The sequence below is a fragment of the Zosterops lateralis genome (assembly GCF_965231275.1).
Source record: "Zosterops lateralis genome assembly, chromosome: 8".
In the NCBI taxonomy this organism is placed as follows: domain Eukaryota; kingdom Metazoa; phylum Chordata; class Aves; order Passeriformes; family Zosteropidae; genus Zosterops; species Zosterops lateralis.
In genome coordinates, this window is record NC_139768.1 from 24,224,420 (window position 1) to 24,355,464 (window position 131,045).

Here is a 131,045-nt window from a genome sequence, read left to right on the forward strand (position 1 = left end):
AGTTGTGAGAACAAAGGAAAGGATAATGAGGCTGCCTAATGGCAGACATAGAAACATATTCTTGAAAAGAGCCATAATGGGTAAAAGCATTTAGACAAAATGATGTATATAAGGTCAGTATTAACTTTCTGGAGGAGACCTTTGGTGTTTATCAGTTTGTATCAGCTTTAAAGTATCATAAAAGTTGAGCAAGATGTTATAAATGAATTGGTGCTGGGAAGTGATTACTGCGAAATGGCTAAATGACTGATTTCTTTTCTGTTTCTTGCTTTTAAAGGTCTTTCACACCAATGGAAATGCATATTACTTTCCTCTATACTTCCCTTAGGTTCAGATGTACACCATATAGCACCCAGCAGCAGCACACCTGCTCTGATGGATTCTCTCTTTTGAGAACCAGCAGCTTTTCCTGCACTTAGGCATTTTTGCATTAAATGCATTTTTGTATAAAATGAACACTAAAGCTAAAAATACTTTGAAGAACTAAGGGTGATTTGAATAGAGGAGTAGAAAAATGAGCTGGAGGTCAAAAGCCAGATTTGAAGATCAGCTACAAAGCAGTAGGAAAGAATTCCTTTCCAGTGGGAAAGACCCATGCAGGGTCACTTAAGGCAAGAGCAGATATGGCCCAATAAGAAGCATCCACCAAGGTTATTGTCACACTCTCTGCCAGAAACCCTTCAAATACAGGCAGTTCTGACTGTTGGGGACATTCATTCATTATGTGACAAAAATGCACATGTGTCATGTCACAAGGGAAGTGCAGGTCTGTTCATACATGGGGTTTTGAGGACATGAGACCCAGGACACCACCCAAAGTCAGACACAGGCAAGGGTGATGTACAGATTGACTTCACCTGCATATGGCTTTTCATAAGATCTCTGATATTTATTTTTGCCTTTCTTAGACTCAAAACTGAACATTTTTCCTTTTGTGGGGACAAAGCAAAGGAGACTAAAGTCTGGGTGCTGAGTGCTCCCCTGGGAGGATATGGCCCAGCTGCTACAACACAAAATGAATGGGGACAGATATAGGAATTCCTGTGTCCATGGACCTTGCTAGCAGATTTAATTATTGTGGATACATTTAACCACTGTGCATTTACTCCTCCTCTATTCTTGAAATTTCTTGATATCATCCATGAATTTTCCCTTCACAGTGTCTCAAAGCAGCTATGGCTGGATGATCTGGAGATCCTCAAGTCCATCTCCTTGCTCAGAGCAGGGTCAAAGAAAACAACCTGCTCAGGACTGTGTCCAGTTGGTTGTGAATACCTTGAACAATTGAGGAATCTTTAAAACTGCTGGGCAACCTATTCCTCTGCTTGTCCAGTCTCACAGAGAAATTCGCTTTCCTTATATTGAGTTTATTGTACTTCAGTTCATGACCATTACTCCTCAACCTGCCAACAAGCACCACTGAGATGAGTCTGGCTTATTTTTCAAGAATCTTGAACTAGGATTAACCTCATGACCCCCTCCCAATGACAGTGTGTGATCACTCCACTGAGCACATGGTACTGTTTTTGCTCTCAGTCAGGAGCAGTCAGGAGCAGTAGAGCTGTGAATAGCAATGTTCAGACTCCCATTTCTTCATTAACATGTGAGTACAATTGGTTGTATTTACCATTGTCCTCCAGTCTGTTTGCTCTTCTCAGAAATGTCTTTAACAGCTTCTGATTCTGTTTCTGGACTCTGGCCTTTTGTCTTTCTTTCCTCTTTTCAGGCACTGAGAACCTTTGCAGGAAGAGCACGCTTTATTCCCCTTGTTCTAGACCCAAGCTGTGCTTTTCTACAGAAGGAAGGTTGGAACACACCTGCAGGAATATTATGTCCAACTATTGCAGTTTGGTTGTAGCTGGTCTCCTGGCCAAAATGAACAGGGACATACAGCCTGGACAGGGTATCATGAAAAGAATAATTCGACCAATTAGGCTTATTTCTAGCTGACATCTATTTTTGCTCATCAGATGAGCAGAAACAGTAGAAATGCAATATAATGACCCCAGCAGACAGGAGTGTGGGCTGTTGTGCCCCCAGGTCACCTACATCTCCATTAGGACTTCACACAGACCAATCAAGGAAACCAGCTCCACAGGACTTTTGATTTTAATTCATCCTTCTTTTCTTTTTATAAACTGTGTGCTTCAAGGCATTGAAGGGAGTCCTGCTGGCAGATGCATCTGAGGACCAGAGCTGTAGACTGAGGGAAGACACTGGTAAAGCAGAGCAAGCTGAACAGAGGCCCATAGGTGAGGTCTCCACTTAGGGTATGTTACAAAAACACTGGCATGAATTGACTTTTGATTCCTGACTTAATCCCATTTAGGATTTTTTCTTTTGTGTGTGTGTGTGTGTGTGTGTAGAAACAGCACAGAAAAAGCCTATGGTTTCAAATGCAGAACTAAAACATCAACCTTTATGATACATATAGGATTCTCTGCTGAAGAATTTATCAGAAAACCTGCTTTGAATTTGCTGCCTCATCCTGCAATACATTTCAGTCTGCATAATCAAGCAACTACCTATTAGCAATAAATGAATAAAATTAGGATAGTTGAGGCAAAGAAACACGTGTATTCACTGGTGTGGTTCCAAAGGTAACTCTGGGCCTGCATGGGCAGTTAGGGTAATTTAAAATATGGGCATATCATGGTCTTGGCTGGCATAGAGTTACTTTTCTTCCTAGTAACACAAATTATCCAGGAAATGGAAACTTTACCACTCCTATGTAATCCTTCTGTAGTTATCAGATAATCATAAAAAGTATTGCATAATAAATCAGATACAGCATGGGCCAGGCTGACCTTGGGAGCCCCAGGGCTTTACCAGTGCAGAGTATAAATTCTAACGCTCGGTTTTGCTGGGATCTCCTGACAGGATGGGTGCCACCAGGGACTTGCTGTGCTTCTTCCTCTTAACTGCAGCACTCGTGGATGCTGCCTCACCTAACCCACACCAAATAGATTCTTCACAAAAAGGTAGGAATGAGGGTGTCTTACTTTGCTGTGCTGGGTCTATACATGGCACTCACAGGCCAGTTTAATCAACTCTTTGCAAAGATTGGAAGACAGATTGAAATTAGATAACATCAGCTTGTCTTATTAAAAATATGAACCAATCCATATCACAATTAAGTATTATTTTTGTTGCAGTGAATTTAGTGTGATGAAATTCTCACTGTTTTGCACTAGTGTCTTGTAGCTAAGTTTGAACCAAATTTAAAAGGAATTCTGACATTAAAGACTGAGAGACTTTGTTCCTATAAATCTGTGGGTTTCATTATGGAAATAGGAGGGATTATAGTTGCTTTGGCTGTTATATATTTTTGTGTTATAATACTTCAAATTAATGCAAATGCACACGGAACCACCCAACACTTATTGAGCATTATATAATTTACTGGGAACGCAATAGAAAGACACAGTTGCTGTTGTCGGTGTCAGGAAGTCCCAGGTGTGTGCATTTTACTAACTTGGGACCTCCTGGCATGTGGAATAAAACCTTGGAGACTGTAACAGCCTGCAAGGTGCAAGTACAAAACTGTGCTGGGTTTCCTCAGAAACCAATATTTAGTATTGCTAAAGACTTTCTAAACACTATCAGTATGACTCTCATTCCTCTGTCACAGAAGATATCTGAAGTCTTATGCTCCTGCAAGGAATTTCATCTGACTCAGATACCTCCTTGTTCACTGTTTTTTCAGCTATAAATAAGAAAACATTATATGCCATGCTATTATATGCCAGGGTATATTGGTGATAGAATGTGCATTGCTAATTTTGCCCACTGCTTTCAAAAAGATGGTTCAAAATGCTTGAATTATAAGAACAGAAAACAGAGAAACTAAAACTATTTTTTTTGTGACTAATTTAATTTTGTATGAAAACCACAGAGTATAAGCAACCAAAAGTACTGTGATAATTCAAATCAGAAGCATAGATAAAAGGGAGGTCTACAAATATTCTGTGTTAGTCTTGACCAGTCCCCTCTCTGTAAACTTTGAGTATTTCATTTTATTAGGCTAACATTAGGATTTTAGTGCTTGGTTTATTGACACTGCAGGAAATTCTGTCCATTCCTAGCAATTGCACATCAAGAATTGCCCTTAAAAATGCAAATATTAGTAAAAAATCCAAATTTTATTTAATCTAAGCAAACATTAGTCCAAATATGCATGTATGAAAAATAGATTTGCTAATTGGCAGATATGCCGTCAGTTGTGTCTCTTTACATCTTTTTGAAATTGAATTGAAAAGATAATTTTGTGAGGCCACCAAGCCTTTGTGGAATATGGCATTACTAATTATCTCTTATTTCTCTGAGACCAGAACTTTGCCCTGCACACCAGAAGATGCAGCTCCCTAGAAAAAACATACCTCATCTGAATTTCTTGATCACATGTATTGTAAATTCAGCCACTGAATGCAGCCATGTACAACAAGAATCCTAAAGTAATAGACTCATGGAATCACAAAATCATAGACTGACTTGAGTTACAAGGCAACTTTAATAAACTCCTGGCTTAAACCTCCAAAAAGAAGCAGAGACTTCTTAAAGAAATTTAAAACAGAGTTTAAGACAGAAGATGCTCAGAGACACGTATGACCTTGAAAGTTGCCAGTGAATGGAAAATCACATCATCTCGGGGCAACCAAACAATTAGGACTCACTTGATAGAAAAAAACCAAAAAAGGTGCTTTGAAGATGTGTCCAAAAATTATTGGTTTTCTTGCTCCTTCCATGGAAGAACACCCTTGAGCTTGAGACATTGCTCTCCGTCTCCCATGTGACACCAGCATCCCCAGCTGGGAGAAACCTCATCATGCTCCTTTACCCACCAGGGACTCACCTGCTTCTTTCTCTTCCTTCTCTACAGATGCCACCAGCCCTGATACACCCAGGCTAATATCATCTGCTCCTCCAGGTGGGTCTGAATCTGTCCACAACTTCTGGCCAGTGCTTTTGAGGAGCCAATCATTTCTGCAGAGTTTGGGGTTTGGTTTTCTCCATGGGGCAGCAGAGCCCAGGAGAAGTACATCACAATGAAGCCAGGACTGGCAGTCCTGCGAGTCTGAAACTTGTAGAGCGACGCCAAGTCTCCCACCAGGGAAGGTGCCTGCTTGTAGTCCTTGTTGGCTGGAATAGGTGTGTTTTGGGAATGAGTGCAGGGTTAAATGAACCATCCTGCTGAGATCCCCAGGACAGGGTGGCACCAATATGCCCAGTGCTGGGAGAAACCTGGCCATCCCTCTTTGTCCACCAGAGCTCCACTTGCTTCTTTCTCCTCTTCCCCTGCATATGCCACAACAACACCCAGATTAACATTCTCTGCTCCTCCAAGTGAGGCTGAATTTCTCCTGGGTTTTCTTGCTGCTGCTTTTTGCAGAAATCATTAGTGCCTCCCAGTTTGGGGTTTAGTCTTCCACAAGGCAGAGCAGAGCCTGGGAAAAGCACAGCAAGAATGCAGCTGAGCCTGGGAGTTCGGATACCTTGAAATTCATAGAGCATTGCCAAGGCCCTGGCAAGGGAAGGCACAGGCTTGTGGTTTGTGTTGGCTGGAATTTGGTGTGCTTTGGGAATGAGTGTGGGGTTATGTTTTTGGTTGATCCCACAATGAAAGACCACCATGCTGACCCTCCCAAGCTCTCCATCTCCCATGATACTGGGGGGCACCAATATCCCGTGTCTTGGGAGTAATCTTGCCATGCTCCTCCATCCACCAGGAGATCACTTGTTATTTCTTTCTTCCCAACAGGTGAAACAACTAACCATCATCCAGGGTTAAGGTTGTCCATTCCTTCGGGTGAGCCTGAATTTCTCCACAATTTTTTGGCAATTCCTTTTCACAGAATAGTTAGTGAGGCAGAGGTCTGTGTTTAATTTCCTCCCTGAGAAGAGGAAAACTATGGAAAAGCAGTGTCAGACAGGCAAAGCCAGGAGTGGTGGAGGCCTGAGACTTGTAGAGCAATGCCAAGGCCCTGGCAAGAGAAGGTGCCTTTGTGCCACAGGCTCCTGCCAAGTTTTCCTTACCTCCTTCTTTCCCAGATGCCACCATCAGCCTGGTGAACGGCCAGAACCGCTGCGAGGGTCGCGTTGAGATTTCACACTCTGGGGGCCGGGGCACCGTCTGTGACGACGGCTGGGACCTGAATGATGCCCAGGTGGTGTGCAGGCAGCTGGGATGTGGCTCTGCAATTTCTGCAACAACAAATGCCTACTTTGGACAAGGCAGTGGCAACATCTACCTGGATGATGTCAGCTGTACAGGGTCGGAGTCATCCCTCTTCCAGTGCGGCAACAATGGCTGGGGCAGCCACAACTGTGGCCATAGTGAAGATGCTGGTGTTGTGTGCTCAGGTACCACTGATTTGACTGTCTGCCTGCTGGAACAATCTCAGAAAGTGTTCCCTCTTGGCTGGAATTCGGTGTTGTTGGGACATGAGGGCAGGATCATGTTTTTGGTTGGTCCCAGCTTGAGAGCCCATTCTGCCGACAGCCCCAGGCTCTCCCTTGCCCATGTGCCACAATGGCAGCCACATGCCCAGCACTGGCAGAAAGCCAGTCATGGTCCTTCATCCAACACCCCTCACCTGCCTCTTTCCTTTCCTCCCCTACAGCTGCCACAGGCACAGATATGCCCAGCTCCACCATCTATACTACTTTAGGTGAGTCTGAATTTCTCCTGAGTTTTCTGGTAAATACTTTTTCCAGAAACAATTAGTGCCTCGGAGTTTGGGATTTAGTCTTCTCCAAGGCAGAGCAGAGCCTGGAAACAGGACAGCAGAATACAGATGAAACAGACAAACAAGGGACCCTGAAATTCATGGGGCATTGCCAAGGCCCTGACAATGGAAGGGACCTCTCTGTAGTCTTTGTTTGTTTTGGAATTTGGCGTATGTTGGAGATGAGTGTGGGGTTATGTTTCTGGTGGATCCCACAAGGCAATACCACCATGCTGAGACTCTCAGGCTCTCCATATACCATTTTACAGGGAGTAATCTGATCATGCAACTTCATCTACCCAGGCTTCATATGCTTCTGTATCTTTCTCTCCTATAGATGACACAACCCCTGATACACTGCGCTTCATGACCTCTGCTCCTTCAGGTGGGTCTGAATTTCTCCCGGGTTTGCTGGCCACTGCTTATTGCAGAAACAATTAGTGTCTCGGAGTTTGTAGTTCAGGTTTTCTCCCTGGGAGAGAAGAAGGCAGGAAAAGCAGTGTAAGACAGCCAAGGCGGGGAGTGGTGGAGGCCTGAGATTTCTAGACTGATGCCAAGGCCCTGGCAAGAGAAGGTGCCTTTGTGCCACAGGCTCCTGCCAAGTTTTCTGTATCTCCTTCTTTCCCAGATGCCACCATCACCCTGGTGAACGGCCAGAACCGCTGCGAGGGCCGCGTTGAGATTTCACACTCTGGGGGCCGGGGCACCGTCTGTGACGACGGCTGGGACCTGAATGATGCCCAGGTGGTGTGCAGGCAGCTGGGATGTGGCTCTGCAGTTTCTGCAACATCAAATGCCTACTTTGGACAAGGCAGTGGCAACATCTACCTGGATAATGTGAACTGTGGAGGCTGGGAGTCGTCGCTCTTGCAGTGTGGCAACAATGGCTGGGGCAACCACAACTGTGGCCACCATGAGGATGCTGGTGTTGTGTGCTCAGGTACCACTGGTTTGACTGCCTGCCTGCTGGAACAATCTCAGAAAGTATTCCCTCTTGGCTGGAATTTGGTGTTGTTGGGACATGAGGGCAGGATCATGTTTTTGGTTGGTCCCAGCTTGAGAGCCCATTCTGCCGACAGCCCGAGGCTCTCCCTTGCCCATGTGCCACAATGGCAGCCACATGCTCAGCACTGGCAGAAAGCCAGTCATGGTCCTTCATCCAGCACCCCTCACCTGCCTCTTTCCTTTCCTCCCCTACAGCTGCCACAGGCACAGATACACCCAGCTCCACCATCTATACTACTTTAGGTGAGTCTGAATTTCTCCTGGGTTTTCTGGTGAATGCCTATTGCAGAAACAATTAGTGCCTCAGAATTTGGGATTTAGTCTTCTCCAAGGCAGAGCAGAGCCTGGAAACAGGACAGCAGAATGCAGATGAAACAGACAAACAAGGGACCCTGAAATTCATGGGGCATTGCCAAGGCCCTGACAATGGAAGGGACCTGAATATAGGTTTTGTTGTTTTGGAATTTGGTGTGTGTTGGAGATGAGTGTGGGGTTATGTTTCTGGTGGATCCCACAAGGCAATACCACCATGCTGAGACTCTCAGGCTCTCCATATACCATTTTACAGGGAGTAATCTGATCATGCAACTTCATCTACCCAGGCTTCATATGCTTCTATATCTTTCTCTCCTATAGATGACACAACCCCTGATACGCTGCGCTTCATGACCTCTGCTCCTTCAGGTGGGTCTGAATTTCTCCCGGGTTTTCTGGCCACTGCTTATTGCAGAAACAATTAGTGTCTCGGAGTTTGTAGTTCAGGTTTTCTCCCTGGGAGAGAAGAAGGCAGGAAAAGCAGTGTAAGACAGCCAAGGCGGGGAGTGGTGGAGGCCTGAGATTTCTAGACTGATGCCAAGGCCCTGGCAAGAGAAGGTGCCTTTGTGCCACAGGCTCCTGCCAAGTTTTCTGTATCTCCTTCTTTCCCAGATGCCACCATCACCCTGGTGAACGGCCAGAACCGCTGCGAGGGTCGCGTTGAGATTTCACACTCTGGGGGCCGGGGCACCGTCTGTGACGACGGCTGGGACCTGAATGATGCCCAGGTGGTGTGCAGGCAGCTGGGATGTGGCTCTGCAGTTTCTGCAACATCAAATGCCTACTTTGGACAAGGCAGTGGCAACATCTACCTGGATGATGTCAGCTGTGGAGGATGGGAATCGTCGCTCTTGCAGTGTGGCCACAATGGCTGGGGCAACCACAACTGTGGCCACTATGAAGATGCTGGTGTTGTGTGCTCAGGTACCACTGGTTTGACTGCCTGCCTGCTGGAACAATCTCAGAAAGTGTTCCCTCTTGGCTGGAATTCAGTGTTGTTGGGACATGAGGGCAGGATCATGTTTTTGGTTGGTCCCAGCATGAGAGCCCATTCTGCTGACAGCTCCAGGCTCTCCCTTGCCCATGTGCCACAATGGCAGCCACATGCCCAGCACTGGCAGAAAGCCAGTCATGGTCCTTCATCCAGCACCCCTCACCTGCCTCTTTCCTTTCCTCCCCTACAGCTGCCACAGGCACAGATACACCCAGCTCCACCATCTATACTACTTTAGGTGAGTCTGAATTTCTCCTGGGTTTTCTGGTGAATGCCTATTGCAGAAACAATTAGTGCCTCAGAATTTGGGTTTTTTTCTTGTTGAAGGCAGAGCAGAGCCTGTGAATAGTACAGCAGAGTTCAGACGAAACAGACAGATAAGGGACCCTGAAATTCATAGGGCATTGCCAAGGCCCTGGGAAGGTTTTGGTTTCTTCTTGTGGTCTTCATTGACTTGACTTTAGATATAAATTTCCAGTGAGTGCAGGCTTGTGTTTCTGGTTGATCCCACCATGTGTGAGCATTCTGCTTAGTCTCCCAGGGTCTCCACTGGCCAAGTGACAGGATGCCACCAACATCTCCATGGGTTGTAGAAAACCTTGCCATGCTCCCATGTCTTCCAACGCCTCACCAGCTTCCTTTTCTTTGTCAGATACAGACACAAGCACAGCCCCTGTTACAAATCCTCCAGGTATATCTGTTTATATGTTTTTTCCCATTTCTCCAATCCAATACTCTGGTAGTTCAATAATTATTGTTTTGCAAGTGCAATCTGTGTCATTTGCTTCATATAATACATTGGGAAAAATCCTTATTTGTTTTAACTCTTTATATGCTTCATGCTGATCTTTTGTGTTTGTGTGATTCTATTGCTGGGGATGGATTTAAGAGCATGCTGATTACATGGGAAATTTTCTTTAGCTCATTCTCCAATTTTATGGTATTTAGACCAGCACCTTTTAATTTATTTCATACGTAAGTGCCTGAAGCCCACAAAGTTAATAATTGCAAGCACAGGTCATAATTCTCTGAGGAGTCCCTCACTCTTGTAGCTTAACTCAAAGAAGCACAATTACTATGTTTCTTTTGAGATTTAACCTTGTTTTGTCCACTATTTCTGTAAATAGAACATATTTTTATTTGATCAGAAGTAATTCTCAATTAATCACTTCTATCCTTTTTTTTTTTGTTTTTCCCTTTTCTTTTTCAGGTCAAAAAATTATTTGTGGTGATATACTTTTTAAGTCCTCTGGAACTTTTCAGAGTCCTTCTTTGAATTCTCCAGATAAAGCAGATTGTTTGTGGCAAATACATGTAACAAACAATTTCCGCATTTCGCTCACTTTCGATAACATTCAGTAAGTAATTAATTTACTGTAATTTATTAATTTACTTTTATTTTACTGCTAATTTGACAACATTAATTATTGCCTACTTTCTGCTTGGGCAACAAGAAAATTCCAAATCTCAACTGCATCCACAGTTCCTGGGCACATTTCCCATCCTATAAGTGAATGATAAAAATGCACGGGAAACGTGTGAGTGCAGAATCCTATTATATAGCTTGTTCAGCATTTAAACCCCAAAGTTTACCAAATGCATTTTTTAATATATTTTCATTTCTTCCTCAGATTGCAAGGTGGATGCCAGAATGACTATATTGAGATCTATGATGGGCCACCCAAATCTTCTCCTCTGCTTGGAAGAATTTGTTCTGGTTCTCCTCCCACGTACACTTCATCTTCAAACTTCATGTCTGTCAGGTTTTACAGTGATTCCAGATATTCCAGTGGAAGTTTTCGGGCTCAGTATCACTCCTTTTCAGCAGACCAGAACACCAGTAAATTTCCATTCTATTTGTAATTCTGTTCTCTTGGTAATATCTTCTTTGCTCAGAAGCTTTTATACACTGGGTTTTTTACTAAATAAGTATTTGTTAATGTTGTTGAAGTAATCAGTAATAGATGATATTCCTACTTGAATTTTGTGACTGATTAATGACTGGTCACTTTCAGAAAATAACTACTTTTTCTTCTTTAAAAATATTCCATTTATTTGCCTTTGGAACTTTTCTATGTTATTTTCTATACTCGTATTTCTTTGTATCACATCATAATTCACATATATTTTTGTACCTTTCTGGACAAATTTTCACAGAGTCATAGAAATGTTGGTCAGAAGGGACTTTTGGAGGTTTCCTAGGCCAACTATTCAAAGCAGAGCTACTGCCAACACCAGGTCAAGCCCATTAAGAACTGGTCTAGCTGTATGTCTGGAAATATTCAAAGGATGAAATATTTAAAGCTACTACTGTGGGTGACCTGTTCCAGTACTGCCCTATTGCTTAGTCATAGCTAAGTCTCAAGTGTAAAAATAAGTAGTTTGGCTTATGAATTCTCTTCTCTAAATAGGGGTAGTTATTGCATTCGTTGGACTTGCAATATGGAAACATTACCAAGTACCTGAAATCAGTAATAATTAATATTTTCTTCCCCTAGCCCTTCTGTGCTTGTCCACCTACATGCATGCAGTGGTAGACAGGCACTATCTCCAGTCCCAGGGCTATTCAGTGGAGAGCATCAGCCTGGCAGACCCTACATGTAGACCAAAAATTACATCAACTCAAGTTATATTCAACATTTCATACAGCAAGTGTGGTACACACAGACAGGTTGGTGTCAAGACACCTGGGAGAGCTCTGGGCATGGGAATTTAATAGACATTTGGAAAATTGTCATGGATTGCAAAGGGTGTTGTAGGCCACAGACATGCAAAACACAGAAAAGGAGCATGTCTTTTTGGAGTCTGAAGTTGGTGAAATACATTTACTTATCCTTCCCAGGGTACCTATATCCTTCCCTGTACCTATTTCAGAAGGATATTCTAGAGAACAAAAATAGAGGGGAGGTGCTTTGATGCACCCCCACAACCAAGTAAATGTTTCCATATTAGGAAAAGAGTATCACAACCCCAGGACTTTATGGGAGAAGAACCAGAAACTTCTGTGCTTCTCTAGTTGTAATTGGCCCAGTGCCAGCACAAAGGCACCTGTTGGATCTTTGAAATGTACCTCAGAACCTGAAACTGTTTCTATTGGGCAGCTTGCCAAAAAAGCCCTCCTTGATCCTTGTGTACTTAAGAATGACCAAAAAGTCTCTCAGTGTTTTTTCCGAGTGTCTTAGCATGTGCAAGGGGATTCCCTGTACCATGCATGGTTTTTGTTCTTTTGTTTATTATTTTCTCTTTAATTAAAACATTTTTTTCTTTTTCAAAACACCTCTGATCAAGCCATCTTGCTAATTATTATTAAGGCGTTTCTGGGAGGTTGCTAGTTAACCCTCAGAGCTTGATACACCTTTGTGAGGTTCATAACAGGCTGGCCTTATGCAGAATTGTATCAGGGAGAGTTAAGTGAGCAATCTCATCCTGGATACTTGGGATTTTTTCAGTGTGACACATCTTTTCTGAGTGCTAGGACCTGGCACATAGAGGTAATACTCACAATATTTACAGTGAACATGACCACGTGTGGTAATTTAACCCTCATTTAATGTGCCAAACAGGGCGACAATGAAACGATCACCTACACCAATGTGATAAAAGTGCCTGCTCCTGGTATAATCATCAAGAGGAAGAAGGACCTTCACTTGCACATCAGCTGCAAAATGTTGCAGAACACCTGGGCTCAGGTCATGTACATTGCTGATGATGTCACCGATGTCAATGAAACCCAGTATGGCAGATACGACGTGACCCTGATGTTCTACAACTCTTCATCCTTCCAGTGGCCAGTACATGACTTCCCATACTATGTTGACATGGATCAGAGTTTGTTCCTCCAAGCTTCTCTTCACAGCTCTGACCAAAATCTGACTTTGTTTGTGGACACGTGTGTGGCATCGCCTAATTCTAGTGATTTTAGAACAGTGGTCTATGAATTGACCAAACGTGGGTAAGAACTTTGTAAAAAATTACTTTAGAAGTGTTTCTATGTGGAGTTCTAAAAGAGCTTCATTTGTGAAGTGAGGCAATTTAGGACCAGTGTACATTGGTTGTAATTCTCAGGGCAAATGTTCTTCTAAGAACAACTTTTTTGGCAAAGCCTAAATAAAATTTAGAATGGCAACCAAATGTCATTCAGAAGTTGCAGTTGAGTATGAAGATTTCACTCAACAAGGCAGTGAGGAAATTGAGGTCTGACTTCGTTTCTGAAATAGATGTATGAAAGGGAGGGATGTCCACAGCTCTACGTTTCTGTACATTGAGTTTTACAGCATCATAACTGGAATACAAATCTGTCTACTCAAAAAGAAGAGAAATTCCTTAACCTTTTCTTATTATTCTAGAAGCCTAAACTACTTTTCCTAATTTTATACCAAAGAACATTGAAGTGTTAAAGAGAATGTTTATTAAAAAAAGTATAGAAGTGTATTAAAATTAATTTTATGCTTTCAGAGCAGAAAGGGGAATTTCTCTTTCTGCAACAACTTTCAGGGGCCTCTCTTCAAACAGTTAATCCTCTGTAAATGCCTAACAGGCTCTCACCTGAAATGCAGAAACTAGCAGAACCACTAGCCATTTTTCAGCTATTCATGTTTGTACAGAATATGCTAAGCTGTGAAATTTCTGTGCTGTGTACATTCAGTAATTTCTCTTCTTCCTAAAAGCATTTTTTTCTCTTTTTTTAAGCCTTCTGATTTCTCTTTTACTTGCTGCTTTTATATTTAACCATGAAACTTATTGCAAAGAGAGGGTGTAATTAGGTGCTTCTGCTCAGGTGAAGCAGCTGATCTGTTGATTTCGCATCTCTCCAGGTGTGCCAGTGATGATACCTACACCCTTTTCCCCCCTCCAAGCCCCGAGGTTGCTCGGTTTGGGTTTAATGCCTTCTCCTTCGTGGGCCGGTTCCCATCAGTGTTCCTGCGGTGTCAGCTGGCCGTCTGCAGGCTCAACGATTACCCCTCCCGCTGCTACCAGGGCTGCATGAAGAGGTTCAAGAGGAATGCAGACTCTTCCCATAAACAAGTGGATGTTGTTGTTGGACCCGTGCAGCTTCGGGAAGCTCAGGCTGAGAACAGGAACACCAATGAGTTCAAATACTTTCAATAACGTAAGGCTGTGTGTGTTACTGTGTGTTTGCATTTCAGTTCAGACGTGAAATCTAGCTCTGAAATGTGCCTTTGCTGGTTTATTTACAATTCTGCTATAATTCTTATGGGAGGATTATTAATTTTTTTTATGTCTATAAAGTAGTTCTATTAAATTTACAAGCTCTTTCCTTCCTATCGTAGTTTAGATCCATTCTTCACATATCAAAAGTCAATTGATTCAGTTCTATGGGAAGAGGGATGAGATGTAACTAATCTCCCTGCCAGATTGATATTAATTTTCCAAAGCTGTCTGTGCCTGATTTATATGTCTGTTATTTATTCATAGTCAATCTCTAGGTCCTCTTGGAAATGCTGTTTCTCAGTGTCCTGTAGGTGCTGTTTCCACTACCAGAAAGCAACATCTTGAGGTCTTCAAGTGTAATCATTACAGACTCCCAGTTTCTCTTTAATTTCTTGCCACAATCTTTACTTGTTTTGCATGGCCACAGAATCATTTGGGAAATACTGTGCAGTTTTCTGATCAGATCCAGATTAGAGCTTTTAAACTCAAATTCTCTTTGCTGAATTATCTTTGCAATTAACTAGCTCATAGAAAAAAAAGTTTCTCTCTGACATTTTTTTTTTTTGTACAGAGCTGGCCTCTGACATCCAGGCAAGACTCTGAGCCCAGTGCCTGCTGACAGATCCCATGTTCCTCTGGCTGTGACCACCATGGTGCTGGCAAATGCTGCTCTCACAGTGGGAGACTTCTTTGGAAGAAGGAACTTCAGGAGGGCATCCCATACCAGAAACTGTGAGAGGCAGCTCCAGGCATGGAGGTGCAAGGATACTTTCAGCAGCCACCTGCTTAATTGTTTACAATCAATGTGAAGGGCAGCTCTTACTTGACTATTCCACCATCCAGACCGTGTCTGAAGAATGAAGATTATGCCTGAGCTGAATTTATAAAGCAATCTGATTTTAAAATCCAATCCAAATACACCTAAGGTGTAAAGAAGGACTGATTCTTTCATCCCAGCATCCAAATAAGCATCTTCAGTGCTGGATATTTCAAAGCTTTTCTGCTGAACTCCTCATTGAGTGTCTGGATGAGAAGACTAAAATAGGTGACTTGAGAAACAAGAACTGACTCATGTGGCCCTTGCTGATATGCAGATGAATCACCTGTGTAGCACCCTGAGATACACTGGGAAGTAGTACAAGAAAAATGTTTCTTTACAGTAAAATATCTCAATAGTGAGCCATAAGCAAATATGCTCAAGGGCTGCATGTGAGGAATTACTGCTATACAGCATTCCTGACTTTGGGCAGTATGTTTCTTCCCAATTCATATTTCTCTGTGAATGTAGGCCATTTTTAAGATTTTGTATGGAGGATGAATATAATCCCGTTACATAAATGTGTAATTTTAAAAAACAGCAAAGAAAATGAGTTTTTGAGCAATACTTTTTTTTGTGTACTTGCAAACATCCCACTTGTGTGTGTGGACTCATGGTTGACATGCTGTCAAGTTGGAGAACATGGCTTCTAACAAAGTGATTTTGCCAAGCAATGATTCCTGCTCTTGCTCTCACACATTTCTACACCTGGAATGGGTGGGAGGGAGAGAATGTACCTAAGTTCCCATAAGGAAGTGTGACCTGTCTCTTATCCCCATGTGAAAACAAAATTAAAAAAAAAATAAATAAAAAGGAAGAATTTGTTTGTAAGAAGCTACTTAATACAGGTGGAAAGGTCACTGGTATTGATTGAGAAATGCCCTTCTTGAGACGTTCCTGTTTTCCAGCCAGCTGTGAAAGAGGTAGGTTCATTTGGAGCTGAGCAATGTCAGATGTGCAAGGTGAGCCAAGGTGGTGACGTGTGAGGAAGGTTGAGCTGTACTCTTGAGTGGCATCCTGCCCTGACAAGGAGGACAAGGGCAGCTCTGATGGAAACCAGCCCCACAGCCTGCACCATCTGTTCCTTCAAGCTGCCTTCTCCTCATGATTCCAGGCAGGCCTCTCATCACCTCTCCATGATGTGAAAAAGGGATCACACAAGTAGGGACTGGTACTGCACACAGAAAGTGAGAGGTTTTTTCCACACTTGAGGAACAAGGACTTAGGGTCATCCTCCCCCCTCTGCCTGCAGCCACCTTTGGAGGGCAGAGCACCTCAGGAGGTTGACCTGCCTTCATTTGTTCTCTGGGCCAGAGATTGTCCAGGCTCAGAGGAATCCAGCCATCTCCTCAGCACAGCAAGGACTGCCCTGGACCTGGGCTCTCCTAACTCTGTAGAACAGGACCTTCCTCTCTGCTCTTCCCAGACCTGCTGTGTTCTTCCCCTGTTCTTGCTGTGGCCCTGCTGAGGTGGTGTTCCTACCACACCATCTTGCAGGGTACAGCTTGTTGGCACTTTTTTTCCACTTCTCCTACTCTCTCAATATTATTTTCACCAGACAAGCAGAAAGATCCCAGGCCTAGATCCTCAGGGTGTCTCCAATCCTCACTGTCCCTGTGCTGCTCAGAACTGAATTTTCCCATTTTTGTCCCGGAGCTCCCAGATGGAGAAATACCAAGGCTGGATAAAAATGCAAGGTAGAATTTCTAAGGTCACTGGTTTCCATATTAAATATTGCTGCAGAAAGCATTACCAAAGAGTTCAGGTAGTAGATGTCTGACTCCTCGTCATTTCTTGCTACTTCCCTTGATCCACAAGCACTATTGCAATGCAGGATTCAGGAAAAGTGGGTTTGATGATGAGGAAAAGGTCATGTGCCTGATCTCTCTGCCACAAACCTTCCTGCCTGGATTCAGATTATCATTCCTTTGTGGAGAAGTCTGTGGATATCCCTATTCCAATGCAGATACTTTACTATAGTCATGGGTGAAAGCTGATTAATCTTGTTCATCCCTTCAGTGGTTTTTCGTTTTTACCTTTAAAAACCCAGTATGTTTGCAAAATGACCTCACAATTGTCAGCAGAAGAAAAACTGTTTTCAAAGCTCAGTGTAGCTTCATTCAGAGTGATGTGCTGGGAAATACCTTAAGCTGCCAGAAGAAGACCTTGAGAACAAAAATGTGTTACTGCAAGAGATTTACCTAGCCAGTGGGAAGGATAAATACTGTATGGTATTTGCGTTAATTCACTAAGGTTAATAAAAACAAATCATTTATCTAATTCCATCATGCAGAGATTGACTGATAATAAAGATCTCTAGATATATCTAGATTTTTGAAATTAATAATTTATTAACAAAGAAGGTAGTGAAGAACTAATCAATCAATCAATCAATCTTGATCTTTTACCAGGGCAGCTTAAATTTTTTTTTTACACTTGAACCACCTGGGAATCTCTTTTGTGTTCCTCTTCTTCCTCACCCTGTTTCAGTTATTACAAGAGTTTGGAGAAGAACTGTGATCCATCACTCACTCTTGCTTCACTGATTGCAGTGTTTGATTGGCCTCTCAAATAAACTGGATTTTTCATTCTTGTCAAGGTGTCAAAACCAGAATATGAATAGTAAATACCAGGTGTTGTGTACATATCCTCATTCATGTGCAAATGTGGTTGTTTAGATAAAGAAGAAATATATTTACCATTCTGAATGTTCACTTTCAAGGCTTCCAAACTTATCTTTGGCCTCTTTTATTTTTCACTTCCTTCTTCCATTCCAATGATATTGGCCTTTGTGGAAAGATGTTTTAGATCACTCTCTTTTCCCCCTGGGCTTTGGTCTTCCTGCTTGATGGCTGTCCCTGGAGGCAATAAATTAATATATGGCAACAATTTTAACTGGTGATAATTCCATCCAAGACATGAGGGCTGTGGAAATAGGAATGAGATGGAGAACAATATTCTGACACTTCAGTGTTAGGATGATCATCAGATTTTCTTGTTAAATCAGAAACAGAGGGAAGTAACCACTCTGGACAGAGACTGATGAATGAGAATTAAGTATTATTTCATGTTGTGGAAAAACCTTGGATTCATTCTTCAAAGAATGATACAGCTGAAACTGTCACTATGTAAAATTAAAGAAGGAATAGATTAAGAAATTTTCTTAGTCTGAAGAAATCGGAACTTTTTCCCCAGTTTTTTGGTTGAAAGGATCAAACGAAATTTTAGAACAAAATTAGTTTCAGCCTCCGTAATTTCCTTCACTATGCATAAAATCCACTGTTTTTCCCCACAGTGTTTGCACAAAAAGTTATCAGTTGACCCTGATTCTCTGACACTTCCTTGCAATCTGTCTGTCAGTGAATTTTGATTGGAATTTTGGCTTGAACTTAAATGTGCCCCAAATAATAGGTTTATACTGGGGCTGGAGCTGTTGGCTTCAGCTGCAAGGTTCTTCAGAGCCCCACCAGTCGTACTTACACAGAGCCACCAGGTCTGATCTTATCTTATTTAAAGTCTTATTTAAATCTTAGGACATTCATGGCTCCCCAAGGAGACCTGCCACATTAACTGACAAGGGTCTCTTGCTATTTTGCTGGAGGAAACGCATTTAAGTTTAAGTTTCAAGATTCCGCTACCATCCCAATATCTGACTCATGAAAGAAAAATTCTGAGATGCATCAGCCGGAATTGAAAGGTGTCTTTGGACAGGGGCTCTCTTTTTTTTTTTGGTACAATGAGATGATTGTGAAACCTTTGGTAGCATAAATAGTTCCTTCCAGGCAATGGAAAATGTTACTCTTGAGATATTGTCTTTTCGCAAAACCCAGGAAGTTACAAAATATTAAATAACAAATCAAACATATGTTTGTTTCAGATCAGAGGACTATGGTTGTTTTATTGTTCTGCTGTAGAAAAAGAGACCTCTAGAGCCACTCCCCTTCAGAAATAGAGACTATATATTGTGAGGTCTTTTTTACCAACACCACCTGGTGAGATGGGTACCACTATGATTTTGACATGGCTGCTCTTGTTGGGTCCAGCAGTTCTGGAGGCCAAAACAGGTAAAAGACTTGTTCCAGGGCACAATAGAAAATGATAAAGACTGCTTGGAATCCTCTCTGTTGATTCCAAGAGCAGAAATTAGATTCAGGCTGATATTAGTTTGGGCAAAAGAATAAAGGGGATAAAAGAGGAGAGCTTTGTTCTACTAAAATGATGAACTAATCAACAGAATGGGTGATGGGAATAATTTTAACCATTTTGTGGAGTTCATCTTAGTACCTTGTATCATTGCAAGAATTGTGTCTGTGAGTATGTAATGAATGAGGTATTCTTCCAGTTCCAGAAATCTGACCTAAAAATTATGGAAATATTTATTTCTTTGCTTATTTTCAATGTGTATTTTATTCCAGAGTATATGTGTGCACACATATGATATATATTTAATATCACTTGTATTATTTGGTTCTTTTTGGTATTGTGTACAATTTAACAAAATATAACATGAAGTTAAATTTTCACACTCTAGCACTGTGGTTAAATGATGGACATCTAAAAATTATGAGAGATTAAATATTTTTAGTTCAGCTTTTTTTATGGTCATAGAATTTTTCCTTCCATGATTGCTTTCTATCTCCTGAGTGCTTTGGATGACTTTGAGTTAACAGCTCTGTGTATATCTTAGCATGATTGTTGATCACTTTTCTAATGAGCAATTTAAGCTTCATGATGATAATTTATATTGCCACCATTCACCTCATCAATTCATCTGTCTCCTGCTTTTCTGGTGATAAATCATCCCACTCTGGCTGCTCTAGTTCTTCTCTCTGCTCTCTGCCTCTGTGTCCCAGAGCAGAGTATTTGCTGTATTTGTATAATCACAGGCTTTTGTCTTTTTGATACCTTTGAAGTGTGAGGCAGGATTCAACCTATCCAATTTCATCCCCAGCTGATGGTTTTGCTCTCACTGTGATGACAGGCCTTGAATGAAAGCAAATAAAACTGGTTTAGGTTGGCTTTAATTTCCTAATCCTACTCTGACTTTTTGCCAAGTTTGCTGTTTCACCTCTCAAAAACCCTGTGAGTAGGGTTCAAAAATGTGCTTGTTCAAGTAGATATTTGAAGGAACAAGCCAGATATAAGTCAAGGGGCACTTTTATAGCTTTGCCCTTTGAAAGCCATACAAATCAGGACAAATTTAGTTTGGTCACCATCTTGACTGTACTCCTAGCTCAATAGAAAAGAATTAGGTGCAGTGAAGAAATCTTGGAGCTGCTAACTTTTGAGATTTATTTTGCTTTGGATGACTAAGTGTTTAATAACAAGGTAAATATGTACTTGGCATCAAAGTAAAATATAACAAGTGCAGCTGCATGTTTTGATTTCCAGAGTGCAAATACTGCAAATCCAAAGTTACAACATTTATTTGCTTGCTTACACTTGGTAGTAAAGCCTTTAATAAATTTCTTCACCAAAAATGGATCTCTAAAAATCAGGATTTTCATGCTGGTCACACCAGAATGTCTAAACAAGACATATAAAACTGAAAAGCAGATGGTCTTTACCTGAATGAATGCAGTAATCAGCTGTATACATGACAGGTTATTTCTTTATTTTAAAATGTTATAACATTTTACTGGTATATAAGAAATAAAGCCACTGAACTCCTATTGAAATCTTCATAATCCTGTGGAGACCATCACCCATTCTGTAGAACATTTGGTGGAATTCTTCCACTAAAGTTGCTCTTACAAGCTATAGGATTTGGAGATGTGTGGACTCTACGTCCTTAAACTTGTCCCAAAAATTTCTTTTTTTGCTTAAATCATTTGTGCTTAGCCTGTTGCCCAACTTTACTGTAGGGATCTTTCATAAAATATACGTGGCTGATTTTGAGAACTGGAAGAGAGGAATGAAAAAGGCACAAATCACCACTGTCCTCACTGGTTCTTAATACTGGGCTGGGGAATAACTTCTAGGGACAATAGGGGAAGAAAGCAGAATAGATACTCCTTCCAGTCCCTTCCAGCTTATTTCCCTGACTGTTTTGTGCTCCTGCCCTCTCTCCCACAGGTCCCTATATCCAGCTGGTGAATGGAGGGCACCGATGTGAAGGTCGCGTGGAGATCTACTACAGAGGACGGTCGGGGACAGTCTGTGATGACTACTGGGACCTGGCAGACGCCCAGGTTGTGTGCAGGCAGCTGGGATGTGGCAGGGCCATTGCAGCTCTAGGAAGTGCCTACTTTGGGCAAGGCACAGGTGACATCCTGCTGGACAACGTGGGGTGCAGGGGAAACGAGGTGTCCTTGTTGCGCTGCAACCACACGGGGTGGAGGATCCACAACTGCGCCCACTATGAAGATGCTTCTGTTGTCTGCTCAGGTACTCCCACATTTTCCTCCCCCGAGTCCTGTCCTTCCATCCCGCTGACCCTGCAGAACCAGCATGGACTCATGTTTTTCTCACTATGGTCATGTAAAAACTGTGCTTGCTCATCCATGCCAAGCAATTTAACACCCCAAGGATCAGATAAACATTGCAGATATGCAGAACAATTACTCCATCTAATCACCTGGCGGCTGCAATAAAGAAACAATTCAAAATTAGAGGCAAAGCTATGTCTGAAAGGCAAAGTTCATCAGGGAGGAATGGGGTTAGGTGAACTCTTAATGAATTCGTTATGGGCAATAATAATTTCACAATCACAAGTCAGATTGACATAGCTCACAATCCACTTTGGATTGTTTCTATATTTTTCAAGTCTTCCTTTGTTTAGGTCCATTAATGCCTTTTTCCTTTGTAAATATCCATCCATTTTGAGTACTCTTTCACCTCATTGTGTTCATTTTACTTTCTCATTAGTTTTTAGGAGAATGTGGGTTATTTGTATCTTATTTTCTCATGTATTAACAACAGATCGTCATGAACTGAGACATGAGTGATAACAACAGATTGTTCAGGTGTTTTATATCTATATTGCAGTTTTCCACATTACCTTGGAGAATAAGAGCCTGGAGAGCTGAATCCATGCTAGAAGAAGTGCTAACTACCCTAGTGTTTTTCACTTACAAGAAAAGAAGAAAGATTGCTACAATATATCTATTAATCTATGTGTGATGTGTTCAGAGCCTTTTGAAATGCCATTTATTTCTTGCTTGCATTCGTAGCTCCAGTGCCTTCTACAGGCTGGATGTATTCAACAGATGATTCAGCTTGGTCGACTCCTGCTCTTGCACTGAGCACCATCCCAAGACCACTGCCCAGGCCATTCCTGGGGATGTCCTGACCCTCTGCAGAAGGGCATTCACAATGGGGACAGGTCCAAGCCTTGCTGCTGTCAGCAGCCCCACAGCTCCCCTACTCCCTGCCAGGAGCCTGTAGATTCTTGGGGTTTGCCTGGGCTATGGTGTCCTGGGGCTGGGAGTAGATGCCACACCAGTACCTCACCCTGCTTACCATCTGGAAATACCACTTCCAAGAAAAATTTAAGTTGGTTGTTACCCACCTCCATTCTCTCCACTGACCCAGACAAGACGGGCTATGCCATCAGAGTAACTGTTCTCGATTTCTCTTCATCCTGGAGGATCTGGGCTTGTGGATACCACACAGATGTACCCACTGCACAGTGCTCATATGTGGGGTGTTCTTTTTGCAGAAACAGAAGAGTCAGAAGAGTCTGATGCAACACCAACAGAGCCAACACCAGCATATATAACAGCACTGGAGCCGTCCTCTATGGAAGGGACACTCCCAGTGTCCCTAAGTGATACAACAATGTCAACATCAGCAGTCTTCAGAGATGAGATGGCATTCCTGAGGGAGACAGACACAACTGAATTAACAACCAACACAGGGGAAGTGACATTCCCATTGCAGACATCCCCCATGGTGACATCAGCCCCTGGAGCACAAACGTCCTTCCCAGTGGAGATGGCCATCACAGTGCCAATGACAACCCCAGAAGTGGCAACCAGCACATTGCCAACCTCCCCAGGAGAGACGTCCGCTTCACCAGTGACATCCATTGCCCTACCACTGTCGTCCTCACTGGCTGATATGAGCACCACAGTGAGATTGGACAGCACAGCAGAGGAGAGCAAAGCAGGTAACCCTGTCCACTGTCACTCACTGTTCTCTTTAGTGTCCCTGGATTTTCTTCCCAGACCTGATTGCACTGCAGGGAGACCCAAAATGACAGGGCAGAGTTCCATATTCTCTTCCCCTGTTAATTGTCCAGCTCCATTTTTCATGTCCATTCCTGCATCCATTGCCATTACACTAATGACCTCCTTAACAGGAACATCCAGCCCACCACATCTGACCAGCATGACCAGCACTGGGCTACCCACTAGCACGGTAGAGGTGTCCACCTCACCAGAGACGTCCACCTCAGCAGAGCTGATCACCTCACCAGAGCTGACCACCTCAGCAGAGCCATCCACCTTAGCAGAGCTGATAACCTCACCATTGCTGACCCCCTCAGAGACAAAAGCCATGACAGCAGAGGAGACCACAGCAGGTAACCTTGTCATCTCCCACTCACTGGTCTCCTTGGTGCTCTGGATCTCTTTACTGAGTCACTCTAACCCCTGGCACATATCCCAGTGGTGGATTTTTGTGCCCTCCCTTGGAAGCAGCCATGCTGACCTCTCCTGGTAGATGTGCGGCAGAGCAGCAACCTTGGTGTTTCCTATTGCCTGGTGAGCTGAGCATGTGCCAAGCAAAAGTCCTGTTTGCACAGAGAGAGCACAGCAGACTCTCCTGGCCAGCAGGAGTAGGGTTTCAGAGAGGCTGCAAAGAGAAGGACTGAGGGATCACAAGGCTGGGAGGCTGGGGAAGGACTCAGAGCACTTTGGGCTGGTGTCTCTATGGGAAATGACTGGACAGAGCTTCACCCTCTCTATCAGCATTAACAAGCTTCACTTATCACGCCAAATGCTGTGGCCATTGTAAGAATTACCTCCCTAACAGGGATCTCCAATGCAGTGCCAAAGATTGAGGAAACAACTCTCATGGCAGAGACGACCACCTCAACAGTGGCGAGCAGTAAGTACAACCTGGATTGCAAAGATGAAAAGGAACAGAGCAGGTAACCCTATCCACTCTCACTCACTGTTCAGTATGTGAAACAGCAAAATCAAGATGATCATTTCAGATGAGTAAAAGAGATCTGCAGGATGTTGTAGGAATCATGGGACAGGGGCAAGAAAATGGGCTAGTCTCATGTGCATGATATGTGCTGCCTCTGTTCGGAACCTTTGCTGTTGACACCAAATTCTTCCTTGCATCCACAGCTCTGGAGCCCACGACATCAAGGCCAAATTCCACAGGTAATGCAATCCCTCAAGCCCCACGCTTGGCCTGGCAGTGTCCATACAGACTCCCTGTCACAGTGCCCCATGTGGGGACATCAGAGTGCTGGGCTGCTGTGAGCTTGTCCTTATTCCTTGTGCTGTGTTCCAGGGCCCAGCGTGCGGCTGTCGGGCGGCAGGAACGGCTGCGAGGGCCGTGTGGAGCTGTACGACGGCAGCACCTGGGGGACGGTGTGTGATGACCAGTGGGATCTGCAGGATGCCCAGGTGGTGTGCCGGCAGCTGGGCTGTGGAAGGGCCCTGGATGCACTGGACACTGCCCACTTTGGCCTGGGCTCCGGCCACATCTTCCTGGACGACGTGCAGTGCCGCGGGGACGAGCCCTCCCTGCAGATGTGCCAGAACAGCGGCTGGGGTGTGCACAACTGTGGGCATATGGAGGATGCCAGTGTCGTCTGTGCAGGTGGGTGGCCAGCAGAGACCTTCAGCTCTCCAGCAGTTCACACCAGACAGGTTCTGGCATCCTCCATGGGAAGCAGCCATGCTTAGCCAGGGCAGAGAGGAGAGCCTGGGGTCTTCTGCTACCTGGTGATGAAATATGTGTCATGAAAAATCCCCATTTTTGAACAGAGAGGGCAGAACAGGCTCTCCAGTCTCATAGGTGTAGGTGCTCCATGTGGTTGCAAAGAGTAGGTTCGTGGGATCACAACATGGGCTGTATTGGGCATATGTCAGGCTAGTGTCTGGCCAGGCCAATGCATCCATGCCTCTTCCTTCCTTTTTTCCTTGAACCTAGCATTTCCATAGCCATATCCATATTCATATCCATGTCCATGCCCTTATCCATGTCCATGTCCATGTCCATCCACTGCCACAAGTTTGCTGCCTTTAGTACTGTTTCATTCACTCCCTCTTTTTCCTTGCAGCTGCCGATCCAACTCCTCCTGCTCAATGGCCCTACACAACAGGTAATTCCTTCCCACCCAGCATATTTCCAGTTTTATAGTGAGCCCCACCCTGGCACAAGAGCAGAAGAGAGGGGCCCTGCTGGGCTCAGCCTGCTCACTGCAATGTTGCTGGTCCCTTCTGCCCATGGCAAAGGGTCTTGTCATTTGAGGGCTTCTGCCAGGGAGGATCTGAGCCTCTGCAGAATGGCAGCTGCAGTGGTGCCCAGTCCAAACCCTGGACTGCCAGACACTCCATGGCTCCTGGCTGTGGGGCAGCAAGTGCCAGGTTGATGGGGGCAATCGTTTCCCTCAATCCCATGTGCACTTGCCAGGCCAGCCCAAGACACACGTATCTGACCTGATGCAAGGTCACGGCTGTTGCTATTCAATCATCAAGCAGAGGTGACCAATCCCTTGTGGATACCCTGTCAGGGTCCTCAAACATCTAGAAGGTGTATGAGTGGTACTCCTCAGGGGATGTCCCATGATCATAGTGTGCAAAAATGGCTTTTGGGACAAGTGCCCCCACACCCCAAGCAGCTCCCACCACCCACAGGTTGTTCTCATGGGATTCCCCAGCAGATCCTTGCTTATCATGCATCAGTCTTCCATGCACCCAGAGTCTTAGCTCTTTCACTCCCCTTCCTTATTGTCCTAGTTTAGGGCAAATTCAGGAGAAAACCCCTGAATAGGGTCCCTCTGGGAAGCAAACTCAAAGAGCCCCTCCCCACAACAGGACCAGGAAAAAGCCTCTTCGGAGAAAAGTGGGAAAAACTATTTATTTAACAAACAAAGTGCCCACAAGCACAAAGATTGAGAAATATGAAACAACAAAACTTCTCATTCTGAAGTGAGATGGCAGACTGAGAAAGTCCTTGCCATGGGTGGCAGAACTCAATATACAGCACAAACAGAACAGACGACTGGGGATACAAACACCATAAAGTCACCCTAGGACACTTAGTCTCTTTAGGTTTTCACCACCCCAAATCAAAATCACTGTGGCAAAGTTTCCAAAACATTTGAGGAGGTGGTGGGGGCTGTGAATGCTGGGCTGGAGGGACTCAAACCAACACCATGTGCCCTGTTCCAGGGCCCAGCGTGCGGCTGTCGGGCGGCAGGAACGGCTGCGAGGGCCGTGTGGAGCTGTACAACGGCAGCACCTGGGGCACGGTGTGTGATGACCAGTGGGACCTGCGAGATGCCCAGGTGGTGTGCCGGCAGCTGGGCTGTGGACAGCCCGTGGAAGCCCCACACAACGCCCGCTTTGGCCTGGGCTCTGGCCGCATCTTCCTGGACGACGTGCAGTGCCGCGGGGACGAGCCCTCCCTGCGGATGTGCCGGCACAATGGCTGGGGCTTGCACAACTGTGACCACATGGAGGATGCCAGTGTCATCTGTGCAGGTGTGGGGTCAGCAGAGGACACAAGCCTTTTGCATATCATTCCAAGAAGTTGCAGGGTCTGTTCTCTGGGAACAGATGAGCTCTCCTGGTATGGTCAGGGCAGAGGCAAGGCTGGGGTCTTCTTCCAGCATGGGCTGAAGCCCGTGTGGCACTAAAAGCTAATTTTTACACAGAGAGGGCACACTGGGTTTTCCACACTTCTGCTTTAAAGGATAAATGAGGGAACAAAGAGCAAGAGGGTGGGATTGTTTTTTGGGGAGGATGGGGCAGGACTGGGGACAGCTCCAGCTAGTATTAGAATGGAGGTAAAGGGAGGACCCAAGCTCTCTTCCCATTATAGTCCTACAGCCCAAATTTGCATGTCCATGTTCATGACATGAGTGATCTTTTCTCCTGACCATGTCCACATGGAAGTTCTTACACTGCCACAAGCCTCACTACCCTTTTGTTCACTCCCTCTTCTTCTTTGCAGCCGCCAATCCAACCACTCCTACTCAATGGCCACTCACAACAGGTAGGTCCTGCTCGCCCAACTTATGCCCAGTTTTAAAGTGAGGCCCAGCTTGGGACAAGATGAGAAGGGAGTCCAACAGTGCTGATCCTGCTTACTGCAAGGCTGCTGATCCCTTTGGCCCATGACAACTCCAGGATGGTCAAATAGTCCCCCCATTGGGGTTGGTTTGCTCCCAAGGGTTGCAAATGCTTTTTGTGGAAATGCCTCAGTGAATCAATGACATCTGCACCCAGGCAGCTCCAACATGAAACCAACAAGCACCTGGACAGGGCTAGACTGTTGTCTGCATGCCTGCAGTCTATCCTCAGTGAGAACACTCCTTGAATCCTTTCTGGGTCTGCACTACTCAGCTCACAGTCACTGTGGCAAAACCTGCAAAGCAGTTGGGAAGTTGAGGGCTATGGGTACAGAGTTGGTGGAAATCTGATGTTGTGCCTTGTGCCATATTCCAGGGCCCAGCGTGCGGCTGTCGGGTGGCAGGAACAGCTGTGAGGGCCGTGTGGAGCTGTACGACGGCAGCACCTGGGGGACGGTGTGTGACGACCAGTGGGACCTGCAGGATGCCCAGGTGGTGTGCCGGCAGTTGGGCTGTGGACAGCCCATGGACGCCCCACGCAACGCCCGCTTTGGCCTGGGCTCCGGCCGCATCTTCCTGGACGACGTGCAGTGCCGCGGGGATGAGCCCTCCCTGCGGATGTGCCGGCACAACGGCTGGGGCATGCACAACTGTGACCACGTGGAGGATGCCAGTGTCATCTGTGCAGGTGCGGGGCCAGCAGACACCCCTGGGCCTTTGGCATATCACTCTGAGGTCGTTCTGTGTCTGTCCTCTGGGAGCAGCCAAGCTGTGCTACTCTGGCCGGGCCAGAGAGAAGGCTGGGGCCTTCTGCTATGTAGGACTGAAGCCAATGCCATGCAAAAACCCCTTCTTGCACAGAGAGGGCTCTCCACAATTCCTAGTGTTGGCATCCACTGAGGGGACAAAGAGCAGGATTGATAGATTATTCCTTGAGAAAGACAGAGCAGGACTGGGACAGATCAGGGTGGTGCCAAGATGAGGGAAAGGAAGGAAAGAGCTCCACCCTCTCTCCTGGCATTAGGCCTCCAGCTCTACTTTGCATGGCCATTGCCATTGAACTCATCACCTCCCCAACAGAGACATCCACCCCTCTGGAAGTGACCACCACAGCACCAACCCCTGCCACAACCAAGGTGTCCACCCCAGCACCGGTGCACACCACAACAACAACGGCTACCACAGCAAAGAGCAGCACACCAGGTAACCCTGTCCACTCTCACTCACTGCTCCCCCTACTGCTCCTCATCTCCCTTGCCAAAACTGATTGCACTGCAGGGACTCTCCCAGCCCCGGGCCTCTCCAGTTAGGCCACCACAAACTAAAGTGAGGATGCAAAGAGAGCATGGGGAAGGGCTGGCCAATGGGGCAGCTGTGCCTTGAGTCCAGGAACTCTGCAGCCGTTTCTGGTTTAATGAAACTCTTTGCAGAGGGATCACCTCTCACTGCAAGCAGGAGCATCAAGTTCATTCTGCCTTCACCCCTTCAATTCCTGCTTTGGATAGTACCAGAACTATTTCCTAGCCCTGCTCTGGAACTGGGGATGTGGCTGGAGGAAAAAAAGCTGTGGCCTTTATATTTTGAAATTCGGGAGAGGTCCCTAGGAGTCCTGTGTGAAACAGCAAAGTCAAGATGATCATTTCAGATGAGTAAAAGAGATCTGCAGGATGTTGTAGGAATCACAGGACAGGAGTTATAAAATGAGCTTTTCTCATGTGCATGGCATGTGCTGGCTCTGTTCGGAACCTTTGCCATTGATACCAAATTCCTCCTTGCATCCACAGCTCTGGAGCCCACAACATCAAGTCCAAATTCCACAGGTAATTCCATCCCTCCAGCCCAACGCCTGGCCTGGCAAGAGCCATGCAGACTCCCTGTCACAGTGTCCCATGTGGGGACAGCAGAGTGCTGGGCTGCTGTGAGCTTGTCCTTATTCCTTGTGCCGTGTTCCAGGGCCCAGCGTGCGGCTGTCGGGTGGCAGGAACGGCTGCGAGGGCCGTGTGGAGCTGTACGACGGCAGCACCTGGGGGACAGTGTGTGATGACCAGTGGGACCTGCAGGATGCCCAGGTGGTGTGCCGGCAGCTGGGCTGTGGAAGGGCCCTGGCTGCACTGGACACTGCCCACTTTGGCCTGGGCTCCGGCCACATCTTCCTGGACGACGTGCAGTGCCGCGGGGACGAGCCCTCCCTGCAGATGTGCCAGAACAGTGGCTGGGGCGTGCACAACTGTGGGCATATGGAGGATGCCAGTGTCATCTGTGCAGGTGGGTGGCCAGCAGAGACCTTCAGCTCTCCAGCAGTTCACACCAGACAGGTTCTGGCATCCTCCATGGGAAGCAGCCATGCTTAGCCAGGGCAGAGAGGAGAGCCTGGGGTCTTCTGCTACCTGATGATGAAGTATGTGTCATGCAAAATCCCCATTTTTGAACAGAGAGGGCAGAACAGGCTCTCCAGTCTCATAGGTGTAGGTGCTCCATGTGGTTGCAAAGAGTAGGTTCGTGGGATCACAACATGGGCTGTATTGGGCATATGTCAGGCTAGTGTCTGGCCAGGCCAATGCGTCCATGCCTCTTCCTTCCTTTTTTCCTTGAACCTAGCATTTCCATAGCCATATCCATATTCATATCCATGTCCATGCCCTTATCCATGTCCATGTCCATGTCCATCCACTGCCACAAGTTTGCTGCCTTTAGTACTGTTTCATTCACTCCCTCTTTTTCCTTGCAGCTGCCGATCCAACTCCTCCTGCTCAATGGCCCTACACAACAGGTAATTCCTTCCCACCCAGCATATTTCCAGTTTTCTAGTGAGCCCCACCCTGGCACAAGAGCAGAAGAGAGGGGCCCTGCTGGGCTCAGCCTGCTCACTGCAATGTTGCTGGTCCCTTCTGCCCATGGCAAAGGGTCTTGTCATTTGAGGGCTTCTGCCAGGGAAGATCTAAGCCTCTGCAGAATGGCAGCTGCAGTGGTGCCCAGTCCAAACCCTGGACTGCCAGACACTCCATGGCTCCTGGCTGTGGGGCAGCAAGTGCCAGGTTGATGGGGGCAATCGTTTCCCTCAATCCCATGTGCACTTGCCAGGCCAGCCCAAGACACACGTATCTGACCTGATGCAAGGTCACGGCTGTTGCTATTCAATCATCAAGCAGAGGTGACCAATCCCTTGTGGATACCCTGTCAGGGTCCTCAAACATCTAGAAGGTGTATGAGGGGTACTCCTCAGGGGATGTCCCATGATCATAGTGTGCAAAAATGGCTTTTGGGACAAGTGCCACCACCACCCACAGGTTGTTCTCATGGGATTCCCCAGCAGATCCTTGCTTATCATGCATCAGTCTTCCATGCACCCAGAGTCTTAGGTCTCTCACTCCCCTTCCTTATTGTCCTAGTTTAGGGCAAATTCAGGAGAAAACCCCTGAATAGGGTCCCTCTGGGAAGCAAACTCAAAGAGCCCCTCCCCACAACAGGACCAGGAAAAAGCCTCTTCGGAGAAAAGTGGGAAAAACTATTTATTTAACAAACAAAGTGCCCACAAGCACAAAGATTGAGTAATATGAAACAACAAAACTTCTCATTCTGAAGTGAGATGGCAAACTGAGAAAGTCCTTGCCATGGGTGGCAGAACTCAATATACAGCACAAACAGAACAGACAACTGGGGATACAAACACCATAAAGTCACCCTAGGACACTTGGTCTCTTTAGGTTTTCACCACCCCAAACCAAAATCACTGTGGCAAAGTCTCCAAAACATTTGAGGAGGTAGTGGGGGCTGTGAATGCTGGGTTGGAGGGACTCAAACCAACACCATGTGCCCTGTTCCAGGGCCCAGCGTGCGGCTGTCGGGCGGCAGGAACGGCTGCGAGGGCCGTGTGGAGCTGTACAACGGCAGCACCTGGGGCACGGTGTGTGACGACCAGTGGGACCTGCAGGATGCCCAGGTGGTGTGCCGGCAGCTGGGCTGTGGACAGCCCGTGGAAGCCCCACACAACGCCCGCTTTGGCCTGGGCTCCGGCCGCATCTTCCTGGACGACGTGCAGTGCCGCGGGGACGAGCCCTCCCTGCGGATGTGCCGGCACAATGGCTGGGGCTTGCACAACTGTGACCACATGGAGGATGCCAGTGTCATCTGTGCAGGTGTGGGGTCAGCAGAGGACACAAGCCCTTTGCATATCATTCCAAGAAGTTGCAGAGTCTGTTCTCTGGGAACAGATGAGCTCTCCTGGTATGGTCAGGGCAGAGGCAAGGCTGGGGTCTTCTTCCAGCATGGACTGAAGCCCGTGTGGCACTAAAAGCTAATTTTTACACAGAGAAGGCACACTGGGTTTTCCACACTTCTGCTTTAAAGGATAAATGAGGGAACAAAGAGCAAGAGGGTGGGATTGTTTTTTGGGGAGGATGGGGCAGGACTGGGGACAGCTCCAGCTAGTATTAGAATGGGGGTAAAGGGAGGACCCAAGCTCTCTTCCCATTATAGTCCTACAGCCCAAATTTGCATGTCCATGTTCATGACATGAGTGATCTTTTCTCCTGACCATGTCCACATGGAAGTTCTTACACTGCCACAAGCCTCACTACCCTTTTGTTCACTCCCTCTTCTTCTTTGCAGCCGCCAATCCAACCACTCCTACTCAATGGCCACTCACAACAGGTAGGTCCTGCTCGCCCAACTTATGCCCAGTTTTAAAGTGAGGCCCAGCTTGGGACAAGATGAGAAGGGAGTCCAACAGTGCTGATCCTGCTTACTGCAAGGCTGCTGATCCCTTTGGCCCATGACAACTCCAGGATGGTCAAATAGTCCCCCCATTGGGGTTGGTTTGCTCCCAAGGGTTGCAAATGCTTTTTGTGGAAATGCCTCAGTGAATCAATGACATCTGCACCCAGGCAGCTCCAACATGAAACCAACAAGCACCTGGACAGGGCTAGACTGTTGTCTGCATGCCTGCAGTCTATCCTCAGTGAGAACACTCCTTGAATCCTTTCTGGGTCTGCACTACTCAGCTCACAGTCACTGTGGCAAAACCTGCAAAGCAGTTGGGAAGTTGAGGGCTATGGGTACAGAGTTGGTGGAAATCTGATGTTGTGCCTTGTGCCATATTCCAGGGCCCAGCGTGCGGCTGTCGGGTGGCAGGAACAGCTGTGAGGGCCGTGTGGAGCTGTACGACGGCAGCACCTGGGGGACGGTGTGTGATGACCAGTGGGACCTGCAGGATGCCCAGGTGGTGTGCCGGCAGCTGGGCTGTGGACAGCCCGTGGAAGCCCCACGCAACGCCCGCTTTGGCCTGGGCTCCGGCCGCATCTTCCTGGACGACGTGCAGTGCCGCGGGGACGAGCCCTCCCTGCGGATGTGCCGGCACAACGGCTGGGGCATGCACAACTGTGACCACGTGGAGGATGCCAGTGTCATCTGTGCAGGTGCGGGGCCAGCAGACACCCCTGAGCCTTTGGCATATCACTCTGAGGTCGTTCTGTGTCTGTCCTCTGGGAGCAGCCAAGCTGTGCTACTCTGGCCGGGCCAGAGAGAAGGCTGGGGCCTTCTGCTATGTAGGACTGAAGCCAATGCCATGCAAAAACCCCTTCTTGCACAGAGAGGGCTCTCCACAGTTCCTAGTGTTGGCATCCACTGAGGGGACAAAGAGCAGGATTGATAGATTGTTCCTTGAGAAAGACAGAGCAGGACTGGGACAGGTCAGGGTGGTGCCAGGATGAGGGAAAGGAAGGAAAGAGCTCCACCCTCTCTCCTGGCATTAGGCCTCCAGCTCTACTTTGCATGGCCATTGCCATTGAACTCATCACCTCCCCAACAGAGACATCCACCCCTCTGGAAGTGACCACCACAGCACCAACCCCTGCCACAACCAAGGTGTCCACCCCAGCACCGGTGCACACCACAACAACAACGGCTACCACAGCAAAGAGCAGCACACCAGGTAACCCTGTCCACTCTCACTCACTGCTCCCCCTACTGCTCCTCATCTCCCTTGCCAAAACTGATTGCACTGCAGGGACTCTCCCAGCTCTGGGCCTCTCCAGTTAGGCCACCACAAACTAAAGTGAGGATGCAAAGAGAGCATGGGGAAGGGCTGGCCAATGGGGCAGCTGTGCCTTGAGTCCAGGAACTCTGCAGCCATTGCTGGTTTAATGAAACTCTTTGCAGAGGGATCACCTCTCACTGCAAGCAGGAGCATCAAGTTCATTCTGCCTTCACCCCTTCAGTTCCTGCTTTGGATAGTACCAGAACTATTTCCTAGCCATGTTCTGGAACTGGGGATGTGGCTGGAGGAAAAAAAGCTGTGGCCTTTATATTTTGAAATTCGGGAGAGGTCCTTAGGAGTCCTGTGTGAAACAGCAAAGTTAAGATGGTAATTTCAGATGAGTAAAAGAGATCTGCAGGATGTTGTAGGAATCACAGGACAGGAGCTATAAAATGAGCTTTTCTCATGTGCATGACATGTGCTGCCTCTGTTTGGAATCTTTGCCACTGATACCAAATTCCTCCTTGCATCCACAGCTCTGGAGCCCACAACATCAAGGTCAAATTCCACAGGTAATTCCATCCCTCCAGCCCAATGCCTGGCCTGGCAAGAGCCATGCAGACTCCCTGTCACAGTGTCCCATGTGGGAACATCAGAGTGCTGGGCTGCTGTGAGCTTGTCCTTGTTCCTTGTGCCGTGTTCCAGGGCCCAGCGTGCGGCTGTCAGGCGGCAGGAACGGCTGTGAGGGCCGTGTGGAGCTGTACGACGGCAGCACCTGGGGGACGGTGTGTGATGACCAGTGGGACCTGCGGGATGCCCAGGTGGTGTGCCGGCAGCTGGGCTGTGGAAGGGCCCTGGCTGCACTCAGTGCTCCACACAACGCCCGCTTTGGCCTGGGCTCCGGCCGCATCTTCCTGGACGACGTGCAGTGCCGCGGGGACGAGCCCTCCCTGCGGATGTGCCGGCACAGCGGCTGGGGCGTGCACAACTGCAGGCACAGTGAGGATGCCAGTGTCATCTGTGCAGGTGGGTGGCCAGCTGATCTCCCTCAATACAGCTGGGGCTGAGCAGCAAGTTGGCAATGAGCAGATGGATGGATTGCCGAGTTTGGCACTTACGGCAGGACTAGGGGATACACCAGGCTTGTGTCTAGATGGAAGGAAATGTGGGAGAGAGCTCCTCTCGGTCTTCCCCATTTAATCCACCAGCCTGACTTTTCATATCCATGTTCATGACCATGTCCACGACCATGTCCACATCCTTGTCAACACCTTGCCACAAACCTGATACATTCACTACACTTTTGTTCACTTCCTCTTGTTCTTTGCAGTGCCACAGCCAACACCTCCTGCCCAGGCTCCACTCACAAGTGGTAAGTCCAGCTCAGCCTGCTTATTCCCACTTTTAAAGCAAGGCCGCAGCCTGGTTACAAGAAGGGGACAAGGGAGTTCAAAAGGGCTGATCCTGATCAGTGCAAGGCTGCTGGTCCTGTGTCCCTGACCTCTCCAGGGTGCATGAGTGCTCCCGTCAGTGAACAACCTGCATGCAAGGGCTTTTCAGTACATGACCCACAGTCTTGAGCATGACTGTCCCCAGGAAGTCCAATCAGGACACCAGTGGCAAGAGCCAGAGGAATACACATCTGCCATGTGTATTCCAGTGATCTTTTCTCAGCTACTGTCCTCCCCTGATTCCCTTAGTTCTCCAGCACTCCAGATCAAGGTCAATGTAGCAAAATCTCCAAAACATTTGAGGAGGTGGTGGGGGCTGTGAATGCTGGGTTGGAGGGACTCAAACCAACACCATGTGCCGTGTTCCAGGGCCCAGCGTGCGGCTGTCGGGCGGCAGGAACGGCTGCGAGGGCCGTGTGGAGCTGTACGATGGCAGCACCTGGGGGACGGTGTGTGATGACCAGTGGGACCTGCAGGATGCCCAGGTGGTGTGCCGGCAGCTGGGCTGTGGACAGCCCGTGGACGCCCCACACAACGCCCGCTTTGGCCTGGGCTCCGGCCGCATCTTCCTGGACGACTTGCAGTGCCGCGGGGACGAGCCCTCCCTGCGGATGTGCCGGCACAATGGCTGGGGCATGCACAACTGCAGGCACAGTGAGGATGCCAGTGTCATCTGTGCAGGTGGGTGGCCAGCAGACATCATCAGGGGGCTTTTAGGTTCCTCCACTGAAAGCAGACATGCAGACTTCTCTTGGCAGAGCTGGGGCTGACTGCAAAGTGGCAAAATGCAGATTGAGATATTGTAGAGTGGGAAAGATGGAGCTGGACTGGGAGCACATGAGGCTGGTGTCTGGATGGGGAAAAGCCTGGAAAGAACTCCATGCTCTCATCCCCTTTTAGTCTTACAGCCTGGAATTTATGTCCATGTCAATGTCTCTGTCCATGTCTCTGTCCATGTCCATGCCCATGCCCATGCCCATGTCCATGCCCATGTCCATGTCCATGTCCACATCCGTGCCAATCCATTGTTATGACCGTGCTGCACTGGCTCCCCAGTTGTTCACTCCATGTTTTTTGTTGCAGCCACCCAGACAACCCCTCCTGCTCAATGGCCTCTCACAACAGGTAAGCCCAGCTCACCCAGCTTATGCCTGCTTGTAAAGCAAGTCCCTGTTGGGCATGATAAGAACATGGGGGGAGTCCACCGGGGCTGATCCTGGTCAGTGCAAGGCTGCTGGTCCCCTCTGCCCCTGACATCTCCAGGATGCATGAGTACTACCCTCAGCCATGTGAACGGGCCACATGCAAGGATAGTAAAGGGCTTTTCTGCACATGACCATGGTCTTGAGCACCTCTGTCCCCAGGCAGATCCAGCAGCCCGCAGCAGGTCCCCGGACAAGCCATATATGCCATCTCCATGCCCATCTTTTCTCAGGCACTGTCCTCTCCTAGTTCTTGGGGTCTGCCCCATCCCAGATCAAGGTCACTGTGGAAAAATCTCCAACACAGTAGGGGAGGTGGTGGGGGCTGTGAATGCTGGGTTGGAGGGACTCAAACCAACACCATGTGCCCTGTTCCAGGGCCCAGCCTGCGGCTGTCGGGTGGCAGGAACAGCTGCGAGGGCCGTGTGGAGCTGTATGACAGCAGCACCTGGGGCACGGTGTGTGATGACCAGTGGGACCTGCGGGATGCCCAGGTGGTGTGCCGGCAGCTGGGCTGTGGAAGGGCCCTGGCTGCACTCAGTGCTCCACACAACGCCCGCTTTGGCCTGGGCTCCGGCCGCATCTTCCTGGACGACGTGCAGTGCCGCGGGGACGAGCCCTCCCTGCGGATGTGCCGGCACAGCGGCTGGGGCGTGCACAACTGCAGGCACAGTGAGGATGCCAGTGTCATCTGTGCAGGTGGGTGGCCAGCTGATCTCCCTCAATACAGCTGGGGCTGAGCAGCAAGTTGGCAATGAGCAGATGGATGGATTGCCAAGTTTGGCACTTACGGCAGGACTAGGGGATACACCAGGCTTGTGTCTAGATGGAAGGAAATGTGGGAGAGAGCTCCTCTCGGTCTTCCTCATTTAATCCTCCAGCCTGACTTTTCATATCCATGTTCATGACCATGTCCACATCCTTGTCAACACCTTGCCACAAACCTGATGCATTCACTACACTTTTGTTCACTTCCTCTTGTTCTTTGCAGCGCCACAGCCAACACCTCCTGCCCAGGCTCCACTCACAAGTGGTAAGTCCAGCTCAGCCTGCTTATTCCCACTTTTAAAGCAAGGCCACAGACCTGGTTACAAGAAAGGGATAAGGGAGTTCAAAAGGGCTGATCCTGATCAGTGCAAGGCTGCTGGTCCTGTGTCCCTGACATCTCCAGGGTGCATGAGTGCTCCCGTCAGTGAACAACCTGCATGCAAGGGCTTTTCAGTACATGACCCACAGTCTTGAGCATGTCTGTCCCCAGGAAGTCCAATCAGGACACCAGTGGCAAGAGCCAGAGGAATACACATCTGCCATGTGTATTCCAGTGATCTTTTTTTAGCCACTACTCTCCCCTGATCCCCTTAGTTCTCCAGCACTCCAGATCAAGGTCACTGTAGCAAAATCTCCAACACAGTAGGGGAGGTGGTGGGGGCTGTGAATGCTGGGTTGGAGGGACTCAAACCAACACCATGTGCCCTGTTCCAGGGCCCAGCCTGCGGCTGTCGGGTGGCAGGAACAGCTGCGAGGGCCGTGTGGAGCTGTATGACAGCAGCACCTGGGGCACGGTGTGTGATGACCAGTGGGACCTGCAGGATGCCCAGGTGGTGTGCCGGCAGCTGGGCTGTGGACAGCCCGTGGACGCCCCACGCAATGCCCGCTTTGGCCTGGGCTCTGGCCGCATCTTCCTGGACGACGTGCAGTGCCGCGGGGACGAGCCCTCCCTGCGGATGTGCCGGCACAATGGCTGGGGTGTGCACAACTGCAGGCACAGTGAAGATGCCAGTGTCATCTGTGCAGGTGGGTGGCCAGCAGACACCCCTGGGCCTTTGGAATATCTTTCTTATAGGATTCTGGGTCGGGCCAGGGCAGAGATAAGGCTGGCGTCTTCTGCTGTGTAGAACTGAAGCCAATGCACAAACCCCATTCTTTCACAGAGAGGGGACAGCAGACTCTCCACAGTTCCTACTGTTGGCATCCACTGAGTAGGCAAAGGTCTGGATTGAGGGATTGTTCTTCAGGAAGGACGGGGTAGGACTGGGACAGGTCAGGGTGGTGCCAGGATAAGGGAAAGGAAGGAAAGAGCTCCACCCTCTCTCCTGGCATTAGGCCTCCAGCTCTACTTTGCATGGCCATTGCCATTGAACTCATCACCTCCCCAACAGAGACATCCACCCCTCTGGAAGTGACCACCACAGCACCAACCCCTGCCACAACCAAGGTGTCCACCCCAGCACCGGTGCACACCACAACAACAACGGCTACCACAGCAAAGAGCAGCACACCAGGTAACCCTGTCCACTCTCACTCACTGCTCCCCCTACTGCTCCTCATCTCCCTTGCCAAAACTGATTGCACTGCAGGGACTCTCCCAGCCCCGGGCCTCTCCAGTTAGGCCACCACAAACTAAAGTGAGGATGCAAAGAGAGCATGGGGAAGGGCTGGCCAATGGGGCAGCTGTGCCTTGAGTCCAGGAACTCTGCAGCCATTGCTGGTTTAATGAAACTCTTTGCAGAGGGATCACCTCTCACTGCAAGCAGGAGCATCAAGTTCATTCTGCCTTCACCCCTTCAATTCCTGCATTTCTGTACCAGAAATGTTTTCTCAACATGCTCTGCGTTTTGGGATATGATCAGAAGAAATGAGAATATGATCATTTTCATTGGAGGGAACTGGGTCTTCTATGGAGCTCACGGCCCTCTGTGCCTGACCTCATGTTTCCACTACCCTTCCTCCCTCTGATCCCCATTTTAGCACTCTGTGCCTCAAGACAAGGCCATGTCCAAGACCCCAGAACCTTTTCCATGAACTGCACTTCTCATGTGTGTCTCTTCTTCCTTCACATCACCTCAACACCTCCACCAGGTTATGCTCTTCTGTGGCTCTTCTTACCTTTCTAATTTGTCGTCTGTCTGCCTCCCTTTTGCACATTTCTGTAAATTTGTCTTTTGCCTCTGTGACAATATTGCTGCAAGTCTGAGTGCTTTTTTTCAAGCAGAATATAAAATGGATTTTCATCTTCAAATGTCACATCTTGCAGGATTTATGTTCAGAGCTTGTCCTCACCTTCCTATAAAGACACTTTTAGGATTATCTGTGTGTTTAACAAGAATTATGTAATTTATGCTGGCAGGAACACTAAAGCTTTTTGCAGCTATGTTTGTGCTTAAGAATTTTCCAGCTTCCTGGAGTGCTTATTTCAGTCTGAGACCAGAAAATTACAATTTACTAGAAAACTTGCAACTTATGTACCCTCCAAACACCATAGGAGAATAAAGAGAAGCAGGAGAATAACTGATGAGAGGCTATCTGTTGAGGAAAGTACTTCCATTTCAACTGTCATGATACCTCCCAGAATTGTCCTCAACTCTAAAAAGGGACAGAAAGCATCCAGGTGTTACCAGCCCAGCCTGAAGAGGGTAGTCTGACACCATGGATGGAAATCCACCACTGTAGGAATTCCAAATGCAACATGAAAGCAAACCTTAACCAAAAAACAAATATTAGTTTTGATTCAGCTCCTATAGACTACCACCTGCAGTCAGCAGGGGACCTACCTTTTGATGGCTGTGAATGAGGCACATACAGCTCAAGTACAGCTCAAAAGTACCTTTTGCAGAGGTTCCTGTAAATTAATTCTTTCCCATTTCTCTCTGCAGCACCTTATTTTTGTGGTGGCTCAGTCTCAGATTCCTCTGGGATGCTGCAGAGTCCCAACTATCCTGGAAGTTATCCAAACGACGCTGACTGTGTGTGGGAAATACAAGTAGAGAACAATTTCCGTGTAACGCTCACATTTAGAGATATTGCGTAAGTAAAACATTGATTCCCTGGAAAAATATCAAAGTCAAAACTTGTTTGAGAAGTTTGGAATCCTACCTGAAACAGGGAACCTTCCCAGTTTTAAAGATACTTCCAACAAAATCCACAGTTGGAAGACCAGACCAAAATCTGGATTGGTGTTGCATTTTTTACTCACCATTTTCTGCTAAAGCTGCATAAAAGCCAAATTAAATTTGTCCTGAGAAAAGTTTACATGCTGAAAGGCTTTATCACATGTTAGGCAGTGAAATCAGAGTTTCTGAAATGGATTTGACAAGGTGCTGATGTTTTTCTACCAGGATGCAAAGCGGGACGTGCCAGTATGACTACATTGAGGTCTATGATGGACCTCTCCACTCTTCCCCTCTTCTTGGGAGATTCTGTTCTGGTTCCTTTCCCACATACGTGTCCACTTCAAACATGATGAGTGTTCGCTTCCACAGCGATTCCAGATACTCCTTCAGAGGGTTTCAGGCTCACTACTCCTCCATTCCAGCAGGTCACAACACCAGTAAGTTCCTGTACAGTGTTTCTCAACAGACAAGCCTATTTATCTGTTGCTTTTGTTTGCAAAATAAACATCTGTGTAAAGTTAAAGGCATTTGTGGAAATTGAACGATGTGCACAAAATAGAGTGGGTTGGGGTGGGAACTGCCTGACTTCTAAATTAAAGAAAAAAACTGCCTCTAATCATTACAAAATTCCTAAAGTTACCAATATATTGTGCCTTCCTCTTCTACCAGCCATTCAATGCTTGCCAGACTACATGCACGTCGTGGTCAGCAGGCGCTACCTCCAGTCTCAGGGCTACTCAGCAGAGGGGGTGACCCTGAGTGACAATCGCTGCAGGCCAACAGTCACATCACAGGAGGTTGTGTTCAACATTCCCTACAACGGCTGTGGGACAACACAAGAGGTACACCCCCTGTTTTGGGCACTCAGCTGCATATCTAAGCTTAGCAAAACTTAGAACTTAGCTGGAATGTGACAAAAGTGCAATTTTCAAACTCCTGGGAGTCCAAGCCCAGACGATCAGACCTCTTTGAGTTTCCTTGGGTCTCTGCCTTGATAGTGATTTGATAGAGAGAGGCAGCCTTGATCCAGTTCTCCAGAAATGGAATTTTAATAATGCAAAAATATCTAACAATAAGGTGTACGCTCTATTTGGACTGAACTGGAACAAGGCAGTAACAAGGGTCCACAAGTAACCAAAAGCCCGGGGTCAGACAGGGTTACTTATACACCCCAGGGCAGGGAGGAGTTAAGGCGGGGTCTGAGGGAAGGGTCCAATAGGGGAGAACGATTAGGAATATTAAAATTCCTGCACCAAAAATCAACCTATGGTAACACAAAGAACGAGGAACCTTCTAGCAGCGGTTTGCATACTTGGACTGAGGGAACATGGAGTAAGCATCTTGCTTTTAGAAAGGGGTTTCCCAGGGCATTAAGCCGAGGTTTTCCCTTTTCCTGGGGAAACAACTATCTACACAATTCCTGACTTTAAATTGCCTCGTTAAACAGGAGAACAATGATACCATCAACTACTCCAACACGATCAGGGTTGCGTCCTCCGGATACATAATCAAGAGGAAAAAGAACATCAACTTGCACATCAGCTGCAAAATGCTGAGGAAGAGCTGGCAGCAGGTGATGTACGCTGCTGAGGACACCGTGGAGGTGAACGAGTTCCAGTTTGGAAGATACGACATGAACATCACCTTCTACAATTCCCCAGCCTTCCAGCAGCAAGTGCGCAGCTCCCCGTACTACATCGACCTCAACCAAAACCTGTACCTCCAGGCTTGTCTTCACAGCTCAGACCCCAACCTGAAGGTGGTTGTGGACACGTGTGTGGCGTCACCTGACCCTCATGATTTTAACACATTGGCCTATTACTTAGTCCAGAATAGGTAAGAGCTTTCTTCAAGCTGTTAGAAGCACGTCTACCATCCACATTTGTTTTAAATCATGCAGCTGATCTGAATGGGGTTAGAACTCACAATCAACAGGCTGTGAAATGTGGTCTTTGATTTCTTTTATTTTTACAGTATGAGCCTGTGGAAATAAGAAATTACATTTAGACCTTACTATCATTTCATTTCACTTTACTCCGTCTTTGTCCTGTAAGCAAATTCAAAGTAGTGGGAGAAAAGTAGAGACAGTGAAACCTGGCAGTAGGAAATGTCATCCTAGGAGTTAAGTATTTTAGTAAAACCAGGTCAAGCATTTGACTAATTTTTATGCCTTGTGTAACACTGACATTACTGACAGTCTGTTGTTCCCTCTTCACCACTTAAAGTGTTCTTCTCTTGGAGAAAAAAAAATAAGAGTTGTCAATACTCCAGCTGCTTCTTTAAAAAGTCTGTATTTTTAAAGTCCATTCTATGCTATGAAAGTTGCATTTTCATCCCACTGTGTTTCCAGTACCCGACTATGATATAATTCAGTTTTAATCTGAATTTTGCAGGAACTTATAACAATAAATTGTTTAACTTTAATTTTGCAGGAACGTGCATGTGCACATCAGTGAAGACTAATTCCCTTTTTTGCTCCTTCCTAGGTGTCCTAGAGATCCTTCCTATGCCACGTTCCTCTCCCCTTCCAGCCACTTTGCTCGGTTCAAGTTTAATGCCTTTGAGTTCATGAGCCGGCACCCGTCAGTGTACCTCAAGTGCCAGATGCTGGTCTGCAGGCTCGGGGACTACTCCTCCCGCTGCTACAGGGGCTGCAGCTCCAGGCCCAAGAGAGACACCAGCTCTGCTGAGGAGGAAGTGGATGTGGTGGTCGGACCCATTCAGCTCCACGAAGGGGATGCTTCGAGTGAGAGCACCGGGAAAGACGAAAAAATTCCTCTTACACATGTTCAAGGATGACCAGTGGGCTCCAAGAAAAGCCATAGCTCTGTTTCCTGTCACTGAAACCTGCTTTTGCCAGCTTTGCAATAAAAAAGAAGAGATTAACACCTTGCAAGCTTCTGGTTTCAGCCTTCTGCTTTCACCTTTCAAGCCTTCTCCTTTTTTTTGTGTTTTTAAAAAGTGTAACTTCTCTGGTGTCCCAAAGGAGAGCTGCCTGCAATCTATCTTAGTGATATGACTACTTGAATTGTGCTAATTAGCTCCATTCTGATTGTGAATTTGAAGGACATGATAACCTTAAAGGTCTTTTCTAACCTAAATGATCCCATGATTCCATGACAGCCAGCTGGGGGCAAATTCCCAGCTATCTTGAGAAATATTTCATTCCCTCAGTTGCTTTCTGCTTATGAAGTTTACTTAGTTGAGTTGTCATCCCTGCTAATATGAAGCCTGTCCAAATAGTTGAAAGCAATGAATCTGTGAGTTTGCTTATTTGCTTTGATCTGGGAGCCATCCCTTTAACACTGGAGCTCTTTGTGCTTCGATCTTCAATATGCTGAGAGATGAGATCAAATCCCAATAACTTTCATGCATAGGGCTGGGCTCTTCTAGCAAACAGAATTGTGGCTATACAATATTCTAATTATTTTGAATATTGCTTTAGTGCTATATTTCTTATTGAAACAATGATGGGTCTATGCTTATTTTAAAAATGCAGAGATTTCCAAGCTAAAATTAATCTGTTCTGTGAGCAGCTGTAATTTATAATTGGAGACAGGAATGTTTGCAAAGCAATAAATCTGTTTTGTCTCTCAAATTAATGTCTCCGTGCTTAAAATGAGAATGTTTTACTGTGTTGAAGAGTGTGGTCTGTTTAATTAAAAATTCCAAGTGATGGTCTGAGCCCCTGCTTCTGAAACACTACACAAGGAACTTCTAAATATCTTAATATAAAATTCATCTTAATATAAAATTTATCTTAATATAAATATTTAAATATCTTCCCCGTGCTGCTGACAGTTCCCCCACACCAGTGGTTGGTGCTGTCACCCTCCTGGCAGTTGTTTCTGTTCTTGATGGTTTTCCTGCAAGGCTGGCACGAAGAAGCTGCTTTCACATGGAATAATGTCAGAGCAAAGGTCAGCATCGCTCACTGAGTGAATGCAGGGCAAACTTTACATATCAAGAGCCACCAAAATGCTTCACTGATGACAGTCTCACGTGTGCCGTTCATGGGAAGCTGTGATATTTTTATCTACAATAAATTCTGCAACAATGCCCTTAGAACAGCTTTGTAATCCTAACATCTCTTAAGGGATTAAGAAATAATTTCAATTATCATGCCATAAGTTTGTTTGGCACAATTATTTTATTATTTTTCTCCTCTTTAATTCTCCTCTCACATAATTCTAAAACCATTTATCTAACCCCTCAAAATTTTGTGAGCTGGAGTGAAAATGTGAATGAGGCATCAAGAAATATTTCACGGTTAACTGAAAGGAAGGAAGATTTAATTTGGTGAGAATGGATCATCTCTGGAAAGGAAATGTGAAAATTGATCTTACCACAGCAACTGGATTTGTGGCTATACAATATTCTAATTATTTTGAGCACTGATTAATATATTTTCCATTAAGTTTTAACTTCTCTAGATTGAATAAATCCAAATTCAAAATATACTGAGCTGTTAAAGAAGTTTTTTTGCAATCTTTAAGGCTGAAACACACAATCTATTCTAAAGGTTTGTTATATCAATAGGTAGCCTTCCCATTAACACCCTAAACCAGGCAAAACCACAAATGTCATCCAAGAGATTGAATCTCAGTCAGGAAACTTTTCAGCTCTCCCCCAAATGTCAGTCAAGAGGTGAAAGACATTTCGTATCTGCTTTCCAGAAGAAGGAATTTTGTTCAATTTTTATTACTTTTGGTTGCTGATCAGAAAACCGTTTAATTTTTTTCCCCTCCATGATTGTATGCTTTGTGGTTGTGAGGAGTTTGGCTTCTCAGGACTTACCCAGCCTTTCAGAATGTCTTGTGCACATTCATAAACCAGACTAAAATATGCTGGAAATGCAAACAGCCAAATGCCACATAAACATTTATCACTGGTGCATGAAAACATGAAACGCAAGACCTGGGATTTTTTTGCCTTTCATGTCCTAGTTAAAAAATACAAAGAATTAAAGCCAAAATGTAAGTTAAAATTGTTTATTTGGCCTTTTGTTTTGGTTTTTTGTTTGGTTTGTAGGGGATCAGTGTTATGCCAATCTCACAGTGAAGGCTGGTGCCTGCAAACACAAAGGTGTCAAGAACCAGAGGCACGTGAAGGACACTTCCTTTGCTCTTTTAAAATGAGTTTTCTGGGGGCTTCTTATTTTTGTCATCTCCTCTGCCCTCAGACAAGACACACCAACCATCACTTGGCAGTTTGAATAACTGTCTGACATTGGTATTAGGTTATTTCTTTTCCTCCTGGTGTGTCTGTCACAACTGAACCATCTAGCCTGTGCTTGTCCACTCAGTAGTATGCACTCAACTGATCATCTCAGCACCAATAATAAATATTTCATTTGCAGCGCCATGAAAAAAATCCCTTAGAAGTGTCAACCCAATGACTGAATTACACCACTGCACTGGTTCTGGCTGGGGAAGGTAATTTTCTTCCTAGAAGCTGGCACAGTTCTGTGTTCAGATTTAGGATGAGAATAATATTGAGAACACACTTATGGTTCTGAGAAACTCTCACATTCAGTCAAGGATTTGTCAGCTTCTCGTGCTGCTGTGCTAGTGAGGATGCTGGGGGGGGTCAATACATTTTATTTTGTTTATTTTATTTTATTTTATTTTATTTTATTTTATTTTATTTTATTTTATTTTATTTTATTTTATTTTATATATTTTATATTTTATTTTATTTTTCCCTAATTCCCATCCCAGTGGGAGGAGGGAATGAGCAAACAGCTGAACATGCTCAGAACTCTGACAAAACTTCACATCCCTGAGAAATTCTCCTGAAGGTTTCTTTAATGGGAAGAGAAGGGACCAGAAGCAATTTGATTTAAAACACACACACATATATATTTAGTAAATAATTGCATGGTGTCTATGAGTTCCTGACTTTATGCTGTTCCCAGTGCTACCAAACGACCTATTTGGCCAGAACTGGGGTTGAAGCAAAGCTCAGAAACAAAGTCCTTGTTTGCATGTTTGTATGCTGGAGTTCCTGTCCTGTTTATCCTTCTATTCTAATTTTGGAGTATGAAGCAGATAATTCGGCTCTGTAGTCCTCCTTCCCAGGAGCCTGCCACAGAAATATTTATAACTGGGTATAAATAAACGTTGTGTTGTCCCTGCATCTCAGGCTGACTTGCTCATCCAGCAAGTAAATTAATTTTTCAGTTGTTAATAACAAATCCTCATGTAGATTGAGATTCCAAAAAGCTAATTAGGGTTTGCAGGGTATGGGTAAGAAACACCATTTTTCTTGTTTTCATTCCTTTCTCCCCAGTTTTCCCAAGGAATCCCACAGATATACACTGACATCAAGCTGAATTCAGCAGCTGCGCACAACCTTCTGCTCCCAGTTTTGCCTTAGGGCTCCTTTAATGCCCAAGCCCCACTGCCTGCACCAAATTCCAATTATACAACTGCAGAAATATACTCTGGAGATCATTTCACTCAACTGACAATTTTATTTTCTTAGTTAACTCCATCAGACTCACCAAGTCACAACCAAGCTTTTTTAACAGGATTGCACTGGAATCTCCCCATTTTATTCTTAATTTTTTTGGCTGTTTTTATCTAGACAGCAAAAACTAAGGAGACACTAAAATTCACACAGCAGCTTGTGAATATTGGGGGATCTTGTCTCTCAGACCCATGACACAAGAGGTTTCTTTTAATGAAACCTCTCCTGGGTGGGGAAACTAGTCAGTGACCTGGCTGCATCACTGGAGTGAGATTGTTTCCATTTCCTAGAGCACTTGGATCCTTTGCCCTGAATCACCTGGTGCTCATCCAACCAAATTTTTCTTTTTATTTTTTTTTCTGAAATAAGTGGATTAGTCACAGGGTGTAATATAGACATTAATTGTACTGCTGCTGTTCTAAAGAGCCTGCCAAGTCTGAACCACTGTCACTTTTCTTTCTTGTACCTTTCTCAGTTTTCAGGAACCATCATTTCAGAGAGGTGGATTCTCTATTTCATCCTAGTGTCTGACTGGTGATGTTGAGATGCATGGTGATGTTTCAGAAGCATATGCCATTAGTTGCCATCTTCTATTGCTAAGCCTGGATTCAAGCAGGGCTTTGTTGCATGAGATATAATGAAAATTGGGTTGTGTTCACATGAGGGTTCTGTGCCTCCATGCAAAGGTGTGTCTTTCCCAACCTCAGCGATACCACGATTCTGTTTGGCAAATCCAGGCCTTCTGTCCCAAATGCTGGATCTTGATATCGCCACTTCAGGCTCAGAAATCCAAAGGTGCAGCCCCAGCTGTAGGAGGGTGGCCAGAACCTGCTGCTTCAGTTTCCCTTCAAGGTCCTGGGCTGCCCAGCATTGGTTTGAGAGCAGCACTCTGAGCATACAGAGTAAACACTTGATCTGAGCCTTGCCAGCGTGAGAGACAAGCCCTCTTTGTTCCAGAAGTTCACTGGATTTCGCTAAGGAATGCATTGTTGGGGAAGACAAGAGGGCTGCTCCCTGCCAGCACCACAAGGATTCATCCAAAGGCAGCACTGTGACAGCTGGGGTGACAAAAATCAAGCTGGAAATTAACTGTTTGAAACACAAGCTAGAATCTGGGCAACCTTGAGGGGTTCCTGACATGGGTTTCCCTTTTTGGAAAAAAAGTAGCATTTTGTTTACTGCAGATAAGGCAGTCTAGTGCCCTGGTAATGTTTTCTCCCTGGTTCCGCTTGGGCTGCCATGGGATATCCAAGAGGAGGGGTTAACCACTGGTCCCACAAAAAAGAAGGGCTTCAAACAGTTATTAAGGTACTCAAAAAATAAAGCTATTTGAAAGGAATTCCTGTAAAACAATTTACTAGAACATTTTAGAAGTTAGAAGTATCTCCACTCTATGAAGTTACATTGGCTATTGCTGCTCTGTCAGTTTCTTGCCTTCCAGCAACATTTCCTCTGTAGTACCAAACCCTATCAAATCAAATCCTTTGGTTTTACTTTGATTTGCCTTGGATTTTCATTTCAGTGACCACACTGTTTCATTTATACAACCTTGTTACTAATAACACTTTAAAAATTCATATTTTCCCCTATAGTCATAAACAAATGCATTTCAAGACTGGTCTGACTTCTGTTGTAGACCTGTGTAACAGTCCTGAAACAAGGTGGATTTATCTGGTTCTTATTGTTTTACCAATATCTTCAGCATCATGTGCAATACCCCATTTCCTTGCTAGATGCAGCTGTTACTGTAGTGCCTCAAACTCCACCCAGAAGTGACTGATTTTTTCATTCACAGGATCTGGAGGAAGAGGCAAACTTCTTACATTTGTGTAATTGCATTTAATATTGTGCTCTGATGTTTCAGAACTGAATTTGTACAGAGCAAAACACTGGAGGTATTCAATGCTCTTACAGACACGATCCAGAACAACCTGCTTCAAGCAGCATAAACCACCTTGCATAAATCTCTGATTTTGTCTTTCCATTAAATGTCCAGGTCCAGGGAAATTCTCTTTTTCCTTTCAAATAGGTGTCAGTGAGGGTGGTGAATGGGTGCAACCAGATCCAAGGGCAGGCTGAAATATTTTGCAAAAGACCCTGGTGGAACATTTGTGATGTTTCTGGGATAAAAGTGATACAGCACTGTCTGCAACCAGCAGGTTTATGGACATGCTGCATCACCTCCAGGAGATATGTCTTCTGCTCACAGCCCAAGAAAAATTGTCATGGATGGTGTGCAGTGCAGGAGGAATGAGAAACACCTGTGGGAGTGTTCTCATAGGGAGTGGTGTGGAGAGAAGTGTGGCAGCCACTGTGATGCCAGTGCCATTTGCTTCTGTACAAAGCAATACCTTTGCTTGCTCAAGAGGAGCCACAGTGAATTTTTAATTTTGTCAAACTGAAAAGTGCTCCCCTGAACTATAAAACACATTTCTCAACAGCATTATGCCTCTCTTAATACCCACATTGTCACCAAATCTCTGTCCTATACAGTGTTTCCCTCTTTTTTCTTTATTTTTAATCCATATTTGACATGGCAAACTTCCATCCAACCAAGATTCAAAATCTTTTAGAGCATTTTAAGCAGTGTCACTCAGAGTCCATCCTGTTATATTACTATCATACTTTTTTAGCCACCTGTAACCTCCTTTAACCAACTCTATTTGCTCACTACCAAGGCTTGGGAGGAGCAACAAAATCAATCCCAAGGCACATTCTGCCCTCACAGAACCAACAAACTTTTACACAGGAGATTTTTCCTGAACTTAAGGTCCTAATCCCACATATCTCACCTTGACAAAGCTTTTATTGAACACATGAGGATCATTTATTTGAGTGAGATAACCAGGATAAACCAAATGCAAAGGTTTAGGGTCACGACTCCTTTGCAGCTTAGGGACAGAAAGCAAGAAAAATCCTCTGAAGGATGTGCCATGACCTTCTGGCCCTTCTAGGTCCTTACCCAAATTTAACCTTGACAACTTTTTTTAATGTCTGCTTGATGGTAAAAGAAGTTCAGAGTCTTGTTCTCCACTGATTTTTCAAGTTGTTAGCAAGGACAGTCAGCTCTTAATTAATTATCCAGTTGTTGGACACTTTGTGAAACAAAACAGGTTTTACAAAAAAGGTGAAGTGTTATCATAGAATCATAAAATATCTTGATTTGGAAACAATTCATGATGCTTGGAAACAATGAATTCATGATGAGTCCAGCTCCCTGCTCCTCCCAGGACTACCTACAATTAAACCGCCTAACTTATAATTTTGTCCAGGCACTTCTTGGCCCCTGGTAGGTTTGGTGCTGTAACCAGAGGAGTTGTTCCAGTGTCCAACCACCCTCGGGATGAAAAAAACCTCTTCTAAAAATACAGTTAATTTTACAGAAACTGTAATTGCTAAAATGTATATTTTGTCTATTTCCTCCTCTGACAGCTTCTATGGGAACTGAAATACCTGGCATTTTCAATTTCATATTTATCCAACCATTTCTACCTTGAAAAAAAAAATCCCTACCATAAAAAACCTGCTCTTTAAATTATTACTGGTTTGCACCTCATTCAGTTTCTTCAGTAGCTTATGCATGAGGAAAAACTTAAAATACAATGTTTTTTGACCAGAATGAAAGCAGTAATTCTGATTTACATGAGTTTTCATGAGGCTAACCATAGATTTTTAATATTTAAGGAGATTTAATATATGAAACTTAACAGGACTGAGAAAAACCTTGCCACTGGATCAGATCGTTAAAAGTTTCAAGTCTTTAGAAAGGAAAGGTGATGCACAAAACAAGATTTTTAATAATATCTGTTGTCTGGATTTACCTCACACAAAAAAAAATGCCTAAGAGAACTTTTGTACTTCCTAATGAAACCCAAAGGCCCTTGTGACATTAAAATGCAAGGAGAAAAAAAAAAAAAACAGTTATAAGGAAGTCATGGTGACATTGTGTTGCTTTGGCTTGATTAACCTTATGTCTTGGTCACTCTTGTCTCACTGAGTTCAACCTTGATTTTGTTCTATTAATTTAAATACTTCATTATAAATATATCAATAAATACCCACCATCATTTGTCTAACACAGGTAATTTATTTCATTATGACTAATTTCATCACCAGTATTCAGCTGGGAATAAATCACTTTAACTTTGGCAGCCTACAGAGTCTTATCTTCTTCACTGCACTGCACACTTCATGTGTCTCACTGCCCTGATTTTACCACCAAAATTTAAATTAAATTTAAAGGCAAAAGGAGTGACAGGACAGTCCCTCAAGGGCACTCCGGTGCTTGTGATGACAAATGTTCAAAGGGCACTGGTGGCACTCTGTGTGACCCTGCCCATCCTGCTGAGGTCAAAGGGATTTGCTGGAAGCTGAGCAAAGCTCTCCATTAAGACTATTGTCCACATGAAAGTGAAAGCCAGGAAAATGTGAAAGCAGGAATGCAGCACAGGCCAATACAAGCAAGCTGTGTTGACACAAAGCCTTAGCTGGGTAACAGATGAAATGACCTCTCCTGCCCTGTGTGGGGCCAAGGTCACGGACACTCTTTGACTTTGGCACAGCCTTCACCTCTGACAATGGTTGTTCCTCACTGAGGCTTCCTCAGGCTGGATGTGACATCCTTATCCCAAAGGAATTCTCCTCAGTGACTGGGAAGCTGGACCCAACACTCAATACTCAGTTTTGTCCAAAGACAGTGGCTTCATACGTAAACTTTTCACTTTACAATAAATTTGCCAGAAATCCAGGCAATCGCTGTGCAGGTTATGTTATTGAGGATGTGATTTACTTCAGCTGGGATTTGCCTTTTCTCTAATCACTCCTCAAAAGCATCTTTCACTTCAGAACTCGTTGGACTTTAGTGGAAAGGCTGTCAGGGAGAAAACATGGCCTGTTCCAGCCCTAGTGAGGCCAGCAGGAGCAGGGCAGTGACCACCCCCTGTGCCAGCACTGCTGAGGCACCTCAAACCTTGGGATCAGCTTTGGGTCCCCCAGGAGAACAAAGACATTGAGGGGCTGAAGTGTGTCCAGGGAAGGGAACAGAGCTGGGGAAGGGGCTGGTACAGAACTGAGTTTGGCACTGGGAACATCTCCACTCTGGCAAGACACTGGGTATATCCTGCCCCAGACTGTTGGGAATGCAATGGGTTCAGCAAAAACCAGCATTTATCACATAAGAAAACTTTTCAGGACTGCAGTACAATGTTGAAAGGAATAACAAATGTATTGCTATAGCATGGGAAAAAGTTGTGAGTTCACACACCTTCAGTGATTTTTGTTTTTCCCCAGGGAATGAGAAATACAAACAAATACACGTACAGGAGAAAGGCACTCAGCCCTAGTTCATTCCTTCAAAAGCACTTTAGTGAAATTCTTTACAAATACACGTACTTTTAAAGGGATGTGCTCATGTGGAGTGTCTTTCTGGGCGCCACAGCAGCCCTGAGGTGTCGGAGCATCTTTTCCCAGCTCCTCTCTCACTTCCCAAGGACGGGGCCCCGCTGCCCTCCAGTGGCAGCAGCCACCAGAACAGCTCCGCATTTTCCCTCTGCTTTTAGCCCCTTTAGGCCCCGTTACTTGTAGAAATTATAACACTAAATAAAGTTATTTCCAGATCTGCCAGTGCAGCGAAACTTCACTCTGTGAAGAAAAGACTAACGCCGAACCTCTAGCCCAAAGCTCTGTCACTACAAACCCTGTTTGTTTCCTAGCAGCAGATTTTGATTGATTTCTTTAAGATGTTCTGGGGAGCAGGTTTGCTCTTCTTCCCAGACCACAAAAGTCATTCCTGCTGTCATCACTGCTGGTTCTTGGCACACAGGATTTACCCTCTGCATGATCTCCTTGGGATCTGTTTCGTAAAGGAGACTGAGGAATGATGAAAAAGCAAATCTTGATGCTTCTTAATAACTAAAGAGTTTTGCATTCAGGCATGTTCCTTCCATGTCACCTCCTATCCCTATATCAGGGCTCCAAATAGAGCTGTACTGTGCCTTGAAATTAAGAAAAGCTTTCATGAAAAGAAAGAATTTATGTTAATTTTAATTCAGCTAAGAAAATTCAGCTTCATTTTTTTAACTCTCTGTAGCTGAGTCCCTTCTCCCTGACAGGACAAAATGAGGTAGAGCTAGAGGCATCCTTTAGGATATGGTGGCGTTGAGGCCATGGTGGTGTTGATACCACCACCTCATGCCAGGGAGAAAACTGGAAGGTCTTATTGCTCTGAGGGCTAAAAGTCAGACAGAGAGAACTGCAGATCTCAAACAACATGGAGGGATCTTCTCCCAGGTTAAGGAGAGGTCAGGAAAAGAAGAAAACCTGCTTCTTACAGGAGTAATTTTGGCAAACAAAGAGAATTTCTTTGAGGCTTGCCTGGCACTTTTAGGATGCTAATCTTTTGGCACAACCCTCACATCAGTTTAATCTGGTTAATATGGTTGTAAATTGGAAACTGTCTTAATGGGTGGCATGAGAATCCTTACCAAACAGCCTAATCTCCAAAAGTAAATCCCTGCTTCCTGGAACAGCCACACCATCAACACAGGGCCACAGAGGTGCCCAGGGAATGTTTGGGAAGATCTCAGTGGCCAGTCTGGAACGGCTCCCCGAGCTGGATCCCCTCATCCGGATGTCTGGATGTACCCTGTGAAAGGAAAATCCTCCCTAAATCACTTCCTTGGCATCAATCTGGAAGTTCAGGGAGAGGGATCAGGTTGCACAGTACCCGCCTTTGATGCAGACCAGGACCCATTTGGTATAAATTCTGCAGCTGTGCTGGGCTAGAACAGACCTCTCCCAACCACCATGGACCTCCACGTGCGTCTCACCTGGCTGCTTCTGCTGAGCACCACTCTCCTGTCTGAACCAGGTACTGCCTTCAACATTTCCTCATGCTTGCAGGGAAATGTCACAGAATTATTTGCTGATAATTCTAATTTGCTAATAACGCTGGCTTGCTGGGAATTGGTGGTAGAGGTTCTCCTCAAATATTGCTGATGAGTTTTGTACTGTAGAATTGATGGCTTGTCTTCTGCTTCAAAGATCCAGTCCAAATCCATAGGTTGTATTTCAAAATATATGTATTTCAAAACACATAACTCAATATATATAATATATGTAATATTACATTAAGATACTATATTTCAAAATATAACCTCTGTTATACAGTTACAGTTATTCTATTACTTATATTCTTCAGTTACAGACTGAAGAAGGCTGAAGAATATTCCTTTGTTTCTTTTCCGTGAGGGAAATAGCTTGTGGAGGTTGTTTTCTAAATGTTCTTCTAATATTCTAGTTTTAATTAAAATTATTCTATAGTGTACATTTTAAAATGTAGAGAAAGAGGGGGAAAGAAACACAGACCCAGGTGGAAATATGCTCTGCCTGACATGCTCCTTCAAACTTAGAATCTTGCTATTGAATGAGATAATTTGAGCTTTATTTATCACCATTAAAAAAGTCTTGCCAATCCTTTACAAAAAGAGGTGATTTCACAGAGTGTAGGTTAAGGGCTGGCTGCATTGAATTATTTACAAAACAAGAGTATGATGTATTACTTCAGGGCTAATACGTTTCCTTCTTTGCCACAGCAAGTGGAGCCTGGTGGAACCGGCCAGATGAAGACCCAAACTCAATATGGAACAAATTTACTGAGTGGGTTAAAGAAAAATTCCAACAGAAAGGTAGGAGACCTGCTCCTGAGTGTGAACACACCTGGCAGATGTGCAGAGATCCCTGAGGCAGCTCTGGGTGAGCTGTGCCTCAGCAGCACAGCCAGCCACATCCCACCAGCACAGACCAGGCCCTGTACACAGCAGAGCCACAGGGATTTGAATTTTAGACATCAGAAGTTTAGCTATAAATAAACAAATTGAGATTTACCTGTCAACTTTTGCTTTAGCTCCACCACAGCTGAGACTGGAATCTGGAGGGGACCGATGCGCCGGGAGGGTTGAAGTTTTCCATGATGGAAAATGGGGCACAGTCTGTGATGATTATTTCAATATGAGGAGCGCCAACGTTGTGTGCAGACAACTTAACTGTGGCCACGCTCTCTCTGTCCTGGGACTGTCTTACTATGGCCCCAGTGGGAAAGTTATCCATTTGGATGATGTGCAGTGTAGAGGAAGTGAATCCCACCTTTGGGACTGCCGGCACGCCGGCTGGGGCAAGCACAACTGTGGACTCAATGAGGATGTTGGTGTCATCTGCTCAGGTAAAAATTAAAATAAAAACAAGAAAAATTGTACTGTCCTGTTTGCCATAAATGCAAGGAACATCAGGGTAGAGCTTGGAAATCGGGCCAGGGCTGAAAAGTGGAAGTGTGGGCTGGGCTTCTTCTGTTTAAGTGTGAGAGATTGAGGAGCAAAAGGATGTCTTGCACGAAATAACAAGATTGGACAGCAAGCCCTGAGTATGAAAATAGTGAAAAGCAGGTGGTGCAGGATCACTTTAGTCAACATCCGATCACAGCCAATCCCCAAGATAAGAAAGGCAAAGAGTAAGGAGAAGGTAGAGGCCAATCCAGTTGTGAACCAGGCATATGTGCGTGGAAACAAGAATGATTCTCGTTATAAATCTATGATATAAATAACTGCCCAATAAAGTAAATTTTTCCCTTTTTTTTTGCTGTTCACAGATGCATTGCGCTCCACAGTTGCACCACCAGGTAAGGCTGAGCTTTTAGGACAAGAGTCCCAAAATTAGCTCTTTACAGTCTCTCCAGTGCTCAGAGTCTAATTTTTTACTCAAAAAATAATGTGATTACAGCCCTTTGGCAGACAGTTTTCTACAAAGGCACATGCTCTGAATTACAGCTTATTGCTCCAAATTACTATTTATTCATCCACTGCAAAACTATTTCCTTATATTTTCATTATTTCTTTGCATTGCTAATACAAACTGCATTCGCCTATTAATAATTAGTGAAAACATGAGGCAAGTCTTTACACTCCAGGTCTAAGTTTCTGATTCTATTTTTTTGCTGAAATAGTCATAACAGCTTGGAAACCTTAAAGTACAGACTCTACCAATGTTTCTTGGGCTTTCTGGGTGTTAATTATGCTCTTCATAATACACAGTCACAGAAGAGCAGGTTTAAAATGCAGTTTTCTATCATACAGAATCATAGAATCATGAGTATATGTTTTATTATTTGTAACACAGACAGGAAAAGCTGGTTCCCAAAGCCATTTATTCTTAAGGTTTTAACATGGTGGCAACTGTGACAATTACCACAGAACTCCTGATTCCTGCTGGCAAAGGCAAGGTTAAAAAACAAGCTGCAAATGTCATGTGTGGAAATTTTGAGCAGCAGTTGAGATTTGTTTAAAGCAGGCAGGAGGAACACAGATCTCCCAGGTTCAATGGAAGATGTTGTTCTGAGCCACATGACCAAAAGTTGAGGTCCAGGGATCTGCCTTTCTTTCCCATGAAACCCAAAGTGTGAATGATGTCACAGATCCTTGCAATGTCTCTGCAGGTTCCTCCCCTGCTCCCAGCTCGGCCCCAGCTCAGACTGAGACATCTCCTGCTCCAGAGACCGTGACAACCCTCAAGGAAGGTGAGGCACACTTGGGGGCTGGAAATCACTCCCAAAGCACAAGACAAATCTCATGCTTTATTCTCCCTTACAATGGCTCCTTTGCATCTTTCCAAATGACTATTGCACCTCCAGCAGTGACACAATGCAGTCAGGAAAAACACAAAGACTGACTGCCTTTGTTAATAAATATTAAGTGAGGTGAAAGTATATTTTTGTAATCAAAAAATAAAAGGCTGTGCAATGACTCACTATCCCACAAAGCTCAAATTTATTTACATTTATCAAGACTTTCATGCTTATGTTCACTTCTAATTGCTGCCAAACTCTCTCTGCTTTGTATTTCCTCAACTGGCCCCAGATGTGTCATCTGCACCCACTACTGTCACAGACAAAATTATCAGATCAGCTCGTGAAATCCCAACCACAGCTGGTGAAGGTAAAAACAGCCATTTTACATGTGCTTTTTAAAAAGAACACTCGGTTAATTTGGGGTTTTCAGCTAAATTAGGATGTGACCATGAAATCTGTAAATATTCATAACAGAGGATGTAGTTGTTCTTAGTTCCTCTTTTGTGAAGGAACAATTCCCTTCCAACATCTTCACTTGAAAAATATCAGCCTGTCAGGACACAGCTACATACATACACTTACTGATGAATACCTCTGAGTTGGAGCTATAAAGAATACACTTTCAAATTTGCAAAGAAAAACTGCCCAGACTGTTGTAATTCTGTGTGTCCAAAATTCAGTGCAGCTCACGTTTGTCTGTGGATTTGGCCACCCTGCCACTGACCTGCTGCCACCAGCCAAGTGGGAGCTGTGAGAGAGCTGGATGAGGCACAGTTTGAATCCACACCATGGAATCTGAAGGCATTTAAATCTATCAAGAGCTGATTTCAGCCTTCCCTGAATGCTCTTTCCCTCTTGTTTCTACGTTTCTTCCTTTTTTCTCACAGCTTCTGGAAATACTTCAGCATCAAACGTGTCACCTGCTGCATTGGTAGGAAATGTGACAACCACAGCTGCAGAAACCCATTCCACAGCTGAAGGTAAGATACAGACACAATGCCCATAAAATCTAACAATAGTGCTTGAGTTTGGTCCAAATAGATTACATTGGTAGGATTAAAGTAAATTAATGAACCTCAAGATCAATCAACTGCTAGCTCATTGTCTCAGTGAAGAAAAGTTCATCTTATATTCAATATTACCAAAATATAACCTCACCTGAGTATTTTGACTCAAGTGACCAGATTTTAGAGGCTACAATCCAAGTCTCTTTTCCTTCAAGGACATAAATCAAAAGCATATCAGCAATCATCAGCTCCATTTTCTATTACTGACTGATGTTTTTCTCCAGTAATGTATTTTTTCAACACTTTCACAGTCCTTGCAAAACCCTCATATTCTTCCTTTGCATCCACTTCAGTGAATGAAGAGCCTGAGGCAGTAACTACACCAAGAATCCTAAGCACAGCTTACATAGGCAAAGTCTGAGTTGCAAAATCAATTTGGAGCCTAAGTGAGCTAAGGGACAGCCAGATTGTATCCAAAATTATGCAAATACGTTTAATAAGGAGGGCTGCAAACATATTGCTTCAGTCTCCAGCAGCTAAGAAGCTTAAAAATCCAACTACTAAATATTTATTAATTGTGGACTTATGTGGTGATAACTCACACTTTTCTAGCAGCATGAACAAATCCAAACAGGTCAATCAAAATTTAATTCTGGTTCCTGTTCATGTTGGGCAATTTTGTTCATTGCTCCTCCTGGGTTTTTTCCCTCAAAGTTTCAACAGACTATTCTGTCACAGAAACAGACAATTTGAGCACCTCTGCCCCAGCCACAGGCAGCACTGAGCCATCAACAACTCCAGCACCACAGTCTACAGTGAGGGAAGGTGAATGAATGAGCTGTTTTAATGAATTTATGAAATAATTGTTTGGTATTAAAAAAAATTGTTCAAACCAGAATTTCACCAGAGAGTGAAGAAATATCAGTTACTCTTTTTCTGCCTTTTTCCTGACAGTCATTTCACTTTCAAAAGGATAGAAACAAACATTTTCCTTCTTAGAAGACTCTGTTACAGAGCTTTGATCAGATTTTGCTGCTTGCTTTCCTTGTTCAGACAATTTCCTCTTACTTATAGACAGTGTGTGTAACAGGGATGCTGTTCAATGGTTAAAGGGGAAAAAATGTTCCTTTCCAGCTCTAACTTTATTACTTAAATTTGGACATAATGGAGGTAAACTGTGTTAAAGTCTCAGGAAAATTCAGTGCTCCCTGATTCCTTTGATTATATCCTACACTTAACAAAGAATTTTCTTTGACGAGGTGCAGATACTGATTATTTTCTTTTATTGATTTGCTGAAAGTGAAAAGTGGCTGTTCAGCTGTTTGTAGGCACCACACAAGAGGACAATAAAGACTCTTGGGACTATTACTTAATCTTACTATTACTTAGTCCTTTATTTGCTGAAAATGTCCCCTTAAAATTATCAGATTGCTGATCATATTTCAGATTAATGAAATAATTAACTTATTTAGAAACTTTTATGGGAAAGGCGCCTCCCTCCCATAAAGCCATTTTTAATATCAGCTGAATAACAACAAAATAATTTCTGCTTGCAAATTCAAAGCCTGGATCTGAAAAGCAAATTTTTAATCTGCCTTTTTCTCACTATGACCACCTGAATTTAGACACCTAATACAGCCTTAAAATAGCCCTAAAAGTTTCTATTTAACACCTTTCACCATCCCTGATGAATACTCAGCACCTGGATCAACAGTTAATTAGCATTTCTCTCAGTTACCTCGTATTTAGCAGTCTTGTTTAGAACTAGCTCTTGGGGAAGGAGTTGTTGCTGACAGTTCTGCAGAAGTAAATGCTTGGAATGGTGCTGGGGTGGAAGGAGCTTTGATCAGGGCCAGAAAAAAAGGAATTAAGGACAAAGAGTCCCAGGAAACACAGCCCCCATCTGGGTTGGATGTGCATTAGTTGGTCACAAACAGCTGCGGGGTGACAGCAAAAGGTGCCAAAATGAAAACCTGGTCACTGTCCAGGGGTGAGACAGGTGTGTGCAGTTTATGGTGGCACAAACCAGCAGGGACTCCAAGTATGTTGTTGGCGGCGTCTCTGATTCCCCTCTCTGAAAGAAAAATACACTCCAGGCCCATGAAACTAATTTGGGACTTCAGATCTCTGAAAGCCTTTCCCTGTGAAAGGGAGACAAATGTGTGGAGTGTTCTGTAAGTACCCAGCTCTCAGAAACGAGCTTGCGCTGAGGAAATAGCTCTGCCACTGCTCTGGGGAAATGGTGCTGTGCCAACCATCTGTTATGTGAGAGGGTCAGCAAGGACTGGGAGAGAGGCTGAACCAGGCAGTATTTAAAGGATGGGAAAAAACAAACCCCAGACATATCCCTTAAATTGCAAGGTATCCCACAAAAATTAGGCTCTATCACTATTATATCTCACCCCTGATTTCCTATAAGGAAATGCCGTAGGTCTCAGAGGAAAAGTGTATAGTTAAAATGCAGGCAATATTTAATTTCGCCTTTTCCTTCTATATTAAGTAACACAGCAGTACTCTGGCTTACATGCTATGGGTCTTGGTGGGAAAAAAATATGTATTTAGAATGCACAAAATATTTAATTTAATCTTTTCTCTCTCCCAGCAACAGTCCCTCCTAGTACTACACCAGCAGACACTACCACTAGTAAGTAATACAGTGTTACTCTGGCTTACATGCTGCAAGTTTCAGAGCAAAAATGTATACTTATTATTTAATTTCTCCTTTTCTTTCTCACAGCAACAGTCCCTCCTAGTACTACACCAGCAGAGACTACTACTAGTAAGTAATAAAGTGTTACTCTGGTTTGCATGCTGCAGGTTTCAGAGCAAAAATGTATACTTATTATTTCATTTCTCTTTTTCTCTCTCACAGCAACAGTCCCTCCTAGTACTACACAGGCAGACACTACCACTAGTAAGTACTCTGGCTTACATGCTGCAAGTTTCAGAGCAAATATATATACCTCATATTTAATTTCACCTTTTCTCTCTCACAGCAACAGTCTCTCCTAGTACTACACCAGCAGAGACAACTACTAGTAAGTAATACAGTGTTACTCTGGCTTACATGCTGCAAGTTTCAGAGCAAAAATTTATACATATTATTTAATTTCTCCTTTTCTTTCTCATAGCAACAGTCCCTCCTAGTACTACACTAGCAGAGACTACTACTAGTAAGTAATAAAGTGTTACTGTGGTTTACATGCTGCAAGTTTCAGAGTAAATATATATACCTCCTCTTTAATTTCTCCTTTTCTCTCTCACAGCAACAGTCCCTCCTAGTACCACACCAGCAGAGACTACCACTAGTAAGTACTCTGGCTTACATGCTGCAAGTTTCAGAGCGAATATATATACTTATTATTTAATTTCACCTTTTCTTTCTCACAGCAACAGTCCCTCCTAGTACTACACCAGCAGACACTACCACTAGTAAGTACTCTAGCTTACATGCTACAAATTTCAGAGCAAAAACATATACTTCATATTTAATTTCTCCTTTTCTTTCTCACAGCAACAGTCCCTCCTAGTACTACACCAGCAGAGACTACTACTAGTAAGTAATACAGTGTTACTCTGGCTTACATGCTGCAAGTTTCAGAGCAAAAATGTATACTTATTATTTAATTTCTCCTTTTCTCTCTCACAGCAACAGTCCCTCCTAGTACTACACCAGCAGACACTACCCCTGGTAAGTTATAAAGATAAATATGGCCTACATGCTATGTGCATCACGGGAAAAAATATACATGTCATATGCAAACAATATTTAAATTCATCTTTTCTTTCTCACAGCAGCAACATCCACTGCTGCACCAGCAGACACTACCACTCGTAAGTAATAAAGTGTTGCTCTGGTTTATGTGTTTAGTTGTTTACCATGCTCTGATCATGTATTGACTGCCTCCCTGTCTCCATAATAATATAAACTCAGGGATTAGAACTGGAGAAAGTCCCAGTTGCCTTTCCTGTGGCTTCCAGGAACAATAAAGGAGCAAACGGAAAAGGAGAAACATGAAAACTGATGTGCTGATGAAAGCACTCAGTAAGAGGCAGACACAGGGCAGCAATATAAACTCAGATTGGCACTTGATCATCCCATTCCCAGAATTTCAGCCTTTCTGCACTTCCCAGAGCTGCCCCCCAATCACTGCACACACTGGGATGTGTTTGCCATGGGAGGGGACAGGTTCAGTGCCCACCAAGGCATCCCCAGCCCTCAGCAGCCCAAGGCACTGTATGTCAGAAACATTATCCCAGCAACCCCAGCCCCAAAGTAGTGTTTAGCAAACAGCCCCAGGCTCCCAGAGCTGTCACATGGCAGCACAGGGATGTGTTTTCCTCCCACTGGGGCTGCTCCCACTCTGGAACTTTGCCCTGGGCAGCAGCACCGTTGTCCAGCCCTCAAGTGAGACCTGCAAGTCAGCTGAGGTTTGGGTATCTCTCACCTGCTCAGCACTGGGAAAAGAGTTTTTAACCTGCAGTTTTGTTTTCTCTCCTGTCTCTGATCAGCCCCTGCAGAAGACACAACACCTGGAGCAGCAGGTGTGTATGATTTTAGTATATTGGTCAGGATTCAGGATCAAGCATCAGCTTGAATAAAATCCTGCTCCACTCCCCCCACAATATTTAACTTCATATTTTCTCTTCTCACAGTGACAAGCACACCTGCACCATCAGTCCCTCCAACTCCTGAAGCAACAACAGCCATTGTCACTAGTAAGTGATGCAGATTTACCCTGGTTTATACCCTTAATTCTCTGGGATCTGATGATGTGCTGGCAAGACTCCCTGTCTCCACTGCAGGCATCATCTCATGAAATTAATATTGAACTTTGGGGATAAGTTTTTTGGCTTCCACACAGATTGAGGGATCTGAATTGTTGGTATTGATATGGGAGGAATACCTGCTCTGCTGAAAGTTCTGAGGAACTGGAATTCACCGGGGCAGACATACTACACCAATATAAATTCAGACTTCCTCTAGGTCACCTCACTCCTACAAAGTCAGCCCCCTGCACTTTCAAAGTCTGATCCCCACTGGAAGCTGAGTCAGTGGGAATCCTTTTGACATATTCAGTGGTATTTGCTTTCAACCTTGGTTTTCCACAGTGGGCTTTATCTTTTGAAAAAAACAGAATTGCAAATCCTGCTCACCAATTGATAACGTTCTGCCTCAGTTGCTTAGAGAGCAGACCAAGGGTCTCTTTTGGAGTCTGGCCATATCAGCTACACTTTGATAAAAGGCACTTGGCTGCTTTGGTAAAACATACAAGAAACTGAACTTCAGGTGCAAAGCAGACATTTGAACATGGGATTATCGCCCCACACAGAGGGATAAACATAATTAAATCTTGTTCCCATTAATGCCAGTAATATGTCACTTGTAGTACTCAAGACCCCACACTTTCCTCAGTATGAAACCTTTGTCAATGACAATTCTATTCCTCAGAACTGTTGCTAAGTATACTTCCTAGTCCTAATGTGTTCTACTTTTTATAATGTTTATTGACTGAATGTATAAAAGCACATATTTTCCTCAGTCAGCTCACTTTTTTTTTTTTTTTTTCATTAAAAGCCCATCCAAAGACAAATGCAGCAACTACAGGCCCAGGTAAGGCATTTGATTATTTTCTGTTTTAAATGATTTCTCTTCCTAAGGGCAGAATGCTCTGGGTGATAGATGTGAACTGGGAAGGGCTGGCAGTTCTTTGGCAGAGGGGATCTGAGTGCAGGGGAAGGGAGAGAGGCTGGATGCAGGCAGAGAGATTGGGAATGCCATGGCTCAGCCAGGGATCACACGCTGCTTATACAGGGCTGGCAGCAGAACCATCCTCAGTGGTGAGTGCCAAGGGGATGAGCTGGCCTAGGTCTGCATCATTTATGGTTAAAAAGTGTTTGAAATGTCCCATAGCCTGCCAGCTGCTGCCCACCCAGTGCCCTGTGCTCTGGAGGGCTCACAGGCACAGACATCTCATGATACTGGCAAATTCACCCCCTTCCAGGAGAGAACAACACTGAGGAGTTACCTCGAGGTTAGTTGGTAGTTGTAGGAGGGAGAAATGAGCTTTTAATGGACTATCAAAGAAAAAGAAATCTATTTCCTTTCCACTCAGCTGCTATTCCAGGCCCATGTTTAAATTTGCAAAGCAGGCCAGTATTTAATACAGGCTGCTTTTTGCTCTGTGTTTACCTCTGGCTTATCAACATTCAATTCCTCCCTCAGCAGCAGAGCCTATTCCCCTGCCTGAGCCTGTGAGGCGGCTGCTGCTGGAATACCTGAAAAGAGTGTGCCAGCCAAGGAGACCTGGGATGCCAGAAATAACATTGGAAGGGTAAATATTTACTCATGCATGTGAGATGCCCCAGCCAAGCTGGGATACCCCAAACATGATTTCACACCATTTTCTTACACCCTTCAAATGCTCAGGTACAACTTGATTTGACTACTCAGTCATACCCATACTACCAATTACTAACCACACTAAAATTTTGCAAAACACCACTGTTTCTGCAGCATTCTTGCTGCATGTCTGTTGGTTCAGATGGATGGTCCCTGGAGCCATTCTTGCTGGAGTCACTGATTTATGACACCAGATGATGCTGGCAGGGTTTCAAAGACATGTCAGAGGGGCTGGGATGTTGTCTTGGCTGTTCGGGGGAATCCTTCATGGACAGCTCTAAGCTTCAAAAAAGCAAAATCCTTCTTTCCAGGGCTGAGCTGTCCTTTACTTTCAATTAAGCATGAACCCTAGCAGAGCAGGCAGTAAAATCCCACTACCTCATCACTGTACAGCTGATAGTGTGATTTAATATATACTAACAAAATTCCATTAGGTGCTTTACATGTGTGATATTTTTATGTGTTGTGATGCACATTGCACCAACAGACACTCAAATTCCATGTGGTGGCATCCATGTGGTGGTCAGGGCTGTGAGTTGTGATTAACAACAACATAGCTGGACACTTTTGGAAGAAAGATTCTTGCAACCAAGGAAAGAAAGTGAGCATGCCACAATCATTCCACGACAATTTATATGTGAGGTTGGTTTTTTTTGTTATTTTTCCTTTTTCAGGTGTGTAAAGGACCCAACCTGTGGGAAAAACCCTTCATCAGGCCAGAGGCCTTACCAGTTCCATTACAGAGCTCCTGTACAACCCAGAGCTTGCATACGGTGCAAAGTGTCAGGGTGCCAGCCACGATCTCCTCCTCCTCCACCCTTCCCAGGAAACAGGTTCCCTCCTGTTCCTCCCAGACCCTACCCAGGGAACAGGTTCCCTGCTGTTCCTCCCAGACCCAACCCCGGGAACAGGTTCCCTGCTGTTCCTCCCAGACCCAACCCCGGGAACAGGTTCCCTGCTGTTCCTCCCCGACCCAACCCAGGAAACAGGTTCCCTGCTGTTCCTCTCAGACCCAACCCAGGAAACAGGTTCCCTGCTGTTCCTCCCAGACCCAACCCCGGGAACAGGTTCCCTCCTCCCCAACGCTTCCCAGGCGCTAGAAGAGGCAAGAGAAGCACTAATGACGATGTCATTATTGTCATTGTCCCCCAGTAATGATGCTTCTGACCATGGCTTTTTGTTGACCATCTCTAGACCTATTCCTTCTGTTGCAAGATCTGCTGATTTCTAAAACTATGCTAATGGGTGTAAATCTAAAGGTATTTAATCTTAACTGGACTTGGGTTCCTTAATTTCTGATCTTTTGGGTCTGTACAGAGGATCTGTAAAAGTCCAAACTTCAGTAAATGCTCTCAGTGACAAAAAAGATTGGATCGACTGCCTGTTTTTTCTCATCAAGACTGTTTCCCCCTCAATGTTCCTGCAGTTTTAATCAGGCTCAGTTCATACAAAAGTTCACCACACTCACAACCCTGTGTGTGCTCTGCTTCTCTCAGGTAATGATTAAAGGGCATTTGGTTCTGCTGGATGCAGCATTGATTGGCAGGGATCCACACGCCAGCTCACACATTCACTGCAGACTCACAGCCAGCCACAAAAGGGATGTTAACATTTGAAAATTCCTTGCAAGTACGTGTGTGGGTTTAAGAAACAAAAGGCTACACAGAGTAAATGCAAATTTAGCATTTCCAGAAGCCAAAGGGAATTCAAATGCTGTGCAACATCTTTAAACATGTATTCAATGCCTCCAGACTCAAAGGCAGCGTAAGGACATTTCAGGATGAAGAGACAGTTGCATTCAAAATCCTCAAAGTGAGCTAAAAATCAGAGAGAGTTGTTTTAAAGAAGGCAGAGGTCTGAGATTAGAAATACAGTATCATTACAAATGCACCATACATCAGTTTGCTTATGTAAGAAAATGGTTTTGTCTGCAAAGTGGTTGCAGTGAAATCTTTTAATTGTGACAAACATGAACTTGGCCTTGCTCATCCCTGGTTTTTCAGCAATATATTCACAACTCTTTTACAATAGCTGGACTTTACAACCTGAGGAATCCTCAGCAAGGATAGGGAATGGTTTGCCCTGTGTAACCTAAAGGGAGAGATATCAAAACAGAGGTGGGAGAAACCAAGCTCCTGCTGAGCAGTGCTGAGAAAAAACTGCAAAAGTTTCTCCCAAGGGAGTCTGTCAATCACTTCCACCACATTCCTCCTGCTCATGTGTGCACCCCCAAACAGCCTCTCAATGAAAATTTGCTGAAAAATGTGCTTTGCACCACAAGAGCTGACAAAAGCAATTTCAACTTATTCTACACAGTGCTTGTTTAAAAAATGGGCCCACCCATTACTTTCTCATTTATATCTGTTAAAAAGAAGCAGTGACTGACAGATTAAGCCCTCTCTCCAGGACACCTTGTGCTACAGGATGTTTGTGAAATAGCAGGAGGGATAGAAGTCAGAAAAGTCAAAGCCTGCCCTCCCTAGCTGCCCTAAAAATGCAGCTGCTCAGGCAGTTCCTCCTCCTGCCTCTCTTCACTGCTCTGGCTCTCGCTGAAGGCAACTCAATAGAATTCACAGCTAGGGACATCTGTTTATCTGTGGTATTTTATTGATTTCTCCACAATAGGTCTTATATAGACAACAGAAGGGCGAAACATTAAACATCTCTAAAAGTGAATCTTATTCTAGTATTTCCTGGAGAAGAAAATATCAGGCAGAGTAAATAAAGACACTGGCTCCTACGTGCTTATGCTGCTTTTGAGTCAACACTTACTTCCTACATCAATAGCTTTTGCCAAAAATGTTTGTGCACCCAGCTAATGGATTTACCAAAAAGGTCCTACACCCTCAAACTTAAATGGTGCGCCCCAGAATCCAAGAGCAACAAACAGAATGAAGTTTGAAACTCAACCTTCCACAGATGAGGGATTTGGAGTCACATTCCTACCTCCCCAAATGACAGCAGAACTGATCCCAACGAGTTAAAGGATGTGTGATGCAGTAAGGAAAACTCCTCTGGTCTGGAGCTACCCCAGCACTTCTTGTCTGGGAACAACATCCACTTGAGAGGAACCATGAATGAAGTACCTGCACTTCTCAGGATCATGGAACCTGGATAAAGTCTGCTGAGTATGCATTCATTTCACTTGTTCCTGCACACTCAGGTAATTTAGGAGGGAAAAGTATCAGAGTCTTGTTTTAGGAGCCTGGATTCCTAATTTAGGTGCCTGTACAGCCAACAAGGCTTCCAAAGAACCCAGGCTAGGTTCACATTTCCCCAGCTCTCTAAAGACAGACCAATAAACTGCACAAATTAGGCAATGACAATCCAACCTTCCTTTTAGAGATGGAACAATAAATGTCTTCAACAGGAGTGCCAATAAAGCAAAAGCGCAGACTGCATTCTGTTCTACTGATAACACCTTTCATATCAAAAATTAATACAAGCAAAAAAAGTGAACTGATTACATGCAGGTAAAAAGATAAGCAGTAACTCAGTTTATTTAGAGCACTCCATTGTCCAAACTGGAACCGGGGAATTGTTCATACAGCTTCTAGCAATGTTCTTTAAATAAATAAGCCACAAAGGGCATACAAAACTCTTATATTTAGGAAAAAACACATGTTCCTAAGATCTTTCATAAAACTAACAAGTGTGTACAACAGTGGATAGAATTACAGTAACAAAATGCAAGTTAACAACACTGAGGTTCTTTATAGTTTTAACTGCATAAATACTAAGTTTTGTGAGTATTCACATTGAAACTCTACCTCTGAATCCCTCTATCTCTCTCCATTAGAAAAGCCCTCGTTAGAATCATAGTGTGCTTGGGAAATTTTGTTTGGTTTTGAGTTCTGAACCAAGTCCATCAAGAGAAACATTTTATTGTCTATGTGTGTCTGAAGAGCCTGGATTTGGCAGTCAATATAGTCCATTAGTTTCTTCTCCATCAGATCCAGGTTTTTTGAAATGATCTTTTCCAAATAGGAGCAAATAGGCTGTTGTTCCACTCTGAAAGAAGAGCAAATATAAGAATAAGTATAACCTATTTCTTGATGACAAGGGGAAATATAGAGATTTGAGCATCTGAACATCTTTTAAATGTAAAATTTCATTTATTAGGCAATGAACTTAGGAAGGCATTAGGTTTTTAGCACAAGTAAAATATCCTGCCTGCCACACTTTAAATCTCAATTTTTTTCATAGACATGGTATTGTATATAATCATCTTCTTTCAACCTTGTTTTTTCAAAGGCTCAATTATGCATTAGAGAGCTTAATTACATAAAACAAAATCCACACAAGTCAACAAAACCCACAGTTTGTTTTCTGTCAGCATGGCAGGCTGTCCTTGTCAGGAAAGGTGCTTCAAGAGTTATCCAAACTATGCAACTCTGTGGGTTTATATCTGCATTCTTTAATTTAAAAATACTGGAGCTGAGATGTTCAGTCTCCATTAAATCCCGATTCCTACATCCCACGAGTTCCACTATTGTTCCTGAGGTATCAAACTGGGTACCTGTGACACCTGCACTGTAAATGCCAACAAGTGAGGAGGAACAGGAACATCAGTGGGATGATACACACCAAGTACAGCAGAAAGATTGTGCCACATTGTGTGAAAAAGGGAAGATGTAAGAATTTAGGGGTAAAAGTAACCAAAATGAAAATTCATTAGATGAGGAAGACAAGCTAAATGCATATGAAGAAATATCCTTTTAAAATTAGATTAAATGGAGGTAGAAGACAAAACAGTTTAGCAAGAACAAATAATGTGATTTCTTCTGAAAAACTCCTACATTCCAGCAGCTCCTCTGAAAAATTGTAATGCTCATCACCACACAGCCTTCAAAACCACGGATTCTAAGGTTCACTACTACTGCTCATGAGAAGAAAACATTTACATTATGCATTTTTACACTTGGCAGTAAACAGTCAATACTACTCTTGAGAGATTCACCAAGCCGAACTCACCCAGCACTCTGAACAGCTTCCTCTTTAGCCACTGCACTCCTCCCCAGGTGCCTCTCTCCATCCTTGAGCCGAAGGTGATTCACCTGAGTGCACAAGTTTTGAAGAAAAGGAAGAAGCATCTGTGGGTTGGCCACGTTTGGAGTTTCACCTGCCTGTTGCTGCACTTGCAAAGATCCCATGACTTTCAAATCATTCCTGAGGTCAACTGCATTTTGCTGGGTAGGAAGTCTTTCAGAATCCAAAGCATTCCCTCTTTCAGGGACCTCTGAGTTCAGGTCACGAGTTATTTTTAGATCTTTATACACTGCTTCACTTGTTAAATGATTTTTCACAGGCAAAGAAGGTTCCCTGGCTGATGGACTCAGTGATGACTGAAGAGCTGCACTGTGCAATCCATCCACTGCACGGTCACCTCCAAAGTCAGAATTTTTCCCCAAAATCCAACTGAGTTTGTCTCCAAAAGGGAAACTGTTCTGATGGGGAGAAAAACAATACCATTAATATTTCAGTATTCAAATATACTGGAGATGATACAATAGATACTTTATAACCCAGCATTCTGATAGTAAAGATTTAAAAAGCAGTTTTGAACTACATGCCTTGTAAATATGCAGAGTTAATTATCTTGTCAGTGTCTAAGTAAGGAAAGAGCTTTCCTGACTTCATTTTTACCATGCTGTGTCCCCAAAACTGAATTATTAACATCAGATGGATTCAGGATTCTGTTGGTACAGCCCACTTTGCAGGATTAGGATGTAAATAAATGTTCTGTGAGAGCACTTTCCTTTTAGCTGAAGGTGACATGGTTATAATGACCATTAAAGAGACAAACCAGCCCATCTATCCACACCCCAAACATTCCAGGGAAAAAGCCCACCATCCTTGACCAGCACTGACAAACAGGCAAAAGGAGAGCAGGGTGGCAGTGAAGCTTAAAATTATCACAGTGCATATAATACAACAAATCCTGGAATACACAACCTTTATTCTTTGCACTCATTTGAGTGGCAACAGGTAAATCATGATTAAAAAGGCAGTTAGTGTGGATTAAAAAACCCCAAAATATTTTTAGAACATTCCTCACTGGCGAAGTGGCAGTTTGTGTCTGTGGAAAAGTGACTTACCTTCTGCTGACACCGGACCATGTCCATGAGCTGCTGAGCACCTGGAGACAACTTAGATCCCATGGATTCCATTATAGTTTGCACTCTGTCTAGATCTATGCTCGAGCCTAGTGAAGGAAAATCAGTTGCTAGTTTTGCAGACACTGCTTTCACTTCTAGAATTATTTTACTGATGAGTACTCTGTGTTTCTCACCAAAGGAGAGCAGCTATCGCAAGAAGGAAAAGAAAATACTTTGGTTAGGGAAAAAAAATTTCAGGTTTTCTTTGTACATAGGGGACAATGCACTGTTCTTTGAGTCTTGGGAAAAACTATCCTGAACTATTCTCCAGGGAAATAAAGCCAACTTCTCCTTGCTATTATTCCCTATAAAATTCTGACTGGAACAGAGGTGCCTGAGTGCCCCAAAGATAAATAAAGATTTCCTAAGCATTTAAGAGTAGTGGCCACACGATTTTCAGAAGCCTGTTTAACACCAGAGCTGACAGTTCTAATCACAGAGCTACAGTTTATCTGGTTTATGGCTTTTTTTCTCCAAGACTAAATTATCTGTATCCTATAAAGTCTTCAGGAAAATACCAATTTAAAAGGAGCACTCTGCCACCAAGTACCAGCCAAGAGATTTTTAAGTGATTTATGTGAAGAGATGAAGTATATAAAACAAATAATTTTACTAAGAGCAATGCAATTTAATTGATTAAGTGATTAAAAAGATAAAGGAGAAATAAAACAATGATGCTCAATTCCTTACCTTAATTCTACAGGAGGCTGCAGGGCATTCAAACTTAAGGTATTTGTGGTATAAAGTAACCTCGTCAGTTTCACTAGAAAAACAAAATAAACAAGCTGTGACAACAATATACAAGGTACGTTTTCCTGTAGAAATTCACCATATTGGTAAATATTTATATATGAAACAAGACTGCCTAGGACACATTTCTAATGCAGATTTATGGTTTCCAACAGCAGTTTTAGTCCTTAGTTTTTAGCAGCTTTTTACTTTCTAATAGCAGCTTTAATACTTATATGCAACTTGTAATGAATCTTATCAAATATTTATGTAAAAATTACTTGTATATGTGCATGCACTGTGCACTAAAGAAGCTTTTGAGGTTCACTACATTATTCACACATCCTCCCTGAGGCTCCCAGTCGACTGGTTTCTATTTAGCTAATTAAGCAGCAGATGTGCCATGTAATGACTTAAAAACAAGACAGAAACATAGCTTTATTTCCCCCAGCAAAGCATGGAAGGAAGGATTAAAGGGGAAAACAAAACCTTTTTTACATCTTCTTTCTTGCTCTTTGAAGTGTGAGATGACTACTTATCAAAGAGACAAGAGATCTTCCATAGAACCCAACGGGTTGGGTTGGAAGGAACTTTAAAATTCACCCAGTTCCACTCCGTTCCTTGGGCAGGGACACCTTCCACTATCCCAGGCTGCTCCAAGCACCGTCTGACCCGGCTTTGGGCACTGCCAGGGATCCAGGGGCAGCCACAGCTCTTCTGTGAAACTTGTGCCAGGGCCTCACCGCCCTCACAGGGAGGAATTTCTTCCCAGTATCTCACCTAACTCTGGCCCCTATCTCTCCAAGCCCTTGTTCAAAGTCCCTCTCCAGCTCTCTCGCAGTGGAAACAGCTCCAGGGTCTCCCCCAGGCGCCTTCTGCAGGCGGAACAAGCTCATTTCTCTCGGCCCGGTTAAAGCCATCGAGTGTCTAACACAGGAGCCCCTCTCTCAGACACACACAGCGCCGTGCCCAGCACTCACCCCGGGGCCGGGCGGGCGCCGCGGCTCTGTCCCCGGCCGGTGCCGCAGTACTCCTCGCCCACGTACACCTCCATGTTCCGGGCCTGGCTCACGATCCCCACCGACACCATCTCTGCGCCGGGCCGGCACTGCAGCCGCAGCTCGCAGGGCTCCTCGCCGCCCGCCCGCCGCTCCGCCAGCACGGCCTCGCTGCTGCGGGGGGGGAAGCGACACGCGTTGTCCCGCCAGCCCCGCTCGCGCCCGGCCCGGCCCGGCCCGGCCCAGCCCGGCGCCCCCTCTCGCCGCCCGCCGCCCTCACCCGGGCTCGCCGTCCCCCGCGCCCCGCCGCAGGCACAGCGCCCGGGCCAGGCCGCCCGGCGGCGCGCAGGGCCAGGAGCACCGCGCCGACACGCAGCGCGGCTCCCGGCCGCCCTCCTCCGCCTCGTCGTCCGCCGCCGCCGCGCAGCCGCTCGACATCGCGGAGCCCCGGGCGGTGCCGGGGGACACCCGGGCCGGGAGCGGCACCGACCGACCCTCTGCGGCCGCCAAGGGGCCGGGACGCGCCTGCGCCGCGCGAGGCTCCGCGCCTGCGCGCTGGGCAGCGGCGGGAGCCGCCCGAGGGAGCCCCGGGGGCCGAGCGGCGCCCACAGCCCGGGGAGGCTGAGGGGAGCAGGGCCGGGGTTACAGCGCGGGGAAAACTCCGCTGAGATTACTGAGTCCAATACACCGCCCAGCATCGCCGCGCCTTGGCACCGAGTGCTACGTCCAGTCTTTCCGTAAACACCTCTGACTCGCCCACCTCCCTGGGCAGCCCATTCCGATGTCTAACCACTCCTTCCGAGAAGAAATTCTCGGACTTCCCCTAAAACTCCTGAGGTGCGGCGGAAGACAATGTTCTCTTGTCCTGTCACTGGTTGTTTGGGAGAAGAGACTGACCCTGAAGCTGTACCAGGAGAGGTCTGGGGGGTATTAGGGAAAGGTTCTCCCCCCACAGTGTGGTCAGCACTGAAGAGGCTCCCCTGCTGGACCCAGTGTATCTAAGGTCATTTCCAACTGAAATGGTTACTGGATTTTGTGAAACTCGCTCATATGTCAAATTTTGGAGCAGCAGGATTCTCCTGAGTTGTGTCCTGACAGCGCACTACGCAGGAGAGAGGCTATGAATAAAAGAGGCCATAAATAAAAGATGGGGTTCATTTAATTTTCAGTAGGGTCTCACCTTCTGGAGTTGGGGAATGCTGCTCCTGAGGCTGTGGCAGCCACAGAGCCGAGGAATGAGGGTGCCAAATTCTGCTTCCACACGGTGCTCAGTGCAGGAATGTTCAGGGTGTTCTCAGTCTGTAGCTCTGGAAATGGACCTGAACGGACTTTGACAAACTAATACAGCAAACACAGCCAGCATTCTGCTTTTTGTCACTGAAGGCATTGTTTTATAGGATTTACCAGCAATGGAAAACTAAACTTTCTCTGCTTTACTAGTCAAAGAATTAATTAAAATTAATTAATGTAAATGTTTGAGTGTGTTGTCTCAGTCTCATTTTTGTGTTTCTAAATGCGCTTGATACTTCTGAAATGCATTGAGAACTCATCCAGTTCTAGAAACATTTATTTTTTGCTTTTTGTGACAATGTGGTTGCGTGGAAGATTACTCTGATCCTGGAAGAGCAATGATCTGCACGAAATTATGGACTTTTGGTGAGGAGAATTGTGTTTAACATAGAAGGGCTGGGTAGAACCTCTGTTTTGGGGATTTTCATGTTCATATGCTTAATATTTTTACATAAAGATGAAAAAAATGGAAGACAAGAAACTGAAATTTCAAAGAGTAAATTGATTCACACTAGTTTTTTATTGAGCTGGCAGTAGCCAGGATAAACATCCTAAAAACTATTTGTCAGTAGCAGTATTTTATGTTTCTAATCTCATAAGACCTCACTGTGGGACGAAAGTCCCTTAGAATAAACCAGTTTGACCCCGACCCGGGACTTGCTCTTTCTCCAATCAGCATTTAAGAATGTGCTGCTTTTTATTTGCATTAGGCTGTCTGACCAGTTTTCTCGCAAGCCTGGTGGATTAATTTTTACTTCCCTTTTCCTCAGCAGAGATGCGATATCAGAGAGCTTTTTCTGTTGTTTACCTTGGGAGCAGACAGTTCTCGTTCTTCTGGTTCCCTGCAGAGCAGCCAGAGCCAGCTCGGATGCTGGAGTGGTGTTCTCCGGGAAGTCATGTTAATGCACAACCTATTTTTGTTCAGTTTTGGACTAATTTTTACTGGAAACTCTTTTTGGAAAAAAGGTAAGCTTTCCTTTTTTTTACATATTCAGAAAGTTTCTCCAGGTCTGCTTGGACCCTGATTGTAATGATGCACAGCTTTGACATTGAGGCACAGCTCTCCCTGTGCAGCCCTGCTCATTGAGAGAATCTTGGAAAAGATTACAGGTTGAAACTTTTTATAGTTGAGTTCTTTGTGGGTTTGGGTTTTTTTCCTCCTGGATGTCATAGGTATGTAAATAACATCATTTTCTGTGCAGGACACTGGTTGTGACAACTGCGGTTGCTATCACTCTTATCAATATTAGAGACTGTAGAAAAACATTTCTTCTTTGCTAATGTTGGGGAAATTCCTACCATTTCACTGTAATTTTTCATTAACTCGTCTCCATTTATGATTTGGCTTCACATTTTAGATTTAAGTACAACGCCTGAAATGTTTCTAGAAAGTGGTATTTTTATGATGTGCATCAAAGATGGTTTCCTGCTTTCAGGTGTCAAAATTTGAATTGTTAAAAGAGCATCTCCATGGTTAGTTCAACATACACTTGACTCGTGAAACAGAATGGATTTTGTGATTTAGATAATTATTGAAGATCAGGAACAAAATCACAATATGAAGCGCTGATATTCTTTTCAGACAGGTTTGCTAATATCAGCTTCCACATTTTGATTGCAATTGCAGCCTGTACTGTTAAACATATGCTACCTGCACCTAGCTTTTAAAAATCCTGATGCTATCTAACAGGTAGAGATCATCATTACACTGGAGAACCCTGCTCACTTTAAAGGGCTGGTTGTGTTACTTTTTTTGCAATTATGAATTCCTTTCACAGGAATTTGGGAGGCTGAGGGTGACTTCGTACTACTATAATTGGGAAGAAATGTCTTTGTTTTCTTATAAAATAACAATTTAATAAAGAAGAAACCACTTCCATTGGTTAAAACTCATGTTATTGTTGATTCTGCTTAAAAGCAATGGTTGTGTCTCTGTTGATCAAACCAGCTGATGAGCAGACAAGAAAAAGGAAGATTAATTCAACTTCACACAATTTTTAATAAGTCACTGGAGATTGTTTTTGCCTTTATAAACCCATTTACCTGAAACCAGATACTTGGCAGGCTTCTTATCTTTAGCTTCCTGCATTAGCATGTTGTTCTGGAGATAATTCTGATATCATGTAAAAGGCTACAAACCTTTTGCAAAGATCTGACTGTTGCAAGAACAAACAAAATGCAAGATTAGGCAATGGCTGGAGGCAGCATGGTGGGCCACCTTTTCTTCCACACAGGAGGTGAACAAATTGTATCCAGAGGACAATTAAAATACTCCTTATACAGGACCATGGAGAAAGCAGAAGGCCAGCTGCACCAGTTTTCTGTGGTACATCAGGTTAAAAGTGTCAGTTGTGGAAGAAAAAAAGACAAAGTCAGAAAGTCAATAACCCAGAATATGAGAGAATTAAGATTTTGTTTAAATGTTTTGATAGTTTTCCTTTCCCTCTTCCAGAAGATCCCAGCTTTAATCTATAGTACCATTTTTAAAGTCAATTTGATCATTCCTGCACTGTTTCACTCTTTCTCCATTTCTGGCTGGATCAGAGTAGGCTTTTGCCTATCACCACTGTGCAGGTGCCAACATAATGCCTGATTCTTTCTGATTCTTTACCAGTTTCAAACTTTATTTTCAGGTGTATCCTCTGAACACACATCCAGACTTTCTACATTAGAAATAATCATTCCTCGAAGCCTGACAGGCAGAGAGAAGCATCCTCCATTTTCTCATGAGGTTTGTTATTCTATCTGATTTTCTTTTGTTCTGATTCTTGCTGGTTTTCAAAACACTGTGCTATATTACACACACTTACAATGGATGCTATCAAGAGATTTCTGTAATGAAATGTCCTTCACTCTCTCTTCTGATTCTTAGTGTTTTCAACTAGTTTTAAGTAAATTTGTTCCCACAAAGGCCTGTGATTGTACTCTGAGTGCCTTCCAAACTTCTAATCCTATTAATGACCTTATAAGACAGAAGTGAGAAGGGACATGAAGAATATTTTCATTTCTTCTGAGTCAGATTAGATGTTGAACTTGAGCTAACATCCACGCTGTCCGTGTTCTGGTCTTTGGATAATAACCAGAGGATTTCAGCCATGAATAAAAATGGTCCCACAGAGTGGCACAGGTTAAAAAATGAGTTAAAAGAGAAACCTAAGCCTTAATTCTTCAGTTCTGAGGTAACTTACCTTTGTGCCAGATCCGGGAATTCGTTTACTGAAGTAACTGTTAATGAAACAGCATTAGTCATCTCTGTGCAAACTAATTAGGGGATAAAAGACGGGGAGTCGTTTATCTGATTTACATAAGGAGTGTCACAAAGCACGACGTGGTACTTAGCAAAGAGTGTGTTCATGCACTGTGCCCTCCTGTCTAAATGGACATATAGATTCGTAGGATTTAAACTTTACACAGGAAAGAAGGTTCAGTTTGCTGCTGAGGGTTTGAAATATGGAAGCCTGAGGGTTAGGAATCTGTGGGGTTTTACTTAAAACATGCACAGTAGTGGGTCTCTCTTGTCAAGCAAAACATGGAATTAACAAAACTGAATAGAAAAATCACCTAATTAAGTGATATCTTTTGTTCTGTTTTCAGGAGCATTCAGATGACAATCTTTCTTACTCAATTAAAACCAGAAATGGAACATACCTCCTAAAGCTGAAGAAAAATAAGTACGTGATAAAGTGTTCTGAGGAATTGTCTTGTTCCAGGATTAGTTGCATACAGACAAGCATTTTTATACTGAAAAAATTCAGAAGAAATCATTTAAATGGCAGATTGTAGCAACTACAAATCAACTCTGTTAAATAGTGTTAAATATAATGTCTCTGTAATGGTAATATCTTGCATATAGAAGGGAATAATAGTTTTTCTAGCTGTGAAGGAATTTATTTTGATTTTTTTTATTAGCATGCAATATAAAGATTTTTTAAAAATCTTTAGGGAAAAATAGAATTCAGTTCAACATTTTTTTTTTATTATTAGCAGGGCAGAGGGGGTTTAGCTGTGTTATATTTGAAGAAATTTTTCTGTTTCTCTTGTTCCTCATTCCTGAGCCTGTAATAGGCCAGGTCCTTATGCAACTGAGTCTGCGTAGATTCCTCTCTATGGATAATTTAGTTTAAAAAAAAATTAATAAGTGTCAAAATAACTTATTTCCCAAAAACTCCAGCTCATTTTAAAGTATTTTGTTTCATGTGCTTGGATTTTAATAATAATTTAGCATTGAGTGTGCTGCTAACAGAATGTAGCACTTACCAGGACTCTTGACATGTTTCTTGTTTCTACACCATTAAAAGAGCAGTAATTTGTTTTTGTTTCCAGAAAACTTCTTAGTGACAACTTTAAGCTGTACACATATGGGAAAAATGGGAAACTGCAGGCAACACCATCCAAAAATGAGGTATTGTACATAATAAACCTTCCCCTTTGTGTCAGAATTTTCTCTGAAAAGCCAGGGAAGCAAAGAAAAAATAAATTTGCTGAGAATGAGGCTTTTTTGAGTTTTTACAGTGAAGCACTTCTGTTTAACAGTTACCAGTGATCTAAACGTGGGGTTCATGAGGGACTGGGCTGTTTGTAGGATGCAGCACCCCTGTTCCCCAAGGTATGAAAGGATTTCCCAAGCCTGAATTTGAGCCACCTTTGCATAATACGTAATTTAAGGTACAATGACAGCATCAAAGCTCTATAGTTTTTAAATCCCGTATCAAACAAGCCTTATAAATACTTCTAAATTTAATTTCAAATCCAAACTGCACGTGAGTTCAGTGAGACTTAATTGTGTGTTTTGTGCATGAAAGATCTTCTCAGAGCAGCCTTTGAGAGGACTCTAAGAACAGGATGAGCAATGTAGATTAAAGGATTTTTATACAGGATGGTACTGGGTTAAACTAAAGAGCTGGCTGTGTTCTAGAACCAAGGGAGCACAGGCTACTTTAAGTACTTATGTCAAGGGATATTCTCCTCCAAGGTCAGGATTACTTCCCAAGGGAGCTCCGTAAATAACTAACAGCCAGCCTTGATGTCATGCAAATAATATGGTTAGTTAGAAAATAAGTTTGCAGTTGAAGGCAACCACCTTGTTGTGCCACTAATTATGTGGGTTTGTTGCATTTCAGACACACTGTTATTATCATGGCACTGTGGAAGGAATTGCTGACTCCACACTTGCTCTTAGCACATGTGATGGCCTTAGGTATTTCCTCTTCCTATTTTTTTTTTTTTAATATTTCACCTTTTGATGAAGTTGAAACTCGTTACAGGTTTTACAGGTTTCACTCAACTCCCACTTTTTTCCCCTTTTCCAAAATTCCTTCACAGAAAAAAAAAAAAAAAAAAAAAAAAAAAAAAAAAAAAAAAAAAAAAAGAAAGATAATATGAGAGAAACTGTAATAAATCTAGGCAGAACCTGGGCAAGAACTGAGGCTTCTAGTACTCGATGTGAATGTCATGACCAGAGATGCCTTTGCAGAAAAATAATCTTACCTTGATGAAGCTTTTGTTGAGCTTAAAACATTCCTGCAAACAACTTTGTCTTATGAATGGGCACATTTCAAAAGACAAACCATTTCCATGAAAAAAAAATTGTCCAAATTTGAACTGACCTTTTGTGTTTCAAATCCAATAAATTACAAATGGGATAAAATTCACCCATATATCTTTCAGATGAAGTTTCACAGAGAGCTGTCACTCACAATAAATCAGGAGATATCCTGGCAGTCCTTTAAATGAATAGAGATAAGGGCTGAAAGAGGCCCTTTGCTCTGTATCCAGAGTCCAGACTCATTAACTAACAATCTGGCTTCAGTCTCTTTTTTTTCTTTCTTTTCTAACTGATTCAAGAACCCCTCACTTACTGAGTAGTTTAAATAAGTTCTGTTTTATCTTTTATTGGGCTTTTGAACTTATCCCCATATTAATATAATTTAAAATAATATTTTATTTCAACATAGTATCTAAATATCCAGCTGTTACTCATTCATCTGGTCATGAAGGAAGAATGATGCAATAATGTTTCATTCTATTACGATTGTTAGGGGAATTCTCTACATTGGAGGCAGATGGTTTGGAATGGAGCCCCTCAACACATCCAGCACATTTGAACATGTGCTTTATGGACTGGAAGATGTGCAGGGGATCCCCTTCCACTGTGGGGTGCTGAATGGCAGCCTGGAGCACGAGATGTTTGTGAAGCAGTCTGTGAAATACACATTTTCATCAAACAGTACCTCCAGCAGGGACAGGCTCCTCAGGGTAAATATATTCCTGTTTCTCCCTTGAGCTGCAGTCCAAGGCATCTCCAGGGCTCTTGCTGGGGCACAGCATCACTGCAGCAGGTGGGATTGACCTGGCAGGACATTTCCTTGTGGCTTTCATGGACACCAAGCTGGTGGGAGCCCTGCTGAGGAAATCCTGGAACAGAACTTCAGCACAATGGGCATCTCACACAGCTTGAAGTAACCCTGTGGTGGAAGAGCAGAGTCTGGGCAGGACAGCTGTGGGTAGGACATGAAATGCACAAGCTGCCATTGAGCTCATGCATCTCAGTGCCTGACACGGTGTGAATTACTGACACAGAGATATTTATGTGGTAATCCAACACAAACTGAGGCCACATTACAAAATGCAACATTGCAAACTCATTTTGTTAACTCACTGTGCTTTCTCATCTGCAGGAGAAGAGAGCTGTCCTGCCCCAGAAAAGCTATGTAGAATTATTCGTGGTTGTGGATCACAACAGGGTAATTGTATCATCCAACACTAAATACATTTTATTGCATTGCTAATTTTTCTCCTCTGACATTGTTATGGAATTTTACAGTTTTTGATGAAGAATTCAGATCCTGCTGCAGTGCAAAAGGAAACAGTAGAGCTGATTAATTACGTTGATGGGGTAGGTCAGATAAATTGCCTGGATTCTTCTGTTTTATCACAGTGTTCAGAAGAGCAGCTTTCTTTCCAAAGGATAGGATTAGGTACTTTCATAAAGTAGATTGTTTTCAGTTATACTTAATTTTATATTCTAAATATTTTTATTTAGTTTACAATTTATAAATATTTTGTATTTCACTTATAATTACAAATATCATCTATTGAATTTCAAAGAAACTGAAGTTATGTCTTAGTCACTATGTTCAGCTTATTGTTAACTCAGTAGTAAAGAAGTTATCTCTCAGAATTCTATCAGAACAGCTGAGGGATATTAATTATAACTTTTTTTCAGATGTATACACCATTAAACATCCAGATTGTTTTGGTTGGATTAGAGATTTGGACAGATGCCAACCACATATCTGTAATGGATGGTTCAGCTGGGGATGTGCTGGGTAGATTTGTTTCTTGGAGACAGAAGGATCTTCTGAAGCGCTCAAGAAATGACGCTGGTCACCTCATAATGTAAGTTTGCATTCAGTGGGAAAACCAGCCATGCTACCAGTGTTAATGTATATGATTTGGGGCTTGTATATTAATTAAAATATACCTGGAGTAGAATTCTCTGCACTTCCAAAAGGGTTTAACCTGGAAAAATGACAAGAAACTATAATGGATTCTTAAGAGTTAATCAACTCCAGGGACAGGGTGACCTCCAGAGGTGCCTTCCCACCTCAGCCACTCTGTAATTGAGTGCACTGACACAGCAGACTTAGGTGACTGATCATTATTTTCAAGCTCTTACTCAGATATTCATTATTAATTAGAATAAAACCCTGCTGTGGTGATAAATTCCTTCTTGACTTCAGGAAGACCAAATTTTGCCTTGCAATATTTCTTTCCAGCTCCTCAGTGTCTTTTCGTAGAAATCATGAACTTCCAACCCATCTTTAACACACCTCCAAACTGCTTTTGTTGCAGAGGAAGAAATTCTTTCAGTGGATCCATTGGGATGGCTTTTGTGGGTACTGTGTGCTCACATGTCCAGGGAGGGTCAATCAGCACTGTAAGTACATCATAATTTGGGCATGGAACAAACTGGTCCTTGACCTACTTGGTCAAGTCACCCTGCTCTTGGAGTTGGCTGATTTCTTTCATGGGGTTTCTTATGTAAAGACTTGTGCATATTTTGCATTTTTGGGGTTTTTTTTAGTACTTCCCAATTTCTTTGTCAAATTCCAGCCCACTTGGCTCATTTAATCTTCAAAATTCTTTTGGTCATCTTTTATGATTCATCAAACTCAATATTGCAGCATTCCATCCTTATACCATTAAAGTTCATAACCACAGAGGTTTTGGGATGGGAATGCAGCTATAAAATAATGGTGGGGTTTTTTACTCCTTAAATAAATAGAAAGTGAACATAATGCATTGTAGTCTCAAGTGTATTCTTCACAATAGGGATGTAATCAGGCAATTTTTAAAAAAAAAATAATAAAACTACTTTTTTGTCCACCTTTGGGGCAGAACCAATAACTCCAGAGATCCCTGTCCTTAAACTATGGATGCCACAACATTGTGAACAATCACAAAAGCTGATTCTGCTCTTTAACAGTACATTTATTGTTGAAGACTCCTTTGAAATCAGTGTCTAACAGTGTTTGAATAGAATAAAATCACACAGAATAAAACCAGACCATCTGCTAACTTATTTTCCAGAGTATGATCCTCAGGGAAGGAGCGGCACAATCTGGCCCCACCTGAAAATAAAGTGACAAATTGTCAGTCTTTGCTGCTTTCACCTTACAATACAAATTGGTATTCTGCCTTCATAGTCCCTGAGAGCTTTGTGGTGGGAGTAAATCACTGGGTACAAACAGTATTTTCTTTAGTTTCACTTTTTTAAACTTGATTCTCTCTATTAGCTGAATCATAACAAAATGTTACGTCATGCCACAGTGGTTGCACATGAGCTGGGGCACAATCTGGGAATGAAACATGATGATAAGAGGTGTCCTGCATCCTATATCATGCACAGCACAGATAAGTAAGATTTCCAGTTATTTTATTTTAATAATTTATTTTGTTTGCAGTGACTATGCCTTACAAGTTCCTATGAATCTGGAAGAACTTTAGTGAGTGGAGAGTTGTTTGAAAAATTTAATCACAGAGGTGGATTCACTGACTTAGGATTTGACATAATTTTAATATAGATGAAATTTTATCTGTTTTCTGACCCAATAATTCTTTATTTGTTACATACCTAAAACATATTTGGACTTTTTTCTTTTTTTAATTTTTTAAAAATAATAAATAATTAAATAATAGTGTGTTGCTGGAGTTTTTTTCACCTTGTTGAGAATGCTTTACATGTACTCACTGGGTTTGTGCAAATATGCAACAAATTATTGAACAGTTAATTTAAAAAAAACTTCTTGGTTTATGTTTCCTTCATTTGTTCTTTGGCTTCCCCTTAAGAGAAAAACATCATAATACTTTATTTATCCCCAGTTGTATTAATAAATCAGGGTAACTGAACACTGGACAAAACTACTCTAGGAAGGTGCATTCCTCAGTCCCCTTCAGGGACTCCAAGTTAATTGAATGTTTTCCTGAGAATATTTTTTAATCAAACATTTACAGGACACCAGAATAAATAACCTGATAGTCTCTGGCTTCTAAAAGTATTCATATTATAATAGTATTTTAAACTTCTAGTACTGCACTTTAAGGCAAAGTAAAATAAAAATTAACTGTTTCATGATCTCCTAGCATTATGAAATACAGTATTTATTATGGAACAACAATATTTTAAGAGCTTGAATTGTATGTTCACCTGTAAGCAAAATATTTATAATAATAAAACATTATCCTTTCCAGTGGATCCAGGAATTTCAGCACCTGCAGCGCTGATGATTTTGAGGCCTTTATTCTAAATGGAGGAGGAAACTGCCTTAGAAATCCTCCCAAAACAAGCAATGTGTACAAAGAACCTGTCTGTGGTAATAATGTGGTCGATAACAATGAAGAATGTGACTGTGGCAAACCACAGGTAATGCATGAAATTGAGCCGGATACTTGTATATAATATAATATAATATAATATAATATAATATAATATAATATAATATAATACTGTATAATAATATTCTAATATAATAATATTCTATCCTATTCTATTCTAATTCTATATATTACTGGCCTAATTGCATTATTATCTGAGGAGTTTTCCTTGTAATTTTGCATTTTTGCAAGCAATATCAAAATAAATGTTAGTAAAAGTTTAAAATCATGCCTTGATTTTGATGTGGACTCAGTTAAGGGCTGTTGGACTTTACAGAACAGTGAGGCACTGCTGAGAAAGAAGTGAAATTCAGAGCAGAGTGTGTGGGAACACCACTGGGTTTTGTGCTGGTTTTAGCATCATGGATGTTTCTGTTCCATGACAGAGACTGTTTATCTACAGAACATGTACAGGTTTGTTAACTGTAACCCTTAAACTTTGCCTACACAAAATTACTTTTAAGAGTCACATTTACATTGTAAAAATGTCCCTCCAAGAACGGGATGTATTGGCTCATTCTTCAGAAGGTAAAAGTATCTCAAAAAAGGCATCAATAAATGAAAACCAGCCAGAAACCTCTGGTTCCATTGATATATCTGTGCCACAGCACATCAAAACAGGTGTTTTTCTGCTGACTTGTACAAATAAAACACAGCAACAGTGTCTGCTGGTTCTTTTTAAAGCAGTGAGACTCTGACACAGACAGTTATTTAAAGTTTGGCTTGTCCATCCATGTGGACTGATGAGTACTTTTCTGGCTGTATAAATAAAACAGAGTATGTTCTTTCAATGTTCTCAGGAATGCTCCAACCCCTGCTGTGATGCTGCGACCTGCAAACTCACACCTGGCTCACAATGTGCTCAAGGACTGTGCTGCAAAAACTGCAAGGTAGGCAAAGCTTTACTAAACTAAATTGTTACTATTCATTTTTTAGTGTTAGATTTTTTAGTGTTAGAAAAGTGCTATCCTAGTCCTCTTGGCATGTTTTCAAATGACATTCACTGGTAAGAGAGTGTGTAAGAAGAGAATTTGTCTTCCTTAAAATCATTAAACGTTCCCAGCTGTCTTTGTTTCACTCTAGAACTTCCTCTGCTGCAGTACTAAAAGTGTTCTCTCTCTCTGGTCCTAGTTTAAAGTGGCAGGAGCAGAGTGCAGAGCCAAACAAGATGTGTGTGATCTCCCTGAGTACTGCAATGGAAGCACAGCCTACTGCCCAGATGACGTTTACATCATGAATGGTTACCCCTGCAGCAACAGCAAGGCTTATTGCTACTATGGGGTGTGCCAGAGCTTTGATTCCCAGTGTGAATCTATCTATGGGAAAGGTATGGTCAGCATTTATTAGAAACCCATTTTTAGGCTCCTGACACACATTTCCAATTTTTCTTTCTGGTATTTTTCAGACATCTGACTGCAATTCACTGTTTTGTTTTGTTTTGTTTTTTGTACAGGGGCACGAAAAGCACCTGATATATGCTTTGAAAAAGCAAATATTAAAGGAGATAGGTTTGGAAACTGTGGAATGAAAGGTGGAGTGTACAAGAAATGCCCTGTCCAGTAAGTCACCAGCAAGTAAAAGCTAACCCTAAAATCTTTAATGTAAAAAACCACATTTGTTACAAAGCCTTAAAGTGAGCGATTTAAAAGACTTTTTTTTTTTTTTTTAATGCAAGCTAAAAAGTTGGAATGGATTTGCACTGATACTGATTTTTATGTGTTCACCTTGTCTCTGAGTGTCCTTCATTCCATACAGGCACAGTCTGTGTGGGAAGCTCCAGTGCACATCTGTCAGTCTTCAAAACCTTCCAGCCTGGAGTGTTGTCAATAACGCATCCGGGGTTTTGTGCTGGTCCTCTGACTTTGACTTAGGGTCAGATATCCCTGATCCTGCTCAAGTCCATGATGGGACAGCCTGTGGAGAGAACAAGGTAAGAGGAATCACGGCAGCATGACAGAATATATTCCAGGTGGAAAGTTCTGAACTTCCAAAAACATTACCTGGCTCTCTTGTTCAGATGCCATAACACAAAAATCTTTTGAGATCAATACATAAATTAATTAACTCTTCAAAAACTGGGGTGCTGCCTTATCAGTCATTCTCCATCACAGTGCATCCACAGAGTTAAGCAAACCTGAGACATACAAGGTTATAAAATTCTGAAAATTGTATCAGTCCTTTTTCTTAACATGTAAGTGAAAGCTGCAGACCTGTAAAAATATACTTATGTAATGTATTTATAAAAGGATGGGATTTTTATAAGTTTTGTGTTTACAAGACACCAATTACTTGTTCCAGGCTTGTGTAGGTTTTGAATGTGTTGATGCAAGATATCTGGGCTACAGCTGTGATGTAAAGGAGAAGTGTAATAATAATGGGGTGAGTACATGGTGCTTTGTGTCCTGTTTCTAGACTGTGCAAATTCCCTACATTTAAGCAATAACCAAGCAGGTGGCTTTGCTTTTTCTTGATCTGTATTAAAAGTTAAATCCACTGTAATTCATGTTGCCAGAACACTGCAACCCCCTTAGCACTAACATTGTGAGGCATTTTGTCTCAATTTCCCAAGGGAATTTTTTTAATATTACTGAGCTGGTGAATTGTAAAAGGAAAATATTCCTTTGAGGATGACAGTCTGGTAATTCCTGATTTATATATGTCTCTGTGAAAAAATCAAAATGGAGTCCAAAGGTTGTAAAACTAAGAGGGTTTCTGGACTGTGATTTATTGCAGGCAAATAACACAAATGTTAATTCAGAGAGAATTACCACGGGGTGTCAGAATCCCTCAGTGGTTTGGGGTGTTCTGGAGAGGCAGAGCTCATTCCCAGTTAATATTTAATGTATTTCTATGCAATACTGTGCAGTATTTCTTGTTTCCACATGCATTTCCATGCGTGGAACTCCAAATCCATACCAAAGGTCTGAGTGGCCGCACTCAGGGAGGTGTTGTTTGACTAATCCCTGTGTTTGGGCTGTAGGGGTGTGACAACAATGGGAGCTGTCCCTGCCTGACTCATGACTCCCTCTTGTTTGGGCTGTAGGTGTGTAACAACAATGGGAATTGCCACTGCAATCCGGGATGGGCCCCTCCATTCTGTAACCACTCTGGCTATGGTGGCAGTGTTGACAGTGGTCCAGCTCACACAGGTAGGACACTGAAACTGGCCCTCATTCTGCCCCAGGGACTGAGAAAATAATCTACTAATAACAGCTTCTTTTCAACTGTTCTTTTTTTTTTTTTTTTTCTATTGTATCAGACAAATAATGGACTGACTTTTAGAACAAACATTATTATTTGATATTGAAGTTGCGGTTTCTGGCCTTTACACACAAAATATTTTCCATCTCCTTGTCTAAAGGCAAAGTTCATAATCTGTAGCTTTCTGAGGAAAATCTGTGTTACTTTCTGCAGAACTGTATTGAACTTCACTAAATTTGTACTTTGGAAAAGGGAAAAAATGTTTTCTATTTATTAAAAGTTTAGGAAGGCAAAGCAAACATGCAGAGCAGTTATGGTAAGCAAATACTAAATGAATTCAATGAAGAATTATTGAAAAAAAATTATGGAAATGGAAAAACATTGCATATCCATAGGGTGGGTAAGGCAGAAAGAACTTGTTAATACCATATGGCCAAATCCTATTTTTCTGATTGCAGCATGTTACAAACTTCAGTGAAGTTATTAATTTTATTCAACCATAATTTGAAGATTGTACTGTTCAAAACAAAACAAGAAAAAAAAAATGCTTTACTATTTTAAATTCCACTATTTCAATTCTTTCTCCCTAGATACATCACTTCGGGATGGGCTGCTGATTTTCTTCTTCCTTGTGGTGCCTGTAGCCATCCTCATTGCAGCAGCAGTATTGAAGCGTGATGCAATAAGGAGAAAACTTTGCAGGAAAAGCAGGGGACAGCACAGGTATTTCCCTTCTTACAGGGGCTATTCCAACATGAGAGTGTGCTCCAGGTCAGTGCAGCAAGGCAGGTGGATGCTTTACCTACACAAAAAATTCCACACCTCCTAAAATACCAGACTTGAACAGCCCATCCCTTGCTCCTTGGAAGTGTAATCCAGACACTCCAGTTGTCTGTTCTCAAGCATTTTTTCTCAAATCCATCACACTTCCCTAATTTTTGTTGATAATTGTATTGTATGGACAGAAGGGAGAGCAGATTGAAATTGCTGGTCAAGTCCAGGACAGGATGGACTCAAAGCAGAATCCAGACCTCTGAGCTGTAGCTTTGTCCATGGAAAATGCTGCATCCCTGAAGGACTTCTGATGATGTGGTTTCTGTTTCAGGGATAACAATGGGCAGGAACCAAAGCAATGCAACGGAACAAGTCATGAAACAGGAAATAATCAGGTAAAATAGATGCAGATATTTCATGTTGGGTAATCCAAACTGCACAGCACCTTTTCTCCAACACAGTTAATCATGACTTTGTGATTTTTTGATACATTGAATCCACCTGTATTATTTCTCAGGCCAAACACTGGAGATGCTGCTTAGCCAGGCTGTGTGGGTCTAGTTCTGATAAAACTGAATAAAAATTATCAAAACAAAATGTTGGAAGAGAATATGAATAAAGCAAATGAGAACTAGTTATAAAATGACGGTAGCTGAATACTGAATAATTATCTACACTTTGTGTTTTTGCTAATCTGGTTTTCTGCAATGTTTCTTCCAGCCTGCCACGTCAAGTCACAATATTTTTACCATATTTCATTTTCCTGGTACAAGGTTTGTAGTATTTTAAACCTTCTTCACTTTATCTTTCCTATATTTATGTAGCTGTAAGTGAAGTTATTGATGTCCTGTGTCCTGCTTAGGGGGGTTTTTCATGCAGCATCATGAGCTGTAATAGATTAAAGGCTTGAAGGAAAAATGTTGGCATAAACACAGGTAAATACTGCAAGGGAAAGGAAGGGGCAGAAAAGGATAGATGTGAAGGCTAGAAACTGTTTAAAAATGGTAAAGAACCAGTTTAGAGATGTCAGGTGTCTCTAGTCATGAAATACTAAACACAATGTGTTTTCCACACTTCAGGCAGCCAGTCCAAACCCAGCCTGCAGCTTCCTCGAGACCTCAACGACCCCCAGTCCCACCTAGACCAGTTGTCTGAAGTGTTTCTTGGGAACCCTCACCCAATTCTGACAAGTAACTGGCCTGAAAAAAACAAATTAAAGGATTTCAATGCTCCAGTGCTCTCCATGTGCAGCCAAAATGCCTCTGGAAAGCACATCCCTCCTGGAAGGACTGGGTGCCAAGAGGCGCTGAACACAGATTTGGTGATACCCCAATGTTTTGCTCCTTGCTGCTGGCTGTGTTTGTGCCTCCTCTACCTCACCTCTTGGTTTTATAAATCAGAACCTGAAGTTCAACTTGCACAGGATTGTAAGAGTGTCAGAGAACAGGACTCTTCCACGCTGCTGCTGCACTCTCGGGCCACAGAGAAGTGAATTCAGTTATACACAGACATAATTCAAAGATGGGAGATCTGCACTTTACCTCCTGGGCTGTTCTTTCCTCGGGACACTGCCAAGAACTCCGAGGGTCTGCAGAGCCAGGTGTGGGGACAGAACCTGTGCCCTGCTCTGACACCTGCCTGCCATCAGCCCTACCAAAGTTGGGGCCCAGAGCCCACCTCTCACAACCCACCAGCCCTGTCAGCTTCCATTTCAGATAGTTTATACAGATAACCTCACCTGGGGACACCAGAAACTCTGTAGGTCATGTCCCCGAGCCTGAAAGAACCCATCCATCTCTGTTGTTACAGAAAATATGGGATATTGGGAAATATCTCTCCAGCTCCACAGTAGCTCAGTGTTTACTGAGTTTTGAAGCTTGGATTTTTTCCTAGAAATTGATTCCACTGCAAAAGCAACAGATTAACTGTTGTCATTCTAAATGGGACAGAGACCAGCACTGATTTAGAAGAGGATGTATGGAGTGACAAGAGTTTGTCCAAAAAGGCCTCCATCAAACACCTCCGTGTAGGAGATGGATCCAGGAAATCCAGGGAAAAGAGTCTCCTCCACCAGAACAGAGAAGCAGCTGCAGTGCAAAGAACAGAGCTGTGGATACGGACTCACCTGTCTTTGGGCACTGAAACACACCCCAGCTGTGTTCCTGCAGATTTGGGAGTATTAACTGGGAAAAAGAGTGGAAAAATTATAGGATTGCCTCACCGAGAAAATACTTCCGACCCCTCAGATGGCCACATCACTGAAGAGCTGGACAGAAAAACCCAAAAGAGATTGCATACAAAAAGTCTTTATTTTCCAAAGAAGTGTCCTCTTCCTTAATCCCTCAAAATCTCAAATTGTTATTTTTAAATATCCCTATCATTTAGACCTCAAATATAACATGACACTGACTTTATTTATTATATTACAATTTAAATTAAATCCTCAGGGGCAGCACGCTTGGTTGTATTTTGTTTTGTGTTCCCCACAAAAGGCGCCGCTGGGCGCGCGGGGATGTCTCAGCCTTTGACACTCCGGAGGGGTCACTAAAGAGAATTCTCGAGCTTATTTTGGTACCAGAATTGGGTAAAAAGATGGGTAAACCCAGGCCCGGGTATAAAATGGGTAAACCCAGATCTGGGTAAAAATAGGTATACCCAGACCCGGATCAAAATGAGTAAACCCAGGCCCGGGTATAAAAAGGGTAAACCCAGACCCAAAAGGGGCCGGTCCTGGCTTTGGCGTTTGCGCCGAGCCCGCCAGGGGGCGCCCCGCGGCGCGGACCCAGCGCATGCGCACAGCGCCGGCGGAAGCGGCGGGAGCGGCAAGGCTGGCGGCGGCGGAGCAGGAGCAGCAGCAGCAGCGGGGGAGCGGCGGCGGCGCCCGGGTGGGGCTGTGCCTGCTGTGCGGGCTGCCCGCGGCCGGCAAGTCCACCCTGGCCCGCGCTCTGAGCCGCCGGCTGCCGCAGCGCCCGGGCTGGGCCTGCGCGCTGCTCACCTACGACGAGCTCATCCCGCCGGAGGCCTTCCTGCCGCGCGCGCCGGGGGCGGGCCCGCACGAGCCTTCCCCATTGGTCAGTGCGGCCGCGCTCATTGGCCGGGCGGGCGCGCCCGTGTGACGTCAGCGGGCGCGGCCGCCGTTGCCGGGGAACGGGACGCGGCCGCCGCGGGGCTGGGCCGGGCCGGGTCCCCTCAGGGCGATGCGGGGCCGCCACCTCCCGCCTTTCTCTCTCCACAGCTGCCCGGCTGGAAGCAGAGCCGCCGAGAGCTGCTGCAGTGCCTGGAGGGGTTCCTGAGGACGCTGTTCACCGGGGCGCCGCTGCCCGGCCCCGCGCAGCCGGGCTGGGAGCGCTTCCTGGGCTGCTGCCGCCGGCAGGGCCTGCTGCCCGCCGCGGACGGGGACGCCGAAGCCGCCTCCGGACCGCTCCTCCTCCTGCTGGACGACAACTTCTATTACCAGAGCATGCGCTACGAGGTGTACCAGCTGGCCCGTAAATGTAATTGTTCCTTGACCTTCGGCACGAGGATGTTTGTAGGAAATTCCGTGCTCTTCAGCTGCCTTCTTTCAAGGCTCGTTCTCTTGGAGCGTTGACTATTCTGATTGCTGGATACCTGTAATAGAGTAGCAATCAATGTAACTTTGTTACTGCCTTATTACAAATTGGTATATCATGTAAACCCCTTCCTAGAGCAGCCTTAAAGCACCTTCCAGTACATAAGGAGGCTCCAAAAGAGCTGGAGAGGGACTTTGGACAAGAGCATGGAATGACAGGGCAGGGGAAACGGCTTCATGGTGCCAGAGGGCAGGGATGGACGGGATATTGGGCAGGAATTGTTCCCTGGGAGGGTGGGCAGGCCCTGGCACAGGGTGCCCAGAGCAGCTGTAGCTGCCCCTGGATCCCTGGCAGTGCCCAAGGCCAGGTTGGACATTGGGGCTTGGAGCAGCCTGGGACAGTGGAAGGTGTCCCTGCCCATGGCAGGGGTGGAATGAGATGGGCTTTAAGGTTCCTCCCAATCCAAACCATTCCATGGTTCTGTGTGTTGACCTCAGGCATTACTTGTGCAGCCTTGAAGGTAAAATTATGTTCCCTGTCTGGATTTGTTTTCATGTCAGGCTCAGAACCAATGCGGAAGCTCCTCATTCATGTAGAGCCTTTCTCCTGCATGTTGCTCTCAGAAATTGTTACTTGAAGTGTTTAAAGATAAAATTGTCTGGTTCTTTTTAGATTCCTTGGGCTTCTGCCAGTTATTTTTAGAGTGTCCACTGGAATGCTGCCTGCAGAGGAATCGCCTCAGAAGTGATCCTGTGCCTGAGGAGACAATACAGTTAATGGCAAGGAAAATAGAAATGCCAGATCTCAGGAAAAACGCCTGGGAGCAGCACAGCCTCATTCTGAGTAGTTCTGATTGCATCTCAGAGGACGAGTATGTTACTGGATTGATCCTAGAGTTTTCCCTAAGTGCTATTTTCAGTGATAGAAGCTCCTTACTGTATCTACACAAAGTGTAAAAAATATTCCCAGTGGTGATTTTTGGAAGCCAGGCAGTTACACAGAATCCAGCCTTGTTGGGAGCTCACAGCCACCATGCTCTGCAGAGTTTTAACTTCAAAACTCACAGCATTCCTACCCTGTCACTGAAAATCTGTGTAAATTGTCTGAAATGCTAAGGCTGGAAATAATTTGAGTTCTAATTGTTTTTAAATTCAGATTATTTCACTGATTGCCTTAAAAATTTAACTGAAAACTTTTTTTTTTCCTAGTGGCATCATTAGAAAAGAAAAAAGTGTATCTGTTTGCCATGGTTTACTCTGTTGTTTGTTTTCTTAGTGAGCAGATCATGAACTTGCTGGCCACTGCTTTGGAAAATCCAGAGAGGCCAATTGAGGAGGACACAGAGCAAAAGGTAGCACTGCTGGGCTTCAGGGCACAGCTTTGGGGGCTGCCTGAGGTGCTGCTCATGTGTTGTTTTCAAACAGCACTTCAAAAGTCAAGTAAATTCAAAGCGTTTGCTTGTTTCCTTCCTTCCTGGTGGCCTGGGCAGGAAGCAGCTCGAACCATCTGTGCAGCCAGTGCCATCCATCAGGCTGACCAGGCGTGCAGGAGAGTCATCTCTCAGGCCATGCAGGATGCCAAAGGTACCTCTTCTCCCTGCCCTACCTATCGTGGGTGCTGACTGGCAATACAAAACAGTCCCTCAATTCCCTCAGGGTAAACTGGTCAGGAATCCTATCCCAACAGGTGTGCCTGAGGCAACACCTTCACAACTCTGGTCAGTGTTATTTGTAGAGGTTTGTAGATTTAAAAATTAGTATAATATTTATTAACTGTCTTAAATGCAGCTTTAATAAAGTCTAGAGCAGCATTTTAGAGGATTTCAATACTGTTTTGGGACACATGTTAATAAGGATGGGGCTTTGCAGTCTGCACTGACTGGCTCCTAAGATTTATATGAGGAGCAGCTCAGTGTCCTTAACTGAAAAACTCAGCTCTGTGCCTGTGTTCAGGCTTCTCTCTGTGACCAGGGACAGGAGGGAATGGTTGGAACTGTCAGGGCAGGTTTAGGTTGGGTATCAGCAAAAAGTTCTTCCCCAGAGGGTTCTGGCACTGCCCAGGCTCTGCGGGGAATGGGCACAGCCCCGAGGCTGCCAGAGCTCCAAGAGTTTAGGGACAACACTCCCAGGGATGCCCAGGGTGGGATTGTTGGGGTGTCTGTGCAGGGCCAGGAGCTGCACTGGATGATCCTTGTGGGTCCCTTCCAACTCAGAATATTCTGTGGTTCAGTGATTTTTTTTCTGTAAGCATGAAGTTAAAAGTTCAGCTTCAATTTTCTTTTAGGTAAAAATGTTCTCCCAAGTGAGATGAAGAGCCTGGCAGAAGAACTCAACAAACTGAAAGCAGAATTTTTGGAAGACTTGAGGCAAGGCAAGACTTTGAAAACCCAATATTCTGACCCTGCTACAACTGTTATTTCTTCATTCCAACATGAGGCAACCAATGTAGTAAATAAATACATTTTAAAATAATGACATAGAGAATGTTGGGTGTTAGGAGTCCAAGATGCTTCAAGTGCAGTACTCAGAGCACTGCTGCTGAGAGATCTGAGGTGCAGCTCCCTTCTCTGGAGCCCCCGTGCCTCCTCTCCCCATGGTATGGAAGAGAAACAGTTTAATCAAGTCTAACTAAGCTGTTCTTGGCTGTGGAGAGAGATCAAGCCAAGAGCAAACCATCCTGAGATCTGAATTTCACAGAATCAGAAAGAGTTAACCCATGAAGAGCACTTGGGAAAGCAGCAGCTCCACCCATGGAAGGACGTGCAATTAAGAATTGACATGAAGCCTAATTAGAAAGTGTTATTTTATTCATATCTTACAAAAGCAAAGCTTCACAACATGAACTACACAAGATAGTTATTTCAGAATTTACCTTGTCATCCCAAAAACGTTCACCAACATTAAAATTTATTTTACAATTCTAACAGGTTTCATTTTTGCATAAAATCTGCTCTTTACACTGAAATACATATTATTAACAAAGTAGGTACTTAGAAGCACATACACAGAGATTGCTCAATGAAAAATGCTTTAGCAGGAGAGAGATTTCCTGCAACAGAACATCCATTTGCTGTAGATTTTCAAAGAAGCTTAAAATTAGTAGAAAACTTGCCAGTGAAGACTTCTAAATTACATTCCCTTTGTCAAAAAGAAACAAAAAACAAACCCCAAAAACATCCTGGGACAAAACAAACAGTAACAGATTATTGGGCTGGAAAACACTGCTGGAAAGTGTCTCCCAGCACTGAGTTTTATATTAAAATGCCAATCAACATTTTATGTCTAAATCCTCTTCATCTAAACTTGTGTCTGTGAAAAAACAACTATTTTTCCTATTGCCTCCTTTCAAATATTCAAATGTTCATTGGAATATTCAGTAAATGTGTATTAAGAGTGCTGTAAATACTACATGTTAGAAATGTCCACAAAGCTATAAAATAAGCTATGACAATAAAAACAAAACCCCCACAAAGTTCATGTTTTGCAACAACTTAAAAGAACCGAGCTATGGAAAAATTCTATCTGCTTCCCAAACCTCCATTAGTAACAGTTAAAATGCTAATAACCCATTACCTTATAATATAATGATTTGGGTTTGGAAAAGAAAATAAACAGGTAAGTGCAGTGTAGCAGATGGAGGACTCAATATGAGAAGTTCCTTTAATTAAGGACTCAATCCCACAATCCTGGACAAGTCTCCCTCCCTGACTGTGGGTAAGGCCCGCTTGTGCAAGGGATCAGACTTGGAAAGAATCTGCCAGAACCAACTCAGGTCTTTAAATTATTGTCAATAGAATGTATAAGTTCTGAAAAACAGGAAACACACCTTCTCCCAAGCTCCTCAGTTGACAGAAGGGGACAATGATGTCAGGGCATTGTTAGGCTCAACTGAACAGAGTGTGATCATGGAACAGGAACAATCCCAGTCCTGGGAAGGACACAGGGATCCACCCCAGGGATCTGGTGCAGAGCCAAGGGATGAGCACCAAAGCTGCTGCTGCCCCAGAACCCACCTGCAATGAGGAGTTTGCCCAAGGAAACAGGGAAAAGGAGTTTTTTCATTCCTCACCCATTCCTCATTGTCCCAACTAATCTTTCCCTTAACTTCTCAAGAGCAGAACCAAAGGTATCCAGGCAGCAGCCGGAAAACCCTTCCAAAAAATGATCTGCAAGGCTTGGGGATAGATTTTTTCCATACCGAGTTTTGTTATTAAGAATGTACATTCCCCACAATAGGATCTCCTAAACAAGGGCCCCTTTTCCATGAGATCCTGGAGGCTTCCTTTTGCTCCCAACTCCTCCACTAGTGACCTATCCTTAGTTTTGTTCAAGGCCAACATGGTTCAGGAGTCAGGATTTCTCTAAATCACCAAATCATGAGACAAAGAAAAGCCTCTAACCATGTTATCACTGCCAACAGAAGCCCCAGTGGGTCAGGAACCACATCTGTGCACGTGGAAATTACTGTCCCCACGATACGAGGAAGGAAAAAGCCACAAACCAGGGAGAACCTGGATGCTGTGATCACTCAGTCCTGTAAGGTGCTCCCTGCAGCACCACCATTCCACAAGTGTCCTTGGAAATGCCAGAGCTTAGGAATGGGAGATTACATCATCTATCAAAAAGGCAAGGAAAACCACTTCCATAAATTGCTAATTGTAAAGTCTTCAAGAGGAATGTCTCTTATTTGAGACACTATATTTGAGCCAAATAAAAATTGTAGGCTTGTTCAATGTGTGATCCAAAGAGAGCCACCATTTCTGCCCTCTTTGACTGGAAAAAAATTTGATTCCAAAACCTGTCTAGGAGCAGTAACTTCTAACTGCAATCCAGCTCAATCAGCTTTTACTCCTTAAAATAAAGGATGTTTACACACGCAGACTTGCAGTTTTACTTATAAAATAAATCTAAAAAGTATAAAGCAACAATGAAATATTTTGGAATTACAGTGTCATGAAGAAAAATGGAAATTACATTGTCTTACAAATCCAGCAAAACAAATTCTGAACCAGGCCTGAAAACAAAACAATTTTTAGGAGTGACAGTGTTATTGTTCATCTTCACTACACTGGAACCACTTCAGTGGCAGATTTCTGACCTCATTACTACAAGACTGCACAGCCAAGAACCCAGTTCCTCAAGCACAGAAATTCAACAGTAGGTCAGTCAGTAGACAGAAACATGTCTGGTATCCAAATTTCTATTTAATTAAAGTTGAAATAACTTCTACAGCTAAAATTCTTACACAAGTAGTTTTCCTACATTGATCTCACCCTGGTCACTGCAAGTTTTTCCATTGGTTTCAGGAACTTTTAGCTCCCATAACAATATAAATTTGAACAAGCCAAACATTTGCTATTCAGATTCCAACCTCTGACTCGTGGAACATAAATAAAATCTCCTTGCTTTTGAAAAAAACATGGTTTGCTGATAGGAAAAGGGGAATATATAAGGAAAGGTTTAATTTGTCTCAAGTAGGACAAACCAAGTTAAAAGTGCATGTCTAAATATGGGAGAAGTAACAGTTCTTCCTTTATTTTTAATGTCTCAAATTCTTATCTAGCACATAAAGTTATTATTAATTTTAATTAAATGTTTTATTCAGGTTTATGTTAAAGTGCCTGTCCTTTAGCCTGAGGGCTTCTAAAGATGAGCATACACTATGAAACAAAATAAACAACTTGAGTTACCATTTGCCATTTACAATTCCTAAAAACAACTTCAGTGTGGTCAGCCAGTTTTCCTTTGCATCCTGCATGGAGCCCAGCAAAAAGCCAGAGGTCCTTCCCCTTATTCCCAGCACATCCAAAGGACATCAAACCTGGGAGAGGTGACAAACCAGGCCTCCAAGTCAAAATTTACAATAAACTGGATTACACAACTTTCAAAAATAGAGGCAACCTCTCAGTTGTAGCCTCGCCCAACATAAAACTGAACAAAGGAGTTTTAATTTGTAAACTTCTTGTTTGTTTCTATCAGAACTTCTATCAGCAAGACGGAAGTCTAATTGTGCAAATTTTACATATCTGTACAACTGAGTTTAAGGCAGTTAGAAATCTCACAGAATATATATTAGTTCTACAGGCTCTTTATTATGTCTCTAAAAATTGCCTCCTCTGAAAAACAATGACATGTAAAATTTTGTAGAGTGTAGGTAAAATAAGGTATCTTACAATTTGTTTCTATAACTCATGAATGACAGGCTTTTAGCTCAGTTTCTTTCCTATCATAGTTTTATTCACAAAAACCTGTTATCTTCTAGCTTTGTGCTAATAGTTAAATTAGTGTTTAAGTCCTAGCATGAAGAGTTTAGACTACACTAAACAAAAATTGATTATTAACCTTCATCAAATTAAAGCAACTTTTACATCAAATTGAATTTGTATGTGAAAATTGCTTCTTTTTGCTTGAGTAGCCAGGTTTATAAGGATTTCTCCAAAATCATAGACTGGTTGGGGTTGGAAGGGGACTTAAAGGAGGAACACGTTCCACTATGCCAGGCTGCTCCAAGCTCTGACCAACCTGGCCTTGGGCACTTGGGCACTGCCAGGGATCCAGGGGCAGCCACAGCTTCTCTGGGCACCCTGTGCCAGGGCCTGCCAGGGAACAATTCCTTCCCAACATCCCATCTAACCCAGTTCTCTGTCACCATGAAGCCATTCCTGTCTCTACATGACGTGTCACTGCATTGACCTTTCATATTTTATGGATAATATATCTTGTCTTGCCTAACAATCAATCTGGGAATTACATCCTATGGCTCAGGACACACGCTCTGCTGCTCCACTTGCAGAATGTTTATTGGGATTAACTGCAACCAACTTAAATTTAGCAACCACAGCATGTAAATGCATTCCAACCCTTACAGCACTCTTGGCTTTTTTTTTTTTTTTTTTTTTGAAAGGCTACAAATAAAACAGCAACTGAATCTGAAACAAAATTTCCCTGGCAAGTTTTACAAGAACACGGAAATCAATTTGCCTCCTTTGTCAAACTGATTAATGTGAAGATTCCTTTTGGGAATGTGCAAGCTTTCCATCAGCAAGTATGAAAAATAGACTGTAATATGTTAAAAAACTAAACAAAAGCATGTTCTCAGTCAATGTTGATTATGTTGGCCTCTGGCGAAGTGGCAAGCAAAGTCGTACTTGTTTTTACACTTACACCCACAAATGTTACACTGGAAAGGGTTTTCAAATCCATGGCATCCCATGTGGATGGTGTAAAGGATATTGTCCGCAAAGTACATGTCACAGTGTGGGCAGTGGTGCAGGAGCTGGGGGTCCTGCACTGGCAGGGTTGGAGCTGGGGTACTGGGCTGGCTGTTGCTGATGCTGGGCGTGCTGGTGTGGGCACTGCGGTCACTGCTGGGCCCTGCCACTGGACTATAGTTCCTCTGGTTGTGTGCGGGCCGGGAGTCAGGGCTGGTTGGAGAGGAATTCTGAGGGATATTTGCTGACACAGCTGACACTACTGCAGGTGCAGCAGGCTGCTGTATCATGAAAGGCTTTTCGTCTTGACAGGAAACGACGTCCGGAGAGGCTGGATTTTGGTTTTCAGGTGGCAAGCTGGACAACTGTCCTGCCAACGTGGAGAGCTGGTTCAAAGGATTATCCACCATGAGGTCTTGTGGATCCCTCGGCAAGCCACCGCTCTGAGTCGTTTTAGTCATGCTCTCGTACGCCTCAGTCTGGATATTGGGGATTTCATGGGTGAAATCATTAAGGTAGTCTGGCTTCTGCACCACCATGGAAGGCGGGCTCAGATTAATTAACGCTCTTCTGCTGTAGCCCAGATTGCTGGTCTTCTTCTGCAGAACCCCCCACATCTTCTTGCTGCTGAGGGAAGACCTGGTGCCCTTGATGGGCACCATCTTGTGCTTGCGGCGGCGGTGGTGGGACAGGTTGCTGCGGTCGCTGCAGCGGAAGGAGCACAGCTCACACTTGTAGGGCTTCTCCCCGGTGTGGGAGCGCATGTGAGCCTCCAGGTGACGCTCATAGGCCGAGGCAAAGGGACACAGGTGGCACCTGTGCGGCTTCTCCCCTGGAAAATCACAACACATTAGCCCAGAGTGATGCCTCAGGAAGGCTGACCTGGAGCAGAGACTGGACAGAGCTAAGGGAATAACGTAGGTATTTATCAAAAGGCTGTGGGCCTAGTATTTCTGAGTCTGAAAGATTTTTAGCCTGCCAGCAGCTGCTAACTTCTTCCCAAGAAAAAAATTCTCAAGAAAGTTTCTTCTCGAAACAATCTTGGCAAACAACCATTCTTTCTCAAAACAGCCTCTCCCTGGTGGTCTGGTAGTTAAGATTCGTCGCTCTCACCACCGCAATTCGGGTTTGATTCCCAGAGAGAAAACCAGCAAAACACCACCCAGAGAAAGACTCTTTTGAGAAAGGATAGTCATTTGCCAAGATTGCTTTGAGAAGAAACTTCCTTGAGAAATTTTTTCTTGGGAAAAAGCTAGCAGCTGCCAGCAGGCTAAAAATCTTTCAGACTCAGAAATACCAGGCCCACAAAAGGCCTTTAAGGTACACCTTGGGCAGGAGAAGAGCCTGGCCAGGGATACACGCAAGGTGGACTTAAAATGGTCACAAAATGGACCTGGTCACAAGATCTCACACTTTTATAAGTTTTGATCCATTTACATATTGGGGTTAAATTGTCCAATTACAGCTTCAGATTATCAAGTCCCATCATTTTTATTTTCTCTCTACATTGTTTATGGTTTTGGGCCTGAAAATTTGTAACCATTGTCCTTGGTCTCCATCTGGGAAATGATTTGTTTTCTCTATCTACTCTGTGAAGAGAGCTGACTAACACTTAATATGAGGCTCAGAACTGCACCCCTAGGCAGCACAGAATCTGCGAAACATGAAAGCTAAAACTTAAGGCATCAGTAGCACCTCAGAGTGCCTGGAAAAGGCTTGTGTGGAGCACAGAGTGGCTCATTGTGAGCTGCTCATCAAACTTCAGTCACCGCCAGCCTCGAGCTCAGCTGGGTATCCTGGGGGAGTGGAGAACACTGGGATGGCTCTGCCTCACCCAAGGGATCATCAGCACATGGAAAAATCCTGAGTGGAGTCAGCACAACACACAGCCTGCCTGGGAATGGCAGCAACAAAGCCGAGGACTGAAGGCAGTGATGTTTGTGTGGTGTCCCTAACTGGATCCAACCTCTCCCTCACCCAGGGAGTGCACAGGGGAACACAGGAATGTCCCTACCACCAAAACGATAACTCTGTTTAAACACTGAGGGAGGGCATCCTACTGGGACCTTCCAAACACCCCTACTCCTAAACATCCTGCAACTACCACCTAAACAACCCAGGCACACAGGCAGCCACTCAAAAGAACTGAGCTTTGAAAAAGGATTCTGTGGCTAAAGAGTTATAAGAGAAAACAAAAGCCAGTATTCCCTGGAGAGCTGTGTACTCTTCCAGATGGGAGATGGGATGGTGATCAGGGAGACCACCATCTCCTTCGCACATGCAGAACTTTGCTCTTCTATTAAATGAAATTTATAGATACTCACATTAACTTTTTAAAAAATGCTCAGAAAACCTTGTAACATAATAACAGGCCACATTTATAACAGAGCACTTTAGGACTTCTGATTTTCCCTTGATAGAATGATCTAGGAATTCTAGATCCAGGTCTGCAATGTCAGAAGTGCCTAAAGGATCTGATGTGTGTTCAGGTGCTGAAATGCAAGATCATCTTACTCTTCCTATCTAGAGTGCCAGCTCAATTTCTAAATCCCTGTCATGTGACTGATGAGCATTCCACAGTTTGGAATCACAGTCTGGGATACCAAATAGATTTCTTTCATTCCCTCTCCATCACTGGCTCTCCAAGAGGAAAGAAATCAATTTTTGTGCTACCTCTAAGTACCTTCTTTGCACCAAGTAAAACCATGATTTCTCCATGAGCATCATATACACACAAGGATGGGTAAAGATCTGGAGACTTGGCAAAGTGGTATGAGAAGATTGACAAACTCCCTGCACTCACACAGAATTTGCCAATCTGATTTCATTCTAAACTGGTTACACAGAGATAAAAGTTTTGCATCACACATAGCACAACACATTATCATTACTACTCATTATCTGCTGTCAGATTCAGCGTGAAGCCAATCCTGCAGTAGGCTGCACTTAGTAATAATAATAATGGTTGCATGATTGTGCCTGGGTCACAACTCCTTTGGCAGATGTCCAGGATGCTGTACCTGTTTATTTACACTGCTCTGAGGCTATGAGTCAGCTGCCACTTGCCTATTTTAATGCTGACTCATCTGAGCTTTCACAGCACAAGGATTCCATCTCCTGGCCCTCTGCCAGCCTTCCAAGCCAAACAACACTCAGGCCTTGGATCTTCTTCCCTTGAGTGAAAAAATAAACCAAACCAAACCAGGAAAACCAAGCCAAAATAACTCTTTTCTTGTTTTGGAAGACACAAGAGAAGAGTTTACCAGGTTTTCAGAATGTGAACCTGAGAACTCTCTGATTTCTGGTTGGTTGCCATTTCCTACCCAATTCTGCCATGTTGAAATAAGCCAAGACTGCAGGACCAGTGCAAGGAGCCCCACATTCCCCAAAATCCACCCAGGGAGTTACTGTGTGTAAGGAATGGATCCCAGCAAAGTGAGAATCTGACTAACTCTACCTGAGGAGGGCTACAATTACACCCCAGTTACAACAGGTGAGTCCCAAAACGCCACCTACTCAAGACCACTGAAAAGAGACACTTGGAAGACTTGGGACAGTTCATACCAGACTGGGAACCTGTAAAAACTTTCATTCTTTGCAGGACACATTTTTTTTCTGCTCTGCTTAACACCCTGAAGCCTTCTGTATTGGTGTGATACACCTGACAGTCTTCACAAGCACCTATTTTCTTGTTTCCTCTCATCTGCCATGAAGTTGGAGCTTTCAGAACAGTTTAGGATATTCTAACCTTTATGAGAGTTTTGCTTTCAAGTTTATGCATTCAACAGTGGCAAATGCTCCTTAACAAGCCACAGCTTATGATTTTTCTGTTCCCTACTAGTATCACTTACTTGATGGTATGTCCTCACATTTGAATATTCTACCAATAACTTTATTCTTATTACTATGCTCTGTACTTCCACATCTAGAATGTTGTGCAGAACAGGAATATTTTCATGGCTAAACAACAGAGGAAGAAAAGGCCCTATAAATCTCTGTATAGGAACATGTACATTTGTCACTTTTCTTATCAGCACAGAAAAACTAAAAGATATTTTTAGGGCCCTTCAAAATTGACACTGAAGTTTTCATGCTAAACTTTACTCCCATATAGTTACTTATAATAATAAATGTCAGTAGGAAATTGCACAGTTTATCAAGGTAATGGCACACCTTTACAAAAACAGACTATAAAAACCCAGCAATGCCCAGTTACTGTTAAGAACTCTCACAGTGCTTGAATTTGCCAACTCCTGACATGCAAATCCCAATGTTAAACACCCCAAGGGCTCCAGGGAAGCAGGGCAGAAGCTCCCATACCTGTGTGAATCCTGATGTGCTCTATGAGCCGTGCTGTTCCTTTGCTGGCGTAGTTGCAGTACCGACACTTCAACTTCCCATCAAAAGTCCTTTCAAATCCATCCACCAACATTCCTGAGTTTTCATCCAGAGAAACTTCAACAGAAGGATGATCCAGACCATTCTGGTCACCTTCTGTCCCAGCTGTAACAATGCAGCACAGATTGTAATGAGCAATCTGTGGGACACCATCTGTCACACTGTGAGCAAATGCCAAACAGCTTTTGCTTCTCTCTGCCCGTGCTCTTTAAATACAGAGAATTATAAAAAACATGCCCTGATTAAAACAAAGGTACATACACATCCCTTGTGACATGAAAATGATATCAGAAATGCTTCCATATAGCTGCAGCATTACCTGGACTGTGAAGACTGAAGTCAATCTCAAAAAAAATCAAATTTATGGTACTGGAATCAGCTCACCTCCCTGGAGAGTCTCCACTTCCTTGTCACCAGTAACTGATCCAGAAATCATATTGACATGGTGAGTCTGCTGGGTCAGATATTCCTGAAAATCCTTCACAAAATCCAATGGTTCTGCCTTCTTCTCCCCCATATTGGCTCTTTCATTTACAACCTCTCGTGCCTAGAAGGGAAAACGTTTTCAGAACACAAGTGTCATTGAATTTGGCTGCATTCATAAAAACAAGGTCAGGTTTTGGGTTGGATGTTTATAAGTGAAGAATTACTTTTATCACACAGCATGAGTCAAAGAACAAATGGACAACCATAAGAATATTGGTTTTTGAATTTTTAACTCATTAAAGATCACCAAATAAAATTTATGGGGAAATCGCTGTCAGTAACAGGTAAATGACATAATAATAAAATAGTAAATAAATTTTTAAAATAAAAAAATGTAATAACAATTAACCTGCCTTTAAAAATAAAAAAATGGATCATACCTGAATTTAGTTCCCTGCTAAGTAGCAAACATGCTACAAAATGTACCCCAACTCCTCAGATAAAAAGCACAGCTTCTCCACTTTTCCTAGAAGGAATAAAAAGGAAATGTGAATCCATTACTCTTCCCAACCCCCAGGAGTTAAAGAAAGAAACATGAAAAATATTTGTGTTTGAAAGACAGGGCTCTTACACTCTGCTGCTTTAAATTTTGTTTAAATAATCACACTTCCAATATAAGTTTTTCAAAGACTGCATCCTCTGCTTCCTGGATTTCACTTGAAGGACATTTCTGACTCACTGACTGTTTTACAATAAACATCTGGCTCCAAAAAAAACCAGATTTGGATCAGTCAGTAATAGGAACTGCAGTGTTGGGAAACAAGTGAATGTTGGTGATTAACAAAGCTGGAAAGAAGCCTTAGACAAAGCACTGTTCCACAGTTCTCCCAAAATTTTACTTTCCTATCCTGAGTAAAAGTCTTAATCCAGTCCATTATTTTGCACTGAAATGATTAAGATACTCACCAGAAATCAGTGGTCAAGCTTGTTTTGTGGAGGGTAAATACTAAATCTCTACAAAGTCTCAATTCACAATGAATTTGGGAAGACAGAGCTTGGGATACATTTGGAAGGAGAAGAACAAGTCTGTCCCATTATTGCTGCAGATTATAATCAGAAGTAATTTACAGTTCTACCATTTCAATAAAAATATTCTTTAATAGGTACTTAGGTGACCAACAGAAACTCCAGTTCAGAGTTCCAGACCACATTTAAATATCTCCTCCTGTGTATCCAAAGCTACTTACAGATGTTTGTTCATTTTTGGCATCCAGATGAGGATGTTTTTTCACATTTTACCTGAGTGTGCTCAACTCTCAGCATTGATTATCACCATGAAGTGAGTTTGGAACATATCTTTATGCATCTGTCTACCTACCCTCTTCTAGGTGTCACCACCTTCTGTAGGCCTAAGTTAATTTGTGTTCCATTTGTTGGTGTCTCCTGCAATAAAACAAAGACATCAAAGATATGACTTAGAATATTAAAGACATCTCCAATATGGAAGATATGAAGAGAAAAACAGGACAATGTAACATAGAGTCCTGACCAAGCCAACTTTCCACAAATTATAATGAGAAATAGAAATTTAAAATTAAACCATTTGAAACAACATCAAGGGTTTGTGTGATCAGAGGAGAATCTGTTTGTGTCTTTGGATAACACACTAAAATTTATTTCATAGAATCATGGAATAGTTTGGTTGGAAGGGACCTTAAGGCCCATCCAGTGCCATCCCCTGCCATGACAGGGACACCTCCCACTGTCCCAGGCTGCTCCATGCCCCAGTGTCCAACCTGGCCTTGGACACTGCCAGGGATCCAGGGGCAGCCACAGCTGCTCTGGGCACCCTGTGCCAGGGCCTGCCCACCTTCACAAGGAGGAATTTTTTCCTAATATCCCATCTAATTCTGCTCTCTGTCAGTTTAAAGCCATTTTCCCTTGTCCTGTCACTCCAGGCTCTTGTAAATTGTCTCACTCCATGTTTCTTTTGTGACCTTTCATGTACTGAAAGGCCACTATTAGATCACCCCAAAGCCTTCTCTACTCCAGGCTGAACAACCTCAATTCTCTCAGCCTCACTTGACTGCAATTACTGCATTTAAAAAGCATTTAATTTTGAAAGAAAATTATATAAAATTTCATAAACACATTAGGGATCAACTGCATAAAACTTCCTTTCTCTACCTCATTGATTTATCATGAAAACACTCATCCTTTTCTTTACGCCAGTGTAGCAAGTCACCGCAATTTATGCACGACCCCAAAGCTCCCATTTGTATGCTCAAACACTTCTGTGATTTTATGTGGCATTTTTTAGAGCTACACAGCCAGCAGCTCTCCTTCTCAGGGGAGAATGACGCACATCTGATCCTTGCTGTGTCACTCCTGCAGACCAGAAAATGCAATTCCAGGGATCACAAACGGAGCAGCCCGGGTCGTGTTTCATGGGCTGGTCACACCGGGTGTTACCCGAGCTCTGCCGACACGACCACACCTCCTCCAGCTTCCCACAACCAGGAGCAGATCACTGGATACTCATTCACTGGATACTCATTTCCTACCTAGGCACTCACTGAGGTGAGCTAAGTCTGCTGACAAAGAAAATGCCAGGATGAAATAGTCTGCCTAAATAATGCTGCTAAAGAAAGTAGTTCATTGAGCACACCCGGCAGTTTCACACACACAGTCAGAACTAATCCTGCAGTAATTCTAAGAGAATAAAGTATCTATGAGGGCATGTATGCAGTAAGAGAATAGAATTGCTGTGAGCAGAGGTATGCATCCCACCTTCTTCTAAGGAACCCAGGGGAAAAAAGAGGGGTGTTCTCTGTTCCATCTTTTTTGTAGCAAATAAATTAAAGCAGGAAGGATTCCAAACTCCATCCAAGCCCTTTCTGGTCCTCCTGAAGGAGTTTTGACCGTGGGAAGGGGGAGGGAAGCACAGCGCCAGTGGCCGCCCGTGACCTGTCACCAACCCCGAACAATCCCGGCCGACCCCGCGCCTCCTCCTCCACCCACCGCCAGAGTGGGAAGCGACACGGCCACGGGAAACCTCCCAGAAACCTGCGTGTCCCGCTCCGGGCTCCTGGGACAGGAGAGACGGAGCTTCGGGAGAGGATCCAGTGAAGGGCAGCAAAGATGCTGAAGGGACAGGAATATCTCCGTGCCCAGGAAAGGCTGAGGGAGCTGGGGCTGTTCAGCCCGGAGAGGAGCCCCAGGTGAGAGGGGCCCTCAGCCCTGGCTGTCCCTGTGTGCCCCTGGGCTCAGGGAGGGCAGAGCAGGGCCGGGCTCCGCTCCGGGCCCAGCAACGGCACCAAGCAACGGGCAGGGACTGATGCACAGGAAGTTCCACCTGAACATGAAGAACTTTATGGTGAGGGTGACAGCGCTAGAACACACTGCCAGAGAGGGTGTGGAGTCTCCTTGACTGGAGGTATCCCAGAACCTGCCCCAAGTGTTCTGAGACGGCCCTGCCTGAACAGGGAGGTGGGACCGGATTGATTCCTCACAGCCTCACCCACTCCGTGCTTCTGTGATTACAGTGATCCTGCCATTTCAGTAATTCTGTGACTCTGTAATTTCTGTGTTTCCCCTGATTTCTGTGTCCCACGGCTCCAGACGAAAGGAGCAGCCTCGGGGCTGCGCCGCTGACCCGGCCCCGCTGCCGGCGGGGCACCGCGGCCCTCCCCAAGCGCTGCCCCGTCCCCGCCGCCTGGCTCCGTCACGGCACAGGGAGGCCCCAGAAGGAGAAGGAAGGAGGGAAGGGAAGCAGGAAAGAGACGGAAGGGGAGTAAAGAAGAGGGAAGAGGAGGACAAGCAGCACTCACCGCCGCCGCCCCGCGCCGCTCCCGCCTCCCGCCGCCGCCATGTTTGTTGTGCCTCCCCCCGGCCCGGCCCGGCCCGGCCCGGCCCGGCCCCGCCCACCGCAGTCTCGCGAGACCCGCGCGCGCCGCGGGAGCGGCGGAGGGGGGTGTTGGCTCTGACGTCACGGGGGCGGTGGTTCTGACGTCACGCGGGCGGTGGCCGTGATGTCACGGGGCGGGCGCGAAAATGGCGGCGGCGGCCGGAGCTGGGCTGAGGGGCTGCGCGAAGGTGACGCCTCGGGGCGGGACAGGGCCCAGGGGAATGGGGACGAGGGAAAGCGGCGCCGTGTCCTGCGGGGCTGTCGCAGCCCCCGAGCCTGCCGGTGTTGGGGGGGGCTCTGGCTCCGGGGCTCGGCGCTGTCGGGTGCGGGGCCAGCTCGGCCAGCCTCGGGCGGTCAGTTCGTGCTGAGAAAAGTTCTCAGAAGTCTTACGAAATGGTTGTGAGGAGGCAGCGCCGTCCTGGCAGCAGAGGCGCTTTGAGATCTCCTTTAGCTCTGTATCGGCAAAAGGTTCTTCCCTCAGAGGGTGCTGGCACTGCCCGGGCTCCACAGGGAATGGGCACAGCCCCGGGGCTGCCAGAGCTCCAGGAGGTTGGGGATAACACTCCCAGGGATGCCCAGGTGGGATTGTTGGGGTGTCTGTGCAGGGACAGGAGCTGCACTGGATGATCCTGTGGGTCCCTTTCAGTTCGGAATATTCTGTGTTTTTCTAAGCACACTTGTGGCGCTGGAGGTGTGATCAGACATGCAGAGACCCCGTGGTTTTACCACACATTCCCTGGCTGTGCACGGCGAGATGTGCTGGCCTGGCACCTTCTCTTGCAGCTCATGGGTGTGTTGTGGCTCTGGAAATAAATTGAAATTAAGAAAACCAACCCCAGAAATGAAGGCAAGGTTCTCATTGGGAAGCTTCTCTGCTGGGAAATAGGAGCTGTGTGGAGACCAGCTGGGGTGTATACAGGAGTGGAAGTCACCAAGGCAAGCAAAGTGAGCTGAGGAAAACACTGCTTTGGGTTTTTCCTGTTTATATCTTAATGCTGCTGCCAGGTCCAGCGTTAAAATCTTGTTTTAGATTGTAAAACAAACAGAAAGAAACCAGGAGAACTGATCTTTTAAAGAGTTGAGGTGGAGGTAAGAATTGAGATAAACAGAAAAATCAATGTTATCAGCAGCCAATTCTCAAAAGCATTTGTTTAGTAGGGCAAGCAGTCTGAATCCTGTAGCAGCATAAATCACTACCTGCAGAAGAAGAGCAGGGAAAAAAGGCAGGGAAGCAGCACCCAAGGATTTAAGTAATGCACATGCTCTTTAAATAACTGCCTGATATTAGTGATACCACATGGCCTCTAAGGTAAAAAAAAGGTACACAATAATGTAGTGACTTGATTATTTATTAAGTTTTTAAATCTAAATGTTGAACTAAAACATAATTTCCACACTGGGCTATTATTCTTCTGGTACAACTATGAGTAGCTGCTTTTTGTGTGGCTGTTGCCAGCATTAATCCCATCCCTTGGATGCATCCCATTGGTTCTACAGCTTTTCAAGGTGACCTTTTTAGGAATATTCCTTTGCTCCTGCAGCACCATTTCAGTCGTGTCTCAAACAAGTGCTTCCCAAGGCATGGTTGATAAATATCTGAGCCTTTGTTTCCCCTGCTGTGGTGGGACACCTTTCCCTGCCACTCTTGGGGAAAATGATGGGAAGAAGGGGAAGCCTGTGCTGGTTTCAGGAGAGGTAATCCCAAATTGCTGTGAGGGTGCTGGGCCCTGGCACAGGGTGCCCAGAGAATCAATCTCGGGCCACCCCATCCCTGGAAGTGTCCAAAGCCAGTTTGGACAGGGCTTGGAGCAGTCTGGGACAGTGGAAGGTGTCCCTGCCCATGGCAGAAGGTGCAACTGGATGAGCTTCAATGTCCCTTCCAACCCAAACTACTCTATGAATTTATCCTCTGTATTCTCAGTGATTCACTTTATTTGTGCCACCGTGGAGGAAATCACTCTTTTCTTTGTACTTGGGAGTGAAGCAGTGGAAGGAGCAGGAAGGGCCTGTCACTGCTCTGGAAGCAGCAGGTGTTCAGTAGGAATGTGCCTGTGTGTACTCAGGTTTTCCCTTCTCAGACCTTGCCAAGGGCAGACTTGCACAGGTGGCTGTTTGCACACCTGGCTGTCAGGTGACCCCAGCAGAGCTGCATGTTCTGCAAACCATCCACACCTGGCTGCCTGCTCCCAGAACATGGGTGCCTGGGGTTTAATCTCTATTATTATTTATTTTGTGAAGACCCACAGTGACTCCAGTAACTTCATCATCATTTGAAAGTGTTGCAGTTACTGCTGACCATCCAAATGTATTCATAATTACCCCTACTCACCAGTGGCTGTTTTATATCACCAGGGGTGTTGAATGGGAATAAACACTGAATGTTCACAGCAATATTCATTTTCTCTATTACCACTTCTGAGTGTTTGTTGTTGGGTTTTATTTTGTGCACAGCTGTTTGTGCCAAAAATCAGGGTTTCCTTATCACAGCAGACTTTTGCTTCTTGTCTCCAGAAGAGTTCATCAATGTGTTTTACATCAGTTCTTCAGCCAGGGAGATGACAAGTGTTGAAAGCCAACATGAAAGAGGGGGAATTATAAGAAAGATCAAAGGAATTTTTACTTCCTGACCCCAGAGTTTCTGCTGTTTTGTGAGGAATGCTGCTACCACAGTGTGCATTGTGGAATTGCCCTGTGTCCTGTGAGCTAAACAGGCGCCTGCTGAGGGCACAGCCAGTCTGTTCCTCGCTCTGGGGTTAAGAATGAGTGCTGCCAAAAATGTGTGTTTTCATTTACTTCATGGCAGAGCTGTGCCTCTCCTGGGGGTTTCTGTCAGCAGTTGTCGTGGTGAGACATTTGTGTCTCCACACTTGAGACCGACATAGCAGAAGTGACCGAAATCTGGAGCAAAGATCGGATCTGTTGACATCAGCCCCAGAGTTTGGGGAGCTCTGAGAGCGGAGCAGAGCCATCGTTCTGTCCTGCTGGTTTTGAGACACAGTCAAACTGTGCTGCTTTTCAGGAATATGTTTTAGCTGCTGCTGGCCCATTACTTTTTGAGCCAGATCCTTTATGCTAACTTCCTTTAAAATCCTAAGAAATTGTTCTGTGTTTGGAAAGCATATTGGCCTTCACACCAAGCTTACCTTTCTAAAGCCTGCTATGAGGTAATTATGTCTTTGAACACAAAAGTTTTTAGGTCTCTAAGGGACAAAGCTGTCCCATTATCTGTGTCCTCACAGTCATTGTGTGTAGCTTCCTCCCAAAAGCCACTGTTCTGTTCATTTTTGTGAAAAATTTTCTGTTCATTTTGTGCCACATATTCTTAATACTATTACTCATAGTTAAATGCTCAGCCTCTGCCCTTTTGGTTGGGTAACCAATGTTTCTTGAAATCATTGTTGTATTTTGTGGACACATGGGGAGCATAAACATAAATCACTTAGTTTTAGTTCCTTTCCATGTCTTTAAAATAAATCAACCAAACAAGACCCATTAATTATTAGTTACACTATCAACATACTGACTGTTGGATTTAAACTGTATAGAAGTTGACTGTACAGAAGCATTCAGATGCCAGGCCTTTGTCTACAAAATGTGTGCTCATTCTGAAAATCATTAAGTGCTGGGTAAGAATTTAGTTTGAACACAGAAATCCACAATGCAGTTAAAAGTTAGGGCCTTTCACAGCAAAATTCCAATAATCCACATGAGGGGCTGTCAGATTGCTTTAGAAACGAGAGTTGCTGCTCCCTAGAAAAGCAGAGAGAGAGCTAAAGTCAGTCATTAAAGTTGACAGGCCTGTAAAAGTCACTATATTTATTTTATATTTACTCTTACTGTATTTGTTAACGAAAGTATTAATTCCATTGAATTAACTCACCACTCTGACTATTGCAGTAGACTTGCAAAATCATCTCTAAAAATAAATACTACCAGCAGGGTTGATTTGCTGTAAACCGTAAAATTGACTAAAAAAATGTTGGTGCACACTTTGTAGAATAACCTTGTGTTAATAAACTTCCAGAAAGAAAAGTATCTAATGTTAAAAGAAGAGTAATTGAAGGATATTTTCTTTTAGGACACAGGGGAGGGGGAGGTTATATTTTCTCAAAAGCTTCCTAGCTGAACATTAAATGTAAGTTATATTTCCTAATAATTTACTGAATAAAAGCACTGAGTATATATTGCTGTCTGCATACAAATCTAACTGTTTGCGTGTTCTGTATTTGTTGCCCACAGCTGAGAAGACACATGCCAGCACACTTGGCTCCTTGGAGAGTTTCTCCCTGTGTTTTCCGATCCTCCAAATCAGAGCTCAAGCCAAATCTATCCAGTGATGGACTTGTCTGTGCTCCACTTCAGACCTTCACCGAAGAGGAGGCCATGCTGAAAGACATGGGTAGCTATCATCTCTGGAGTTAAAATTCAGAAATGTTTTAAGTAAAAGGGATTTTTTGGGGATATTTACGTAAAATGGATTATTAAAATTTTGTTTTCATTACTTATTTCTACTCAAATGTTCAGATTTTTGGGGGGAGTTGTGCTTTACACCTTGTGTTGCTTGAGCCACTTACTTTCCTGGGAGAGTCAGAACACATGCATGACCTGGTCAGAAGCACCACATTCCTGTTCTATTGATCCCCAAGGAGACTCATGGAATATTTACACGTTTCCTTTCTTCTCTTCATTGCAGTGACCAAATTTGCCCAGGAACGAGTTGCACCTTTCGTGCAAAAAATGGATGAGAAGGCGAAAATGGAAGAATCCATCGTCCAGGGATTGTTTGAACAAGGGGTCTGCACACTTTTACCTAAGCTTTCATTTGGAAAGTAACATCATTTTATCAATCTCTAACTGTGCCTTGTTCAGATTTTTAGTTGAAAAGATTGAGGGATATAATTGAAATGAACTAATCATTAAAACTTTTGGAGTTGTCAGTCTCACTACAACTTTCTTTACAGCATTATCAGTCTCCATCTTTTACTGTAATTTCTTTCCATCTCCCCCATACTACATATTTTACTTTATATTTTAGTTCCTTGTCTTCTCACCCTCACTTTTTTTTTAGTTGAATAAGCATAATTGGATGCTGGAAAGGCCACGACTCTAAGTGTTGATGGAGAAGAGAATCAGGAGTCCTCTGTGCCTTACTGGGCAGCCATGAGGACTTACATTGCCAAAATCCTGGTGTTTATTCCTGGATTCAATTTTAGCCTTTCCAACCAACTATCAGGACCAACAAAATTTATATATTTGCATCTCTACCATTTCAGCTGATGAGTATTGAGCTTGGGGAGGAATATGGAGGAACTGGAGCTTCATTCTTTTCAATCATATTGGCAGTGGAAGAATTGGCCAAAGTTGATCCAGCTGTGGCTCTTGTGTGTGAACTCCAAAACACTCTAACAAATAAGTTGTTTACCACCTATGGAACAGAAGAACAAAAGAAAACTTACCTGCCCAGGGTGTCTAAAGATACAGTGAGTCCAAGTCTGACTTTACTTAACTATTAAAATTATATTACTGTTTAGTAATGTTAGTGGGATTGTTTTTTTCAGTGACTAATGTGTATCTACAGCTCTGGAAAATGTGTGTGAACTTTGAAACACTGGTTAGAGCTGAAATCTGTGGGGATATAGATACATCCTGTCATCAGTAGCTGAGGTAAAAGTGGAAAGGCACTTATTAGTTTCATTAAAATTTAATTTACTGTGGAAAAGAACTGTAAAGCAGTTGACTTTGAGAGATGTGTAATTACACAGTGTTTCTATTCTTAATCTCCATAGCTGAGACTCAGTTCCTTTAATGCAGTAGGTTAAAATGTTTGAATTTAAGAGACTTGTGCTGGCTTATAAGTATTTTCCTTGTGGGATTAATTTATATTTGTGAAAACTAAATTGGCTTTTTCTCTTTACTTGGCAGCTAGGGAGTTTCTGTCTTTCTGAGGCTGGGTCTGGCAGTGATGCTTTTTCCTTGAAGACTCGAGCTGAAAAGAAAGGAGACTACTATATTATCAATGGCTCCAAGATGTGGATTAGCTTAGCAGAAGATGCAGGAGTTTTCTTTGTCATGGCAAATACAGACCCATCCTTAGTAAGTTGCTGCAGAATTCTTGCATGTGAGTGACAGCTGCTGATATATGAAACTGTGGGTTTTATTATTAATAATCTGATGTTAGAGGTTAGTACTCTTGTGCACCTTTTCCTAGCTGACAGCAAACCTTTAAAAATATTTCCCAACAAAACTTGAGAAGCTGGTGAGCAATTTAATGAACTCCTCCAATCAGAGAAAATAAAAATATCAGGATCATGGTGGCTTAGATGAAGAGCACAGCACTTGTGGTGTTCTGAGTAACAGGATTCACAGTCTTACATTTATCCAACTTTTCTGACTTAGCTGACAAGTTCCTGTTGTTAAAAGGCAAAATGGAAAACTAAAAAGAGTTCTATAGTAAAGTATGTCCAGTAAAAAGTTACAGAGCTGAATATGCAAGTATCAGGTTTGTCTCCATTCTGATGTAGGTAGTAGATTTTGAGGGATACTTGTATGAAAAGCAGTTTTTGATTATTTTTAACTCCCCCCAGGGCTACAGAGGAATTACATGCTTCGTGGTGGATCGGAACACAGAGGGGCTGCAGGTGGGGAAAAAGGAGGACAAGCTGGGAATCAGAGCATGTTCCACCTGCCCAGTCACCTTTGACAACGTGAAGGTATTGTAAGTTCAGCTCTCGAAGCGTGATTTGTGTACAACTGGAACCTGACCACACACAGGGAAAGAATATTAACTAAATTCCTATTTTTCCCAACACTGACTGTTGGGCATATTAACATTTTCCTCCCACAGAAGTCTAGAGAGGGGTTGGATTTCTTCAATTTTGATGTAGGTTTTCTCACTCATCAGTTTACAGCCACGTGAATCTGGGAATGATCTATCTGGGTTCCTATCCTAGGAACCAAATTGTGGTTTGTGTTTTATGCTTTCACTTATGAGGAACAATTCATAAAACCCGTGAACCCTTTTAGGAGTTGCAAAGCAGAATAGAACAGGAATAACTGGGTGGTTTTATCTTTTAGGTTCCTGAGAGCAATATCCTGGGACAAGTTGGACAAGGCTATAAGTATGCCATTGGAATGCTCAATACTGGCAGGATAGGGATTGCTGCACAGGTGGGTGATTTACTGAGCTCATTACTGAACTCAGCCAGAATAGAGTTTGAGTTGGGACTGAAATTTGTGAAATATTTAAAACTGTTTAGAAAATACTTTATTAAAAGCTCAAGTACCACTAGATGTCACTGTTCCCGTAGCAAAGTTACAGGGAAGGTGGGAACTGCCAGTGGGAAAATTCTCCTGGGGTGACATAAGCAATAGACTTAAAAAACATTAAATGGCAATTAGCTTGTCTTTGGTCGTTAACTTATTGCTACTGAATTATGTCCATGTTCTTGTCTTCCACTATGAAAATTTATTTTATAAAGAAAACTAAACTTGGGAAAATTGAACACACTGAAATGTATAATATTAATGCTTCCAGCTGGGATTGTATGGGACTGGCAAATGTAACCTAGTGCTAACTGATGTTTTTCCAACAACTTATTTTTAAAAGTCAACTTATTTTTAAAATAAATGTGGTTTTCTGTAGCAGAACTGTTCCAGTTCATTGTTGTGTTTTAAAATTGCACTGCATGGCATCTTAGGGAAAAATATTTACTGACCTTGGTGTTATTTCAAAATGCTGTATTTTGCTGTAAATGCAGTTTGGATTTCAGAATGCTGCTGATCTCAGTGGAAATCGGGTTCAGCCCCAGAATAAAATTACTTGTGATAAGTTTTTATATTTTTAATTTACTTTAGAAAGTAATCTTTTCTTTGTTTATACTTTGTTGTGCAGTATTTCTGTACTACCAATCTCCTTTATCTTTTGCCCTGGTTTGCAGACAGACCAAAAGAAATCATCTTCATGAAATTGAGATTTTCCACATGGCAATACAGTGTGATGATAATTGGGCTGGCTTTTCCATCATTTCTAAAGATTACCTCTGATTAAACTTTGTCTGATATGGCATTTAAAAAGGGCTGTGGGCCCCATTGTTCCCAGAGATATAAATAATATAAAGGCTCTGGCAGTAAAATACATGGTCTGGATTTTACTCTTAATTACTCCAAGTTACACCTTAATTAAAAGTTAAGGTCAGGTAGTTGTTATATCTTAGTTACTGCTTTCTTGGCACCTTCAAATTAAGAGAAACGGACTTGACAAGAACAGCAGCTCTAAAGCCCTGTGGTATTGAGTTTAGTTGTGCAGTAGTAATCGTTTTAGAAGATAATGAAGATCTTATAAAATGTAATTGTGGCTTTGAAAACAGTTTCAGATAGTTTTAGTGCAAGGCAGCTGCAATATTATTACAGGTGCTGGAGTTGATGTACTTGGTTCTTATAATTTGACAAATCTGGGGTTGATTAGCAGCACACTGCAGTATTTTCTTTTATGGTTTCCCTATGTATCTTTTTTTTTTCTGTGTTGTACATCATTAAGGTAGTTTTTCTAAGCTGCCTGATGTAAGACTTTACTGCTTCTGCCTTTGTGGCAGGACAGAATTGATGTAAATTCTTCTACAATTGTTCTGCAGAGCTGGAAGATCATGCAAGTAGTGTTATCTCTCCTTCCACTTCACTGAGTTGCTAACTTCTGGAATAAATTACTATTTCTGGCAGTCTGGTGTCCTCTAGAAAATGAGAAATTATTTTGATTATGAAAATAGTTTTGATTAATTATTCAGATTATTTTTCCTTTAAGAGGGTAATGTAGTTCTATAGAGCTTCAGTTTACAGTAATTTTCTTAAGCAATTACAGATTTTCAAAAAAAACACAATATTTTTGCTATTACAGTTGACCAATAAGTTTTGTTCAAAAAATGAGTGGCAGTGTTTTCACAAATACTTGCCTATGGTAAGAAATGGGAATATAATAAGTTTGTTCCTCAAACTTTTATTTATTATGACTCAGTCAGTCTGATAACTGTAAAATTCTGACTCCTAGGATACTCCTAGGATATTTTAGCAATATCTAGGTAGGAAGAAAACAAATTTTCTCCTGGATATCAACCTGCCTGACCAGAAGATGACCACTTATTATAATCTCTATTAGGTGCATTGAATGAATCATTTTTTTTCCGTCCATATCCTTTTTTTTTCTTACAGATGTTGGGACTGGCCCAGGGGTGCTTTGACCGTACAGTTCCCTACACAAAGGAGAGAGTCCAGTTTGGGAAAAGCGTCTTTGATTTCCAGGTACTTGTTCATGGGATGTTTCCTCCAAGAAAGAAGAGTGACCACAATAAACAGTAAAATTAGTGTTATGATTTGCATAATTCATGTTCCACTTCATTTCTTGTCTCTCCTCAATATTTGAGAAGAATTTTTTTAAAAAAATCCTGGATGAATGTTCATCTGCCACGTAAAATTCATCAGTTGAGTGCTGTGTGCCTTTGGCAAGTGCCACACAAATAATTTAAAACTTAAAAATATTATTGACATATTCCTTTTGCTTGATAACTTATTGACATTCTATGAAAATAATATACATGGAACTCCCTTCTGATTTTCATAGCACACTGTACTGAATGTGCTCCAGTTTTTATACCCTTTCATGAGGTGTAGGGGAAGGGCTTTTTTTGGAGACACTAGAAATGATAAAAAGATGAGGAAAACTGATTGACTTATTAGATTTCCTGTGATGTACAAAGACATTTAGTTTTCATTATAATATCTGTTTCTTACAGCGAAAAAGACTCTTTGTTGCGAAAATGATGTATAGTTTAATAAGGAAGATACATAATTGTAATTACTATAGTAATTTTCTTATTAAAAGAAACCTACATCTCAGCTGAAGAGAAGGAACATTAGCACTACTCATAATTTATGCAAATTTTAGGAAGCACTCATAGATGCCTAGGAAATGATTGGAACTACGTCTTTTGAATGGGAAATGGAATTTCTAATTGCCAAATCATTTCGGTATTTTGACCTGCCTATATATTTCTGCAAATCTGAGGGAACGGTGTTAATGTTCTAATAAGATGAAAGATTTCATTGTGTTTTAGACTACTAAATGTTCATTTTCCATGATCATAATATTTGGGTGTTCTTAAATAAACCCATTCTTCTGTAATACCATTCAGATGTGAGCTCCATCACCTCTTTCCTTCCCCTTGAATCCATTCCTCACTCGTGTCCTCTGTACCTTTAAGCAGCTTCTAGATCTTGTCTTGTGCCTCTGGGACAAGGAAAAGAGTTGTCACCTTGCTAGTTCTCCACTCTATTCAAGAAATGCTTGTTTACAAGCCTTCCTTGGTGAAGCTCATTAGGGAACCAGACCTGTTTGTGTCTCAATGAGCAGCTGCAGAATGAAAACGCAGCTCTGACTTCCTCATGCCTCTGTAGTCCCGAGGAGGATGTTAAGATTGGGATCAAATTTTCCTTTATATTCCTGGGTTTAAATAGCTAACCCTCTGTCCAATCAGTCAGGCAAAAAGAACCCCAGTGCTCCTGAATCCAAGAACAGAAAAGGGGGAAATAGGACTGCAGTTCCTGAAGGCACTTCAATGGCCCAGGAGTTTTCCTAACCTCTGTCGATAAACACAGAAGGAACACAGAATAACTTCCCACCTGGATTTCATATTTTTATTTTAGAGTGCAGGTGCATTTTGTGGTGAACAGAATGGTTGTTGCTGGGAGCTCCAGCAGGGCTGTGTCTGTGTCTGATGCTGTGGTGCTGTTGCAGGGGATGCAGCACCAGATTGCCCAGGTGGCCACGCAGCTGGAGGCGGCCAGGCTGCTGACCTACAACGCGGCACGGCTGGCCGAGGCGGGCAGGCCGGCCATCAAGGAGGCCAGCATGGCCAAGTACTTCACTGCTGAGGTACCTGCAGCTCCCTCTCTCCTCTCTCCTGCTGCTAAAGCTCCTCCTGTTACCCAGTGTGTGACTCGTAATTCATCTTTGCTGTGAAATCTCTGGATGTACTTTTATTTCGGATGCCACGTCCCTGGAAGTGTCCAAGGCAAAGTCAGATGAGGCTTGGAGCAACCTGGGCTGGTGAAAGGTGTCCCTGCCCATGGCATGGGGGCTGGAATGAAATGAGTTTTAAGATCCCCTCCAACCCAAACCATTCTGTGTTTCTCAGTCTATGCACAGAACCTAAAGTAAGTCACCAAAGAATAAGCTGCTCATGCCCCTAAATAAAATTTTTAAAGCCAACCAAAGACACTAAAAGAGGAAAGTGAATTAATACTTTCACTTATCTGGAAAGATTTAATTTTCTCAGAAATCTTATTGTGGTATGAGAAATGACACTGTGAAGAGTTCATTTGTGACCATTTCAGCTCTGCTGGTCACATCTTTGAGTCTTAAAATGACTCAAAACTGGATGAGTTCTCCCTCTTGGCAATTGCTGTCTTGCTGGTCTTTTGCACAGAGCGGCATAGAAACTATTGCTGTAACAATTAGTGAACTCTTGATGCCCTCTGATTTATGTCATTTTTATTCTAAAATGGCTTGCTGAAGATGAATACAAAAATACCCATCCTTCTTCCCTCCTGTTCTAGTAGCTGCTTTATTCCCTGCTTTGTTATTAATTAGGTACAAAATATAAATTTTACCACCACTTCATGCAGTTGAATCCTGTAACTTTGAAATTCTCCTCATAGGTTGCAACACTGACAACTAGTAAATGTATTGAATGGATGGGAGGTGTTGGATTCACCAAAAATTACCCAATAGAGAAGTACTACCGTGACTGCAAGATAGGTGAGTGACACTTTATTACCAAGTGCTATTAAAGGTTGAGGAAGAAAGGCTGGCTTTTTTCCTCGGGATATTTTTCCTGTATCAACACTAATTCAAAGGCTCAGATATGAAACTTTAGGTATAAATGTATATACATGTAAAGCTAGTTAAAATATTTCATTAGATACCCTCAAAATACAGACACAAACACTGTGTCCATTCTATAAGGAAAATTTCTGTAAAAAGAAAAGAATTGAAAATACCTTAATTAGCTTTAAGATCTGAATCTATGTGCAGTTTTCTTTTCAAGGCTTTCTTGTTTATCAGGATAGTCGTTGGACACAAGAGTTTGATATTGTTAAAGATATTAGCATTTGGCTTTTATTATAATAGCATTTGCAACTTCTTCATTTTGTTAGCTGTTTTAGAATTGCTTTTCAGGAAAACATTTGCATTATGTGGTGACAGCCAGAAAAGTGCTTTAATTGTTACAGATAATAAAATATGAACATTTATAATATTATATAAATAATTATAATTCTGTGCTAGTACTTGCACAGTAAAGCTTCATTTCATAATTGTAAAGGTTCTAACTGGACTTTAGGATGATATTTGGTCTCTCTTCATAAATTCACTGTGGGTTTAGAGTCCACTAATTTATTTCCTTCTGATTTCAGGTACAATATACGAAGGAACTTCAAATATCCAGTTGAGCACAATTGCAAAATTCTTAGCACAGGAGTACTGAAACCATAAGGACTTTCTTGATGCTATATGAAAATTATTTCCCTGAACACTGATTGTGAATTACACATTTATTTGTCATTACAGAAGGCATTGTGACATCATAGATAAGAATACATCATCACAGTGAAATCATAGGGAAAAGCATGAATTCCACATGGCAGGAGAGTGAGTAATTCATGTGAAATCATGAATTCCACATTCAATTCCGAGCTTCTTTCAGCCTGAGAGACTTCCAAGGCCTGGATTTAGCTCCCCTAGGTCATGCCAGCAGTTCATCTCCACTTGGAGATTTCCAAGTGCAAACAAAGGATCCAAATCCCTGGCATTTCTGTTCATCCACCTGGGAGAAGGGACTCTCCACGTGCAGCAGAGCTGGTGTGTGGAGTGAAGCTCCACTTGGGATGTGCTGCCTGCATTAGCATGGGGTGCAAAGAGAGGGAAGTGGTGGTTTCCTCTCTCCCAGGTGGAGCTGCTGTAATTGGAGTCATTTTTCTAGCAGCCCTCAGTGTGTTCTTAAGGATATCTTTGTAATTAAGCCCTTGCAGCCCCAATTTGTACTCCTGAAAGTACAAAGTGGATAATATCCACCTCCCTTTCCAGCCTTCTCAGCTGTTAAGGGTTTTAATCTAAGAGCCTATTTATAGTTCTCCTTTCATAAAAGGTTGAGTTGAAATCTTTCTGAAATGGGGTTAAAAAAGCTCTGGTAGTTCTGCAAAAGGACAGATACAAGCTGGGTAATGGGAGTGCTGTGATGCTCCCTCACAGTGGCCTTTCCACATTCAATGCATTTTACAAACTTTAAAGGGAGGCACTGTTAATTTGCAGCCTAGAATTCCTTGCCTCCTGGAAGTTAGTGGTTCTCTAGCACAGTTTTTCCCTTTTTGAAGAGAGAAGAAAGGGCAGGGGGTTGGGAAGTATTTGATTTTTTTATTTGTCTCTGTTTACTCTAAAATTAGACATTTTATTTACAGCAGAAACCTCTTCAGTGCTGGAGAGCTAATTAACTAATAATCAAGAGACAGGAAGCTTAATATATGAAAAATCATCCTAATTGCTGTAATTGGCAATCTGTTTCAAGTGTTTTGGGGAGGGAAGGATTGGTTTTCTGGTTTGGGCTGACTTAGAAGAATCTCATTTTTAAAGCTTGCCTTTCACTGATGATTCACTCTGAGTGGAGCTTAGAACATTATAGGCTGAGACTCCCAGAGGATTTCCTAGCAAAACCAGGGCAAGTGACACTTAACAAGTGGGATTTGTAAAACAAGCAGTGCCTTAGACAAAGAAACAAGCAAGGATGAAAAGCACTATGAAAAAGTTCTCTGACTTCAAAGGGAAGTAACTGCTTTAGTGAATTAATCCCTCTATGTACACGCTTTGCCTGTTAATGGGCAAAGAATTACTGTGGTGATTATCCTTATGCCAATAAAAAAGCCCCTCCCACATCAGTTTGATCAAGAGCTTTGAGATTTTTCAAAAATACTAGAGTAGGAAGGTAGACTAGATGGTTTCTGAAGTTTTCTTCTAGCAATATTGTTATTAATATTATCATTATTAATACATTTCAGATTTGCTTGCAGGCTTTCTTTCAGGTGAATTGAAACAGCTGGGGAAATTTAGATTAGAATTAAAACTACAGACACCACAACATTTAACTACAATTATTCTACTCAACACAGCCTATCTGTGAATCCAAAATACTAATAACCACACTGCAAAATGCTTGAGTTAATGTTGATTACTGTGCTGAGTTGTGCCAAGGTGAGGCAGACCTTGGCTGCTGAGGTTTAATCTGCTTTGCTCATGTGAGTGTCCACAGAAAACAGGGTTTGGTTTTTGCTCTGATCTCCTGGTTTGAGACACTCAGCCTGGCATCTGCAGTTTTGTGTGAGACTGAGGACTGGCAATACTTAACTGATTCAATGCAGTGCCAGAAGCAAACCCTTTGTGGAGGAAAGTGCAGAGCTCTTTGAAGGACTGTTAAGAGCTGGATAGCCAGGATTATGTAAAAAGACTCTCTCTTTGTGTAGAGCTGTGTCAGGTATCCATTTGAAAAAATAACCAGGGAAAAAATGAGATTAATGTGATTCCTCACAGTCTGATATGGCATGTCTGAGTCCAGGAAACAACCTGAACATCCTCATCAGCTATTCAACAGCAGGTGATGAGCTTCTTTTCTCAATAAAGCAAGGTCAAGCCTTTAATGTTACAGCTGTAAATATATCATGTCTTTGTTATGTATGTTGTATTTTGTACACAGTTTTGAAATAAATAAATAATATATTGTATTTGTATATGAAATTCTGTGGAGGAATATGTGCACAAATCAATTACAACCCCTGAGTAAATTTCCTTGTTGTTTCAGGAGTTCAGGTACCTGTGCGGAGAGCATTGGCTGCTCTGGTCACTGATTCTGGGGAGAGTTAACTTGGAGGGTCACAGAATTTGGGTTGAAGAGACCTTAAATCCCACCCCTGTCATGGGCAGGGACACTTTCCACTATCCCAGGGTGCTGCAAACCCTGTCCAACCAGGCATTATTCCCTCCCCTGAAGCCTGATCCCATTGCTGTGCGGAACTCAGATGTTTGGTTAGGAAGGAGAAATGCTGTGCTGTTGTCCACGAGCTGTTTAGAGCTGCCTGTGCTCACCAGCCCTTGTTCTGGTGTGGGACAGGCATTTTTGGGTGCTCATAGATGGCAATTCTACATTTAGCACTGTGGGCACAGGCTGCGGAGCTGGTGTGGGCAATGCTGGGAGCCTCTCTGAGCTTTTAAGCTGCTTTATGTATTCAATATGTATTTTTTTAGTGACTTTTCCCTTTTTTTGCCCTTAGTCCATCCAGTCTGTTGTCCTGGAGCAGCAACTTCAGTATGAAATGTTGCATGTGAGCTTCCCTGGTTAGAAGAAAAGACCTGTATTGAGAATGTTTTAAAAAGTGTCTAAATTTTGGTTTTGACTTGATAGAATGCTGATCTTGTATATCAGTTCATGATTCTCTAATCATCTGTCATTTAAAATTGTTACCAGATCTTGCAGGTTTTGTACCAGGAGAGAATGACTGAGTCATGTCAGGTTTCTCTAGTTCTGTTCTGGTTAGTGATCAAGGCAGATTTGCACAGAAGGGTTTAATCACTACGTGGGAAATACTCAAATACAACATTTTATATCATCTTTTCTATGCTGTTGTTCTTTCTTTCATATTTTCTTTTCCCCATGTAAAGATTGTGCTAGAAAAGGCTTACATGAACTACAGAGTTGTTGTTCTTTGGGAGCCTTTTGCTATGTAAAGGCTTTCCTAATTAACATGTTATTGCATTTCCTCTTGAAAATCTTTTAGTGAGAGACACATTTCAAGTTCTTCTACCAAGCTAAGCTCGACTGGAAGCCCAATCTGCTTTGAAAGCAGCTGTCTGACTTCCCTGAGCTGGTGCTGGATACACAAAAGCTGAAGAAATGCTTTTCCTCAGCCCCAGAATATATTCAGGATAACTAGAAACAACCAGTGTGTTCCCTAATAGCTTGTTTAATGTTCAAAGGAACATGCAGTGTACACTGTAATATTTTTTTTCAGGTGAAATATTTAGAAATATAAATCAAAAATATGTGCAGTCTCACTAGACAGTAATAGCGTTTTTATATATTTTGTCTTTCAAGATCATTTGGATTTACATCTTTCTGAAACTATTCTCTCTCTCTCAGTAACTGTAGAGCTGCTAACACTGGAGGACTTAGACAAACTAAAAAAAAGTCAAGTTTTTAGTGCGTTTTTTAGTGAGGCTAAAGAGGGGCTGTTTGCTGCCTTTGGTCAGGAACATTTGGCCAAGTCTCAAGCAATGACCCAGCCCTCAGTGGAACAGAATCGTTTCTTGATCATCCTTCTCATCACATTAAGTTTTCCACAAGTGTCTTGGATGTTTTTTGGCCTGAATTGTTTTCAAGGACACTCTGTAAAATTCTTCTGTTCCCTATTTTGCATCCTAAATATGCAAATTAAATGCAAATTTTCCAGTATAAGCAGAGCAGGTTTAATTTAATACTGTGTTGCTGAGGTTTTCTGCTTTTGTTTAGATCATACCCAAAGACATGATAATTACATGTTTGACATTAGCTTCTCTGCACACTTTTTGGTTTTCTATAGAAGAAATTTGCTAAACTGACATAAAAAATAATCCAGGAGTAATTAAAAAAAAAAAAAAAAAAAAAAAAGTTAAGGTTCTGGAAGGGTAGTTAAATTGTGAAAAGTAGGGTATTTCTCATAAAATACATTTGAGTGCCATGCAGGATTCACGGTTTCCAAGGACCAAAGGAAGGTGCAGCAACAGATCCTCCATTTAATGCTGGGAGAATTTTAGCTCTCCTGTACTTGGACTTCAGTGATCCAATTTGCAGAGATAAACAATTCTCTGGCAGTAATGCAGCTTGCCATTATTTAATAATTATTTAAAATATGCCTTGTTACCCTTGTGTTAGAATCTGGGCTGCAGGGAAGTGCTGGTTGTGCTCTGATTTTTCAGGGGCTGACACAGCACTGGGTTAAAGCACCCGATGGTCTGGTGTCTCAGACTGTTCTAATTTAATAGCAAACCTTCCCTATCCTGCTGCTTCTATTTAGAAGTGTCCAAAAATCTTTTTTCTTTTTTTTTTTTCCAACTGTAAAAGCCTTCTGGCACTAAATTACATCTATTCCTTGACTGAAACATATCTGCTCTATGCTAACCTCATTATCCAGGAATGATTTCTAGAAGAGGAAGTGAAGAATAATTAAATCATTCCTAACTGAAGGAAATGCTTCGCAGAACTATGCAAATTCCAATTTGGCCAAGATGCTGTGGTTTCAGATTCTATTTCTGGGAAGGGCACAGGGAGAAACAGTTATTTTTGGAGCCATGGGCAGCTGGGCTCTGGCTGCAGTTTTTTCTCTTACCTTGAGCTGGGTGTGGGCTGGGACATCCCTGCTGAGGAGAGAGCACAGTTCCTGCCACCACCCTCCTCACTGCCTGTCCTGCTGTTAGTGCTGCTCCATTAAACTTGTCCCCCTTGCTGCAGGTGTCACCTGCTTTGGTTGGTGCTGGCTGAGACCCCGGATTGAGGGATTTTCCTGCAAAATTGTGCCTCAGCCCTGACCTGACACAGCGACTTGGCAGCAGTGCTGCCCTGCCCTTGCTGTCAACACAGGGCAAAGCTGTCAGGGGACAGACACTTCCCCCACTTAGCCAGGGATACAGTGCCTGGAATAAAATCAGGATTGGATTTTGGAGGTTGAAAATGAGCTTGCAGTGTGTGTGCTCAGTGGGAGTGCCTGGCGGAGCCCAGGGGTGGGCACGGCCCTCACGGGGCTCTGTGCTCACATATTTAGATTGTCACATTTTTCCATCTGCACATCTCACCCTTGCAAACCTTAAGGCAAAAAGAGGATAAAACCTCACAACTAGCTCTTTTTATGTGGGAATGTTTGCAAATATATCAATGATATGTAATTGATTTATTAATTGGGAAAAATACAACTAGCGTGCTGGAAGAACGGCTTTTCAGTGCTCCACAACTTTGGTCTTTCAAGGAATCAGATTGTTGAAATGAGTTATGCATTCAAGAAATCCACTTAGAATTAAGAACATATGTCCTACTTTTCCAGCTTTGCCTTTAAAAGTTGCATATTATAATAATGGAGTGTAAAGAGTAAACTTCAGTGATTTGCAAAAGGCACCAGCCTTGTGCCTTTTCCAAACTGGTTGATTTATGTGCTGTTTGCTGTTTTTGAGAACACAAAACAATTAATTCATGTGTGAAAAGAACAGTGAATTAATCCTGGAGAGCCCTGGAGCCTTTAAAGACCTGAATCATATGTTGAGCTCGTTTAAAACTTGCATAAGAAATTAATGTAGAATAAAGCCCTTTAATTTGAAAAGTGCATCTATAGTAGGTGTCCCTAGGATATCTTCTGGATCATTATTCAGAAAGGTTAAGGAGGACTTTATTTTTTCCTTTCTTTCTTTCTTTTTTTCCCCCTTATATTCAGTATGTATTTTCCAGTTTGCAGCTCAACGTGGTGCATTTCAACTTATAAAGAGGCAGAGATTTTAAAAAGAAACGGGGAGCTTTTTATTCACCTTCCACTTAATTTCCTTGCTGCCTTGCCAGTCCCAGCTTAATGAATGTAATTGCTACCTTTGATGAAAATACTATTATCAAGATCACACATTACATTGGAAAACAGTTTTTCTTTAAACACAGCTACTGCAGTCTCTAATTATGCATGTAACAAGTGGCTCCTGAACAAAAGAGCATGTTGTCTACAATTGCTAGGAATTGGAGCAAGGCAAATTTGAACAAAGAACAGATTAGATTTGCTCCATGCTCCACAAAGCCCATTCCCCTGATTAATTTCCTGCAAAAACTAAAACAATTCTCTCTTAAAAGAAACTAACCCTCATCCCCAGAATGATCCATATGCCATTTGTGTCAATCTATATGATGATAATGGCTACAGATTTAAATTATTAACTATTAGGTGTAGTAAAATAGGAAAGCTCTTTTATAAACTTACCTTTTCATATGTAAATAAGCAGCACAAGGACTTAAGGAACAAAAACCTGACTTTTCTGTGGAAACCAGGAGCAAGAAAGCGCCCAGTAACTGAAAGTCTGAATTGTGCATGTATAATCCAATTATTTTGTCAGTTTACTCTGTGCTCCATGTTCTGCACAGGCACTGCAGCAGGAGAACCAAGCCTCCCAATGCCCTGTTGGGTTTTCTAAGGATGACACATTTTAAGGCTGATTTCCTTGTTTCCATTAGAAGAGAGTTCTTCTGAAAAGGCTTTCGTTCAATTCTCAAAACAAATCATTTTGTCAACAGGCTTTAATGAGTCAAAACCAGATTTGGAGACGTATTTTGCTATTATTCCATGGAAAAACAGGTAAAATTTTGAATTAGTACTTGGCCTCAGATAAAATCCTGCAGTATGGATTGAATTGTTTTTTGGTATTTCTAGTACAAGGAATTAGTCACAGCAGTTTAGAACATAGTGTTATTTTTCATTCCTACTGGTATTGATTCAGGATCCCTAGCTGTGGTACATAGGATGCATATAAACCACAGTCAGGTGGGTAAAAGCCACAAAAGTAAAGAATTCTGCTCCAAGGTGTTCACAAACTGGGTTAGGACTGGGTGTGGACTAACACAAAACAGGATTTAGACTATTTTTAAAGGAAAATTGGTGAGCTTCTCTCCTGGAAGGAAATAATAGCAGGCATGGTGGGTTTGGTCCCAGCAGTGGCAAAGTGAGGGGGCAGAGGTGTGTGCAACAGCAGCCTGATGCTTTTCTCTGCACAGAGCTGCCAGAGTCTTTGTGTTCTCCAAATGTCACTGCAGAGATCCCAGGGACAATCCTGCCCCTGTCACACCCTGTCATTTATCCCTGCCAATCCCAAAAGGTGCTTTGTTTGCAGGTTATCATAGTTCTTCCCAGTTCACATTACTTGTAGTCATTTAAAATCTTAAAAATGTACCCTGCAGATCAGGAAAAAACCCAAAACCAAACCCCTCCTAATTTTAAATGTGGATAGAATTAATCGAGATGTAATTCCAATACCAAATGAAATTACTTGGAACATAAAATCCTTCTTCACCATCTTTAGGAAACTGAATAAAAGAAAATGTAAGACATTTCTTAGAAATTAAAATTATTTCTGTTTCCAGACAGTTTTTCTTGAGCATTCCAGATACTGTGGATCTCCTGATGATGGGACACCACAGAGCCTGCACTGGTGGGATAAAAACCCATGAGAACAGCCCCATGTTTCTGAGGCTTCTGGCTGCAAATACCTGTCACAAAACAGAGCAGGCCTATAATTACTACCTGGGGAAGCTGGAGAACAAAATCAATATATTCACAAAATTCAGAATAACTTGTGGTTTAATTTCTTGTCTTCCCTCAACCAAGTTGAAAGTAATCTCATGAGTCTGGGGCACTACCTTTCTGTACCTTTCTGGTAAAGTGTCAGGGTGTGAGTTTTGTTCCTTGTAGAGACAAATCCATTGTTCAGCCCTTGTTGTAATGTAGTTTTTGCTGCAACACACTGTAAAAAAAAGGTGTCTGGGGAGCTTGGCAATATTCCAGCTTGGCACTTGGAATATTTATCCCTTCATCACATTGTCCCCACTTGGGTCTCACATCAACCAAATGCAGAAGTTTAGCACAGCTGCTGGTGTAACCACAAGAAAAACTCATAAGTGTTTTTCTAGGTGTGATGCAGCACCTAACAATGCATTTTTTTTAAGCACAGCCATTATCTGGAATAAACATTAATTCACAAAATCCCCCATGGCCCCTGGTGCAGGGGCTGTGTGGGGACACAGCAGATTTCTCTGGGGGTGTGATGGACCTTCTCCTGTGGAGGATTGCTCATTTTGCATAGGTAGATCAACCAGAAGCTGAAAACTCCAGCCCTGAAGGCTGCACATGGCGCTACAGTGAATGGAAAGGAACCAGCCCCAGCCCCTGGCAAGCTCTGGTTTCTGTGCAGAGCCCTCCTTGGTCAGAGGGAAGTTCTGCTCCCTCCTTTTGCACAGCAACACAACTCATGCTGATCACAAACTGAGATTTAAATATTACTAGCCGGTGGTGGGGCAGGGTGGGAGGAGCAAATAGTGGACCAAAGAGGATGATAAAGAACTGGAAAGGAGAAGGCTTTAGTGAGGTTTTACCCACCTCAGTCTCCTCTTCTCCATCCAGTTCTTAAAACAATACAGAGCAGGGGGCAAATTTGCGTCCTCGTTTAAATAATCCCAGTGCAAATAATCTCTTTGCTTTTAAACAATCCCAGTGAAGGTGTAAAGGGGAAAGAGTCAGTGCAGAGCCATGGGGAGCTCTTTCCTCAGCTGTGCTGGAGCTGAGCACAGGCCAGCTCAGTGCACCTCTGCTGGCACACAGGGGCCGTTTGTCTCAGGCTCTTCTCTATCCAGATGTATGATCCAGAGAGAAGGAAAAAGGAGTTGAGGTTTAAGCTCTTATCACTAAAGTGAGTCTCCCTCTACATTAAAAAACTATCCAGACATTGTAACAGGAATGGGTTCAGTTCTTATGTCATAAATTTGTGTGTGTAGAAAAAAGACTTATTGGCGAATTTAGCAGTATTTTTCGTTGAACTGGCAGTTGCTAACCATTACACCAGTATTTATTTGATTCTTAAAGAGCACAAAAGCATGGACTACAAATAAAGAAGATGGAGTAATAGCTTTTGACTGGACCACTAGCTTTAAACTTGAAATGAAGTGTCCAGTTTTGAGTTACTGTGTCCAAATGCCATTTGTACAGTTTGAAAAGTGGGGGCATTTTTCCAGCTTGTCACTGTTAGCTGTAGTTCATTCCAGTGAATGATATCACTGAAGGAGCAGTTGTTCTGCTATAAGTACTTCACTCATGACTGGAATGTATTAAATGTATTAATCTGTGCCTGAGAGTGTAATTTAGGGAAGCCCTACATTTGACACATTCTTGTACATCCTTATTTTATTGCCTTATCCTGCAGGTAACAATGTCTCAAAAGCAAAGGGACGGGATGAAGTTAAAATTACATGTCACCAAATATTATATGCACTTTTTGCCGCTCATTTCGCTGTCAGAATTACGGATTTTCAACAACATTAGTTTAAATATGTTTATGACTTGATTTACACCTCTGATGTCAAAATAAAATGCCAGGCAGGAACTCAAGGTTTCTAATGAGCTGGGAGGTGAGATGAAGCCATGAGGGGAATGTCCCCAGCCTCAGAGCTCCATCTTTCATGACAAAACTCTGTCGCAGCCGGCGCCTGGGCCAAGCGAAGATAAAACGCGAGGGTTGAGTTATCCTGGAGAGTATTTGTCAAACCTGCTTTAAGCCAGCGGAATAAAAATGTATTTTTGTGGCAAGGTTAGGCTTTATGTCAACTAAGTGAACCCGTAAAGCATTTATAGCCACCTCGTGACTATTGCCTGCCATAAATTTGAAACGCTCTTAATCCGTAGGTGCGTAATTTCGAGCACTCGAGGCACTCTCACCACCTTCCACCTAATTATCTCCCCTTTTGCTGGGGGAAATTAGGGATGGGCATGATTAGTGCTGACAAACAGCGTTTCCTGAGCGGCTCTGTGTGCCCCTGTGAGGAGGAGCACAGGGCTTGCTGTCCAAACCAGGTGTGGTGTGGGGGCCCTGGCTGCTGCAGGTGCCTCTGCTGTGGTGATCTGAGGAAATAAAGCATTTTAGGTGGCTGGATTGAAAGCACAGCCCTGGCGAGCGTGCTGCAAACCATCTCACCTCCCCTTCCTTGGCGGGCTGCAGAGCATTTAACGACCAGGGCAATCCCTAATTCATGCTCAGGCGGAATTTCCCCGGTAGAGCTGAACCCTGCGCTGACATCCACACGTTCCCTCGTGCACATTCCAAAATGTGCTGCCCCCAGCTCCGGGAGAGCCTTTGGTGCCGAGGTGCCCCCGCTCCACCTGCAGGCACGGTCAGCTGGCAGCGATGGGGATGATGGAGGAGAAGGGACCGGTGCCTGAACTCCGACCTTTATCGACCCGGCCCCCCCGCCCGGCTGAACGGGGGTTTAAAGGGCGCCCGTCCTCCCCGCGCCGCCCTCCTGCCATTAATAACGTTTTCATCCGTGACAGTGATAAACACGCGGTACTTGAGGGGAGTTTATTAAGGTCAGTCCATAAATAAAAATTAAAATTTAAAAAAATGGGTTTACACAGATGAACAGATGGATGAATAAAGTGATTGGTAAAACAATAAATATGAAAATAGACAGATGGATGAAGTATCTGGCGGTGATTCTTTAAAAGCCCAATGCCTCAAACGCTGGCAATGTTGTACCAGACCCTTCTCTCCTCTCTGATAAAAAACAGATTTAATGAAGCTGCTGCAGAACTTATACATTCTGGGGATCTATGGCCTGACTAATATTTTGTCATTTAATGCCTATTCTCCAGCCTGATAAAAAGGATTGCAGCCATTTCTCTGTGTCAGGTGTATAACTGAGTGCTACTAAAATTTAAATGTCTCATCTGTCCTTGGATCTAAATACAGATGGCCTTAAACCTCTGAGTTTTTCTTAATGCAGGATGGTATACAATACCCTGCCTGACTTCTTTTATCATTCTCAAAGAGACAGAGATTTGTATCTTGGTGGAATTCAGGCTACCAGGAAGCAAATATTCTTCTTCACTTCTAAACTCTGAATATCATTTAGAGAAATAAAGTCAAAAAGCCCAATAACACTTCAGCTGAGGAATTCTGGCAGATCTTTATGCTTTATAAAATCCAAAATTTCCTTGGAAAGCACTTAACGCCTGGCTATCATGCCAGTTAAATTATAGATTTTATCCTTTGCTGGGCATTATTTAAAAGTGATGAGGAACTGCAGAGGAGGGAAGTTCATTGCAATTCCATGCGATCTTTGTTTCTGTGCTGGCTCTGCAGGCGGCTGAGCTGGAGCAGGAGGAGGCATCATTTGGGGAAATTCTGTGCAATCCTTAAGGGTAAACACTTGGCTTGGATTCAAGGCTTTGAGTTTGCAGCATTTAAAAGAACCCTAATTGTTGCCCCTGATTAAATATTCCAGAGCAGTTACCTCGATCACTGTGATTATTGATCCTTGATTAGCCCTTTGGTCCTCCATAGCCATGCACACATTGCCTTGCACCCTGCACAGCCATGTGCAGCATTTTTTGCTGCAAACAAAGATTTTGAGGTCAGAACCTGAGCTCAGGACTCATCCAGCCTGAGCTGGCCATCGGTTTCTAGGGGGAGCAGGTGCCTAAGTGAAATGGATGGGGAGAGAAGGCGCCTGAGACTCTGCATGGTTTGGTCCTCAGGAAGCGATTCAGCCCCGTAATGAAGAGGTGACAGGGCACAAAACCACTGTTAGTTAAATCCAGGTGTAAATGGAATAAACCAGGAGTATTGCAGGTCCCTAATGAACAATCAAAGAGGTGGTTAGGATGGCGCAGAGCAGCTGTAGGGCTTAAAAAGCAGCAACAGTTGGGGGAATAATGGCTCACAGCCAGTTGTCGAACAGATCTGAATGGCAGATTGGAGAGGAGGCAGAAATCCTTCTGTCACCATCCCCATCCAGCCTGGGACTGAGCTGGCCATAAACTAGCACAGGGGGTCCTGGTGTAGGGGCTCTGTGCCCCGTGGGCTCACCAGGCCACCAGCAAGGCTCCTGCTGCTCACTGGGAGCACAGGGCAACCTGGGGGCCTGGCCATCCAACCCAAGAGCCGCAGGGTCTCCACAGCCAGCAAGTCTCCAAATCTGCTGCCAGCTAGAGGAGGGTGAGCAATTTCACCATCCCTGGAGTTCTAAAATATATTTTTGAAGAAGAAGGTTGTGTTGTTTGGTGATGGGATTCTGCTCAGCAAAGCTGGAGTCGAGGTTGTGGCAATGATAATGGGTAAAAATAAAAAGGATTCTTTTCAGCCTCTCTCTTGCAGCATGTCTTTGCTTCCCTATAAGATTCCTGGCACATTTTAGAAAGGCTCCTCTAAAACTGTGACTTGCAGCTGAGGAGTTTCAGAAGATTTCCTGGTGCTGCCATTGCCTTGGTGAGCCTGGAACAGAGCAGGTGAGTAGGACTGAGCAGTGGGAAGA

At 43.5% G+C, this 131,045-nt stretch overlaps 7 protein-coding genes across 8 annotated transcripts in view; 5 read left to right on the plus strand and 2 right to left on the minus strand.

The window, feature by feature from the left end:
• The window catches only part of LOC310912058 (scavenger receptor cysteine-rich domain-containing protein DMBT1-like), a gene marked incomplete at both ends in the record, with an annotated part of 25,851 nt that extends 10,904 nt beyond the window's left edge, over positions 1-14,947 (plus strand). Inside the window, 12 exon segments of the mRNA XM_083866270.1 lie at positions 6,049-6,360; positions 7,354-7,674; positions 8,367-8,414; positions 8,658-9,042; positions 10,092-10,397; positions 10,671-10,879; positions 11,538-11,710; positions 12,603-12,991; positions 13,854-14,129; positions 14,476-14,567; positions 14,803-14,892; positions 14,895-14,947. Coding sequence (XP_083722396.1) covers positions 6,049-6,360; positions 7,354-7,674; positions 8,367-8,414; positions 8,658-9,042; positions 10,092-10,397; positions 10,671-10,879; positions 11,538-11,710; positions 12,603-12,991; positions 13,854-14,129; positions 14,476-14,567; positions 14,803-14,892; positions 14,895-14,947 — 2,654 coding nt within the window.
• Positions 14,948-19,025: 4,078 nt separating this feature from the next.
• LOC310912059 (scavenger receptor cysteine-rich domain-containing protein DMBT1-like) lies at positions 19,026-64,456 on the plus strand (the record flags this gene model as incomplete). The annotated part of the gene is made up of 39 exons (XM_083866271.1): positions 19,026-19,092; positions 21,104-21,415; positions 22,689-23,138; positions 23,271-23,552; positions 24,005-24,079; positions 24,497-24,808; positions 25,272-25,313; positions 26,386-26,697; positions 27,170-27,211; positions 27,664-27,975; positions 29,241-29,552; positions 30,016-30,057; positions 31,112-31,423; positions 31,896-31,937; positions 32,390-32,701; positions 33,967-34,287; positions 34,592-34,633; positions 35,082-35,393; positions 36,293-36,613; positions 36,906-36,947; positions 37,397-37,708; positions 39,568-39,718; positions 40,030-40,241; positions 40,474-40,646; positions 41,252-41,640; positions 42,291-42,550; positions 52,803-52,913; positions 53,868-53,960; positions 54,179-54,493; positions 54,917-54,946; positions 55,760-55,840; positions 56,779-56,871; positions 59,636-59,677; positions 59,771-59,812; positions 60,413-60,454; positions 60,548-60,589; positions 61,555-61,617; positions 63,125-63,233; positions 63,976-64,456. The coding sequence occupies 39 exons, from the start codon at positions 19,026-19,028 to the stop codon at positions 64,454-64,456; spliced, it is 7,305 nt and encodes a 2,434-aa protein (XP_083722397.1).
• A 2,319-nt stretch (positions 64,457-66,775) lies between these two features.
• Positions 66,776-71,315, minus strand: LOC310912291 (ATPase PAAT). The gene is made up of 5 exons (XM_083866758.1): positions 71,169-71,315; positions 70,150-70,222; positions 69,400-69,606; positions 68,276-68,748; positions 66,776-67,312 (listed from the first exon to the last, which is right to left on the minus strand). The coding sequence occupies exons 1-5, from the start codon at positions 71,276-71,278 to the stop codon at positions 67,084-67,086; spliced, it is 1,092 nt and encodes a 363-aa protein (XP_083722884.1). The 5' UTR covers positions 71,279-71,315; the 3' UTR covers positions 66,776-67,083.
• Positions 71,316-73,281: 1,966 nt separating this feature from the next.
• Positions 73,282-88,987, plus strand: LOC310911950 (disintegrin and metalloproteinase domain-containing protein 9-like). 2 transcript variants are annotated; one of them, XM_083866038.1, is made up of 22 exons: positions 73,282-73,442; positions 75,110-75,207; positions 76,071-76,147; positions 76,800-76,878; positions 77,597-77,673; positions 78,515-78,731; positions 79,154-79,219; positions 79,300-79,371; positions 79,702-79,874; positions 80,331-80,415; positions 81,275-81,396; positions 82,230-82,401; positions 83,213-83,302; positions 83,544-83,739; positions 83,866-83,971; positions 84,168-84,342; positions 84,711-84,791; positions 85,456-85,561; positions 86,204-86,336; positions 86,719-86,782; positions 87,108-87,160; positions 87,467-88,987. In XM_083866038.1, exons 1-22 carry the CDS (start codon positions 73,373-73,375, stop codon positions 87,540-87,542), a joined length of 2,388 nt encoding a protein of 795 aa, XP_083722164.1. In that variant the 5' UTR covers positions 73,282-73,372; the 3' UTR covers positions 87,543-88,987. The 2 variants fall into 2 exon arrangements, with proteins under 2 accessions (XP_083722164.1, XP_083722165.1); XM_083866039.1 differs by lacking the exon at positions 73,282-73,442 and having other exon boundaries at positions 75,114-75,211; positions 76,074-76,147.
• Positions 88,988-89,176: 189 nt separating this feature from the next.
• PSTK (phosphoseryl-tRNA kinase) lies at positions 89,177-92,619 on the plus strand (the record flags this gene model as incomplete). Its single annotated transcript, XM_083866272.1, has 6 exons — positions 89,177-89,407; positions 89,464-89,881; positions 90,611-90,809; positions 91,214-91,289; positions 91,428-91,521; positions 92,222-92,619. 6 exons carry the CDS (start codon positions 89,177-89,179, stop codon positions 92,407-92,409), a joined length of 1,206 nt encoding a protein of 401 aa, XP_083722398.1. The 3' UTR covers positions 92,410-92,619.
• Positions 92,620-92,726: 107 nt separating this feature from the next.
• On the minus strand, positions 92,727-102,616 carry IKZF5 (IKAROS family zinc finger 5). Its single transcript, XM_083866811.1, has 4 exons — positions 102,413-102,616; positions 101,931-102,093; positions 101,469-101,651; positions 92,727-97,980 (listed from the first exon to the last, which is right to left on the minus strand). The coding sequence occupies exons 2-4, from the start codon at positions 102,061-102,063 to the stop codon at positions 97,037-97,039; spliced, it is 1,260 nt and encodes a 419-aa protein (XP_083722937.1). The 5' UTR covers positions 102,064-102,093; positions 102,413-102,616; the 3' UTR covers positions 92,727-97,036.
• Positions 102,617-105,986: 3,370 nt separating this feature from the next.
• ACADSB (acyl-CoA dehydrogenase short/branched chain) lies at positions 105,987-119,856 on the plus strand. Its single transcript, XM_083866040.1, has 11 exons — positions 105,987-106,067; positions 110,119-110,278; positions 110,573-110,673; positions 111,153-111,359; positions 111,802-111,972; positions 112,464-112,589; positions 112,954-113,046; positions 115,081-115,170; positions 116,663-116,800; positions 117,586-117,685; positions 118,342-119,856. The coding sequence occupies exons 1-11, from the start codon at positions 106,026-106,028 to the stop codon at positions 118,410-118,412; spliced, it is 1,299 nt and encodes a 432-aa protein (XP_083722166.1). The 5' UTR covers positions 105,987-106,025; the 3' UTR covers positions 118,413-119,856.
• Positions 119,857-131,045: the final 11,189 nt, after the last annotated feature.

Coding starts and splice junctions, on each gene's coding strand:
- LOC310912291 (XM_083866758.1), bottom strand. CDS start 71,278: ATGGTGTCGGTGGGGATCGTGAGCCAGGCCCGGAACATGGAGGTGTAC. Junction 69,607..70,149: donor CAGCCTCCTGTAGAATTAAG/GTAAGGAATTGA, acceptor TTCTTGCGATAG/CTGCTCTCCTTTGGTGAGAA. Junction 67,313..68,275: donor GAAGCTGTTCAGAGTGCTGG/GTGAGTTCGGCT, acceptor CTCTTCTTTCAG/AGTGGAACAACAGCCTATTT.
- LOC310911950 (XM_083866038.1), top strand. CDS start 73,373: ATGTTAATGCACAACCTATTTTTGTTCAGTTTTGGACTAATTTTTACT. Junction 83,972..84,167: donor TACAAGAAATGCCCTGTCCA/GTAAGTCACCAG, acceptor CATTCCATACAG/GCACAGTCTGTGTGGGAAGC. Junction 87,161..87,466: donor TTTCATTTTCCTGGTACAAG/GTTTGTAGTATT, acceptor TCCACACTTCAG/GCAGCCAGTCCAAACCCAGC.
- IKZF5 (XM_083866811.1), bottom strand. CDS start 102,063: ATGGGGGAGAAGAAGGCAGAACCATTGGATTTTGTGAAGGATTTTCAG. Junction 101,652..101,930: donor AGTGGAGACTCTCCAGGGAG/GTGAGCTGATTC, acceptor GCATTGTTACAG/CTGGGACAGAAGGTGACCAG. Junction 97,981..101,468: donor GCACATCAGGATTCACACAG/GTATGGGAGCTT, acceptor GTGATTTTCCAG/GGGAGAAGCCGCACAGGTGC.
- ACADSB (XM_083866040.1), top strand. CDS start 106,026: ATGGCGGCGGCGGCCGGAGCTGGGCTGAGGGGCTGCGCGAAG. Junction 111,973..112,463: donor CAAATACAGACCCATCCTTA/GTAAGTTGCTGC, acceptor AACTCCCCCCAG/GGCTACAGAGGAATTACATG. Junction 113,047..115,080: donor GGATAGGGATTGCTGCACAG/GTGGGTGATTTA, acceptor TTTTTCTTACAG/ATGTTGGGACTGGCCCAGGG.